The sequence below is a fragment of the Budorcas taxicolor genome, chromosome 7 (genome assembly GCF_023091745.1).
Source record: "Budorcas taxicolor isolate Tak-1 chromosome 7, Takin1.1, whole genome shotgun sequence".
Lineage (NCBI taxonomy): Eukaryota > Metazoa > Chordata > Mammalia > Artiodactyla > Bovidae > Budorcas > Budorcas taxicolor.
The window spans coordinates 39969700-40113878 of record NC_068916.1 but is presented as its reverse complement, the minus strand read 5'-3'; the positions used below and the strand labels follow the sequence as shown (position 1 = coordinate 40113878).

Here is a 144179-nt window from a genome sequence, read left to right as displayed (position 1 = left end):
TCAGGAAGCAGGTAGTAGGTGTGTTCATTTTGCCATTTTAATCCAGAGGTTGAGTTGTTAGTATATCGTGGATTGCTAGACTAGGTTTTGAGGATACTATTTAGTTTTCCTTGAGCTACTGGGATGGAGAACTATATGGCTATTCCTAATGTATATCCTGTCTTTTCCCCCATCACCAATACAGAACTGTTCATGCAAATACAACTCATCTGCACGAGTCTTTGCTCAAGTCCTTCTCCTCTGCTCCTTGGGATAAACTACTATCTTTAGAATTCTTGTACCACTTTCCAGGTTCTGCTAGCTGAAACTGGTAGTTTCCTATCTTTGGAGAAGTTACTTTGTGGTTTATTCTCACAGGTGTTTTTTTTCCCACTTTTTCCCCTTTCCTTGCTCAGTTTTTTACTGCTTTTGCTGTCCCTTCGAATTTTATTTTGTGGGTTCTACTTTCAGCTAGCCTAACTTTATCCAACATATACTGTGTTCCTGCACTTGATCTCATTACTGATTTTGAGTGACTTTTGAGAGAATTCTACCTCTAAATGGTCATATCCAAAATGCAAGAGTCCTTTTGGGAATTAATTAGGATCTGAAAGAAATTATAGATTATTTTGTGGAGAATTTACATCCTTCCACTCTTGAGCTTATGGCTCAAAAAATATGCATAGCTTTTTTCAGGCCTTCTTTACTGTCTTTCAATTATGCTTTATAATTTTTAGCATTAGGGTTCTTTCCTAGGCACTTCACAGTTTTTATTGCAATTGTATAAGTTGTTTATTTAATGGTATGTATGAGGAAGATTCAGATTTTTGTATGTTGATCTTATACATAGTATAATGTTAATTTAAAATTATGTTTCCGTATTCCTAATAGAAGATGTGTAAAATACACCATTGGAGAGAGATAACCCTCAACCCTACTACCTAAATGGAACCATGTGCTTAAATATATTGGCATTATTCTCACAATTTTTTGAAATACTTAAAAAGACTAGTTGCTATATTTCTTGGCTCATATCTATTAAAATGTCATAAGCATTCCACTGGCAACATATTTTATTATTTGATTATTTTATAATTTACTTTGTGTTGGGTTTTTAGGTTGCCTCCAGTTTTTCATTTACTAGCTTCTCAAGAAATACTTTATGCTTCCATATCTGAAAAAATAATCTCCCTCTGTCTCAGTTTCCCCAATTATTAACAGTGATAATAATCAGTCTTTCCAGGCAGTCATGAGGATGTGACAGAATGGTCATGGTGGTTGCCTGGCACATGAGAAATGCTTGAGTAATGTGAGCTATCATTATTTCTGTCCGACTAGGAATAGCTTATGCTTTCACCTTCAGTGTTTAATATCACTTTATAAGATAGCTGTTATCTCAAATATGAGAAAACGGGTTCAGAAAGGTTATGTAAATGCTCAGTTCACAGAGATGGTAAATGCCTTTGCTGCTTAAGTATGGTTACCTGAAAAAAAAAAAAAAATCTTTGAATAAGGCTGGCCTAGAGCTTGGTAGGAGAAGCAGCTCTATAGACTGGAGACAGACTCGTTCTAATAGAGGCAAAATCAGTGTCCACTTTACCAATAATAGCTTGATATGTGTTCCTCAACGAGATGCAGCAAGTCCTAGATTTAAAGCAGCATCAGCAGCAACAGCCTGCATCTTTGTTACAGACTATTTCTCTTAAGAGGACATGCCTTTTGTTCTAAACCAAATTACAGTTAAAGAGGGCAACATATTGGAAAAAGTTGTAATGACTTCAGTAACGTTGCACTAAACATAAACCACTTGATTCCAGATCCGAACCATCTGCTGGTGCATACTTCTGCAGGAACAATGGCCTTGGTGAAAAATCAGACTCTCATCTCCCACTTCATCCTCCTGGGCCTCTTCAACCACACACCACTGCACCTCCTCCTCTTCTCCACCATCATGGTCATGTTTCTGGTGGCCCTCTCTGGCAACGGGCTCATGATCCTCCTCATCAACACTGACTCCCGTCTACACAGTCCCATGTACTTCTTCCTCAGCTGGCTGTCACTCATGGACCTCATGCTCATCTCCACCATTGTACCACGCATGGCCATCGACTACCTCTTGGGCCATGGCTCCATCTCCTTCACAGGCTGTGGGCTCCAGATCCTGTTCTTTGTCACCCTCTTGGGGGATGAGTGCTTCCTGCTGGCTTTCATGGCCTATGATCGCTATGTGGCCATCAGCAACCCACTGAGGTACTCAATGGTCATGAGCCGCCGTGTCTGCTGGCTCATGGTGGCATTGTGTTGGCTCTCTGGTCTGGTGGATGGGTTAATTCAGGCCATCTATACCCTGAGCTTTCCCTACTGTGGCTCTCAGGAGATCGACCACTTCTTCTGTGACATCCCTGCAGTGCTTAAGCTGGCCTGTGCTGACACTTCTCTCTATCAGACGATGATCTATGTGTGCTGTGTCGTTATGCTACTCCTGCCCTTCTCTGTCATCTCCATCTCTTACCTGTTGATCCTGATAACCGTGCTCCGCATGCGTTCTGCTGAAGGTCAGAAAAAGGCCTTTGCTACCTGTTCCTCCCACATGGCAGTCGTCTCTCTCTTCTACGGGGCTGCCATGATTGCTTACATGCGGCCCCAGACCTACCACTCCTCCAAGCAGGACAAGGTGGTCTCAGCCTTCTATACCATGATTACCCCTATGCTCAACCCACTCATCTACAGCCTGAGAAACAAGGAAGTGGCTGGTGCTCTCAAGAAACTCCTGGGGAGGGGTCCATGTGGTGGGGGACAGGAATAACTTGGCATTGCTACTGCATATATAGCTCTGGGCCCTGGGAACCTGGCTTACTCAAATGTAGTTTGATTGAAGGAGGTACGAATATGTCCTACTGAAAATTAAAGTTAGTTTCTGACCAGAAATAACCAGATTAGCACATCAATTCAATCTATCCTATTCATGCTGAGTATGGGCAATGTGGGAGGAAGTCCGAGCCTCTGTGGTTACATAGTACACAAGACACAGACCCGTAATCCCTCAGCTGCTGGGAGACTGCGCATGAGACCACTCTTAGCTGTGTCCCTTCAAGAATTACATAAGGCTGAGGAGAGCTGCCCAAGTTCATGGTTCTCCTTGGTGTGCTGCCTGAATCTCATGACTTATCAATGTGGATGGGATACACATATCTGGCTGCTGAGCGCTGAAGAATTGATGCTTTTGAACTGTGGTGCTAGAGAAGACTCGAGAGTCCCTTGGACAACAAGGAGATCAAATCAGTCAATCCTAAAGGAAATCAGCCCTGAATCTTCACTGGAAAGATTGATGCTGGAGCTGAAGTTCCAATGCTTTGGCCACCTGATGCGAATAGCTGATTCACTGGAAAAGGCTCTGATGCTGGCAAAGATTGAGGGCAGGAGGAGAAGGAGGCAACAGAGGATGAGATGGTTGGATGTCATCACTGACTCAATGGACATGAATTTGAGCAAACTTTGGGAGAGAGTGGACAGAGAAGCCTGGTGTGCTATAGTCCATGGAGTCACAAAGAATCAGACATACTGACTGAGCAGCAACAATGTTTCCGGATATTTGTTTATTTCTTCTAGGTTGTCCAATTTGTTGGCATACAATTGTTCATAGTGTTCTCATGGTATTTTTAAATTTCTAAAGTGTAAGTTTTTATTTCTCCTTTTTTGTTTCTTATTGTGTTTGAGTCCTCTCTCTCTTCTTTTAGGGAACATGGCCAGAGGTTTGTTGATATTGTTTATCCTTTCAAAATACTATATCTTGGTTTTATTGATTTTTCTAGTTTTAAAATCTCTATTTATTTCCTCTATGATCTTCATTATGTCTTTCCTTCTGTTGAGTTTAGGCTTTGTTTGTTCTTTTTCTAATTCTTCTAGGTGGTAATTTAGGTTATTCATTTGAGATGTTTCTTATTTTTTCAGGAAGGCCTGTATTGCTAGGAATTTCCTACTTAGAACTATTTTTGCTGCATCTAATAGATTTTGTAGATTTGTGCTTTCATTGTCATTTGCCTCAAGATATTTTAAATTTTCCTCTTTGATTTCATCATTTACCCATTGATATTTTTAGTAGCATTTTGCTTAGTCTCCATGAGTTGTATTATTTCATTTAGAATATCTATTGCCTTATTGATCTTCTGTCTGGAAGATCTGGGCATTGATGTCAGTGGGCTGTTAAAATCTCCTGCTATTATTGTGTTCCTGTCAGTTTCTCACTTTATGCCTGCTAGTGCTTGTTTTATGTATTTAGGTGCTCCTTTATTAGGTGTATATATGTTAATATATAATATCCTCTTTTTGTATTGAGCTTTTTTTAAAATATATGGTGTCCTTGTTTATCATTCTTTATGGCCTTTGTTTTAAAGTCTATTTTGTCTGATGAGTATTGCTAACCCCACTTTCTTGTCATTTCTGTTTGCATGAAATATCTTTTTTCATCCTCTTACTTTCAATCCAAATGTGTCCTTCACCTAAAGTGGGTCTCTTATTGTAAAAGCATTTTGTAAGCTTTTGTTTCATTGTCCAATTTGCCACCCTATGTCTTTTGATTGGAGGATTTAGTTCATTGACATTTAAGGTAATTATGGATAGATATGTATTTATTGCCATTTTAAATCTTGTTTTCCAGTTGATTTTGTATTTCTCCTTTTTTTCTTTTGTGGTTTTATGTCTTTCCTTTGTTTTATGCTTGAGTTCTCTTTGGTTTTTGTGATCCTATCATATGTTTTGGACTTGTGGTTTTCCTGGTTTTCAAGTATGTTAACTCACTACTATATCTACTTGCTTTATGCAGGTAGTCTGTACAAACTCAAACACATTCTAAAACATAATCTATGCTTTCTTACTCTCATTTTCCACATTTAAAAATTTTTATGTACTGTTTTACATATTGATGGTTATCCTTTTGCTGTTCATTATAGTTACAATTACTTTCCAGTTTTTATTTTTAAAAAATCTATGTACTGGCTTATTTAAATGATTTGCTTTCTTAATGTGATTTTTTTCTTTCCTATAGATTCTTGCTAGTTTTTTATTTAGAGAAGATTTTTCAATATTTCTTTTAGGATAGGTTTATATTGCTCTATTCTTTTAATTTTTGCTTGCCTGGGAAATTCTTTCTCTCCTGTTCTAAATGTAATCTTGCTGGGTAGAGTATCCTAGGTTGTAGGTATTTCCCTTTCAGAACTTTGAGTATATTTTGCCACTCCTTTCTGGCCTGCAAGACTTCTGTAAAGAAATCAGCTTAGTTTTGGAGGGGTTCCCTTGTAACTAACTCTTTTTTTTCTCTTGCTACCATCAGAATCCTCTCTTGAACTTTTGCCATTTCAATTAGAATGTTTTGATGTGGGTCTGTTTGGATTCACCTTGTTTGAGATCTTTCATTTTTCTTGTACATGAGTATCTGATTCATTCTTTAGGTTTGGGAAGTTTTCAACCATAATTTCTTTAAATGCAGTTTCAATCCTCTTCTCTTTCTGGGATACCTGTTATGTGTAGATTGGCTTGCTTTATGTTATCCCACAGATCTCTTAGGTTGCTTTCTTTGTCTTTTTTTTTTTTTAATTTGTCTCTCTCTTTACTGTTCTGGTTGGGTGATTTTCATTAATCAATCTTCCAGATGACTTAATTTTCCTTCTGTGTTATGTAATTTACTATTTATTGCCTTTAGCATGGCTTTCATCCAGAAAACTAGTTTTCTAATTTTTTTTTGGAGGGGGCCACACACTTTCACAGCATGTGGGATCTTAGTTTCCTGGCCAGAGATTGAACCTGCACCCTCTACGTTGGAAGCACAGAGTCTTAACCACCAAACCACTAGGAAAACACCAGTTTTCTAATTTTGATTGGCTCCTTTTTTAAAATTTATAGTTTCTTGTTCTTCGTTATTGATAGCCTTTCTTAATGTCTTTAGTATTTTTATTACCTCCTTTTTGAGCTCAGGGTCTAGTAGACTGGAGAGGTCTGTTTCAGTTTTTGTTCTTTCAAGGTAATTCTCTTGTTCTTTTAATCGGGAATGGTTCCTCTGCTTCTTTATTTTACTTGTATTTCTCTGACTCTTTGAATTTAGGAGAAACAGCTATCTACTCTGGCCTTAAAGGATTGTTTTTATGTGGGATCAACCCTGTGTAGCCTGTATTAGTCTAAAATTTTTGGTGTGAGGGCTGTTTTTTAGTATGGATGCTTATCTGTCTTTCCTCAGTGTGTGCAGGCCTTCATCCTCTTGATGCCACGCATGCATCCTCAGTCGTTTCAGTCATGTTGGATTCTTTGTGATCACATGGACTGTAGCCCGCCAGGCTCCTCGGTCCAAGGGATTCTCCAGGCAACTATAGAGGAGAGGGTTGCCATTGCCTTCTCCAGGAGCATCCTTTTGATAGGGTTGTGACACACGTGGAGATTGGCGCCTACACTGGATGTTGAGTGGGGTTTCCTCTTTGCTCTGTGGTTATCACAGTGGGGTTGGATCTACTCCCTAGTTGTTGGAGTAGAAGCTCCTTGATTCAGTTCTAAGCTGCAGTGTAAGGTAGGTGGGACTTGAGCACTTTAACTGAGAGAAGAGCCATGGATTATTGCTCTGCAGGAGCTATCCACCAGATAGTTCACCCTACGGCATTGCCTGTCACTTTTTGTGTGTGCTCACAAGCATACTGTTGTTGCCACTGTCCTTAGCCCCATCTCAACCATGGGAATGCTGACAAGCAGCCCGGGTGTCCCTTAGGTGCTGTGTCTACAAAGTCACAGGTGATCTGCCAAAGTTAGGCACCAGGACAATATTCTTGCATATGTACCTGCCGTAGGAGCTATGGAATCAGCCCAGATGCCTGCCCCACCTCTACATGCATGCACATACAAAACTCCCCACTGCTAATGTCAGATCGGCTCCAGCCACAGGAGCTCCTGCTTGGAGGTCCTGCAAGTGCCTAGCTTGCAAAGCTGCTGGCAGCATAAATCCATCAACGTTGCATGGCTGCCAGAACATGGCTTAGATTTAAGCCCTGCCTCTGAAGGAAGGAAATCTGCAGGTGCATTCCCAGAGCTTGTAGAGGCAGAGCCATGCTTGCTGTGAGCACACTGGGAATGAGGCTGATATGATGGGACTCTGCGCCTCTGTTCATGTACATGTTAACAATGAGGCTTCTATGGGAGATCAGAGCACATCCCCAGTTGTGGCCAGGACCACACTGTTGAGCTGAGTAGTGCAGTGAGGTGGCCAGGACTGTCTACACTGGTTGCCATATGTTCTATCTGCCACAATCCAGCTGCCGCACTGTCCTCTGAGCCTCTGAAACTCCCTGTCTGTTCTAGCTGAACTTTTAGCCAGTGAAGGGGATTCCTAGGGTGAACGATCCTTTCTTCTTTCAAAGTCCCCCTTCAGGGGCCCAAGTTCCATCTAGATTCCCTTTAATCCTACCCAATACATGGCTACCTTTCTTGCAATTTTGGTTGTATGAGACCTTCTGCCAGTGTTCTGTGGGTACTCTGCAAATTGTTCCACACATAGATGTAATTTATGCATTTGTGGGAGGAGGTGGTCTCTACATCCTTCTTTTATTATTATTATTATTATTAGAGAATAATTGCTTTACAATGATGTGTTTGTTTCTGCCATACAATAATGTGAATCTACCATAATTATATATTTATCCCCTCCCTCTGGAGCCTCCCTCCTGCCTCCCATCCACATTCTTCTATTTTGCCATCTTGATCTCTCTCCTCTCTTTCTCTTGTAATTGAAAAATACCGTCTTCGCCTCTTGCGTTACTTTCTTTGTTTCTATGAAATTAGGTAAAACAGTTACTTATTGCAATCTTAAAGTGATGTCCTTGTGTGGGAGCATCCCTACACAGTATGCCCCATGACTTTGGTAGGAGAGCTGGATTTGACAGGAACAGAATTCACCTTTTTCCTCAGGCAGTTTTCATCTTGATAGGAGGTTGATAGGGAGATCATGGGGCCAGGGCCTGAGCTAGGTGTTTCAGAGCTTCCCATCTCCTCAGTGGCTGTCACTTACCTATCAGGGTTGGAGGGAGGTCTGAAGTTGCTAGAGCAGAAACTCTGAAGGCTGGGCCTAAGCTGGCTTCATTTCTTGTAAGTGGTGCTCTCAACCCTCCCAGCACAGAATCCTTTCCCCAGAGATTAGTAGTGCTGGGGCCAGAGTAGCTGGTGTGGTCTGGAGCATGGGCTGTGATAGTCCATCTAGGGTCAGAGATATGAGTGCTTCTGATGCCCTGCCTGTGTAAGCACCTGTATTCGCTGCCCCTGCCTTGTTCAGACAGCACTTTGGGTCTGAGCCTCCTTTGTCTCTCACAGCTGGCTCTTTTCTTCGACTCTGCTGCTCTTGCCCTGGTGTTGAGCTGCTCTTCCAAGTACGTGAGGCCTGTATGGACTCTTGGTATAAGTAGGGGCACAAGCTGTGGTGGTATGGTTGCTAGGAGAGATCAGAGCTGCTCCTAATGAGCTGCCTATGTAAGTGCTGGTAATGGTTACCTCTGTTCCGCTCAGATGCCACTTAGGGTCTGAGCCTCCTCTGTGTCTCATATCTGAGCTTCCAAGCAGAGTTGGAATGTTCACTTGGCAGGGAATCCCACTAGAGTAGTTATAGGAAATTGGCCAGCCACTCATGCAGTTGTCAATATGCCTTCTCTGCCCTGCTTAGGGAGCATGTGCACTCCTCCTGAGCCAAGTCCAAACTTCCCACAGACTTCCTATTAGTCCCACTGGCCCTCCAACCCACCAAAGGGGCTCATCTTCCCTCTGTTTGTGCCCAGGGCTGGTACACCCAATATCTGGTTCGAATCTCACTACCACAGGAGGATCTCTACTCTGTAATCTCCCTTTTCCTCTAAGTCCCCTTCCAGGTTCACAGGCCAGATCTGACTGATTTTCTTCCCTTCCTATCTGATTTTCTGTGGATCGTCTTACAACCTTGGTTGTGCAGAAGTCTTTCTGTCAGTCTCCAGTTAATTTTCAGTGAGAACTGTTCCACATGTAGATGTATTTTTGATATTTTCATTGGGGTTCTCTTTCCTCCTATTCCAACATCTTCACCTTCTCCTCTGTAACAGTTTTTTTTAAAAAACTATATTTGTTCTGATATTAGTATTTCCACTCCAGTTTTTTCTTGATAAATTTGCATGCAATGTTCTTTTTCCACTAAAAAATTTTTAATCTATGCCTTTGAATCTAAGTGAATCTCCTAAAGATAGCATAGCTGGATCATGTTTTATTCTGCCAATATTTGCTTTAAATTAGAGAGTTTAATTCATTGAAGTTTAAAGTAATTACTGGTGTGGACAGACTTACTTCTGCCATTTTGATATTTATTTTCTATGTGTCTTACAGATGTTTAGTTTCTCATTTCTTCCATTACTGTCTTTTGTATATAATTTATTTTTTTGTTAGTGTACTGATTTGATTCTCTCCTTGTTTCCTTTTGTGTATATTGTACATAAATTTATTTCTCAATTGCCATAGAAATTACAATTCATATCTTAAATTTATAATACTCTAGTTTGATTTAATGTAACTTTGTTTTTATTATATATAAAACCCTGCTCTGTCTCTCTTTATTTTGCTGTTGTCACAAATATTACATCTTTACACATTGTTTACACATCATGAGAAACGCTGGACTGGAAGAAGCACAAGCTGGAATCAAGATTGCCGGGAGAAATATCAATAACCTCAGATATGCAGATGGCACCACCCTTATGGCAGAAAGTGAAGAGGAACTCAAAAGCCTCTTAATGAAAGTGAAAGAGGAGAGTGAAAAAGTTGGCTTAAAGCTCAACATTCAGAAAACGAAGATCATGGCATCCGGTCCCATCACTTCATGGGAAATAGATGGGGGAACAGTGGAAACAGTGTCAGACTTTATTTTTGGGGCTCCAAAATCACTGCAGATGGTGACTGCAGCCATGAAATTAAAAGACACTTACTGCTTGGAAGAAAAGTTATGACCAACCTAGATAGCATATTGAAAAGCAGAGACATTACTTTGCCAACAAAGGTCCATCTAGTCAAGGCTATGGTTTTTCCAGTAGTCATGTATGGATGTGAGAGTTGGACTGTGAAGAAGGCTGAGCGCTGAAGAATTGATGCTTTTGAACTGTGGTGTTGGAGAAGACTCTTGAGAGTCGCTGAGCGCTGAAGAATTGATGCTTTTGAAGTGTGGTGTTGGAGAAGACTCTTGAGAGTCCCTTGGACTGCAAGGAGATGCAACAAGTCCATTCTGAAGGAGATCAGCCCTGGAATTTCTTTCGAGGGAATGATGCTGAAGCTGAAACTCCAGTACTTTGGCTACCTCATGCGAAGAGTTGACTCATTGGGAAAGACTCTGATACTGGGAGGGATTGGGGGCAGCAGGAGAAGGGGACGACAGAGGATGAGATGGCTGGATGGCATCACTGACTCGATGGACGTGAGTCTGAGTGAACTCCGGGATTTGGTGATGGACAGGGAGGCCTGGCATGCTGCGATTCATGGGGTCACAAAGAGTCAGACACAACTGAGCGAATGAATTGACTGACTGACTGACTGATACATTGTTTAGCACAGGTTTATAATTTTCCCTTAATATACTTATATTTTAAATAATTTAGGAAAGTTGAAAACAAAAAATACAGTAATGTTACTTTTTATATTTAGGTTACTTTTGCCAGAATTCTCTATTTCTCATATGACTTCAAATTCCCATCTAGTGACCTTTCCTTTCAGCCTGAATAACACCTTGTAACATTTCTTGTCTACTAATAATGTAATCTCAAGGCTTTTGTGTAGCTAAAAATATATTATTTCTCCTTTATTTGAAGAGTAATTTAGCCTGATATAAAATTCTTTTTTTTTCAAAAGTCGAAAATATATATTTAAATCTAGTACTGTGTTGAACAAATGTGATGAAAACTGGCATCTTTGTATTTTTCTTCATCTTAGAAGGAAAATTTTTAGCCTTTCAGCCTTAAGTATGACATTAGCTGTGGACTTTTTAAAAAAAAAAATTTTTTTATTGGAAGATAATTACTTTATAATATTGTGATGGTTTCTGCCATACATCAACATGAATCAGCCATAGGTATACATATGTCCCCTCCTTCTTAAACCTCCTTCCTACCTCCCTCCTCATCCCACCGCTCTAGGTCATCACAGAGCACAAGCTTTGGGTTCTCTGTATCTTACAGCAAATACCCACTGGATAACTATTTTACATATGGTAGTATATATATTTCAATATAGAATTCTTCGTTGATGGTTTTTTTTTTTTTTTTAATTTCAGTGGTTTAAGTGGTCAGTGTACTTCCTTATGGTCTCAGGATTCTGAGAAATTTGTTGTTAATCTTATTGAGCTCATGTGCATGATGAGTTGTTTCTCTTTTGTTGCTTTCAAGATTCTCTCCTTGTCTTTGGCTTCCAACAATTCCATTATAATGTATAAGTATCTCTATTGTGTTTGTGCTGCTTGGAGTTCATTGAACTTACATGTTTTTTCAAACTTGAACAGTTCTCAACAATTATTTCTTTAAATATTTTTACTGCGTCTTTGTCTCTTCTCTTTCTTGAATTTCCAAATGCCTACGTTGCTATACTTGATTATATAACACAGATCTCTTAGGCCTTTTAAAAATTATTTGTCATTAAAAAAAAGTTTTGTTCTTAGACCTGATAATCTATATTAATCTATCATCAGATTCTCTGATTTTTCTTCTGCTTTTGCCTTTTAAAATTTACTGATGATACCCTTAGTGAGTTTTTCATTTTCAGCCTCAGAAGTTCTATTTATTTCATTTTATAATTTGTATCTCCTTATTGATATTTTCTATTTATTCATGAACTGTTCTTCTAGTTTCTGTAGCTCTTTGTCTATGGTTTCCTTTAGCTCTTTCAGAATATTTAAATCCACTGATTTAAAGTCCTTTCTGGTATGTCTAATATCTGTGCTTTCTCAAGGACAACTTCTGTTCAGTTGTTTTGTGAGTGGATTCTACCCTCTTGTTTTCTTCATGCTTTGTGATTTTGCATTGAAAACTGGATATTTTGAATATTATAAAGTGATAACTCTGGGAAATAGATTCTTTTCTCTCCTCAACGTTTTCCCCCCTGTGACTTTGTTATTTGCTTAATAAGCTTTATAAACTATTTTTGTAAAGTCTGTATTTGTCTCTGTTTTGAGGGCTTTAGAGAGAATGGAGGGAAGTCATACTAGTAAGTATAATTCTTAGGAACTATAATGGGGAGATGACTTTCGGTTATCTTTTCAATTTCAGCCTCACAACAAGCATTTTGTAGTGAAAATCATTATCCCCATTTTATAGATAAGAAAACTGGTGTTCAGATGGGTCCTTTGCCTAAGGTGAAGTCTAAAAATATTGACACCCAGCTCTGTCTGACTTTAAGGTCAAGTGTCTGTGCTATGCTACCTTTAAATTTCTTAGTCTGACAGTTCAGCTGGGTGTGAGTTGATGGAAAAGTGGGCAAAAAGTGGTCAGTTCAGGGACAGATGACCTTTGTCCTAGCAAAGTGTTTGTTGAATCTTAGGACTTCATTGAATTCCAGTGGAACTGAATTCTGAGTTTAGAAGCATCAGTGTCATCTTGGAATGTCTTGAAGCCTAGGTAACAGGAGGAGGTACAAGAAATCAGAGGGGCAACAGTGTGGAAGACTCTGGAAGATACCCTGTTGTCTTCACCTACATACAGTATTTACTGGGCATTCATATTGTGAGCCATAACCCAGAGCAAAACCCAACATTTCTTGTTCGAGTTTGAAGCCCAGGGAGAGACACTTTTTCCTGGACTGACCCAGAGAATCTCTCCCCAGTTTCTTCTCCAAGTACCCCTGGGAAAGTTTGTTTATTGGTGAGCAGAGAACTTTGCAAGAGGCTTCCTTTCCCAAGAGGTTTAATTGCAACAGACTGGGGACAGAGACGAGGCAGAGAAGGGTTCTCTAAGGACTTGTAAGAACAGAAGTAACTTTCCTTAGTCACAGCAGAAGGGAGAAAAATGTGTGGCAGTGAGAAGTGACAAGGAATAAAACCCCTGAGCTAGATGCTGAATCTGGCCCCGTACGGGGATTTTTCCACAGATGAGAGGCTTGGTGCTGACTCCCAGCTAGAAGCCTGTCTCCTCCTGGTCCAGCCCTCTTCCACTGTTTTCCTTTTGGATGAAGGCTATATGGTCTCTCTGTGCTCTAATTTTTGTTTCTGAAAGACTTTTCTTAACTTCTAAAGATTCTGCCAGTGTTTTACTATGAATCTCTCTCTTCCAGGATTTTCTGGGTTTCTTTTTTGAGCTCTTCTATTTTCATTTTAATGAGTCTTATTGAATTTCTTTAGACAGTCATAGTGGGAAGCATTGAATGTTTTCTGCTGATTGGATGGGGAGTGCCGCAGGCATTTTGGTCAATTGTTACTTTCACAAGCAAGATAGAAGGAAATTCTAGAAGAGTTCTGATCAAATAAGCCTTTCTTTCCCCTGGAAATTTCTCTTCTCTGTGTTTAATGGTTCCCTTCTGCTTCTCTTTCAGCTCTATTTCCTTCAAGAAGATGGAGATTTGCAGTTTTCTCTGCACTAAGAGGAACTTTGTTGCAGACCCAACTGACTGATCAAAGCAGCCTTCCCTGGGTTGTGGAATCTGTTCACCCAGGACACAGGGCTCCCAATGAAACCTGCCTCATGATTCTCCAGGCCTTCCTGATGTCATTGATTATATAGTTTCAGGTCTGGCTCTTCCTGTCTGCATCTTGTATTGATACTTCACCTCTCCACTATGAAATGCATAAGATATTTTTTTTTAACTCACAACTATCCTTGTCATTCTCCTACTTACTATTTCTCTTAAGGCAGAAGACTCTTGTGTGGTCAGATTTTGTTCTAAAATTTTTTTTTCTCCTAATTCTCTAATCCATGGGTAGAACTAGGAAGGAGCTGAGCATTGTTGCATCCCACTTGTCATTTTACAGGTGTGAGACTGAGACCCAGAAAGAGAAATTTACTTCCATAGGGTCTCAAAACAGGTTATAGGGAGGGTGTGCACGATTTGTCTTTTCACGTCTAAAGAGGTGCAACAATGGCTAGACTGCCTGAAACTGGCTCCTTCAAGGTACTGGGACAGTGTTTCTGAAACCTGGTTGTTAGGTTTTGAAAGGTTATGAAGGTTATAAAGTCCTCTCATACTTGCCTACTGTTTGTGCTTATGTTTCCAGTTCTTGAAGACAAGCTTTTGCTTGTCTTTTCCTAGCACTGCCTGGACTTAAAAAAAAAAAAAAAAGACTTTCCTTCTTTACACTTCATCTTTGTTCAGGGAACAATAAGTGATGAAACTGGAGACATGATTATAGCTGCCACTGTGTTTTGGGTACTTACAATGAACCAGGCAATAGAGTAGAGACTTCACATACATTATCCTATTTTATTTTCACTGCCAGAATGGATGATAAAACTAGGCAACAGAATGATTAAGGAACCTGTCCCAGGTAACACACCCCAGAGCTGTCTCCAGCCTGGACCATCAAGTTGATTATTAGTAGTTTCTCTTCTTCTCCTATCTTCCTGTCTCACTGCCATCCAGTGAACAGGCATAAATCTGCTCCTTTGCTCAACAGCCAACAATGCCCACCACTTGTTGAGTGTTTTCTGTGTGAATCAGGCAACTGTCTGGTGCTTTTGAACACATAAACTCAATCTTCATAACCACCCTGGAAGGTGATTATTCTTGTCCTCACTTTGCAGGTGAGATGAAAGGCTCAGTGAGCAGTTGCCCCAAACTAATAATTGGCCAGATCCTATTTCTTAACCATGACTCAGTGATGTATAAATATAAAGTTCCATCTCCTAAGTATGGCATCCATGAGCAGATTCCCTCCACTGTCTCCCTGTGTGGACCCCTGCTCAGTCAAGGGACTCAACTTGCCTCCTCCATCAATTTTTGCTTTCTCTTTTCTGCCTCAAGCTCTGTCTCTTCCTTCTGCCTGAAATAGTTGGCCTCTGCTCAGTCTGAGGTATTCCAATTATTCTTCAGAATCAAAAATTACCTCCTGGCTTCCAGGAAACTTCTCCTGATTCATCCCAAAGTTGAGAATTTCTTCTCTGGCACCCTTAAGGACAGGAAAATTGCACTCATGGTACTTGTCCAGCTGCCACCTTTCCCAATGCTAAATGTTCTCGGGTGTGAATAGGTAATATAAGCAATACACACAGGGACTACATTTACGGGCTTTATGCCCAGTAAACATAATATAAGGTTGGGGTAATCCATTTTTGAAAATGTAAATACCTCCACCAGATAAATAACTTCAATTCAGAAATAAAAGCAGAGTCTTTACTTTTTAAAGGAATATAAGAAAACTGTTGATTTTCTGTCCATGACTGTTCGCATAAACACCAGATTGTACATACAGTTTGGAGGTTCATAAATCCCTGTATTAGGAATCTTTGATGTTCTGTTGGTCAACAGGGCATTACTTGTAATCAGTATCTTATTGATTCCAGACAACAAGTGATATAGGAAAGAGGAGAAATTACTGAGGAGAAGAAACTTGATGGAAGAGTCAGGGTTTCAGGGGTGGGAGGAGAGGTCAATGGGGGCATCATCTCCCAGAAAGAAAGTGTATCTGCTTATTCCCTCTATTCTCAGCACTTAGCACATTACCAGTGAATGCTCATTAAATATCTGTTGAATGAATGAAGGATCAGGGAAGGCATTCCAGGCAGATGAGATGGTATGGATACAAGTACAGGCTCTGTCCAGCAAGAACTTGAATTGATTTGGGCATATAGAGATGTAGATGAAGTCTGGGACTCAACAAGGAGATCTGGAATGTCTGGATCTGCTGAGTTTGGCCTTACAGGCTCTATGGACACCTGCTCACCTAGAAGAAGCCAGGCTCTTAAACACGAGCACAGAATGTTCCAGTGATGGAAGAGGAAGCTGGGAAGCAACAGGTCTTTACATGGTTTCTGTCCAGGCTGAAAACTACTGCCTCCGGTGCTTGGGGGAGGCCTGAGGGCAAGTATGACAAGACACCACAGAGGGCAAAGTTGACCACGGAAGCCAAAAGAGGTTGCAGATAATGCAGTCTGCTCCATAGCTCCTCCCAGAAGGGTAGGCAGAATCAACCCCCAGAGTCGCAGAACTCAGAGAACTTACTATTGCATTGGTTATGGGAGAGCTCTGTGCCTCTGCCTGGCTGCCCTCTGCACTCAGGCACTCCTTTTCTTCCTGTGTCTTCTCCCATCTGTGCCGTTGGCTTTCCCCTGATCCTTCTCTCTCAGCATCTGTGTTCCCCTTTCCCACTATGTCTGTGTTCTCTGCCTTCTCTGTCTTTTCAGGGGAAGAATACTTTTTTATATTCCAACGCATTCTCTCGTTATTTTTTTTTTCTATCATGTCTCCTTTTCCTTGACATTTTCCCATTACTCCTTTCCTCTCTCCCTTGACTTCTTGGTCTGTAGTTGTGTTTCTCTTTATCCTTCTCCTTTCTAATCCCTCATCTTCTTTCTCTCACACTTTGCTTGCATCAGTGCCATTGCTCTATGCTCTATGAGGATTATAGTCATTGCCTGGGATGGGATTGTTAATTTGGTCACGTGTGCTAGGACTGATGTGTGTGGCCAGGTAGCTGTGGCAACAAAGAGATCCACCACAACACCCCAGAGGTAAGTGACATTGAGAATAGTATCTGATTGATTACTTTTTCGACAAAAACATATTAAAATACTAATTTATTACTTTAAAATTTTCCTAATTGCTAATTCCTTGGATGTGTTTTATAATGTTATGTTACAAAACAAGCAAGAGAAAAAAGATGTTCCAGGTGCATCAATTACCTGCTTATGACAATCTTCACTTAAATTTAAGGAATATATGAATATGTTCTTACTGTGTTTTTTTTTAACATCTAAATATATACAATTTTATTTGTCAATTTTATCTCAATAAAATTTGAGAGATAAAAAAGACAGAAATGGAAGGTGACTTGATTCCAGTTAGAGATTTAGTAAAGGCAAGTTCAATAATAAGAAAAAAAAGGGGGATGTGTAGGGGGGATACTTTCTGCCAGCTTATCTCAAAACTTCATTGTGCATAAAATTAAGATTCCTCGCTTAATAACTCTTAGATGGGGCAAAAGAAACCTGCTGTTCTAATCAGCATCAGAAATAATTTTTATGAGCACTAAAATTTGAGAATTGTTATAGGTCTTAGAATCAATAACATTTTTCAAAAAAAGCAACATGACTACAAGCCTTTTTTAAAACCTCTTTTCAAGACATAATGTCATGATTTAAAATAAGAGTAAATTCATTAGTCATTCTATCTACATGATTTCCTCCTTGTCACTTTTCTTTGTGCAGGCCTGGTGAAGTCAGGCCTACCTACCTCTAATTCAATACAGAATTCTAAACATTTGAGCTTCATTACTTAATTACACATCACAAGGACTCTGAAACATTCATCTAAAGATATTTTATTGTCTTTTTTTGCATTTCTTTTTGACCATTTAAATATTGAAGTGTGGTTAATTCATAATGTCATATTAGCATCATGTATACAGTTAAGTGATTTAGCTATATGTATATATATTTATTTTTTTCCAGATTCCTTTCCATCATAGGTTTTAACAAGATGGTAAAATATATCACACACACACACACCCCATCACTATCCCCTCTGATGAACATAAGTTTGTTTTCTATGTTTGTGAGTCTATTTCTGTTTTGGAAATAAGTTCATTTATATTATTTTTTTCAATTTCACATGTAAGTGATATCATATGATGTTTGTCTTTGGCATACTTCACTTAGTAGATAATCTCTAGGTCCATCCATGTTGCTGTAAAAGGCATTATTTCATTTGTTTTTATGGCTAATATTCCATTGTATATATACATATATATATACCAAATATTTGTATCCATTCTCCTGTCAGTGAACATTTAGGTTACTTCCATGTCTTGGCAATTGCAAATGGTGCTACAATGAACATCAGGGTGTATACATTCAGATGAATTGTGGTTTTCTCCAGATATATGCCCAGGAATGGAATTGCTGGGTTATATGGTAACTCTATTTTTAATTTTTCAAGGAACCTCCATATCATTCTCCATATTGGCTGCAGCAATTACATTCCCAACAACAGCATAGGAGGGTTCATTTTCTCCACATCCTCTCTGGCACTTATTATTTGTAAACTTTTCATTAATGGCCATTCATTCTGACTGCTGTGAAGTGATACCTCACTGTAGTTTTGATTTGCATTCTCTAATAATTAGCAATATTGATCATTTCTGCAGACGCTTATCATCCATCTGTATGTCTTCTTTGGAGAACTGTATATTTAGGTCTTCTGCCCACTTTTTTATTTTACATATATATATATATATATATATATATGTATGTATATGATGAGCTGTATGAGCTGTTTCCTTATTTTAGAAATTAATCCCTTATTTGTCACATCATTTGCAAATATTTTCTCCCATTCTGAAACCCTCCGAGTGTCTTTTTACTTATTATTTCCTTTGCTATGTAAAAGCTCTGAACTTTAATTAGGTCCCATTTGTTAATTTTTGTTTTTATTTCCATTACTATAGGAGACATAGCCAAAAAATATTTCTGCAATTGATGTCAAAGAGTGTTTTGCTTATATTTTCCTCTAAGTATTTTATACTGTCTGGTCTCAAATTTACATCTTTAATCTGCTTAAGCTTATTATTTGCATTCAGTGTTAGAGAATGTTCTAACTTCATTATTTCACATGTGACTTCCAGTTTTCCCTGCATCATTTGTTGAAGAGGCTATCTTTTCTTCATCATAGATTCTTGCTTCCTCTGTCATAGATTAATTGACTGGAAGTGCATAGGCATGTTTTTGGGCTTTCTATCCTGTTCCATTTATCTAGATTTCTGTTTTTGTGCCAGTACCATAGTGCTTTGATTATTGTAGTTTTGTAGTATAGTCTGAAGTCAGGAAGCACAATTCTTCCAGCCTCATTCTTCTTTCTCAAGGTTGTTTTGGCTGTTTGGGGTCTTTGTATTTTCACACAAATTTTAAAAACTTTTCTAGTTCTACTTCTGTAGAAAATGCCACTGTAATTTTACAGAGATTGCATTGAAGCTATGGATGGCCTTGGGTAGTATAGTCATTTTAATAATAGTAATGCTTCCAATACAAGAACATGGTATATCTTTCCATCTGTTTGTGCTGTCGTTCATCAGTGTCTATAGGTTTTGCAGTACAGGTCTTTTGCCACCTTATGTAAGTTTATTCTTAGATATCTCATTTTTTACATTGATGATAAATGAGATGGTTTCCTTAATTTCTCTTGATGATGTTTCACTGTTAGTATAGAGAAATACAACAGATTTCTGTATATTAATTTTGTATCCAACAACTTTACTGAGTTCACTGATGAGCTCTAGTAGTTTTCTGGTAGTGCCTTTAGAATTTCCTATGTATAACATCATGTCCTCTGTAAATAGTTTTACTTCTTTCTGAGTTTAGATTCCTTTTATTTATTTTTCTTCTCTGATTGATATGGCTAGAGCATTCAAAACTATGTTAAGTAAAAGTGGTGAGAATGGACATCCTTGTCTTGTTCCTGAAGGAAATTTTTTCAGTTTTTCACCATTGATTATGATGCTAGCTGTGTTTATCATTTATGGACTTTATTATGTTGAAATATTTTCCCTCTATGCCCACTTTCTAGAGAGTTTTATCATAAATGGATGCTGAATTTTAACTAAATTTTTTTCTATATCTATTGAGATGATCATGTAGTTTTTATTCTTAAATTTGTTAATATGGTGTGTTGCACTGATTGATTTGAAAATATTGAAAAATCCTTGCATCCATGGGGTAAAACCCACTTGATGATGGTGTATGAACATTTTAATGCATTGTTGCATTTGGTTTGTGAGTGTTTTACTGAGGATTTTTGCATCTGTATTCATCAGAGATATTGGCCTGTAATTTTTTCTTTTTGTGGTATGTTTGTCTAGTTTTGGTATCAGGCTGATGTTGGCCTCACAAAATGAATTCAGAAGTGTTCATTCCTCTGCAGTTTTTTGGAATAGTTTCATAAGAACATGTTCTTATTATTAAGAATTCAAACATCACAGGTTAAACTAGAGTCTTCTTTGACCACCACCCTTACCCAGTCTTAATCCTTTCTCCAGAGGTAACCACTGTTTATAGTCTGTGTCCTTCAGCACATTACATGTACTTATTTCTCATTTTCTTGTCTCCCCACACTTAGCATTGCCCAGCTTTATACCAACCTGACATGTAAAAGTGTATCTCTCTTAATTTGAGTTTTTCTAGTTACTTGTGAAATAAAGTCATTTTATTGATGCTATTTGCCGTCTATTTGCTGAGAATTACTGCTCATCATGTTCATTGTTTTTCTTATTAACTTGTGGGTATTGTTTATATGGTTTGACTATGAAAAGGATGTGTATTTGGTAATATATTATATTGTATATTTTTATCATTATATATAATAGTTTATAGATTTTGCTCATTCCTTTTGCTGTAATTAATGAGACCAATCCTACCACAAGGACACAGACACATTCTCCTATATTTCTTCCAATAATATTATAAATTTCTCACTTTAAATCTTTAAGCTTCCAGGAATTTGTTTTACTGAGAGGTACAATTATGGACCTAATTTTTAAAGATTTTTCAAACAGGTGAAAAATTGTCCTAAATCACTTATTGAATATTCTTTTCTCACAGAAATTAAACTATAGTATTTTAATCCAATTTAAAATTTTCACACATATATGCCTGATCCTGGACTTTTTTTTTGTTACTTTTGTCAACTGTTCTGTTACTTCTCCAATACCAGACTTTATATATTTTCATAATTAAAGAGGCAGTTTCACTTTTTACTCTGATCTGTTAAACATTGCTTTACTCTTGAAAATTTTTTGGCTCTTCATCCAGTAAGATGTCCAGATCTATTAAGCACCTACAACATGTTGTGCATGAATGTTGGTTATCACTTGATCAATTTCCATGACAAATGTTGTTGGCTATCACCTCAATATTATATTTATGTATTTTTAAAAGTATAGATTATCTCACAAAGAGTAAAATTTAAGAAGTAAAAATCATATACCATAAGATTCTTTTCCTAACTTGTGGGCATGCCAAGTCACTTCAGTCACGTCAGACTCCACAACCTGTGGACTGTAGCCTGCCAGGCTTCTCTGTCCATGGGATTCTCCAGGCAAGAATACTGGAGTGGTTTGCTGTGCCTGCTTCCAGGGGATCTTCCCAACCCAGGGATTGAACCTGCATCTCTTACAGTCTCTTGCATTGGCAGGCAGGTTCTTTACCACTAGTGCCACCTGGGAAGCCCCTAACTTAGGTCTCAGCAATCTTCTTCTGATTCTTTCCTCTGAGGTAACCAGCATTACTAGCTTCTTATGTTCATTTCCAGAGATTTTACACTGTTTATAGATATAAATATATACAGACACATACTCATTTATTTTTTATACATGTATCAGTGAAGTGTAATATTATATTGTATTCCATGATATATGATGTATAATATAGAATACAGAATAATTATATGAATATAACACATAAAGCATGATTTCTATAGGTATACATAACATATAATTATGGCATGTAATTATATAGTATGTAATATAGCTCATAAACTGCTCTGTCATGTGCCCTTTTCACAAAACAATATTATTTGGGGAGAATTCTATATAAACACGTAAAAAGCAAACTCATTTTGCTTCTTTTTTACAGTTTATTATTCCATCGTTTATTTGATTTTTCCTGTATTGATAGAAATTTAGATCTTTTGTGATCTTTTTTCCACTATAAACAAATCTACACTAAATCCTGTTGTCAACACAACATTTCATATATGTGCAAATGTTTTTGTAACACGAATTCTTATAAGTAGAACTGTGTAGTCTGAGGTGTATTTTTAAAAAGTTTTTTTAAGGTTCCATCTTCTATGTACTTTTTTTTCTATAAATTCTTATTCATGTTTCATGTTTACCTTCCTTTATCTCATCTAATATTGATTATAAAAATTTTTAATCCCCACTTGCTCACTTTTCCCATTTCACAAATGAGGCAAATGATAATTTTTAGCAGTTATGACGATTAAATATTGATTATCGAGTGCTCATCATGGTGCTTGGCACATGAGAATGATCAAGTAATGTCAGTTATCAATATTTCTGTACTACAAGACACTGCTTATGTTGTCATCTTCAACCTTTACTGTCACTTCATAGACAGTTGTTATCCCAGTTTAAGATAAGAAAATCGAGATTCAAAAATGTCATAACAGTGCTCAGTTCACACAATTGTTAATGTCTTTGCTGCTTTAGGTCCTTTAGTGAGGCCGGCCCAGAACTCTGTGGGTTGGAGTACAGACCAATCCTAGCAGAAGTAGAAGCAGTCCTTACTTTAACAATAATGGGTTAAGACAGGCTTCTTAATTATGTGCAGAAAGATTTAAAAGTAAAGGCAACAGAGGTATCCTGCATTTATGTTAGGATATTTTTTCTTAAAGAAACCATACCTTTTATTCTAAATCAAATAACATTTAAAGAGGGCAACATATTGGAAAAATTTGCAATGATCTCAGTATTATGGCACTGAACACAAACCTCCTGCTTCCAGATCCCAGTCCTCTCTATGGCACATCCCTCTGAAGGAACAATGGCCTTGTTGGGAAACCAGACTCACATCTCCCACTTCATCTTCCTGGGCCTCTTCACACACTCACCACTGCACCTCCTCCTCTTCTCCACCATCATGGTCATGTTTCTGGTGGCCCTCTCTGGCAACGGGCTCATGATCCTCCTCATCAACACTGACTCCCGTCTACACAGTCCCATGTACTTCTTCCTCGGCTGGCTGTCACTCATGGACCTCATGCTCATCTCCACCATTGTACCACGCATGGCCATTGACTATCTCCTGGGGCACGGCTCCATCTCCTTCACAGGCTGTGGGCTCCAGATCCTGTTCTTTCTCACCCTCCTGGGGGATGAGTGCTTCCTGCTGGCTTTCATGGCCTATGATCGCTATGTGGCCATCAGCAACCCACTGAGGTACTCAGTGGTCATGAGCCGCCGTGTCTGCTGGCTCATGGTGGCAGGGTCTTGGCTCTTTGGCCTGGTGGATGGGCTGATCCAGGCTATCTTTACACTGCAATTCCCTTACTGTGGCTCCCAAGAGATTGACCACTTCTTCTGTGAGGTCCCTGCAGTGCTCAAGCTGGCCTGTGCTGATACCTCCCTCTATGAGACTATGATCTATGTGTGCTGTGTCCTCATGCTGCTCCTGCCCTTCTCTGTCATCTCTGCCTCATATCTGAGGATCCTGATAACTGTGCTCCACATGCGTTCTGCTGAAGGTCGGCAGAAGGCCTTTGCTACCTGTTCCTCTCACATGGCAGCTGTGTCTCTCTTCTACGGGGCTGCCATGATCACCTACATGCGGCCTCAGGCCTATCATTCTTCCAAGCAGGACAAGGTGGTCTCAGCCTTCTATACCATGATTACCCCTATGCTCAACCCACTCATCTACAGCCTGAGGAACAAGGAAGTGGCTGGTGCTCTCAAGAAACTCCTGGGGAGGTGTTCTTGTGGTGTTGGGCAGAACTAGGTTGGTTTTCACACCTGGAGGTGTGCTCTGGGGCCAGGAAACCTGACCTAACCAACTGTAGTTTCATTGGAAGAGATATGAATGTGCCGTACTAAAAATAAAAGTCATTCTCTGATTAAGGTTAGTCAAATTTAGACATCAACTCAATCTATCATGTTCATGACGAGTGTGGCAATTTGGACAAAAAGTTGGGCTGACAGAGTTACAAGAATAGAAGACACACATCCTTCATTCCATGGTCATTGAAAGAGTTGAGAGGTGGAAGCTTTCAGCTGTGTTCTTCTCAAGGAATTGCCCATAGCTGAGAAGAGACATCTTGCCCTAGGCCTTGCTTCTTCTTGGGATAGTGGAGGATGCCTGGAGAGGTCAATGGAGGATTAAAAAGGCTTGGCTACCTTGCCTCAGTTTGACTCTGAGGGTCCATCCAGCTCCAGAGCTCCCCAGAGCTCCCCAACTCCAGAGCACTACACATAGGCATCATGGACCACTTCTCCCTGTATCCAGTTTTGCTTCCTTAGCTAACTTCCCATTTTATAGGTCTTCATACTGAGAAGACTCTCCAATAAACTTTCTGCATGCAAAGTCTATCTCACTTTGCTTCTGGGAAACTTGATTTGTGACACATTTAAACTCAGCAATGACAGTAACTTAGAGTTTGCTAAATAGGTCAGTTGCTTTTTGGAAGAAAAGCTATGACAAACTTAGAGTGTATTAAAATCAGAGACATCACTTTGCTGGCAAAGGTCCATATATTCAAAGCTATGGTTTTTCCAGTAATCATGTACAGATGAGAAAGTAGGGCCGTAAAGAAGGATGAAAGCCAAAGAATTGGTGCTTTCTAACTGTGATGCTAGGGAAGACTCTTGAGGGTCCCTTGGACAATAAGGGTATCAAACCAGTCAATCCTAAAGGAAATCAATGCTAATATTCATTGGAAGGGCTGATGCTGAAGCTGAAGCTCATATACTTTGGTCACCTGATGTGAAGAGCTGACTCATTGGAAAAGACCCTGATGCTAGAAAAGACTGAGGGCAGGAGGAGAATTGGGTGACAGAGGATGAGATGGCATCACCAACTCAATGGACATGAGTTTGAGCAAACTCAGGGAGATAGTGAAGGACAGGGAAGCCTGATGTGCTGCAGTTCTTGGGGTTGCAAAGAGTCAGATACATCTTAGTGACTGAACAACCACCACAATGTAAAGTAACAATATACATGATCTTCTCAAATGCCCAGAGAACATTACTTAGGTTAGATCATATGTTAAGTCACAAGAAAATTCTTAAAGTTAAGAAGAGGAAATCATATCAGGCACTTTTCCAACCACAATAATATGAAACTAGAAATTGATTACAAGAAAACTGAAAAAAAAAAAAAGCCTCATAGATTTGTGGTCTTGAACATGCTACTGAACAACCATGGATCAAAGAACAAATAAAAAGAAACATCAAAAAATACCTGAAAAAATCAAAAGAAGCATCAACAATACCATGAAACAAAAATAAAAAGAGACACAGCGACCAAAATTTATGGAATGCAACAAAAGGAATTCTAAGAGGAAAGTCCATAGCAATAAATGTCTACATTTAAAAGAAAACAGGAAAAGTGACATATAAACAATCTCACTTTATAACTCAAGTAAGTAGAAAAAGAACAAATGAGCCAAAAATACAATAGACTGAAGAAAATATAATGAATAGAGCCAAAATAAATGATATAGAGTTAAAAAGACAATAGAAGAAAACAATGACACCAAGAACTGGTTCTATAAAAACACAAACTAAATTGATAAAACTTTACCTAGACACATCGATATAAAAACAGAATGCTCAAATAAAGTCTGAAAGGAAACAAACACAATACAATGACACTATAGAAATATAAAGCATCATAAAAATGTGAACAATTATAAACAGATTAATTTGACAACCCAGAGAAAGTGAATAAATTTCCAGAAACATATAATCAAGGCTAAAACATGAAAAAAAGAAAATCTGAATAGACTCATTAGTAGTTAGGAGATTGAATCAATATAATATCAATATAATCAAAATCTCTGAGCAAAAGCAGTCTAGAACCAAACATTCAAAAAAGAATTAATACCAAGCCTTCTCAAACTCTTCCAAAAAACAAAAGAGGAGGGGACACTTTCAATTTACTTATAAGATCAGTGTCACCCTGCTACCAAAACCAGGCAAAGATGCCACAAGAAAAGAAAATGGTACGCCAATACCCCTAATAAATAAATATAGATGAAAAAAATACTTAACAAAATATTTCAAACTGAATGGAACAATACATTTAAAAGATCATATGCAATGATCAACTCAGATTTATTCTAGGGTTGCACAGATTGCACCACATCTACAAGTAAATCCAGGTAATATATCATCTTAATAAAATGAAGAATAAAATCAATGATTATCTTAATAGATTCAGAAAATTGTTTACAAGATAATATTTTGAACCAAGAAAACAAAGTTGTAAAAGTTAGTCCCTTCAATAAACACTGTTGGGGAGACTTCCCTGGCAGTCCAGTGGTTAACACTCTCCTATTCAAATGAAGGGAGTGCAAGTTCCATCCCTTGTTGGGGAACTGAGATCCCACATGCCATGCGGCATGACCAAAAAGTAAAAAAAATAAATGCTGTGGGAATAATTGGAAAACCACATGTGATAGTATGAACCTGAACCATTATCTTACAACATACACAAAAATTACCTCAAAGTAGATTAAAGAGTTAAATGGGAGATGTGAAAGCACAAGACTGCTAGAAGAAAACACGGCAAAGCAGATCCTTGACATTAGTCTTGGAAATCACTTTTTGAATGTGACACTAAAAACAAGTAAAGAATAGCAAGAATAAATAAGTGGGACTCCATCAAGCTAAAAACATTTTGCACAGCAAGAAAAACTTCAAACAAATAGAAAAGACAGTCTAATGAATGGGAGGAATATCTTCAAACTACACATTGGATAGGGGATTAATACACAAATTATATAAAGAATTGATATAACTCAATAGCAGTAAATCTCAACTAGACCATTTAAAATATGGGCAAAAGGATATGAAGAGATATTTTTCCAGAGAAGACATAGAGATGGCAACCAGCACGTGAAACGGTTCTCAGTATTTCTAATCACCAAATTAAATCACAATGCAAATTAAAGTCACAGTGAACTATCACCTCACACCCACTGGTATGGTTGTTAGAAAATAAGCAGGAAATACCAAGTGTTGGCATGATGTGGAGAAAAGGCAACCGTCGTGTACTCTTGGTAGAGATGTAGAGGATGCCGCCACTGTGAAAACACTATGGAATCCCCCCAAATTAAAAGTGGGGTAACATTAGGATCCACCAGTTCAACTGCTGGGGATTTACCCAAGGAAAATGAAAACACTCATTCAAAAAGATATCTACACACCCTCTTCACTGCAGCACTATTTATAATGGCCAAGATGTGCAAACAGCCTGAGTTCAGCAATGGATGACTGGATAAAGAAAATATGATATGTATATATACATATATATGGACACATGTGCGCACGTGTTATTTATATATATATGTTATAAAATTGGCATGAATGTCATTCCACGTTGGTTGAATGTCATTACATATATATGTAAATAACATTCCATGTTATTTAAATATTTACACATATATACATATAATGGAATGTTATATACATGTAAATAACACAGAATGTTATTCAGCCATAGAAAAGATGAAGATCTTGTCATTTGTGACAACATGGATGAACCGTGAGGGCATTATACTAAGTGAAATGAGTCAGACAGAGAATGACAAATACTCGATGATCTCATTTATATGTGGAATCAAAAAAAGAGAAAAAATAAAGTCATAGATAAAGTGTAGAGACTGGTTGTTGCCAGAGGCAATTAGGAAAGGTTGGCAAAATGTTTCAAGAGGGTCAAAAGGTACAACCTATAAAATAAATATATCTTGGAGATGTAATGTAAAGCATGGTTAATAATGACTATAGTTAACAATATTTTATGGCATATTTGAAATTGTTAAGAGAGTAGATCTTAAAGCTCACATCAGCAGAGAAAAATTGAAATTATGTGTGGTAACCCATGTTAACTATACTTGTGGTGACTGTTCTGCAGTAAACACAAATATTAAATCATTATGTTGTACATCTGAAACTAATATAATGTGATATGTCAATTATACCTCAATAAAAAGTGAATGCCAAAAACACACCAAAACAAGTGTTAAACTTCAGGCATATCATATCCAAACTGAAAGAAACTGAAAGAAAATCAAAGATAAACAGATAATGAGATTGAGACTTCATTATTGAAGAAAAAGGCAAAAAAAAAAAAAAAAGGAAAATGGAGGCATCAATATTCATACCATTCCTACAGTTTTGATCATCGATTTTCTCCCACAAAGACATAAGTGACATCAGAGTAGGACTATTTTGGAGTTTCACGTGGGACTTGACACCTGGGAGTCACTTGATACATTCGTGTCCATCTAATTGTCTATAGATAAATAAAGATGTCCCCAACTTATAGTTTATTGTTGTTGTTGTTTAGTTGCCAAGTCGTGTCCAAATCTTTTGTGACCCCATGGATGCCACCAGGCTCTTCTGTTTATGAGATTTCCCAGGCAAGAATCCTGGAGTGGGTTTCCATTTCCTTCTCCAGGGGATCTTCCTGACCCAGGAATCCAACCCATGACTCCTGCATTGGCAGGTGGGTTCCTTACCACTGAGCCACCAGGGAAGCCCTTCCAACTTACAGTAGTGTGATTTAAATGGTTCAGCTTTACAATGGTATGAAAGTAATATGCCTTCAGTAGAAACTGTTCAAATTTTGTAATTTTCCCAGGATAATGATCAGTTCAGTTCAGTTCAGTTTCTCAGTCGTGTTCAACTATTTGTGACCTTATGGACTGCAGCAAGCAAGGCCTCCCTGTACATTACCACTCCCAGAGTCTACACAAACTTATGTCCATTGAGTCAGTGATGCCATCCCACCATCTCATCCTCTGTTGTCCCCTGCTCCTCCCACTTTCAATCTTTCCCAGCATCAGGGACTTTTCAAATGAGTCAGTTCTTCGCATCAGGTGGCCAAAGTATTGGAGTTTCAGCTTCAGCATTAGTCCTTCCAATGAATATTCATTCAGGACTAATTTCCTTTAGGATGGACTTGTTGGACCTCCTTGCAGTCCAAGGGACTCTCAAGAGTCTTCTCCAACACTGCAGTTCAAAAGCATCAATTCTCCAGCACTCAGCTTTCCTTATAGTCCAACTCTCACATCCATACATGACTACTGGAAAAACCATAGCTTTGACTAGATGGGCTTTTGTTGGCAAAGTAATGTTTCTGCTTTTTAATATGCTGTCTAGGTCAGTCATAACTTTCCTTCCAAGGAGTAAGTGTCTTTTAATTTCATGGCTGCACTCATCATCTGCAGTGATTTTTGGAGCCCCCCAAAATAAAATCTGTCACTGTTTCCATTGCTTCCCCATCTATTTTCCATGAAGTGATGGGACGAGATGCCATGATCTTAGTTTTCTGAATGTTGAGTTTTAAGCCAACTTTTTCAGTCTCCTCTTGCACTTTCATTAAGAGCCTCTTTAGTTCTTCTTCACTTTCTGCCATAAGGGTGGTGTCACCTGCATATCTGAGGTTATTGATATTTCTCCAGGCAATCTTGAATCCAGCTTGTAATATAAGGTACAAAACTCTCTCACAGTACTGGGCAGTGGCATGTAGGTCTGATGTATTAAATGCATTTTCAATTTACACTATTTTCAACTACAGTACATTTATCCATACTTAACTGCATGGTAAATAGAGGAAGATTTGTACAGAAACCTCTTCACCTGTGGAACTTGCACCTTTTGGCTAAGGTACAGACTCATTTAAGCTGAGGACAGCAGAGGTGAAGGCCCCAGAACCCCACACACTGGGTGGAACCCTTGTTCATGGAGGAGGTGGTCATGATCAGCCCCAGGGCTGATTTCCCCAATGGACAACCTCTCCATGAACCAGGGTTCCACTCTAGTTCTCCAGCAGAGGGTCCTTCTGCTGGAGAACTGTCCCTTCACCTGGGGCTGCTGGTGAAGGTACAGTTCTTTGACTTCAACAAGGCAGACAGCCCTCATGTCATCAGCACTGCCTGTCCACCTGGTTCATCTTCCCTGCAGGTGCACAGGAGGTCTGATCCTGGGGCTAGCAGTGTGTGATGATGCCCACCTACTCATGCCTTCCAGTGGAGCCCATAAGGGAGAAGGAGGAGACGTGGTGTGGGGATGGTCTAGTACAACTAGAAACTTGTGTCTGTGAGAAGTGGGAGGAAGGAGTGACCAGGACCGAGTCCCCTTGGACACTAGGGAGGTTGCAGAATGAAATGTTGGGCAGCACACATGTTGGTCTATAATACATCCACCCAAAAACTCATTGACATTATAAAGAACCGCCTGAAAACTTGTTTCCTTTAAATGGCACAAAATTGCCCATCACTTTCAAAGGAATATGTTGATTATTAAAATATATATGCATTTTTAATAGAAAGAACTAACAAAGAGCTCACAGTGCACAGTATGTTAAATGCAGTTACTCATTATCCTTGCTAAAACCATGAGCTAAAAACATTAATTAATAAGCTGACTTAACCTTCTAAATGTACCCAGAATACTGTATAGCACAGGGAATATATATATATATATATATATATATATATATATATATATATATGCTATGTACGAACACACACACGCGTATATAGGATCATTTTGCTGTACACTTGAAACTAACACATCTTTGTAAATTAGCTATACTTAACTTTAAAAAAAGACCAAAGACAAGTACCCAGAACTTGCCTACTTCTGCTATCTTAAATTTTCACCACAGTCCAAGTACCGTGACCTCTTACCACGAGATGCCAAGATGCCATCTCATCTTAACGACTATAGGAGACTTGTGGCGGACTCTACAGGGTACAAGGTAATTTTATAAAAAAGGGGCAGATCATACTTCCTCTCTACTCAAAGCCCTGTGTTTTCGAATATCTATCAGGCTGTACGAGATGTGGGTGCTTTCTGGCCAGCTCTCCCTCAGACTCTCCCTGGCGCTCTCTGCTTTCGAACACTGTCCTCAGCCTTTGCTCAGCTGTCCCCTCTACCTGGAACACTTTGCATCAGTATCTAGACCAGGATTGGACTGTGCCCCCTCCTTCACTACTATGTGTGCACACCAACTTGGTGCCCCAAAGCCCTAGGCTCTCAGGATATGAGTGCAGGTCTCTTGGGAGTAGTGAAAATGGAATGATTGAGGGGGGATTTTTTGGTAGACTCTATTCAGGGATATCGGAGAAGGCACTGGCGCCCCACTCCAGTACTCTTGCCTAGAGAATCCCATGGACAGAGGAGCCTGGTGGGTTGCAGTCCATGGGATCGCGAAGAGTCCGACACGAGTGAACGACTTCACTTTCACTTTTCACTTTCATGCATTGGAGAAGGAAATGGCAACCCACTCCAGTGTTCTTGTCTGGAGAATCCCAGGGACAGGGGAGCCTGGTGGGCTGCCATCTATGGGGTCACACAGGGTCAGATACGACTGATGTGACTTAGCAGCAGTAGCAGCAGCAGCAGCAGCATTCAGGGATATGTTTGTCGAAGGCATGGCTTAAGAGATTATTTCACAAATCTCTCCAGAGCCCTTGTGATAGGAACATGATAGAAGCCAGTTCTTGCTGAAGTTTTCTCCTCACACCTTATTTCCCTTCTAAACTTGGTATCAGTGATAGAGAATCAATCTTCCCTCAAATTCCTACTAGCATGGAATGACAAATTTGCAATCTCTGAACTTAACAAAGTATTTTTCATGTACAAAAACTAAAAAGAAGTTCTAGCTGTTTTTGATATTTTGCACATTGATGCTTATATTTAAAGTACAATTTCAAGAAAGGACAAATCTCATCATATTGCTTAACACCATCAGAAACATTGAACTTGAGTTTGTGTTACATTAAGCTCCTCTGTCCATGGATTTCTCCAGGCAAGAATACTGGATTGGATAGCCATTCTATTCTCCAGGGGATCTTCCCCACCTAGGAACTGAACCTGGGTCTCCCACATTGCAGGCATATTCTTGAACATCTGAGCCACCAGGGAAATCCCAATTAGTAGTTGGTGCTATGAAATATTGGACTTATTTTACTGGTAGCTATGGTGCTACCCTGAAGCTGGGAAAGATAGAGGGAAGGAGGAAAAAGGGGTGACAGAGGATGAGATGGTTGGATTGCACATTAACTCAATGGACATGAGTTTAAACAAACTCTGGGAGATCATGTAGGACAGGGAAACCCGGCGTGCTGTAGACTATGGGGTTGCAGAGTCAGACGCGTCTGAGCAAATGAATGACAACAATGTTGATGCAGATGATAAAGTGAAGCCCAGAGAATGAAGTAAACTTGTCCAAGTTTGCACAGTTTCTACATCTCAGGCCACCTCTGGTCTTTGCACCTCGTTTCAGTGGACAATGAGTTTTGAATCTCTTTCTATTCCTTCCTCACTTTTAACATGCAGTTCAGAAGACAGACTTTCCCTAGCAAACCTGGGGAAAAGGTAAATAATATATCTACAGTCCTTCATTGCATGGAGAGAGTGGTGCTCAGTGGAGGAAAGATTCATTGTGATACTGATCACTTATCATCTGTTACACTGACCTCTTGTATCCAAACATTTTCAGATTGCTCGACTCGTAGCCTCACCCCAACTAGGCACAAGGGCGCAATTTGTACAGAGGAGGAAGTCTGAGCCACAAGAAGACTTGAGATTGCAGAGGAAAGACAAAATCAAGAGAGGAAACCCCAGAAGGGTGGACATGACTACATTCTCCATGTCCCTAGAACTTTCTGCAGGGCTCTCATTACCTCCATGTTACTCAGTCTGTAAATAAGTGGGTTGAGCATTGGGGTAAAGATGGTATAGCAGATGAAGGTGGCTCGTTCTCCCACTGATGTCCTAGCAGAGGCTTTCTGCATGTACCTAAAGATGGCTCCCCCATGGTAAAGGCACCACAGCTAGGTGAAAGAAGCTGTGGTCAGAGCCTTCTGTTTCCCTTCAGTGGAGGTCATGTTAATCACAGGCATAGGAAGCCACAGTGACCCCCAGGGACAGCAGCAGCATGACCATACAGCAAGCATAGATGAGGTCCTCGAAGAGGGATGTGTCTGCACAAGAGAGGTGCAGCAGGGTGGGAAACTCACAGAAGAAGTGGTCCATCTGAGAGAGCCACAGTAGGGGAAGCTGAAGACCATGCCTGTGTTAATCAGCTACTCCACTCACCCAGGATGCCAGGCCATCAGATAGCAAGTCTTCCATTTCATGAGCACAGGGTACCTATCACAGGGTGTGACCCACAGCCATGTACCTGTCATAGGCCATGACTGCCAGGAGCAAGCACTGACCATTTAGAAGACCTGAGTGGCACAGCCACCCTGAGAAATGAATTTACTTCCTGAGATAAAGTTAGCTGCCATCTTGAGCACCACTGTACCCATCATGGTCAGGTCCATGATAGGGAGCTGGCTGAAAAAAAGTACATGGGGGTGTGCAGTCGCCTGTCAGCCTGAGTGAGCAGGAGGAAGAGGATGTTGTCAGCCAGGGCAGTAGCAGAGGCCAGAAGGACAACGGGAAAAGGAAGAAGTCATATGGTGAGTAGCTGAACACATCCAAAAGGATAAATTCTCATAGGGTGGTATCATTCCAGATGTCCATGGCATTGACGCTGAGGGAAGAAAAAGCAAACATAAAAACAATATAACTTACCAGACAACTCCATCACAAAAGGAAAATAACCATCTTACATTTCTACCTCAGATCTCTGATATAGCCCCATCCTTTCCTCCTGCCATGAAAATTCATTTCGTCTCAGTTGACATCAGTGATTATCAAGCAGGATTTGATCTTATTTCTCTTGAAAGGCTAAGAAGCAGGCCCTCAGAGAAGGAGAGTCAGAGAATGAAAGGGAGAGAGAGGAGATTTAAATAACAGGTGAATAGCTGTAGATTTAGGCAAAGGGAATATAGATTTTTAAAGATGTGGAGAATAAAATTTGTCACCCCAAAATGTCTCCTTAGAATATGGATTTACTTAGAGCTGAAAATAATCAAGTCCCAAAAGACTAAAGAAGGAACTGACTTTCACCCCAAGTACCTAAAAGAATTTGAAAGTATCAAAAGAGAAATCTGCAAAGAACATGGACTCAGTGTACCTGTGTGTGAGAGCAGACTCTAGGTAGGGCCTAGAGATCAGAGGTCACTCAGTTTCCCATTGTCATTGCATAGCCCAGCAAACATTTATTTACCAAAGATTTGCTTTTTCATCACCATGTGAATAGTCACAAACCAGGACCACCAACATCCTCTTTTGTATTGAAAGTCAAGATAGTATTGAAGGTGAGGTCCTTTCCACAGGGTCGCAAAGAGTCGGACTGAGGGACTTCCACTTTCACTTTTGTCCTTTTCGTGAGTTAATCCCTTTTCTTGGGTCTCTCCCACATACGAAAGTTATTAAACCTTTGTTTGATTTTCTCCAGTAAATGTGTATCCGGTGAATTTAATTCTTAGACCATCCTGAAAACCTAGACAAGTAGAGGAAAATTTCTTCCTCTAGTGAGTCTTGGGTGTGAAGAGAGAGAGAGAGAGAGAGGAGGTGGGAAAGGGGGGAATAGATGTGAGGACAAACCAACTTGAAAACAAAGGAAAAGACTCCTACCTCCCTCTTTCCTTAGCAATTACTTAGAAGTATAATTGTAACTTCCTTATGTCTCTGATAATATAAGTGAATGCATGCAAAGTCGCTTTAGTTGTGCCTGACTCTTTGCTACCCTATGGACTGTAACCCACCAGCCTCCTCTATACAAGGGATTTTTCAGGCAAGAATACTGGAGTGGGGTATGCTGCCCTCCTCCAGGGGATCTTCCTGAACAAAGGATTGAACCCGTGTCTCTTACATCTACCTGCATTGGCAGATGGATTCTTTACCACTAGTGCCACCTGGGAAGCCCAGGAATTGATAAGCTATATCAATCTTTTAAAAGTAAAATAATCTCTAACCAAACTTCTGAATCAGGAATGTCTTCTCAAGGGTCTAAAATCCATCTCTTTGAAATGTAATCATCAAGGAAGATAGAATCCTTACCTCCCACACTCTGTAAGAGGGCAGGACCCTAACTTCTACAGGCACCTTGCTCCAAGCTGCAGAACTCTCTCTTGTCAAAACCTGTGAGAAGTCTGTATTTCCTTTGGAAAAAGCCAAGTAACAAACACAGAGAATCATGCCGATTACCAAATGAATTAAGCATGGAATCTGACAAAAGTTGCTGTCAAGGCTTCTTCCTTGAGGACTAGTTATTGTTTATCTTGAGTGCATGTATGTAATAATTTGTCACCACCTAGCTATATAGAAGGTTGATACTCCTTCTCTGTGCAATTTCTTAGCAGATCATCTGTGATGCAAATCACATTCTGATTTAATGCTTATTCAAAAATAAAACAGTTTTCTTTCTCATCTACCTTTGTGGAAGGTTTTCAGGGTAGGGAGGACATTTGGTTTTTAATTATATTTTCCCAACACAGCAGGCACTGCCACTGAAGTAAGTTTTATGTCAAATGCATCATGAGAACCTCAAAACTCAGAAATATCTCTCTGGATGTAGATTAACCTTTCACCCCACTTTGCTAATTGGACTCTGGTATATATGAGGGCAAGGACTTAGACACATCTGTCTCCCGGTTGTACATCATTCACGTTACCTGGTGTACAACCTCAGTTGACTCTAAACTGATGAGAGGCAGTGACTCTTCCAAGATTCAGTGACACCCATTGAATTTACCAAGGAAGGACCAGTCATTGTTCACTCTACAAGTGGTGGGCCTCCAGGGGTGCTTTCTTGGAGTGTGTTCCTTCTGTCTTGTGTGATGTCATGTTTACAATTCAAGAATTTCCCCTAATAAAAACTGGAGAGGTGCAAAAAGAGAGACAATGAGTCTTGAAACAGTTTGAGATAGGAGTATAATTAGGAATAGAAAAAAAGAAGCAAGAGTGAGTTTCTTGGGATGCTGTGGTCATGACCCGGGTCATGCTTATGTCTCTAAGACATCTGAGAAGATGTTTTTGTGCATATGCCTTGGTTCCACCCTATAGGTGACTGATAGTGGGTATGGATGGGGCTTAATCATATATTTAATTTTTTTACATCTCCAGGTGTAGGACAATGTACACCCCCAATGCCATTTTCATCTCAGCAGTGATAAGTAAACTGTCCAGAGTCGAAGATCATGGCAGGAGACAGGGAAATCCTAGGACCTGGTAGGTTACAGAGATATGCCCACCAAGAGAGTCAGAGAACAGTTCAGGGAGGTAGATTCCAGATCAGCACTGGCAGGAATGAAGCATAACCATGGACACCAGACTGATGAGGGCACACTTTGGTAATGACCCAACAGGTTTGTCTGCCTACTTTGGAGCTGAGTCCAGAGACTGGGGAACAAATAAGCAATGATAACAATTTTGACCAAGAAAACAAAGATTACCATCTTTCCAGTCTTTGTTGCTGACAAACTTTGATAACAAGGAGGTATCCCTGTATCTAGCCTGACACTCTATAGGCAGAAGCCTGAAGTCAGATCCATTTCTTCCCTTTCCTGCTAACCTTTAATCCCTCATCTTCTGGTCTTTTCTCACCCTCTTCAGCACTTACCACACCCATTCAACTCCCCACAGTTCACCTTCCACTCCACTTGGTGGAGCTCAGCAGAGATGTGTCAGACACAAGAAACACGCAAAGATCTAGTCCTCTGAGCAATGCATGAGCAGGCGGTCATCTGAGAAAGACTTAAACAGACACTCCTCCAACTCCATGGCTCCAAACATAAGTTTATAGAATTAACCATCCAATGTGTTTCTGATTCTTACCAATTTGGTGAGTTTATGTTCCAGTTTTTTTTTTTAATTTCTTTTTTAATTGAAGGATAATTGCTTTACAAAATTTTGCTGTTTTCTGTCAAACCCCAACATGAATCAGCCATGAGTATACATGTATCCCCTCACTTTTGAAACTCTGTCCCATCTCCCTCCCCACCCCACTCCTTTAGTTGATACAGAGCCCCTGTTTGAGTTTCCTGACCCATACAGAAAATTCCCCTTGGCTATCTGTTTTACATACGGTAATGTAAGTTTCCATGTTTCTCTTTCCACACATCTCACCCTCTCCTCCCCTCTCCCCAGGTCTATAAGTCTTTTCTCTATGTCTGTTTCTCCACTGTTGCCCTGTAAATAAATTCTTCAGTACTATTTTTCTAAATTCTATATATATGTGTGTGTTAGAATATGGTATTTATCTTTCTATTCCTGAAACACTTCACTCTATATAATAGGTTCTAGGTTCATCCACCTCATCAGAACTGACTCAAATGTGTTCCTTTTTATGGCTGAGTAATATTCCATTGTGTATATGTAGCACAACTTCTTTATCCATTTATCTGTCAATGGACATCTATGTTGCTTCCGTGTTCTAGTTATTGTAAATAGTGCTGCAATGAACAATGGGATACTTGTGTCTCTTTCAATTTTGGTTTCCTCAGGGTATATGTCTATGAGTGGTATTGCTCAGTCATATGGTGGCTTTATTCATAGTTTTTTAAGGAATCTCCATACCTTGTTCCATAGTGGCTGTATCAGTTTACATTCCCACCAACAGTGCAAGAGAGCTCCCTTTTCTCCACACCCTCTTCAGTATTTATTGTTTGTAGATGGTCATTTTCATGATGGTCATTTGACAATTAGGTGATAATTCATTGTAGTTTTGATTTGTATTCTTCTAATATTGAGCAATGTTGATCATCTTTTCTTGTGTTTGTTAGCCATCTGTAGGTCTTCTTTGGAGAAATGTCTGTTTAGGTCTTTTTCCCACTTTTTGATTGGGTTGTTTGTTTTTCTGGTATTGAGTTGTATGAGCTGCTTGTACATTTTGGAAATTAATCCTTTGTCAGTTGTTTCATTTGCTATTATTTTTTCCAATTCTGAGGGTGTCTTTTCACCTTGCTCATAGTTACTGTACAAAAGCTTTTGCTGTACAAATGCTTTTAAGTTTAATCAGGTCCCATTTGTTTACGTTTGTCTTTATTTCCATTACTCTAGGTGGATCATGGAGGATCTTGCTTTGATTTATGTCATCGAGTGTTCTGCCTATGTTTTCCTGTAAGAGTTTTATAGTTTCTGGTCTTACATTTAGGTCTTTAATCCATTTGGAGTTTATCTTTGTGTATGGTGTTAGGCAGTGTTCTAATTTATTCTTTTGCATGTAGCTGATCAGTTTTCCCAGCACCATACATTGAAGAAGCTGTCTTTGCCCCATCATTCTTGACTCCTTTGTCAAAAATAAGGTACCCATAGGTACATGGATTTATTTCTGGGCTTTTTATCTTGTTCCATTGGTCTATATTTCTGTTTTTGTGCCAGTACCATACTGTCTTGATGACTATAGCTTTGTAGAATAATCTGAAGTCAGGAAGGTTGATTCCTGCAGCTCAATTCTTCATTCTCAAGACTGCTTTGGTTATTCTGGGTCTTTTGTGTTTCCATATGAATTGTGAAAGTTTTTGTTCTAGTTCTATGAAAATGCCATTGGTAATTTGATAGGGATCCCATTAAATCTGTAGATTGTGTTTGGCAGTGTAGTCATTTTCACAATATTGATTCTTCCTACCCAGGAACATGGAATATCTCTCCATCTGTTTATGTCATCTTCGATTTATTTCATTAGTGTCATAATTTTCTAGGTACAGTTCTTTTCTCTCCTTGCTGCTGCTGCTAAGTCACTTCAGTCATGTCTGACTCTGTGCGACCCCATAGACAGCAGCCCACCAGGCTCCCCCATCCCTGGGATTCTCTAGGCAAGAATACTGGAGTAGGTTGCCATTTCCTTCTCCAATGCATGAAAGTGAAAAGTGAAAGTGAAGTCGCTCAGTCGTGTCCGACTCTTCACGACCCCATGGACTGCAGCCTACCAGGCTCCTCCGTCCATGGGACTTTCCAGGCAAGAGTACTGGAGTGGGGTGCCATTGCCTTCTCCAATTGTCTCCTTAGGTAAGTTTATTCCTAAGTATTTAATTATTTGCTACAATGGTAAATGAAATTGATTCCTTAATTTTTATTTCTGATCTTTCATTGTTAGTATATAGAAATGCAAGTGATTTCTGTGCATTGATTTTGTATCCTGAAACTTTGCTAAATTCACTGATTAGCTTTAGTGATGTTCTGATAACGATCTTTAGGGTTTTCTATGTACAGTATCATGTCATCTGCAAACAGTGAGAGCTTTACTTCTTCTTTTCTGATCTGGATTCCTTTTATTTCTTCTTCTTCTCTGATTGCTGTACCTAGGACTTCCAGAACTATGTTTAATAATAGTGGTGAAAGCAGACACCCTTGTCAGGTTCCTGATTTTAGGGGGAAGGCTTTCAGTTTTTCACCAGTGAGAATGCTGTTTGCTATAGGCTCATCATATATGGCCTTTACTATGTTGAGGTAGGTTCCTTCTATGCCAATTTTTGAAGAGTTTTAGTCATAAATGGGTGCTGAATTTTGTCAAAGGCTTTTTCTGCATCTGTTGAGATGATCATATGGTTTTTATCTTTCAATTTGTTAATATGGTGTATCACATTGATTGATTTGCATATATTGATGAATCCTTGCATTCTGGGAATAAACCCAACTTGATTATGGTGTATGAGCTTTTTTATGTGTTGCTGAATTCTGTTTGCTAAAATTTTGTTGACGATTTTATGTTCATCAGTGATATTGGCCTGTAGTTTTCTTTTTTGTGTTATCTTTGTCTGGTTGTGGTATCGGGATGATGGTGGCCTCATAGAATGAATTTGGAAGTGATCCTTTCTCTACAATTATTTGAAAGAGCTTTAGAAGGATAGCTCTTCTCTAAATGTTTGATAGAATTCTCCTGTGAAGCCATCTTGTCCTGGGCTTTTGTTTTGGGGGAGATTTTTTCCTTTAATCACAGCTTCAGTTTCAGTGCTTGTAATTGGGTTGTTCATAATTTCTGTTTCTTCCTGGTTCAGTCTTGGAAGATTGAACTTTTCTAAGAATCTGTCCATTTCTTCCAGGTTATCTATTTTATTGCCATGTTGTTTCCCTCATTTAAAGATCTGTCTATTTAGGTGCTGATTTTGCATCAGATAAATTAGTCTATTTTCAGAGTTCTCTGTGATTGGAAACAGGGTTAGGATCCACCTTTTAGATATTAGAATTAATATAATTAAGGAAGAAATCCCTGAGTCCCCAAGAAGAGTTGACTTCCATCCCTCTGCTCTGTTTCCCTGATGACAACAAATACCAATAAGATTGTGAGTGTAATGAAGAAATAAACACAGAAACATAGTCTTGTGTTATTTTTTTAAGTTATAAAAGCAATACAAAGAACTCTCCTTCCCCCACTCCTGAGTCCCACTTCCTCCCTACTCCCATGCACACATACATACTTTGTGCACACAGGTCTGTCCACAACCCAAAGCCTGTAAAAGTTAAGAACCTTTCTGGGCACTTCTGATACTCTCTTGCCATGATTGGAGAGAGTGGCTTCTAGAATGGAAAACAAAGAGGAAACAAAAGGGATGAGCTGAACAGACCAAATTCTTACAGTTCCTCTGTCTAGATCATCAGACAGAGGGGACATCAGATAGGAATTTAAGGAGTTTGTCATGGTGCTGTTGCCTGGAAGCCACTACATTAATCTCCACCTGTGTGTGTGGGTCACTGCTAAGTCGCTTCAGTCGTGTCTGACTCTGTGTGGCCCTATGGACTGTAGCCTGCCAGGCTCTTCTGTCCATGGAATTTTCCAGGCAAGAATATTGGAGTGGGTTGCCCTGGCCTTCCCCATCCAGGGATCAAACCTGCCTCTCTGGTGTCTCCTGCATTGGCAGGTGTGTTCATTACCACTAGCACCGTCTGGCAGATTCTTTACCATCTGAGCCACCAGGAAAGTCCAATCTCCACCTAATCTCTCATAAATAAATACATAAACCTCTCAGTCTTTGGGATTATCACCCTTTAGTGAAACTGCAGCCTCAGGGTTAGCAACAGTTAGCAAAAGTCAAAGCCCCCAGACCCACATATGCTGTGTGGAGCTCTGACCCCAGCAGAACTACATCCCTGCCCTGGGTCCATGTTGACCATTTGGACTGGGCAAGAGGATGCTTCTACTGGAGAAACAGAGACTGTCATACATTTTGGACAATTTAGCAATATCTCCCCAAATGTAAAATATATTGCTAGGCCCAGGAATTCCACTTCTGGACATTTATTTTGTAGTCAGTCACCCTCACCCTTGATGGTGACTGACATGGGTGGGGCAGCCTAGGTGGGTGAGGAGAAGTGGGTAACTTCAAGAGTTCTTGGAATGTAAAAGAAATTCCCAAATAGGTTTCTTTCTTGAATGACTCACAGTTCAAATGGAATTCATTAAAAGTTAAGTACAAAAAAATTTGCTTTGTTTAATGTTATGAATGTTAATCTGTTATTTATTTTCCTCCCTTTCACTTAAATATTTATAAATGCTTGGTGAAAAATAAAGTGTTTCAACTCCACACAGCATATGTGGGTCTGGAGGCTAAAGTTTTTCTGCAAATAAGAGATAGGGGACATGGGGGATCTACCCCTGAGAAAGCTTTGCAGGTGGGGCCTTATGGGGCTCCCAGGCACAGAGGTCTTTCTGTCACCCATCTCTTGCCAGCAAGGCTCCAGTCATTATGACCTTTCCTGAGTTCCAAACAGTTGCTAGTCAGGGGAGGAACAGCCAAGAAACCACTGATACAAGATTAAAGGGACCAGAGAAACTCATCAAGATTAAGAGACTGACCATCTGAGATGAGATTAAGGGAATCCAAGGCTGTTCACACCCTATTGTCAGAGACCCCACCTTTAATCCACTGTTATAAAACCCCTCATCAGGTTCTCTGGGGTGGAGACACGTAGTTTTTGGGGGCAGAAGTCCAGTGTTTGGTAAAGCAATAAAGCTTTTTACTTTATCCAAAACTCTGTCTCTGGGATTTGATTCAGCACTGGTGCAAAGATAGGCCAAGCTTTCAGTAACACAGGGTCCTTCTTGATTTCATGCTTATGAACAAATCTGTCATTAACACTGTTTTATTCATGAGGCATTTTATGTATCTATTTTACTTATGATTATTGTATCTTTTTATACATGTGTTTTTATAAATAAAAATCATGAAGATTTGAAGTCCCCCCCTGCTTGTGAATGCAACCTTATTGGGAAGTAAGGTCTTTTGTAGGTGACCAAGTTAAGATGAGGTCTTTAGAGTGGACTCACATACAACGTGAGTGATGTCCTTATCCAAAAGGGAAATGTGGACTTAGAGACAGATGGGCATACACAGCAGATGATGTGAAGGGACACAAGGAGAATGCCATTTTAAAGCCAAGGAATGCCTGATGCTAGCAGAAGCAAGGAGAGAAGCACAGAACCAATTCTTCTTCATGTCCTTCAGGCACCTTGATTTCAGAGTTCTAGTTCCAGAACTGAGATAATAAATGTTTGTCATTTAAGCCACCCAGTGTACATTACTTTGTTCCAGCATCCCAGGAAATGAATACAGATGGTAAAAAGGACTTTGAATTTGTTAAGATAATGATTTTTAGATGGAGAGTTTGCCCTGTGTTTGTTGTTTAGTCACTATTACGTCCAATTGTTTGTGACCTCATGGACTATATATAGCCCACCAGGCTCCTCTGTTCATGGGGTTTCCCAAGAAAGAATACTGGAGTGGGTTGCCATTTCTTTCTCCAGTGGATCTTTCCAACGCAGGGCTTGAACTTGCATCTCCTGCATTGGCAGGCAGTTTCTTTACTACTGAACCACAAAGGAAGCCCCTGCCTTGAGTTATCTGGCCCTAAATTGAATCACAAAAGAGAGGGATATGAAGATTTGACTGTGAAAGGAAGAGATAAGACAATGGAAGCTATTTGAAGGATTTGAAGATGATATGCTACTGACTTTGAAGACAGAGAAAGGGATCAGAAATAAAAAAATACAGGAGGCCACTAGAATCTGAACAAAGTAAGAATTTTTCTTCAGAGACCTCAGAAGCAACCAGCTTTCTGACTTTAAACCAATGAAACTAATGTTATACTTCTGACTTCTAGACCTGTAAGAGAAAAGAAATTGTTTTAAGCCACCAAGTTTGTGGTCGTTTATTACAGCAACAGAAAGAATCTGAGACACCACTGAAGGCTACAGCCCATAGGACTGCAAAGAGTCAGACACGACTGAAGCAACTGAGCGAGTGAGCGATCACCTCACATAATTACAAGGTTTTTTCCTTGTGTTGAGAATTTTAAGATCTACTCTCTTAACAACTTTCAAATATACACTACAGTACTGTTAGCTGTAGTTACTATGCTGTACCTTACATCTCAAGAACTTACTTATCTTATAACGGGAAATTTGTGCCTTTTGACTTCCTTCACCCAATTCTCCCACCGTGTCCCCTACCCACCACCTCCCAGCCTCTGGCAATCAGTAGAAACTGTTTCTATGAGGGGTTTTGTTTTTGTTTTTAGATTCTACATATAAGTGAGATCATGGAATATTTGTCTTTCTCTGTCTGATGTATTTCACTTAGCAGAAAGCTTTCAAGATTCTTCTGTATTGTTGCATATGGCAGGATTTCCTTATTTTTTAATGGATGAATTGTAGCCCATTGTATCTACCCATACTTTTTCTTTTTTTTTTTTTTCTTCCTTTTTCTTTCAGCATTGTTGCTGCTGCTAAGTCACTTCGGTCGTGTTCAACTCTGTGCGACCCCATAGATGGCAGCCCACCAGGCTCCACCATCCCTGGGATTCTCCAGGCAAGAACACTGGAGTGGGTTGCCATTTCCTTCTCCAATGCATGAAAGTGAAAGTGAAGTCGCTCAGTCGTGTCCGACTCTTCATGACCGCATGGACTGCAGCCTATCAGGCTCCTCCGTCCATGGGATTTTCCAGGCAAGAGTGCTGGAGTGGGTAGAACCTTCTTTATGGTGAGCGTTTTTTTTTCCTCCTAGTTTTAGTGAGATATAACTGACATATAGCACTGTATAAGTTTCAAGTGTACAGCATAATGATTTGATGTAAATATACTATGAGATTATCACAAAATTTAATTAACTTTACTTATCATCTCATATAAATACAAAATTTTTTTCCTTGTGATGAGAACTCTTAGAACTCTCTCTTAACAGTTTTCATATTAAAATGCAGCAATGTGATATTCACATTTATAGCTGCTGAGAGATTGAACATATGGACAATGGACCATATATAAAAAAAGAACTCTAACCCAAAAACTGCAAGAACTTGCCAAGGAAATCAACCCTTTTGTCAATATTAAACAGTCCAGCCAGGAAGGCAGTCTTTTATAAGTCAGTCTTGTAGAAGATAGAGTGTTCACTTTGGTAACAATATAGGAAGCTTAACAATCACTTCTGTAACAATAGGCCCCAAATGTCTAAGGCTTGATTAATAACTGACAACTTCCCTAATTTTTTGCTCCACTTCCAAGTTAAGGCTAACCAAAAAAAGCCAAATATGTACCCTACCAATAATGGTGCTCTTGATTAGTCTGCCAATAGATTCACCACACCAGTGTTCTCCAATCAGGACATATGTGGAGCTTCTCTTTTTCTAAAGCTTTCCCACTCCTCTGCCTTTGTGCCTCTGCCAAAATGCAAGTAACAGTGGCTGACCCTTTTGCTATCGAAAGCTCTGAATAAAGACCCTTTGCTTTCCTCATGTGGCTGCTCTTTGTTTCATTCCATAGTGCACAAATATAGCTTCTTGAATGGAAAACAAAAAACCAACAGTCAAGTCCATAAAGGTATAGGACATCACTTGAGTACAAGTGTCATAGATTAACTGACCAGGGACCACTTCATCATCCAAGACCAAAATTTCAGAATGCAGCTAGATATTCACTCTGATACTTGGTGGTGATCACATTCTCTCCTAGCTCCCATGGGTGAAGTGAGGGTTAAGAGTCCTGAGGGAAGTGTAGGTGGACATGTCAATGGATGGGCCCTTCCTTTGCTTAGAAGGGAGTCTGGGGTGCTTTTCAGAGCCAGGGCTATGGGGAATGAACTTTATCCTGAAGCCATGTCATTAATTTTGGCTTCTTCCTTGGGGTGGAGGTTCTATCTATTCCCTGGGGTCATTATGAGCCAGTTGGGTCTCCCAAGATATCTGCTCTGCAACTAGAGATATAAACCTGGGGCATGAGCTCATCAGTTTTGTAAGAAGCAGAAGAACATCTTGGATGGTTAGTTCTACAAATTTTTATTTGGAGCCATGGAGTTGGAGGAGAGTCTGTGAGGGGATTTCTCAGGTCACCACTTGCTCATGCATTGCCCTGAGGACTAAATCTTTGTCTATTGCTTGGGTTTAACCCATTTCTGTTGAGATTTATAGGTCAGAGTGAAAGATGAACTCTGGGGAATGGAATAGGGGTGGTAGGTGCTGAAGCAGGTGAGGGAAGACCTGACAGATAAGGGACTGAAAGTGACCCAGAAATGTGAAGTTAGTTTCACTTCAGACTTCAGATTATAGTATCAGGCTGGACACAGAGATGCTTCCTTGCTGTCGAGTGACAAATGTTATCAGCGTCAGAGACCAAAATATGATAATCCTAGTTTTTGGGGGGAAAATTTTCACCATTGATCATCTGTCCTCCAGCCTCTGAACTGAGACAAAGTGGGCAGGCAGGTCTGTTGTGCCTCTGCCACACGTGTGTCTGTGTCACTGCAATGTTCCTGCCTGTGCTGATCATGGAATCTACCTACCCGAGCTGTCCACTGGCTCCCTTGCCTGGCTATGCTTCATTGTTCAGTCATCTCCCACTCTTTGTGACCCCATGGACTATAGCCTGCCAGGCTTCTCTGTCCATAGGGATTCTCCAGGCAAGAATACTGGAGTGGGTTGCCATGCTCTCATCCAGGAGATCTTACTGCCCCAGGGTTCAAACCCAGGTCTTCTGCATTGCAGGCAAATTCTTTATCGTGTGAGCCATCAGGAGCTGGCATGTTTGTGTAATTCACTATGTCCTGGGATTTCTCTCCCCACTGCCACAATTTTCTGACTCTAGAAATATAACAAAAACTAAACCTCCGTCCTACCCTGAAAACCTCTCCAAAAAGGTATAAGAGAAAGAAAAACAGCTTTATTTTTGAATAAACATTAAATCAGAATGTGATGTGCATTATAGGTGATCTGCTAAGTGAATGCAAAGACATGAAAATATCACTCTTTTCTACATCCAGGCAAGGATAATCCATTATATTCATGCTCTCAGGATAAACAGTAATCAGTTCTCAAATAAGAGACTTGACAGCACCATTTGGCACACAAAGTTCATTCTAGATTCACCTGGTAATTGGAGTGACTGTGTTGGTTAAATGGCTTTATTCAAAGGAAAATAAACTGCTCTCATTCTACAAGAGAGAATTCTGCAACTTGGAGCAAGGTGCCTGCTGAAGTTAGGGTCCTGCCCTCCTACAGAGCCGGGGAAGTAGGGGCTCTATCTTCCTGGATGATTGCAATGAAAAGATATGGATCTCAAGTTTTTTAAAATTATTTAATTCATTTTAATTGCAGGCTCAAGTTTTTGAGAAAGACACTACTGGGTCTGAAAGCTGGCTAGAAGATGATTTCACTTTTTAAATGTTTGTGTACATTTCAGAGTCAAATAACTTACAAATTTCTCTAAAGTAAATGCTCTAAGAAAATGGGGGAAGGGAAAATGAAAGCCTTATATTTTTAATAGCATTTATTCTTACATCTGTTATACACTTTTCCTTCTCCTACTCTCTATTGAAAACTCCAATACTCTCATAGTCTTAAAGCTACATCCACTTTTCCTAAACCTATAGCTATTTGCCATAAAATCCCTTCTCTCTCTCCCTTTGCATTATTTAGGCCCCTTTCTCTGGGGGCGTACTAACTAGTTTTCAGGAGAAATAAGGATCAAATCTTGTTTGGTAACCACTGAGGACAAATGAGAGGGAAAGGATTTCACTGCAGAGGGAAAGGACAGGGATAAGACAGAGAGCTGGGAACCGTCCTCTAGAAGAAACAGGAGACAGTTTACGTATATGATGGAGATGCCAGGTAAGTTGTTTCGTTTTGATGTTTACTCATTTATTTTTCCCTCAGGGTCAAGGTCATGGATATTTGGAACCACACCTCGCTATCAGACTTTATCCTTTTGGGTCTGTTCAGCTACTCACCATATGACTTCTTCCTATTTTCCCTTGTCCTTCTGGCCTCTGCTACAGCCCTGGCCAGCAACATCCTCTTCCTCCTGCTCACCCAGGCTGACAGGCGCCTGCACACTCCCATGTACTTTTTTCTCAGCCAGCTCTCCATCATGGACCTGACCATAATGGGCGCAGTGGTGCCCAAGATGGCAGCCAACTTCCTCTCGGGAAGTAAGTTCATCTCTCGGGGTGGCTGTGCCACTCAGATCTTCTTAGTGGTCATGGTAGGAGGAGCTGAGTGCTTCCTCCTAGCAGTCATGGCCTATGACAGGTATGTGGCTGTGTGTCACCCCCTGCGGTACCCTGTGCTCATGAACTGGAAGGCCTGCTGTCTGATGTCCTTGGCATCCTGGATGGGTGGAATGGCTGACAGTGTGATTGATGTAGGGATGGTTTTCAGCTTCCCCTACTGTGGCTCTCTCCAGGTAGACCACTTCTTCTGTGAGGTCCCTGCCGTGCTGCGTCTCTCTTGTGCAGACACATCCCTTTTTGAGGACCTCGTCTATGCTTGCTGCGTGATCATGCTGCTGCTGCCCCTGGGGGTCGTTGTGGCTTCCTATGCCTGGATCCTCATGGCTGTAATTAACATGACCTCCACTGAGGGGAAACAGAAGGCTCTGTCCACTTGCTCCTCCCACCTGGCTGTGGTGGGTCTTTACTATGGGGGAGCCATATTTAGCTACATGCAGAGAGCCTCTGCTAGGACTCCAGCAGGGGACCGAGCCATCTCCCTCTTCTATACCATCCTCACCCCAATGCTCAACCCACTCATTTACAGCCTGAGGAACAAGGAGGTAATGAGGGCCTTGAAGAAGATGCAGAAGATGCAGGGGAAATAGAGAGTACAGACATGCCCACCCTTCTGGGGCTTCCTCTCTTGTTCTTCTCCTTCCTCTATAAGCTCAGACTCTTTTGTGGCTTGCTTTCCTCTTCTGAACAAATTGAACCCTCTGCCTGGCTGGGGTGAAGCTATGAGCTGAGCAATCTGAAAACATTGAATGGAAGATGTCAAGGAAACAGATAGTAGTAATTAGTTTCACAATGAATCTTTCCTCCATGAGCACCTCTATTTTCATCTTATGAAGACCCATAGATATATATGATTTACCATTTCCCCAGAATTGCTAGGGACAGTCTTTCTTCTGAACTCATATTAAAAGTGAGGAAGGAGAACCAATATAAAATTCATTGCTCACTGAAATGTGATGCAAAGGTCAGAGATGGAGTCTGACTTGTAGGAACTGTGTGACCTTGGACAAGGTTACTCCATTCTCTGGGCTTCACATTATCATCTGCACCAATAAAGTAAGCCTGACATGTTTCTTTTGTTATTAAACAATGGAAAGAGACTCGTGCCTTCTTGAAATTGTTCATTAAATATAAGAATCAGTGTGTAAAGACTAGAACTTCTTCATAGTCTTCCTCTAAGAATAACATCATGAAAGGTAAAGAGATTACAAGTGTGTCATTCCATCTGGGGGGGTGGGCAGGTTGATTCTCTATCATCAACACCAAGCTTATGATCTCAGAGAGATGGCAATTAGCAGTTCTGAAACAGGACCTGAGTTCCCTGCCCAGGAATTGAACCTAAGTAGTCTAGATGAAAACCAGAAATTCTAGATGCCAATCCACCAGGGTAGAGAGGCTAGAAGTGAAGTTGCTCTGGATCTTGCCCCATTTGAAAGCAAGAATATTTTACGGAGGTAAAAACTGTAAAAACAAGTACAAAGTGTATTATTATTAGCACAACACAACATGTGCAAGAGCACAGAGAGAAGCAGTTTATTTATTTAAGACAGAGGCAAGGCAGAAATACACACCTGGAGAGAAAGGGTATGGGCATCTTCCCTAAAGAGGAGGAGTGCAGTAAAGAGGTGGCTTATAATTTATCTAGGAACAGGTCTTCTGGGTCTTGGTTCTCCTCTGGCCAAATATCTCACTTCTTTTTTCCACATCTGAACTTCCTTAGGACCCTCCCTGATATTCATGTGCATCTTTTTGCTAAGCTGGATTCCAGTGCAAACGCTAAAAGGACTATGACAACACATATTATGGGATGATGCCTCTCTCCTTAGGAGTCTTTTTGCATGTGTGTAGTTGAGGAGACTTCCTTGACCTCAGGAATGAGAGATGTGGTCCTCTTATCTCTTTACTCCAGCACAGTTCAGATCCTGCCATAACTTTGTGCTTGGAGTGTCTAAGAAAAATAAAATTCCAGTTTGACAAACTCCCGCAGCTCAAACCCTGGGCCCATCTATCTCCTAACTCAGTTGGGACAAAGATGAGGTGTGAGGATAAAACCCTGGCAGAAACTGGCTTCTATCAGGTTTTTAGTTCAAGAGCTCTGGAGGGATTTGGGCAATAATCTGTTGAGTCATGTCTTCTACAAATAGCTCCCTGAACACACTGGACCAAAAATCTCTTTTCAGTCATACTGCTTCCAAGAGACTTGCACTCATATCCTTAAAGCCTGTGGGGTTTTGGCAACCAGCTGGGTGGAATGCACACACAGTGGTGAAGGAAAGAGGATAGCCCAGCCCTGGGAGAGTTTAGGGCCTGGCTACTGATACAAAATGTTCTAGGCAGAAGGGATGACTGAGCAAAGGCTGAGGACAGTGTTCCAGAGCTGGCTAGAAAACAAGGCCCACATCTCATAAGGTTTGATAGGCTATGTGAAGAGATAGGGTTTTGAGAAATGAGGAGCTATGATCTGCCCTCTCCGTTAGAAAAAAGAGAACCAACTTGGCGCTCTGTATGATCCACCCAAAAATCCTATAGTAATTCAAGTGAGAAATGATGACACTTGGATCACAATGGAAAAAAATGAAGACTATAGCAGAAGTGAGCAGTTTCTGGGTACTTTTTTTTCATCTTTTTTAAAAAATTGAAGTATAGTTAATTTACAATGTTGTGTTCAGTTCAGTTCAGTTCAGTCGCTCAGTCGTGTCTGACTCTTTGCGATCCCATGAATCGCACCACGCCAGGCCTCCCTGTCCATCACCAACTCCCAGAGTTCACTCAGACTCACATCCATCGAGGCAGTGATGCCATCCAGCCATCTCATCCTCAGTCGTCCCCTTCTCTTCCTGCTCCCAATCCCTCCCAGCATCAGAGTCTTTTCCAATGAGTCAACTCTTCCCATGAGGTGGCCAAAGTACTGGAGCTTCAGCTTTAGCATCGTTCCTTCCAAAGAACACCCAGGGCTGATCTCCTTCAGAATGGACTGGTTGGATCTCCTTGCAGTCCAGGGGACTCTCAAGAGTCTTCTCCAACATCACAGTTCAAATGCATCAATTCTTCGGCGCTCAGCCTTCTTCACAGTCCAGCTCATGTTAGTTTCATGTATACAGCAATGTGAGTCAGAAAAGTATATCTATCTGTCTTTATCTCTATATATATACATTCTTTTTCAGACACTTTTCCTTTATAGGTTGTTACAGTATATTGAGTATAGTTAGTCTGGGTACATTTTGAAGGTCAAGCCAAGAGAAATTCCTAGCTTACAGTAGAACTGTAAGAATGACTGATGTGATTTCTGTCTTTGTGGAAGAGAACTGATGACGAGAACAATAGGAATGGTATGAATTTTGGTGCTTTCCTTTCCTCATTTTTCCTTCTTCAAGTAGAAGTCAGAACCCCATTATCTCTATCTTTGATTTTTTGCAATTCAAATATGATATACTTAAAATTTAGAGTTTTTTTTGTTTTGGAAAGTGTTTTTCATATTTCATTTTTTAGAGATATAAAAAATTAGCACATTATATTAGTTTCAGGTGTACAACATAGTGATCTGATATTTGTGTTTATTGCAAGATAATCACCAAAATAATCATAGCTAACATAGGACACTGTGTAATTACAAAAATTTTTCCCCCTGATAAGAACTTTAAGATCTATTCTCTTAACAACTTTCAAATATGCAATATGGTATAATATAATCAACTATAGTCAATGTTAACCATGTTGTACCTTACATCCCAAGATATGTTTATTTTATAGTTGAAAGACTGTATGTTTTGACCCTCCTCATCCATTTTTCCAGCCCTTCAACTCTCACCTCTGGCAACCACCAATCTATACACTATATCTATGAATTTGATTTTGCTCTTTTTTAGATTCCACATATAAATGAGATAATAAAGTATTTGTCATTCACTCTCTGACTCATTTCATTTATCATAATGTCCTCAAGGTCCATCCATGTTTTCATAATTGACAAGATTTTCTCTTTTTTATAGCAGAATGACATTCCATTGTGTGTGTGTGTATGTGTGTGTACACATTTCACATTTTCTTTATCCATTTATCCAATAATGAGCTATTAGATTGTTTTCACATCTTGGCCATTACAAGTAATGTTGCAGTGAGCAGGGAGTTTAGATATCTTTTTGAGTTAGTGTTTTCATTTTCTTTGGATAAATACCTAAATGTAGAATTGCTGGATCATAAAGTAGCTCTACTTTAAATTTTTTGAGGAATCTCCATACTGTTTTTCATGGTGGCTACATCAATTTACATTTCCACTAACAGTGCACAAGTGTTTCCTTTTCTCTACATCCTTGCCAACACTTATTTTTTCTTTTTTAACAGCCATATTGACAGGTCTGAGTTGATTTTTATTTGCATTTCCCTGATGATTAGTGATATTAAGAATCTTTTCATGTGCTGGTTGCCATCTCTGTATCTTCTTTGGAATAATATCTCTTCATATCTTTTCACCTATATTTTAATTGGTCTATTTGGGTGTTATTACTATTGAGTTGCGTGAACTCTTTATATAATTTGTATATTAATCCCTTATCCAGTATGTGATTTTCAGATATTCTTCCCTTTCAGTAGGTTGTCCTTTCATTTTGTTGATAATTTCTTTTATTGTGCAAAAGCTTTTTAGTTTGATGGAGTCCCACTTGTTTATTTTTGCTATTGTTGCCTTTGTTTTTAGTGTCAGATGCAAAAAAATAATTGCTAAGACAATTTCAAGGAACTTCTAAAGGCTTTATTCTAGGAGTTTTAGTATATCAGGTCTCACATTCAACTCTTTAATTCACTTTGAGGTAATTTTTGTGTATGGTATATGATAATGGCTCAGTTTCATCCTATTGCATGTGATTGTTCAACTTTTCCAACAGCCTATATTGAGGAACTTTCCCCCCCTTTGTGTTTTTTGGCTCAAAATATTATTCCGTAAATATTTGGTTTGAAGTTTAATCAGATCAAAACTTAACTGACCATATATTCATGGATTTATTTCTGGTCAGTTTTATTCCATTTTATCATGTGTCTGTTTTTGTGCCAGTACCATAGTGTTTGGTTATTTTATAGCTTGCTAATATAGTGTGAAATAAGGGAGTGTGATGCCTCCAGGTTTGCTCTTTCTTCTCAAGATTGCTTTGGTTACTTGGGATCTTTTGTGATTCTTTACAAATTTTAACATTGTTCTATTTCTGTCAAAATGCCATTGGAATTTTGATAGAATTTTCATTGAATTTGAAGATTGCTTTTAGCAGTATGGACACTTAAACAATTTTAATTTTACTCATCTATGAGCAGGAAATATTTTTCTATTTACTTGTGTCTTGTTCAACTTCTCTCATCAACGTCTTATACTCTTCATTGTATAGGTCTTTTATATATTTGATTAAATTTATTCCTAGACTATTTTTATTATTTTTGAGGCATTTGTAAATGAAACCATTTTCTTAATATTTGATAGTTCATTACTTGTGTATGCAACAGATTTTCACATATTGATTTTGTATTCTGCAACTTTACTGAATTTGTTGGTTAGTTAATAGATATTTTTGGTGAAAAAAATCTGGAGGGTTTTTTAATATAATATATGTTATCTGCAAATAGTGATCATTTTTCTTCTTTTCCATTTGGATTACGTTTATTTCTTTTTCTTGCCTAAGTGCTGTAGCTAGGATTTCCAATGCTATGTAGAATAAAAGTGGCAAGAGTGAGCATTTTTGTCTTGTTCCTGATCTTAGAGGAAAAGCTCTTTATTTTTTCACTGTTGAGTATGACATTCACTGTAAGCTTGCTGTATATGGTCTCTATTACTTGAGTTACATGACGTCTATACTCACTGTTGAAAGTTTTTTTTCATAAATAGATGTTGAATTTTGTCAAATGCTCTTTCAGTGTCCACTGAGGTAACCATGTGATTTTTATGCTTAATTTTGTTAATGTGGTATATTGCCTCAATTTACTTCTGAATGTGGAGCCACCCTTGCATCCCTGGAATAAATCCCAGTTGATCATGGTGTATGATCTTTGTCATGTATTGTTAAATTTGGTTCACCAATATTTTGTTGAGAATTTTGACATCTAAGTGCACTGGTGGTATTGATGTGTCATTTTCTTTCTTTTCGCCATCTTTGTCTGGTTTTGTATCAAGGTAAGGCTGACCTGGTAAAATAAGTTGAAAGCATCCCCTTCTCTTCTGTTTTTTGGAAAAGTTTAAGAATTTTGGTATTAATTCTTCTTTGAATTTTGGTTTTGGACTCTTGTTTGCTCAGAGGGTTTGTTTTTTTTTTTTGTAACAAAGGCAAGATTTTATATTTAAAAAGGAAATGAAATTAAAGATGCATGAAGAACAAAAGTTTAAAATACCAAAGACATTTTGTTTGATGCACTTAATATCAATATTTGGAGGGATTTTTAAGATTTAAAAATAAGGCATTAATAATAGCTCTGTACAATAATTAAAAGAACAAGAAAATGAAAACATCTTTTTACCATATTTTCACAAACTGCTCTAAAGATAGAAAACTCGTGCTCAGTTGTTTTTCCTTTGCTTTAACATAAGTTATCAATAATTCTAAACCAGTCTAAAATGTATTGTTCATGAATCAAATCTAAGCATTCATATTTGCAAAAATGTTTTGCAATGAGTCCTCGACCTACAGAGAGACTAGAGTTTACTTTCAAATTGTATGACTGGCTTCCAATAATCCCTTATCAGTAGACTTACAAGCAAAATACCAGATATTAAGGATCAGATTTAAATCTTTGATGTAAGCATGAAATGTTATTGATAGCTTTCCGTGACTAGCATAAACCAAGTAACTGAAGGACCTTGAAAGACAACAATGAAGTCTAGTATACCCTGCAATGCAGGCGGGAGCCATAACAATATTTTGTGTTTTAACAGGGAAAATCAACACAACGCATTGCAGGAAAACTAACACCTACTTAGAGGTTTTAACATTACAGCATATCAAAAATTAAGCTTCAAAATGACCAAACTTGTAAAATGTAGTTTGAGTATTTTGCTGCATTTTGTTGTATTTTGCTGTATTTATACCATAACTTAAAATGTGCAACTATCTGAGGACTTTTAGCACTAGCTTGGCACAACAAATTAACTCCTCCTAGCCCTCCAGAATGTGAGGGTGGAAAACTCTTTTCTCACCATAAATACCTGAACTTTACACAAGAAATCAGAAGCAAAGGTACAGAACAAGGTTATAATAATATTAACTATTATCATTTTGCACTTTTTACCTTGTGACATATACATTTTTTAGAGTTGTATACTGTTTAACTAAAAAGGAACTAAAAAGCCACTTGATGAAAGTGAAAGAGGAGAGTGAAAAAGTTGGCTTAAAGCTCAACATTCAGAAAACGAAAATCATGGCATCCAGTCCCATCACTTCATGGGAAATAGATGGGGAAACAGTGGAAACAGTGTCAGACTTTATTTTGGGGGGCTTCAAAATCACTGCAGATGGTGATTGCAGCCATGAAATTAAAAGACACTTACTCCTTGGAAGAAAAGTTATGACCAACCTAGATAGTATATTCAAAAGCAAAGACATTACTTTGCCATCTAGTCAAGGCTATGGTTTTTCCAGTAGTCATGTATGGATGTGAGAGTTGGACTGTGAAGAAGGCTGAGCGCCGAAGAATTGATGCTTTTGAACTGTGGTGTTGGAGAAGACTCTTGAGAGTCCCCTGGACTGCAAGGAGATCCAACCAGTCCATTCTGAAGGAGATCAGCCCTGGGATTTCTTTGGAGGGAATGATGCTAAAGCTGAAGCTCCAGTACTTTGGCCAACTCATGGGAAGACTTGACTCATTGGAAAAGACTCTGATGCTGGGAGGGATTGGGAGCAGGAAGAGGAGGGGACGACAGAGGATGAGATGGCCGGATGGCATCACTGACTCGATGGACATGAGTCTGTGTGAACTCCAGGAGATGGCGATGGACAGGAAGGCCTGGCATGCTGCGATTCATGGGGTCGCAAAGAGTCGGACACGAATGAGCGACTGAACTGAACTGAACTGTTTAACTTAGTACACTTAAAATTTAACTTTTTCAAATAAGAGGTCTAGGACTTCATGGTTAATTTTCCCATCAAAACGTCTAAGGGACTCAATCCATTTTAATTATAATTACTCCAAATATCATCTGAAGAATGCTTTGGCCACACTAGACTCAAAACTACACTAAATCCAAACAGTACACCTATGACCTAGGTGTTAAAGTCTTCACCTCAGCTACCATCTTCCACCTGCTATTTTCTCTCCACACAAATTACCAGATTTTTACTCTGGATTTTCCTCCAATTAGGCTCTATCAGATAACTTTGTAAACACCATTTATGGCCTTCAAACACTACATTTTATTTTATTTTTAATTTATTTATTTTAATTGGAGGCTAAATTACTTTACAATGTTGTAGTGGGTTGTGGCATACATTGACATGAATCAACCATGGATGTACATGTGTTCTCCATCTGGAACCCCCCTCCCACCTCCCTCCTCATCCTATCCCTCAGGGTCATCCCAGGACACCAGCCCTGAGCACCTTGTCTCACGCATTGAACCTGGACTGGCAATCTGTTTCACATACGATAATATACATGTTTCAATGCTATTCTCTCAAATCATCCCACCCTCGCCTTCTCCCAGAGTCCAAAAGACTGTTCTATACATCTGTATCTCTTTTGCTGTCTTGATAAGGTCATCGTTACCATCTTTCTAAATTAAATATATATGCGTTAGTATACTGTATTGGTGTTTCTCGTTCTGACTTACTTCACTCTGTATAATAGGCTCCAGTTTCATGCACCTCATTAGAACTGATTCAAATGTATTCTTTTTAATGGCTGAGTAATATTGCATTGTGTATATGTACCACAGCTTTCTTATTCATTTGTCTGTCGATGGACATCTATGTTGCTTCCATGACCTGGCTATTATGAACAGTGCTGTGATGAACATTGGGGTACACGTGTCTCTTTCAGTTCTGGTTTCCTCAGTGTGTATGCCCAGCAGTGCAATTGCTGGGTCATATGGCAGTTCTATTTCCAGTTTTTTGAGGAATCTCCACACTGTTCTCCATAGTGGCTGTACTAGTTTGCATTCCCACCAACAGTGTAAGAGGGTTTCCTTAATTTCTCCACACCCTCTCCAGCATTTATTGCTTGTAGACTTTTGGATAGCAGCCATTCTGACCGGTGTGAGATGGTACCTCATTGTGGCTTTGATTTGCATTTCTCTGATAATGAGTGATGTTGAGCATTTTTTCATGTGTTTGTTAGTCATCTGTATGTCTTCTTTGGAGAAATGTCTGTTTAGTTCTTTGGCCCATTTTTTGATTGGGTCGTTTATTTTTCTGGAATTGAGCTGCAGGAGTTGCTTGTATATTTTTGAGATTAATTCTTTGTCAGTTGCTTAGTTTGTTATTATTTTTTCCCATTCTGAAGGCTGTCTTTTCACATTGCTTATATTTCCTTCATTGTGCAAAAGCTTTTAAGTTTAATTAGGTCCCATTTGTTTATTTTTGCTTTTATTTCCATTACTGTAGGAGGTGGTTCATAGAGGATCCTGCTGTGATTTATGTCAGGGAGTGTTTTGCCTATGTTCTCCTCTAGGAGTTTTATAGTTTCTGGTCGTACGTTTAGATCTTTAATCCATTTTGAGTTTATTTTTGTGTATGGTGTTAGAAAGTGTTCTAGTTTCATTCTTTTACAAGTGGTTGACCAGTTTTCCCAGCACCACTTGTTAAAGAGATGGTCTTTTCTCCATTGTATATTCTTGCCTCCTTTGTCAAACATAAGGTGTCCATAGGCGTGTGGATTTATCTCTGGGCTTTCTATTTTGTTCCATTGATCTATATTTCTGTCTTTGTGCCAGAACCACACTGTCCTGATGACTGAAGCTTTGTAGTAGAGCCTGAAGTCAGGCAGGTTGATTCCTTAAGGTCCATTCTTCTTTCTCAAGATTGCTTTGGCTATTCGAGGTTTTTTGTATTTCCATACAAATTGTGAAATTATTTGTTCTAGTTCTGAGAAAAATAACATTGGTAGTTTTATAGGGATTGCATTGAATCTACAGATTGCTTTAGGTAGTATACTCATTTTCATTATAGTGATTCTTCCAATCCATGAGCATGGTATATTTCACCGTTTATTTGTGTCCTCTTTGAGTTCTTTCATCAGTGTTTTATAGTTTTCTATATATAGGCTTTTGTTTCTTTATGTAGATTTATTCATAAGTATTTTATTCCTTTCATTGCAATGGTGAATGGGATTGTTTCCTTAATTTCTCTTTCTGTTTTCTCATTGTTCATGTATAGGAATGTCTGTGTGTTAATTTTATATTGTGCAACTTTACTATATTCATTGATTAGCTCTAGTAATTTTCTGGTGGAGTCTTTAGGGTTTTCTATGTAGAGGATCATGTCATCTGCAAACAGTGAGAGTTTTACTTCTTCTTTTCCAATCTGGATTCTTTTTATTTATTTTTCTTCTCTGATTGCTGTGCCTAAAACTTCCAAAATTATGTTGAATAGTAGCAGTGAGAGTGGGCCCCCTTGTCTTGTTCCTGACTTTAGGGGAAATGCTTTCAATTTTTCACCATTGAGGATAATGTTTGCTGTGGGTTTGTCATATATAGCTTTTATTATGTTGAGGCATGTTCCTTCTATTCCTGTTTTCTGGAGGGTTTTCATCATAAATGGATGTTGAAATTTGTCAAAGCTTTCTCTGCATCTATTTAGATAATCATATGGTTTTTATCTTTCAATTTGTTAATGTGGTATATTACATTGATTGATTTGTGAATATTAAAGAATCCTTGCATCCCTGGGATAAAGCCCAGTTGGTCATGATGTATGATCTTTTTAATATGTTGTTGGATTCTGTTTGCTAGGATTTTGTTAAGGATTTTTTGCATCTGTGTTCATCAGTGATATTAGCCTGTAATTTTCTTTCTTTCTTTTTTTCTTGTGTGGCATCTTTGTCTGGTTTTGGTATTAGGGTGATGGTGACCTCATAGAATGAGTTTGGAAGTTTACCTTCCTCTGCGATTTTCTGGAAGAGTTTGAGTAAGATAGGTGTTAGCTCTTCTCTAAGTTTTTGGTAGAATTCAGCTGTGAAGCCTTTGGGCCATGGGCTTTTGTTTGCTGAAAGACTTCTGATTACAGTTTCAATTTCTGTGCTTGTAATGGGCCTGTTAAGATTTTCTATTTCTTACTGGTTCAGTTTTGGAAAGTTATACTTTTCTAAGAATTGTCCATTTCTTCCAAGTTGTCCATTTTATTGGCATATAGTTGCTGATAGTAGTCTCTTTTGATCCTTTGTATTTTTGTGTTGTCTGTTGTGATTTCTCCATTTTCATTTCTAACTTTGTTGATTTGACTTTGTTTCTTGATGAATCTGGCTAATGGTTTGTCAATTTTATTTATCTTCTCAAATAACCAGCTTTTAGCTTTGTTGATTTTTGCTATGGTCTCTTTTGTTTCTTTTGCATTTATTTCTGCCCTAATTTTTAAATAATTTCTTTCCTTATGCTAGCCCTCGTGCTCTTCATTTCTTCCTTTACTAGTCGCTTTAGGTGTAGAGTGGACTTCCCTGGTGGCTCAGAGGGTAAAAGCATCTGGCTACAATGCGGGACACCTGGGTTCAATCCCTGGGTCAGGAAGATACCCTGGAGAAGGAAATGGCAACCCACTCCAGTACTCTTGCCTGGAAAATCCCATGGACAGAGGAGCCTGGTGGCTGCAGTCTATGGGGTCGCAAAGAGTCAGACACGACTGAGCGACTTCACTTCACTTCATTTAGGTGTAGAGTTAGGTTATTTATTTGACTTTTTTCTTGTTTCTTGAGGTAAGCCTGTATTGTTATGAACCTTCCCTTTAGCACTGCTTTTACAGTGTCCCATAGGTTTTGAGTTGTTGCAAACATCACATTTTAAACTGAGACTAATGCCTGAAGTCACATTTCTTGTTTTAAAAAGTTCAGCATTAAAGATTTACAACTCTGGAGGATTAACCTAATGTTATTTGAAAAATGAACCAAGTTACAAATATCTGCATAACTTTTAAACCCCAAACTGAAATTTTAATACTTTTTATATCCCTAATGAAGAAAAGACAACTGCAGTTATTACACGAACAGTATTAAAGTATAAGTGACAGCAACAAAGGGACCTACTTTAAATCTTGAAGACCAAGATTTACCATGGCAAGGTATAAAAAATGGGCAAAGGTGATGAGATCCTAAATACTACTATCATAAAATAATCAATTTCTGTCTTTCCACCTTCTTTCTGCTACATGAGAAATCAAAACAGTCAAACAGAGAATTGTTCTGTCTGGACCAACCATGAAATCTTTAAGAGCATATAGGTATAGTCCCTCTTATTCTTTCAGGGTATTATTTATACACGTTTAAAAAATACTTCAAAAACAAAAATGAGTTATTTAGCCTTGTGAATATTTTGAAATAAAGTTTCTTGAATTTCTGTGATGAACTCTTCAAGCAATTAAAATTTTAAGCATCATCATTCAAAAGTTCCTTTGACATGGGATCTATCCCACGGTTACCAAGTGGCTACCTCCTTTGTTGAAAGTGGCTTTCTGTTCCTTCAGGATCCCAAATGGCTCATTAAAAGTCATCCCCATCTGTTTTCCAACACTGTTTATTTCAAATTGTAGGGGGACACCTTTAGGAACTTTCTTTACATCAGATTGATCCTGTTTTGTCAAGAATGAGGGCACAGCAGTACGAGTTGATTGTGGTTTCTGAGTTACTGAGCACTGCGCTGCTCCTGAATTATCAATGGATACAGTCAAAATTCCTCCATTTGTGATAGAAGTTCTCTATTGATGAGTTCTCTTTGCTGCTACATCATCTAGCAGTTGTTCTGAGTTCAGCTGGGCCTGAACCTTCAGGCCTCTTCTGAAAAGAAAAGCTCCCTGACACGTGTCTTTCTGATGACTTAATTTATTTCCACTCCTGGTAAAACCGGCTGGAATGTAATTTTTTCTATTTAACTGGTTAGGTCTGTGAGAGCTGCAACTGGTTATCCCTGCTCTATTCATTTAGTCTCAGAAGGTTTGCCTTCCTTTTTAATGTTGGAAAATATCGTTCTATATTCTTGTCACTTAGAGGTGGTCGATTCATAGGACTAATTCCTTTTCGAATTCCAGTTGCTTTCCTAGATGCAAGGCCAGTGATAACTCCATAAGGACGTCTATTCCCAGGCATCACTCTTCTTCTACAGCTCAGACTATTCTTACCAAAACCAGAATTCCATTGAATAGCCCTTCTTACTCTCATTCTGAATTGCCTGGCACCACTTTGCTGAAGTCTTCTATTTAATCTCAGGAAATTCTGCTTCTTTCCTTCCTTTAGATTCAATTTGATGATATCATCCTCAGTTCAGTTCAGTTGCTCAGTCGTGTCCGACTCTTTGCGACCCCATGAATCGCAGCATGCCAGGCCTCCCTGTCCATCACCATCTCCCGGAGTTCACTCAAACTTACGTCCATCCAGTCGGTGATGCCATCCAGCCATCTCATCCTCTGTCATCCCCTTCTCCTCCTGCCCCCAATCCCTCCCAGCATCAGAGTCTTTTCCAAAGAGTCAGCTCTTCGCATGAGGTGGCCAAAGTACTAGAGTTTCAGCTTTAGCATCATTCCTTCCAAAGAACACCCAGGACAGATCTCCTTTAGAATGGACTGGTTGGATCTCCTTGCAGTCCAAGGGACTCTCAAGAGTTTTCTCCAACACCACAGTTCCTAAAACATATCAATTCTGTCCAGGTTTTCATTGCTGCGGGCTTTTGGCGGCGCTGTGGCTCCTATTAACTGGGTACTAAATCGGTTCATGGGAGAAAGCAATGGCACCCCACTCCAGTACTCTTGCCTGGAAACTCCCACGGACGGAGGAGCCTGGTGGGCTGCAGTCCATGGGATCGCTAAGAGTCGAACACGACTGAGCAACTTAACTTTCACTTTTCACTTCCACTCATTGGAGAAGGAAATGGCAACCCACTCCAGTGTTCTTGCATGGAGAATCCCAGGGACGGGGGAGCCTGGTCAGCTGCCGTCTATAGGGTCGCATAGAGTCGGACACGACTGAAGTGACTTAGCAGCAGCAGCAGCAAGTAGCTACACAGCTTCTTTATTTGTTTTGGTTTGCATCAGCTCAGTTCAGTTCTGTTCAGTCGCTCAGTCGTGTCCGACTCTTTGCAACCCCATGAATCGCAGCATGCCAGGCCTCCCTGTCCATCACCATCTCCCAGAGTTCACACAGACTCATGTCCATTGAGTCCGTGATGCCATCCAGCCATCCCATCCTCAGTTGTCCCCTTCTCCTACTGCCCCCAATCCCTCCCAGCATCAGAGTCTTTTCCAATGAGTCAACTCTTCACATGAGGTGGCCAAAGTACTGGAGTTTCAGCTTTAGCATCATTCCCTCCAAAGAAATCCCAGGGTTGATCTCCTTTAGAATGGACTGGTTGGATCTCCTTGCAGTCCAAGGGACTCTCAAGAGTCTTCTCCAACACCACAGTTCAAAAGCATCAATTCTTTGGTGCTCAGCCTTCTTCACAGTCCAACTGTCACATCCATGCATGACCACAGGAAACACCATAGCCTTGACTAGATGGACCTTAGTTGGCAAAGTAAGGTCCCTGCTTTTGAATATGCTATAACTTTTCTTCCAAGGAGTAAGCATCTTTTAATTTCATGGCTGCAGTCACCATCTGCAGTGATTTTTGAGCCCCCCAAAATAAAGTCTGACACTGTTTCCAGTGTTTCCCCATCTATTTCCCATGAAATGATGGGACTGGATGCCACGATCTTCGTTTTCTGAATGTTGAGCTTTAAGCCAACTTTTTCACTCTCCTCTTTCACTTTCATCAAGAGGCTTTTTAGTTCCTCTTCACTTTCTGCCATAAGGGTTGTGTCATCTGCACATCTGAGGTTATTGATATTTCTCCCGGCAATCTTGATTCCAGCTTGTGTTTCTTGCAGTCCAGCATTTCTCATGATGTACTCTGCATTGAAGTTAAATAAGCAGGGTGACAATATATAGCCTTGACGTACACCTTTTCCTATTTGGAACCAGTCTGTTGTTCCATGTCCAGTTCTAACTGTTGCTTCCTGATCTACATACAGATTTCTCAAGAGGCAGGTCAGGTGGTCTGGTTAGTCTCTTATACGCAGCATATTGATGAGTCTTTTCTTATCCTACTTCACCCTTATTTACCTTAAGTGTTTTTTATTGTATCTCTTTGCGTAACTTTTTTTTAAAGCAACTCCTCTAGATATTGAACTATACACATAGCTTTTCAAAATCTACCAATATTAACATTTTATCCATATGAGTAAGTTAGAAAATTTATTTCCCTTTATGTCCCTTTATCCAATGCATTTTTAACTTAATTTTCTGAAGTATTTCCTATATTTATTGAGAACCACATTAGACAATGTAACATTTTTCTTCATCCTTCAAACATAATTTAGAAAACTAAAATATTTCTCATATTTTTGTTCTTTATTTTTTTTCCAAGAATCCTTATTTTATCATTTGTATTCTGTTTAGAAAAATTCTTTAAGTCATTTTTTTAGAGTAGATTTTCTCCCAACAAATTCTCTTAGTTTTCTTAAATTATTTCATTTCCTTTTCTTTACTAAAATATATTTGCAAAAGATATCAAATGACAATTCTTTTCCTTTAGGACTTAAATACTGTTGTGTCTCTTCCTTCTGTCCATTACTGTTTCCTATGAGAAATTTGCTGTCAAAAGATTTGTCCCACTGTATGTAATATGTCCTTTCTCACTCACTACTTTAATTAATTTTCATTTTGTTTAATTTTCAGAAGTCTGGCTATGATGTCATTGCTTGGATTGCTTTGGGTTTATCTTGTTAGAGGTTTCTTCAACTTCTTAAAGCTCTAGGTTATTCATTTATTTATTTGCTACTTATAGTGAGTTTCTGTTTGCATACTTTTTCAGCTCCACCCTGCTTCATCTACTTTATGGAACTTTGATCACATGATTGCTAGATCTTCTGTTACAGTGCAGACATGTCCTGAGGCTCTTCCTCTTTTCTTAGTCAATCTTCTTTATTGTTCACATTAGGTACTCCCTCTTGTATTATCTTCAGATTCACTGATTCTTTTCTTTGTCTTCTCCTTTTGGTTCTTTAGTACAACCATTGGGTTTTAAGTTTCAGATATTTTACTCTAAGTTCTAAAATTTTTCATGTTTTTCATTTTATCTTCTCTTTCTTTGTTGAGATTGTCTCTTTTTTATTTGTCTTGAATATATTTTAATTGCCTATGGAGGCATTTTTATAATAGTTGATTTAAGATCTTTCATGCACTTTGACATATCATCATTTCAATTTTGGCATCTGTTGTCTTCTCATTTAGTTTGAGTTTTTCCTGGATTTTTGATATCATGAATGATATTTGATCATAACTTGGACGTTTGGGATATTATAAGGCTGTGGTTTTCAGGCTTTAATTTTTGTAGGTCTCCTCTAAGACTGTTCCACTGGATAAAAGGGGGGTTACCACTTCATTAGTGACAGGTGGGTATGGAAATACAATTTCTCCACTTAGTCTCTACTGACACCTAGGTGTTGTGGTGGGAGTAAATTATGTAGGTCTTTTTGATTGACATCTGTAATTACAATTAATTGTGTATAATTATGTGATGAATATTTTTGTTACTGCTAATTTCCTTTTCTTGTGCCTTCATGATGTTAATATAATTTCACCAGGTTTCTCATGATTATTGTTTATAAGATATATCTTTCTCTATTCTTTCACTTTCTTATCTATTCTTTAGTTTTAAAGTGAGTTGCTTATAAAAAGTACCATATCATAGGCTCTTTTTATTTTTTAAACCTCTGGCTAAATATTCATTTCCATTGAAATGTTTAGTTCATTTATATTTATTGTAGTTATTGCTCTGGTTGAATTGAAATCTAACATGTTTCTCCTTGTTTTCCACTTCTATCATCTGTTATTCATTTACAAAAATGATTTCTCCTATTGACATTCTTTGAAATTAGTCAAAATTGGCATTCGATTTTTTCCCCTCACCTTTTAGGTATATCACTTTCTCTCGTTTTTAGTTTTAAGCGGCTGTTGTAATATTTACAATATGCATCTTCCACAGTTTACTATCTGATTTAATGATGTATCAATTCAGGTATAACAAATTTACAATTTTCTCTATCAAAACACTGGCTAACCCATGATTGAGAGCACTCTGTTTTCTGGCTCCATCCCTTCTTCCAATTAGCAGGCAATTTAATATTGCTGCAATACTCTTGCTGAGCTTCAGTTCATAGTCTCAATTTATGAATATGGAGACCGTTCATATTCTTGCTTGGAGAATTCCATGCTGGTAGGAAGATCTTTCTTTCTTCTGTTAATTATTTCTCTGTCTACTATTTGTCTTGGAGGGGAAGATAATACAATACTCCCAAATATTCCACTTTTCTGTAATGATTATTTTGAGTGAAAGGAACTTGAAACACAGTGAAGGTAGGAAGAAGCCTTCTCTGAACTCCTGTTATGGGTCTATAAACATATCCTCCAAAACAAGTGTAGTTGTCATGAACCCCTTCCCCAGGAGTTTTAACACAAATGAAAATTTGACTCTCATCATGGGAAAAGACACTAGAAGTGATACCACATCCAGATGAACTTTGTCAGAAACTATCATATCTCCTGTCTACCCTTCTAAGTCCCATTTATCTTTCCTAAAAATCATGTGCTGCTGCTACTGCTGCTAAGTCACTTCAGTCGTGTCTGACTCTGTGTAACCCCATAGACGCCAGCCCACCAGGCTCCCCCGTGCCTGGGATCCTCCAGGCAAGAATACTGGAGTGGGTTGTATTTTCCCTTAATTGGCCTATATCCTCTCTCCTCTTTTGCAATTAAGATGGTGTTTAAACCTGAATGCTAAGTCATCTCAGAGTTATGCACTTTCCTGGGTTATCTCCTATGTATACATTAGTTATGCATACATGTATACTTAGTCATACATGTCATGCTTAGTCATGTCCAACTCTCCAGGGGAGCTCTCCAGGCTCCTCTGTCCATGGAATTCTCAGGCAAGACTATTGGAGTGGGTTGCTGTGCCCTCCTCTGGGGGATCTTCCTGACCCTGGGACTGAACCCATGTCTCCTGCTGCTCCTACATTAGCAGATAGGTTCTTTACCACTGCACCACCTCGGAAGATCTGCATACATTCGTGGTAATAAATTTTTTTTTCTTGTCTGTTTCTTTTTCTCTTGGTCTTTTATTACAAAAGTAATAGGTAGACTGCCTGCCATAGAGTCTCTGCCAAAATGCAAGTGATCAGGACTGATTTCCTTGCTGTACCAAACTCTGAATAAGTAGCTTTTACCTTCCTTGTTTGGCTGGTCCTCATTTAAATCCACAATGCCCAGTAATTATTTGTTGAATGAACAACCAATAATTGAGTAGGAAAAATTATAGGACATCAGTTGAATACAAGATTTGCAGAAGAACTAACTAAGCTCTACTTCTCATTATTCACAATTAAATTCTCAGAATGGAGCTAGACATTTGCTCTGATATTCTTTGGTGATCACATTGTCTCCCAGCCCCTATGGGTGATGTGAGGGTGAAGAACCCCAAGGGAAGCATATGTGGATGTGTCAAGGGATGTCTCGTGTGTGCCTCCTCCCTTTGTTTAGGTGGGACTCTGGGGTATTTTTCAGATCCAGGGTTATGGGGAATAAATTTTGTCCTATAGCCATTTCATTAATTTTGGCTTCTTCCTTGAAGTAGAGTTTCTGTCCATCTCCTGGGGTCATTATGTACTGAATTGGGTCTCCAGGTATCTGCTCTCCAACTAAAGGTATAAAGCTGGGATATGAGCTCATCAATTTTGTAAGAAGGAGAAGAATATCTTGGATAGTTAATTGTAAAATTTTTAGTTAGAGCTGTGGAGTTAGAGGAGACTCTGTGTAAGAGTCTTTCTCAGATGACAGCTTGCTCATGCATTGTTCTGAGGACTAGATCTTTGCGTACTTCTTAGGTCTGACCCATCTCTGCTATACTCCACTGGGTGGAGTAGAAGGTGAACTCTAGGGAACTGAATGGGTCTGGTAAGTGCTGAAGAGGGTGAGGGAAGACTAAACAGATGAGGGACAAAGGTAACTGGGAAGGGGAAGAAGTGGATCTGACTTCCGAGTTCAGTCTATAGAGTGTCAGGCTGAATACAAAGATACCTCCTTGTTGCCAAAGTCAGAGACTTGAAAGATGGTATTCTTAGTTTTCTTGAGCAAAATTGCTATCATTGCTTACTGTTCTCCAGTCTCTGGACTCAGTTCCAAAGTAGGAAGACAGACCTGTTGTGTCATTGCCTCAAATGTGCCCCCATCAGGCTGGCGTCCATGGCTATGCTTCATTCCTGCTTGTGCTGATCAGGAATCAACCTCCTTGAGCTATTCTCTGGCTCTCTTGGCTGGAATATCTCTGTAACTCACTATGTCGTAGGATTTCCCTGTCTCCTGCCGTGATCTCCTGATTCTAGCCATTTATCTCATCTCTGCTAAGGTGAAAATGGCATTGTGCAGGCACATTGACCTATACCAGTGTGTAAACCTATATTTCATTAGAATTACCTGGGGATCTTTCAAAAAAATCATATGATGAGACCCTATCCAGACCCAGTACCCATAGTCCCTGCAGTGGAACCAAGATGTACACATTTTTGAAAACATTCTCTTTAATGTCTTAGAGACAGACATAACATGACCCCAGTCATGACCACCGGACTCCAGGAATCTCATTCTTCCTATCTTTTCTATTCATAATTATCTTCCTAATGGAAACTGTTCTGATAGTCTTTGTTTCTCTTTGACATTCTTTCCAGTTTTTATTAGAGGGAATGCTTGAATTGCAATTGTGACATCAAACAAGACAGAAGCAGCACACTCCAAAAATGCGCCCCTGGAGACCCACCACTAGTGGTGTGAGCACTGACTATTTCTTCCTTGGTAAGTTCAGTGAGTGTCACTGACTCTTAGAACAGTTACTGGTTCTAACCAGTTTAGAGTCAACTGCTTTAGGCACTAAAGAGACTGATGGACAACTGAGAGATAGTCATGTCCAAGTCCCTGCCCTCACATACCCCACAGTTCAAGTAATGGAGTAGGGTGAAGGGTTGGCATACTTCCAGAGAGGCATTTCTGAGGTTCTCTTGTGTATTTGACATGACACTGTTGTGTCACAACTCTGTTGCAGTGCCTGCTGTGTTGGGAAAATATAATTAAAAGCCAAGTCAGTCTCTTCCCCATTTTTAAAACCTATCCACAAAGGTAGAAGAGAAAGAAAACAGTTTTTTTTTTTTAATTATTTATGTATTTTATTTTTGGTTGTGCTGGATCTTTGTTGCTGCTCAGGCTTTGCTGTAGTTGTGGTGAGTGGGGGACAATCTCTCGTTGAGGTGCTCAAACTTCTTACAGAAATGGCTTCTTTTGTTGTGGAGCATGGTCTCTAGGGCATGTGGGATTCAGTAGATGTGGTTCCCAGGCTCTAGAGCACAGGCTCAATAGTTGTGGCACAAGGACTTAGTTGCTCCGCAATATGTGGGCTCTTCCCAGGCTAGGGATGGAAAATTCTTTACCACTGAGCCATCAGGGAAGCCCAGAAAGCAGTTTAATTTTTGTATAAACATTAAATCAGAATTTCATGTGTGTTTACAGGTAATCAGCTAAGAGGTTGCAAAGACAGAGGAATTTGAACCCTTTGTACAGCCAGGCAGTGACTACTCATTACTTGCATGCTCTCAAGATAAACAACAATAGTCCTCAAGGAAGAGGAATTGACAGCACCATTTGTCACATGGAGTTCATTCTAGATTCACCTGGTAATTGGTGTGACTCTCTGTGTTTGTCACTTGTCTTCATCCAAAGGAAATACCAAGTTCTCACATGTTATGACAAGAGATAGTTCTGCAGCTTGGAGCAAGGTGCCTGCTGAAGTTAGGGTCCTGCCTGCCTGCAGACCCTGGGAGGTAAGGACTCTATCTTTTTTGACAATTATGTTTCCAAGAATTGGGTTCTAAGTTCTTAGGAAAATATTTTTATTTTACTCTTAAAATGTTTACATACATTTCAGAGAGATGAGGAACTTACAAGTATACATTTTCTAAGCTAAGTAAAGTGAAGATAGGAATCTATCCCTTTATTTTCAATTTATAAATATAAATTACATGTACAGCTGTCACCCCTTTCCCACATCCTTCTCTCTTTCTCTCTATCCCCAATACTCACTTCTCCAAATCAGAGAAGAAGAAATTTTCTTCCACCTGCCTAGTTTCTGGCTGGTCTAGGAACTAAATTGACATGAGACAGATCCACAGGAGAAAATCAAATAAAGGTTTAAGAACATGCATACCTGAGAGAGACTCAGGAAATCTGAGTAACTCACCAAAAGGGCTAAAACCCTCATTTTAAATACCATCTTCAGCTTTCAAGACAAAGTAGGATGTTGAGGGTAGTAGTTTGGGACTTCAAAGGGGAGGAAGGCGATGGACATGGGGATTAAAAACCAAAATTTGGTAAATAAATGTTTGCTGGGCCATGCTGGGACAGAGCAGACTCTGCCCACAGTTTCCCCCACACATACACTCTAAATCCATGTTCTTTGCAGATCTCTCTGATGATAGATCTATTCCGGGATGAGTCTTTTAGTGACATTCTTTTAAGCACTTAGGGGGAAGGTTAAAGCTTCTTCTTTAGACTTCTAGGTCTTGATTGTTTTCAGTTTGAAATAATCCAAATGCCAAAGTGACATTTTGGGGTGACAAATTTTATTCCCCTATATCTTCTTAAATCTATATTCTCTTTCCCCAAATCTCTAGGTATTCACTTGCTAATTAAAAGTTCTCTGTCTCCCTTGCATTCTCTGACCTTCCCCGTCTGGGGGCCTGCTTCCTAGTCTTTCAAGAGAAATAAGCTCAAATCCTAGAGACAATGGAGAGGAGATGGATTTTCACTGTAGGAGGAAAGGATGGGGCTAAGACAGAGGGTTGAGCACTGTCCTTTAAAAGAAACCAGAAGAAGTTATTTTCCTTGTACAATGGAGATGCCAGGTTAGTCATTGTGTTCTTATGTTTGCTCATTTATTTTTTTCTTAGGCTGAAGGCCATGGACGTATGGAAGAATACCTCCCTGTCAGATTTCATCCTTTTGGGTCTGTTCAGCTACTCACCATATGACTTCTTCCTTTTTACCCTTGTCCTCCTGGCCTCTGCTGCTTCTCTGACTGGCAACATCCTCTTCCTCCTGCTCATACAAGCTGACAGGCGCCTGCACACTCCCATGTACTTTTTTCTTAGCCAGGTCTCCATCATGGACCTGACCATGATGGGCACAGTGGTGCCCAAGATGGCAGCCAACTTCCTCTCGGGAAGTAAGTTCATCTCTCGGGGTGGCTGTGCCACTCAGGTCTTCCTAGTGGTCATGGTAGGAAGTGCTGAGTGCTTCCTCCTGGCAGTCATGGCCTATGACAGGTATGTGGCTGTCTGTCTCCCTCTGCGGTACCCTGTGCTCATGAACTGGAAGGCCTGCTGCGTGATGGCCCTTGCATCCTGGATGGTTGGAGTGACTGACAGTGTAATTTATGTGGGCATGGTCTTCAGCTTCCCCTACTGTGGTTCTCTCCAGGTGGACCACTTCTTCTGTGAGGTCCCCACCCTGTTGCGGCTCTCCTGTGCAGACACCTCGCTTTTTCAGGACCTCATCTATGCTTGCTGTGTAGTCATGATGCTGCTGCCCCTAGGGGTCGTTGTGGCTTCCTATGCCCGGATCCTCATGGCTGTAGTTAACATGCCCTCCACTGAGGGGAAACAGAAGGCGCTGACTACTTGCTCCTCGCACCTGACTGTGGTGGGTCTTTACTATGGGGGTGGCCTATTTAACTACATGCAGAAAGCTTCTGCTAGGACGCCAGCAGAAGACAGAGCCATCTCCACCTTCTACACCATCATTGCTCCGATGCTCAACCCACTCATTTACAGCCTGAGGAACAGGGAGGTAATGAGGGCCTTTAAGAAGATCCTGGGAACATGGAGAGTGTAGCTATGCCCACCCTTCTGAGGCTTCCTCTCTTGTTCTGTTCCTTCTTCTGGAAGCTCAGATTCTCTTGTGGCACATCCTCCTCTGTACCCCTCAGCCCCTTCAGGCTGGTTGGGGTGAGGCTATGAGCTGAGTAGCCTCACCTGAAAGCATGTGGATGGAAGATGTCAAGGAAACATGGTAGTTATCAGTTTCACAATGAGTCTTTCCTCCATGAACACTCCTATTTCCATGCAGTGAAGGCTCATAAATACATTTTTGCCTTTCCCCCAGAATTGCCAGGGACAGTCTTTCTTCTGATCTACATGCTAAAAGTGAGCAAGGAGTGAGAACCAATTTAGAACTCACTGTCCACTGAAATGTGGTACATAGGTCAGAGGTAAAGTCTGACAGGTAGGAGCTGAGCAACCTGGACAATGTTATTTCTTTCTCTGAGTTTCACTTTATCATCTGTACCATCATAGCTACCAGTAAAGTCCAGTGTTTTCTGGCACTAACTACCAATTACTTATCATAATACAAACTCCATTTCAGTCTATCTTATGTTAGTAAGCAATGTAAAGAGTTTTGTGCCTTCTTGAAATTGTACATTAAATATGCCAAAGTATCAAATCTCAGAAACAGCCAGAACATTTTTATAGTCTGTCTGTCAGTATAACATTGCAGACGAAACAGAAGACACAAAGGTTTTTGCAGTCAGGTTATTTGGGGATCTACTAGTCAAAGTATTATGGCTCTAGCAACAGTCCTTCTAAAGATTATTCAGGGTTGATTTCCTTTGGGATCCACCGGTTGGATCTCCTTGCTGTCTAAGGGACTGTCAAGAGTCTTCTGTAGCACCACAATTCAATTGCACGAACTTCTCAGCACACAACTTTCTCTATGATCCAACTCTCACATTCTTACATGACTACTGGAAAAACCATAGCTTTGACTATACAGACCTTTGTTGGCAAAGTAATGTCTCTACATTTTAGTACGCTGTCTAGTTTTGTCATAGCTTTTCTTCCAAGGAGCAAGTGTCTTTTAATTTCATGGCTGCAGCCACCATCTGCAATGACTTTGGAGCCCAAGAAAATAAAATTTGTCACTGCTTCCACGTTTTCCCCTCCTATTTGCCATTAAGTGATGAGACCAGATGTCATGATCTTAGTTTTTTGAATGCTGAGTTTTAAGCCAATTTTTTCACTCTTCTCTTTCACCCTCATCAAGACACTCTTTAGTTCCTCTTCACTTTCAGCCATTAAAGTGGTATCAGTGTGCATATCTGAGGTTGTTGATATTTCTCTTGGCAATCTTGATTCCAGCTTGTGCTTTATCCAGCCCAGCATTTTGCATGATGTACTCTGCATAGAAGTTAAATAAGCAGGATGTCAATATACTGTGTTGTACTCCTTTCCCAGTTTGGAACCAGTCATTTGTTCCATGTAATGTTATAACTGATGCTTCTTAACCCACGTACAAGTTTCTCAGGAGACAGGTCAGGTGGTCTGGTTTTCCCATCTCTTTAAGAATTTTCCACAGTTTGTTGTGACCCACATAGTCAAAGGCTTTAGTGTAGTCAGTGAAGCAGAAGTTGATGTTTTCCTGGAACTCCCTTGCTTTCTTCATGATCCAACGAATGTTGGCAATTTGTTCTCTGGCTGCTCTGCCTCTTTGCAACTCAGCTTATACATCTGGAATTTCTCCATTCAGGTATTGCTGAAGCCTAGGATTTTGAGCATAACCTTGCTAGCATGTGAAATCAACTCAATTGTTCAGTAGTTTGAACATTCTTTGTCATTGCCCTTCTTTGGGATTGAAATGAAAACAGATGTTTCCAGTTCTGTGGCCATTGCTGTTTTTACAAATTTGCTGACATATCAAATGAAGCACTTTAACAGCATCATGTTTCAGGATTTAAAAAATCTCAGCTGGGATTCCATCACCTCCACTAGCTTTGTTCAAAGTAATTCTTCCTAAGGCCCACTTGACTTCACACTCCAGGATGTCTTGCTTTAGGTGAGTGACCACACCATCGTGGTTTTCCAGGTCATTAAGACCTTTTTTGTATAGTTCTTCTGGGTATTCTTGCCATCTTTTCTTAATATCTTCTGCTTCTATTAGGTCCCTACCATTTCTGTCCTTTATCATGCCCATCCTTACATGGAATGTTCTCTTGATATCTCCAGTTTTCCTGAAGAGATCTCTAGTCTTTCCCATCCTATTGTTTTCCTCTATTTCTTTGCATTGTTCATTTAAGAAGGCCTTCTTATCTCTTCTTGCTATTCTCTGGAACTCTGTATTCAGTTGGATATATCTTTCCCTTTCTCCCTAGTCTTTCACCTCTCTTCTTTCCTCAGCTATTTGTAAGGCCTCCTCAGACAACCATTTTACCTTTTTGTGTTTCTTTTTCTTGGAGACAGTTTTGGTCACCACCTACTGTATAATGTTATGAATCTCTGCCCATAGTTCTTCAGGCACTCTGTCTACCAGATCTAATCTCTTGAACCTATTCATCACTTCTACTGTATAATCATAAGAGATCTGAACCAGGTCACATTTGAATGGCCTAGTGGTTTTCCCTACTTTCTTTAATTTAAGTCTAAATTTTGCAATAAGGAGCTCGTGATCTAAGCCACAGTCAGCTCCAGATTTTGTTTTTACTGACTGTATAGAATTTCTCCATCTCTGGCTGTAAAGAATATAATCAATTTGATTTCAATATTGACCATTTGCTGATGTCCATGTGTAGAGTTGTCTCTTGAGTTGTTGAAAAAGAATGTTTACTATAACCAGCATATTCTTTAGACAGAACTCTTTTAGTATTTGCCCTGCTTCATTCTGTACTCCAAGGCCAAACTTGCCTGTTTTTCCAGATATCTCTTGACTTCCTACTTTCGCCTTTCAGTCTCCTATGATGAAAAGGACATCTTTTTCTTCTTAGAACCAGTCAACTTCAGCTTCTTTGGCATCAGTGGTTGGGGAATAGTTCAATTACTGTGATGTTGAATGGTTTGCCTTGGAAACAAACCAAGATTATTCTGTTGTTTTTCAGACTGCACCCAAGCACTGCATTTTAGACTTCATTTTCTGTGAGGGCTGCTCCATTTCTTCTAAGGGATTCTTGTCCATAATAGTAGATTTAACGGTCATCTGAACTAAATTCTCCCATTCCTGTCCTTTTTAGTTCACTGATTCCTATATCAGTGTTCAATCTTGCCATCTGCTATTTCACCACATCCAGTTTACCTTGATTCATGGACCTAATATTCCAGTTTCCTATGTAATATTGTTCTTTACAGCATCAGACTTTACTTTCACCACCAGACACATCCACAACTGAGCATCTTTTCTGCTTTGGCCCAGCTACTTCATTCTCTCTGGAGCTATTAGTAATTGCCCTCTGCTCTTTCCCGGTAGCATAGTGGACACCTTCTGACCTGGAGGCTCATCTTCCAGTATCATATATTTTTGCCTTTTCATACTGTCCATGGAGTTATTCAGCCAAGAATGTTGGAGTAGTTTGCCATTCCCTCCTCCAGTGGACCATGATTTTCCAGAGAACTGTTCACTGTGATCCATCCATTTTGGATGGCCTTACATGGCATGACTCATAGCTTCATAGAGTTATACAAGTGCCTTTGCTATGACAAGGCTGTGACCCCTGTCTGGGGCTAAAATGCAGTGTACCTGACAGACCAGTTGGTTCCCTGGGGGCTGCCTGGCATCCTAAAGCAGGTAAACACATCTCCATCTACCAGGGCCAGGCATAGGGCAGGCTGGGCAATTCTCCAGCAGGAGGTGCCCTCTGACTCAGTCTGAAAGGCAGAGATGGGGGTGGAGACCCAGGTTGGGGTCCCTGCCTCCTCCTCCCTGGGGCCCTGAGCTTTGTCCACGTGTGAGTGCCAGGGGGCTTCCACCTCTTCCACCTCTGCTGACCTCTACTGGAACTGAGACTGCAGCTTCACTGAAGGGTGATATTCTTTTAGACAGAGAGTCTTAGGTGTTTATTTATGAGTGATTAGGTGGAGATTAAAGTATCAGGCAGTTTCCAGGTACCAGGGATCAGGGGGAAACTTCTTAATATTTATTGTCTGGTTTCACCTCAGTCTTAACTGTAGAGAACTGACAAGACAGTACAGTGGTAAGAATTTGGCTTCTACATGTCCCTCATCTTATTTCCTTCATGTTTTCCAAGTAGAATCCTGGATCCCATTATCTCTTTGATTTTTTAAAAATTATTCATTTGTTTGTTTATTTTTTTATTTTTGCAGTTGAATGTGGTATCCATATGTGTGGGTTTGGAAGCATTTTTCCTGTATTGACTAAAAAGATGCACAATGTGAGAGTTGTAAGTTAAATTTTATTTGGCCTAAAATGGGGACTTCAGCCTGGAAGACAGCACCTCAGATAGCTCTGAGAGACTGCTCCAAACACGTAGTAGGGGAAGGTCAATAAAAAAAGAGATTTTGGTGACGAGTGAGTACAATGCAATCAAGCACTCATTTTGCAGAAGGTTTTCTGCTGGTCAGGAGGACCTGATGTCACCATGAAGTGCTTTTCTAGATATGAGCAGATGCAAGGATTGTGATCTTGAAGTCAGTTCCTAAAAACGTATATCTAAAGACCTGTTTCACCACATTCCTTGGAGCACAGAGTGCCTCATTCACCATGCTGAACTGCCTTGAGGGCATGTCGAAGCTCAACAGCTGCAACAGCACAGGATTCCATCTCTAGAGGCCGATGGCAAACTCTTGACAAGTACCAATTTGTAGTTGACACCTGCTTGGTATTCCCTTACCTTCCTTGATCTCTGCCTGTTTTGATTGTTGTTCAGTTATTAAGTCATTTCTGACACTTTGTGACCCCTTGGACTACAGCACAACAGCCTGCTCTGTCCCTCACTATCTCCTGGAGTTTGGTCAAATTCATGTCCATGGAGTTGATGTTGCTATCTAACCATCCCCTCCTCTGCCACCTCATTCACCTTTTGTCTTCAGTCTTTTCCAGTATCAGGGTCTTTTCCATTTTGTCGGCTCTTTGAATCAGGTGACAGAAGTATTAGAGTTTCAGCAACAGTCCTTCAAATGACTATTCAGGGTTGATTTCCTTTAGGATTGACTGGTTTGATCTCCTTGCAGTCCAAATGACTCTCAAGAGTCTTCTCCAACACTGCAGTTTGAAAGCATCAGTTCTTTGGTATTCAGTCTTTTTTATGGTCCAACTCTCACATCCATACATGATTAGCAATGGAAAAACCATTGCTTTGATTATACAGAGCTTTTAATTTGGGGAAATGCTTGGCCTTAATTGCTTCAATTGTTTCTTGTGTTTCTTCTCTTTGTATTTCCATTATGAGTATGTTGCAACTTCTTTCGTTATCTCACATTTCTGAGATAGCCTGTTTTTTTTAATCTGTCTTTTTTGTTAACTTTTCCGTTGTTTCTATTGTTTTTGCAGGGAAGAGCCAACTTTGACTCCATGTTGGATCTGTTTCTTTGGCTTTAGTCTTTGTTTTTCATTGCTTTTTGTTATTATAATCATACATAATAGCCTGCCTCAGGGAACCATGCCCCTCTACCTGACTGTTCAACTAAAGTTCCTTTGTTAGAGAGAATCTGACCAAGCCCACCTGTGAAAGATGGCAGAATAGAAGAAATTAATATATCCCCTCCTAGTGGCTCAGATGATAAAGCGTCTGCCTACAATGTGGGAGACCCGGGTTCAATCGGGAAGATTCCCCTGGAGAAGGAAATGGCAACCCATTCCAATATTCTTGCCTGGAAAATCCCATGGACAGAAGAGCCTGGTAGGCTACAGTCCATGGGGTCGCAAACAGTCGGACACGACTGAGCGACTTTCTTTCTTTCTTTCTTCTATTTAGCAAGGTAAATGGCCTTTTTCTTTACTTCTCATCTCTCTCTCTGTTCTGTGAAAGAAACTGGAATCCAGACCCCTATAAGATAGCTATTTTGAGACATTAGTCTGCCATCTTGGTGATCCAGCTTTCCAAATAAAGTCATATTTCTTGCCTCAACTCCTCACCTCTGATCTATTGACTTGTGTGGCAAGCAGAGTGAGCCTGGACACAGTAACATTGTCATATCCTGAAGAGCAGAGATTCTTTCCTCAGCTGTATGTAGTCTAGTAATGAGACCATCAAAGTCAGGGGTCCCCACCCCTCGAGCCATGTACCAGTACCGGTCCATAGCTTGTTAGGAACTGGATTGCCAAGTAGGAGGTAAGCAGCGGGTAAGCAAGTAAAGCTTCATCCATATTTGCAGCTACTCCCTATCTCTCCCACTATCACCTGAACTCTGCCTCCTGTCAGATCAGTGGCAGTATAGATTCTCATAGTGTTGTAGCCATGCATTCCAGGAAACAAACTCACTCAGAAGGACAATGCAGATAGTGGAGTGCAGTATATTACACCAGCGGGCCCAAGACAGAGTCTCCTCTTAGCCAAGGACCCCGACCAGTTTTTGTGACAACCTTATATACCCCAAGTGTACTTGCTCAAACCCACCTCCCCAGATTCCTTGAAACTAGTCTGGACAAGGTAAAAGAGAGATACGATCAAAGTTAACCCATGATTCATGCATCGTAAGCCTAGATAGCTAAACAGTGGACATTTATCAATAAGCCTATGGTCATATCCCGATAAACATAATGGAAGTTATGACTTTGTTCTGTTACAGAGATAATTAGCATATTCTTTCAGATGGAGAGTCCGAGTACACAAGTCCTGAGGCTCCGGGGGTTCTGGTTTTCCATTGGTATGCCATTTCTATAGATACCGGACACAAGTTCAGAGTCCATTGGGAAGGTGACCATGCATGTAGCCTAATGTTCACAGTCTGTCCTAAGATGGAGTCCAGCTCTGTTTCCTTCTTCAATAGGAGTGTGATCACACTGTGAACTGTGCATGCAAGGAAGATGTGTGCTTTTAAACCATCCCTCTCCCATTGTGCATCGGAAAACTGCCCTCCATGTAACCGTCCCTAGAACCAAAAAGTTGGGGACTGCTATCAAAGGCATTCTTCCTTTCTGGTAGCATTTTTGAACTCTAGTATTTATTTTTAATTCTTAGAATTTCCATCTCTCTGCTCACACATTACTCATCGGTTTGCTCTCACATGTTGTCTACTTTTCCCTTTAGAGCCCTTAGCATACTTTATTTATATATTTATTTAGCTACCCCAGGTCTTAGTTGTGGCTTGTGGGATATAGTTCCCTGATCAGGGATCCAACCTGGGCTCCCTGCATTGCCAGTGTAGAGTCTTAATCACTAGACCACCAGGGAAGTCATAGCATCTTAATCATAGTTGCTTCAAATTGCTCTGAAAATTCCAATGTCCCTGCCATATCTGAGTCTGGTTCTGGTCCTTGCTGTCTCTCTTCAAACTGTCTATTTTACATTTTGGTACAACTTGAAAATGTTTGTTGAAAGTCACACATGATATACTGGGTAAAAGGAACTGCTGATAAATAGTTGGGGAGGAGAAGCATTTTATAATCCTATGATTAAGTCCTAGTATTTTAGAGAGCCTGTGCCCCTGGGCTATGTACTTTACCAGTGCTTCTCAGTGCTTTTCCCACACTTAGAGAAGCTGGATGGCTAGAGGGATGGGATTGGGTAGTTCCCTTCTCCTAGGTTGGTGAGGCTGTGGTAAAATTTTTCTTCAGGTGAGAGAGTCAATTCCTAGGTAGGCTGATAAGAAGTCTGGGGTCCCCGAGGAGGAGAGAGGGGTCTGGGGCTCTTGAAGAGGAGATAAGGGTCTGGAGTTCTCAAGGAGGAGAAAAGGACAAACTTTTTTCTTTAGGCCCAGAGCTGATGACTGTACAACAAAACATCTCATCTTGCTCAAGGATATGTTTTTTCTTAAACTCTGTATATAACAACAATGTATCCTGCTTGAGGACATGTTTCTCCTTCTTGAGAACCTTCAGACTAATTCTGTCATCTTCAAGTGTATATTACAGGAGTGGGTCTGGTAAGATCTATTGTTAGTTCTAATCCTGTCATCTTAAAATGTAAATTGCAGAGTGGGTCTAGTACAATCTTTACAACCTTGAGACATTCTTTTGATTTATTGTAATAGCCAATTTAAAAAGTATATAGCTCCCTTGCTAAGACTAGTGAGTGGTATACTCTCTATCCCCCTTTTGATGTCTATGTCAGAAGCTTTCTCTGTCCCTTCTCACTTTAATAAAACTCTGCTATACAAAAGCTCTTGAGTGATCAAGCCTGATTCCTGGTCCAGAAGCTAAATCTTCTTTGGAAATCTTGAATCCATCATCATTAATCATAAGCTATCACAGAGCAGCCTTGTGAACAACAGACTGCTACAGTGTATTTCAATCTAACGACTTTTTCTTGGATTTTCAATGTGAGAATCTGGTAGAGCTCTTAAAGATAAAACTCACAAAAGTGTGGGGACCACTGATGACTAGAGCCCCTGGAGTTTTTAACTTCCAGACTTGATGACACTGAGCCCCCAGCAATTTGTCCATTACAGCTCAGGATTTCCTGCCCTAGCACTAGTGTCTAAGAAGGTTTCTATTTGTGAGGAGGTTTTTGACTTAAGTTGTGATTCTCTGAATCTGCCTGTCTCTCCAGTTGTGGGGGGAGGCGGGGCAGTGGTTTGCCCTTGGACTTTGAAGCCGAGTAGGGGCCTATGGGGCTCCCAGAAATGGAAGCCTCTCTGTCTTCCATTTCTTGTAGGCAAGACTCCAGCCATTATAACCTTCCCTGAGTTCCAAATAAGGGATTCAAACTGTTGCTAATAAGGGAGGAGCAGTCAAGAAATCTAGTCCCTTAAATCTATTTCTCACTTACACTGTATAATCATAAGGGATTTGATTTAGGTCATGCCTGAAAGGTTTAGTGGTTTTCCCCACTTTCTTTAATTTAAGTCTGAATTTGGCAATAAGGAGCTCATGATCTGAGCCACAGTCAGCTCCCAGTCTTGCTTTTGCTGACTGTATAGAGCTTCTCCATCTTTGGCTGCAAAGAATGTAATCAATCTGATTTCTAGATCTGATAGACAGAGGGCCTGATGAACTATGGACAGAGGTTCATGACATTGTACAGGAGACAGGGATCAAGATCATCCCCAAGAAAAAGAAATGCAAAAAAGAAAGATGGCTGTCTGAGGAGGGCTTACAAATAGCTGTGAAAAGAAGAGAAACCAAAAGCAAAGGAGAAAAGGAAAGATATAGCCATTTGAATGCAGAGTTCCAAAGAATAGCAAGGAGAGATAAGAAAGCCTTTCTTGGTGATCAGTGCAAAGAAATAGAGGAAAACAATAGAATGGGAAAGACTAGAGATCTCTTCAAGAAAGTTAGAGATACCAAGCGAACATTTCATGCAAGTTTAGTTCAGTTCACTCACTCAGTCACCCAACTCTTTGCGATCCCATGAATTGCAGCACTCCAGGCCTCCCTGTCCATCACCAACTCCTGGAGTTCACTCAAACTCATGCCCATTGAGTCGGTGATGCCATCCAGCCATCTCATCCTCTGTCGTCCCCTTCTCCTCCTGCCCCCAATTCCTCCCAGCATCAGAGTCTTTTCCAATGAGTCAACTCTTTGCATGATGAGCTCAATAAAGGACAAAAATGGTATGGACTTGACAGAAACAGAAGATATTAAGAAGAGGTGGCAAGAATACACAGAAGAACTGTACAAAAAAGATCTTCATGCCCCAGTTAATCATGATACTGTGATCACTCACCTAGAGACAGACATCCTGGAATGTGAAGTCAAGAGGGCCTTAGAAAGCATCAGTATGAAGAAAGCTAGTGGAGGTGATGGAATCCCAGTTGAGCTCTTTCAAATCCTAAAAGATGATGCTGTGAAAGTGCTGCACTCAACATGTCAGCAAATTTGGAAAACTCAGCAGTGGCCACAGGACTGGAAAAGGTCAGTTTTCATGCCAATCCCAAAGAAAGGCAATGCCAAAGAATGCTCAAACTACTGCACAATTGCACTCATCTCACACACCAGTAAAGTAATGCTCAAAATTCTTTAAGCCAGGCTTCAGCAATACATGAACTGTGATCTTTCAGATGTTCATGCTGGTTTAGAAAAGGCAGAGAAACCAGAGATCAAATTGCCAACTTCCACTGGATCATGGAAAAAGCAAGAGAGTTCCAGAAAAACATCTATTTCTTCTTTATTGACTGTGCCAAAGCCTTTGACTCTGTGGATCACAATAAACTATGGAAAATTCTGAAAGAGATAGGAATACCAGACCACCTGACCTGCCTTTTGAGAAACCTGTATGCAGGTCAGGAAAAAACAGTTAGAACTGGACATGGAGCAAGACTGGTTCCAATATTGTCACCCTGCTTATTTAACTTCTATGCAGAGTACATCATGAGAAACGCTGGGCTGGAGGAAACACAAGCTGGAATCAAGATTACCAGGAGAAATATCAATAACCTCAGATATGCAGATGACACCACCCTTATGGCAGAAAGTGAAGAAGAACTAAAGAGCTTCTTGATGAAAGTGAAAAAGGAGAGTGAAAAAGTTGGCTTAAAGCTCAACATTCAGAAAACGAAGATCATGACATCCAGTCCTATCACTTCATGGGAAATAGATGGGGAAACAGTGGAAACAGTGTCAGACTTTATTTTTCTGGGCTCCAAAATCACTGCAGATGGTGATTGCAGCCATGAAATTAAAAGATGCTTACTCTTTGGAAGGAAAGTTATGACCAACCTAGATAGCATATTGAAAAACAGAGACATCACTTTGCCAACAAAGATCCATCTAGTCAAGGCTATGATTTTTCCAGTAGTCATGTATGGATGTGAGAGTTGGACTATAAATAAAGCTGAGCACCAAATAATTAATGCCTTTGAATTGTGGTGTTGGAGAAGACTCTTGCAAGTCCCTTGGACTGCAAGGAGATCCAACCTAAAGGAGATCAATCCTGAGTGATCTTTGGAAGGACTAATGTTGAAGCTGAAACTCCAGTACTTTGGCCACCTGATGCAAAGACCTGACTCATTTGAAAAGACCCTGATGCTGGGTAAGATTGAGGGCAGGAGCAGAAGGGAATGACAGAGGATGAGGTGGTTGGATGGCCTCACCGACTCAATGGACATGAGTTTGGGTAGGCTCTGGGAGTTGGTGATGAACAGGGAGGCCTGGCATGCTGCAGTTCATGGGGTCACAAAGAGTCAGACTGAGTGATTGAGTCAACAAATCACCTGAGGCAAGATTAAAGGGACTTAAATAAGCTCATCAAGATTAGGAGACCTGAGTTGAGACTAAGTAGTGAAAGCCCTGCTCACACCCTAATCTTGTCAAAGACCCCACCTCTGACATACTGTTATAAAATCCTCATCAAGATCTCTGGAGTTGAGATATGTAGTTTTTCAATGCAGAAGTGCTGTGTATCTCTCTTAGCCTGGCAAAGCAATAAAGCTATCCTTTTTTGCTTCACCCAAAACTCTTCCCCTGGGATTTGATTCTGCACCGTACAGAGAGGCTGAGCTTTCAGTAACAACCTCACTTCTCTGATAGATCTAAGAAGAATTGTTGATTTTTCAGTTTGTTCTGCTGTTTTATTTGTTGGGATGCAGTGGTGACTTCTAAGACCCGTACATGCTGGATTGGAAGCTTGAAGTATAGCCCCATTCTCTCTGGTCAAGGTAAGACAGCACCAAACGTTGAACTTCAGGAGGGCCTGAGGGTAAGGTGAGCAGGGTCCTGGGACAGATAGAACAACAAGTGGACCCTGCTTCCTCTAGGCTTGGGCTGTAATAGGTTTTGTCAGCCCAAGTGTTGAAGTGTGTGTGTTTGGGTTGGGGTTGGAGGTTGGAGGGATGGGTGTCGTAGAAGGTCGGTATAAGTATCTTGCTTTTTTCTTCCTTTATTTCAGTATCAGATGGCTTTGTCTGATATTGTTCTGTGTTTATGTTCAACAGAAGAACATCAAGGTCTAGCTGATGGTGTGAGGTCAGTTTCAAGTTGTCAGAGGCTGCTTTTATCTTTCCTGGTATTTCTCACCGTAGTGAATGTTAAAATAATTTGTTTACTATTTAGAAAATAAACCTCTTTACTTATATTTCAAAATAAAGAGTAAGGAGTTGAAAGTAAGCATGTAAACCAAGGTATATGTTCATCTTCAACTGACAAGGTAAAGATCTTTCTAAAGAAATTGCAAAGATTGATCTTTGAATATAATATCTGTTTATCAAAGACACCCATGTATAAAGCAAACAGATAAATGACAGATTGGTAAATTTTGTTAATTTTTGACCAAAAGAGAGATCAATTAACATCTCTAATATATAAAGAGCTACTAAAGAGAGACATAACATTTTGACAGGAACGTGGACAGAAAATTCATGGGAGAAATAGAAATGGCCCCAAAAGATGAAAAACTAGAATGTTTATTGATTATTCTTTGTAATTTGAGATAGCTTTCCACTTATCAAATTATTTCTGATTGAAGAACTAATTCTTTTACCTGGAGATGAAGAGAGAATGGAGCTGGCTGCTGCTCTGATGGACCCCAGAGATACAGCTCATCTGAGGTTTGTGTTCATAATAAGCTCCCAGCAGATGCCTCTGCTCTCTGGAAATTAGGAATCACAATAGTATTCATATCACCAACAGAAATCATAGCCATTTACAGATTACTTGCAATTGTTGCAGACACCTTGAAATAGTGTTTGTAACTCCTTTGAAATTATTTCATTTATTAGGCTTACTGTTTATTTACTATCTAATAAGTACATATCGGGCTTCCCTGGTGGCTCAGTGATAAAGAATCTGCCTGCCAATGCAAGAGATGTGGGTTTAATCCCTTGGTTGGGAAGATATCCTGGAGAAGAAAATGGAAACCTACTCCAGTATTCTTGCCTGCCTGGGAAATCCCATGGACAGAGGAGCTTGGAGGGCTACAGTCCATGGGATCACAAAAGAATCGGACATGGCTTAGCAACTAAACAACAAATATGTGTTACTATTTGTCTGAAACACATAGAATTACTAATGGTTTTAAGGCCATTTTGACATTCAAAAATGGCCCACCTAAATAAAATTTGTTTTAATTTTTGATAACCATGCATTAGTATAATAGCTTTCCTTTGTATATGGAGGGTGCACCATGTGGCATGCAGGATCTTATTTCCTTAATCAGGGATCAGTCTCATGCCCCTTGCGTTGGGAGTACAGAGTCTTAACCATTGGACTACCTGGGAAGTCCCAATACTATGTATTTTCAATGTATCTCAAACATTTTGAGAGGGCATACGTGGTACCAAAAGGGTTAAGGTCCCTTCTTTTGGTACAATCGTGCTCCTATTTGGATGCCCATTACAGTTACTCACAAGCCTTAAATGCTTTTAGTGAAAGTCTCTCAGTTGTGTCTGACTCTTTGTGACCCCATGGACTATACAGTCCATGGAATTCTCCGGCCAGAATACTGGAGAGGATAGCCTTTCCCTCCTCCAGGGGATCTTCCTGACTCAGGAATCAAACTGGAGTCTTTTGCATTCCAGGTGGATTCCTCACCAACTGACCTATCAGAGATATCTGGATCTCAAATGTGAACTTTTGATTTTAATTGCTCTGGGTTATGGCCAAAGCAACTTATAAAAGATTTATGTGATTCATGTGATGGATAAAGAAGACACGGTATATATACATACAATGGGATATTACTCAGTCATAAAACAGAATGAAAATATTGACATTTGCAGCAATATGGATGGACCTAGGAATTATCATACTAAGTGAAGTAAGTCAGGTAGAGAAAGACAAATATATATCACATCACTTATATATGGAAGCTAAAAAATATAATACAAGTCAACCTATTTTACAAAACAGAACAGACTCACAGAAATAGAAAGCAAACTCATAGTTTCCAAAAGGGAAAGGAAAAGGGGAGGGATGAATTTGGATTATGGGATTAATAGATACACACTAGTGAAGTGAAGTAGCTCAGTTGTGTCCGACTCTTTGTGACCCTGTAGACTGTAGCCCACAAGACTCCTGTCCATGGGATTCTCCAGGCAAGGATACTGGAGTGGGTTGCCATTTCCTTCTCCAGGGGATCTTCCTGACCCAGGTATTGAACCCAGGTCTCCTGCACTGCAGGCAGATGCTTTAACCTCTGAGCCACCAGGGAAGCCCATACATACTACTATACATAAACAAGTTTTTACTGTATAGGACGTGGAACTACATAGCATATGTCACTATCTTGTAATAACCTATAATGGAAAAGAGTCCAAACAGACCCAATATTGTAAATCTTCAGTTCAATACAAAATAAAAGGTATCCATGTGATTCTGACACACAGCTAAAGTTTGAAACCATTGCTTGCAATGACCTCTTGCCGATCCCCTTCAAATCCCGCAGCAGGGTGAGCAAACGGAAATGACTCACTAAATCAACTAAGATAGCTGCAGAGAACAGTGTAGGCCTCTCTTCCCAGAACACACTGTAAACAGACTGGAGAGATCTTTTTGTTTTTTGGGGATTTAATTTTTTGTTTGTTTAATTGGTTTAATGTTTTTGTTTTGGGGGGTTTTTTTTTGGCCACACTGCACAGCATGTGGGATCTTAGTTCCCCCACTAGGGATAGAACCTGCAGTGGAAACAGATTCTTAACCACTGGACTGCCAGGGAAATCTCGATCAAAGGATCTTTTCAAGTTGACTGCTTAAAAGTCACCCAGGTTGCTTGCTGATGGAGCAGATTTGCAGGTCTTCCTTCAGAGATTCTGAGTACATCAAGTGTAAGATCAGGAAGTCATTTGTCCAAAAACCTGCAGGGAGGTGGTAGTGCAGGTGAGCCACCCGTGTTTAGAGGAGCACTGCTTCAGGGGTGCTTGGTTCAGCCCCCATGCAAAGCCTGCCCCAGTGCCTTCTACTCGGTATGCCCCTTTCACTCTTCACTTAGAAGTTGAGTGTCTCCCATGGCCACGCTCTCTCAGTTGCCTCTCAGTAGCTTTCTGCTGCCTTAGGGTGTGCGATGTCTGGAGAAAGTGAACGTGAAGTCGCTCAGTTGTGCCCGACTCTTTGCGACCCCACGGACTGTAGATTTTCCAGGCAATAGTACTGGAGTGAATTGCCATTTCCTTCTCCAGGGGATCTTCCTGACCCAGGGATCGAACCCAGGTCTTCCTCATTGTAGACAGACGCTTTACCATCTGAGCCACCAGGGAAATCTGGAGAAAGGAAAAGTCCTAAATCCCAAGGGAAAAACCCCATTCACCACCCCTTACATTTTTTTGCTTGTGCTAAGTTGCTTCAATCATGTCCAACTCTTTGCCACACTATGAACCCTTGCCCTCCAGGATCCTCAGTCCATGGGATTCTGCAGGCAAGAATACTGCAGTAGGTTGCCATGCCCTTTAGGGGATCTTCCCGACCCAGGGATTGAACCCACATCTCTTAAATCTTTCCTGCATTGGCAGGCAGGTTGTTTATCACTAGCGCCACCTGGGAAGCCCTAGAAATACTGAAGTACTGACACAAAGTCAATACAGCTTATCTTAAGAGTGTTAAGATAAGAGAAGAAAAGAAGAAAGGAAATTAAAAAAAGATATTTGCAAATTTATGTATATATAACACAGACATGTATAACAAAATAAGGAAATACTTACAACACTTTTAGTCCTCATTTCTGTGACCAGTTGTGTGGTTGTAGCTGGCATTTATCACTACTTTCTACTACCCATCCTGCATTCCCTTTGCTTCAGCATGCACCTCGGCTGGTTGCTGTTCTTTAGCTGGCAGAGTAAGCTTAACTTTCATTTTTATTTTTTTTTTATTTACTCGGCTGCATCAGGTCTTAGTTGCAGCATATGAGATCTTCATTGTGTCAAGCAGGATCTTTTGTTGTGGTGCACAGACTCTCTAGTTGCGGCACACAGCCTTCAGAACTTGCAAGGTTAGTTGGCTGTACAGCATGTGGGATCTTAGTTCCCTGACCAGGAATCAAATCCACATCCCCTGCACTGGGTGCATGGAGTCTTAACCAATGCATTACCAGGGAAGTCCCCTTACTTCTAGTAAATGCTAAGGAAGGTACAAGACTAAGTTCATCCACTTTCTGTCCTCTCTCTAGCCCACCAGACCAGTCTTTGCCTCCAGCTCCTCCCATCTCCTCCAGCCCTGCACTCAGTGCCTGCCATCCTACTTTCTTCCCTAAGTAAGTACCTGTGTACTGCTCTCTCCTGGCGTCCACGTAACTAGCACTTGTCTTTCATCTTGCATTTCCAGTCCATTAGCAGTTTGGACTGTCAGTGACCTCAGTTCCTCAATTTGACCTCAGTTTGGACCGTCAGTGACCTCAGTTTCCTCCACCTTTAATCTTACTTTCTACTTGGTGGCTCCATGCTCTGCCTGCTAACTAGCAGAAGCAGTGGGCATCCTTCCCAACTATTTCTTTGTTGTTGTTATTCAGTTGCTAAGTTATGTCCAACTCTTTGTGACCCCATGGACAATAGCATACCAGGCTTCCCCATCCTTCACTATCTCCTGGGGCTTGCTCAGACTCATGTTCATGTGAGTCAGTGAATCCATCCAACTATCTCATCCTCTGCTGCCCCCGTCTCCTGCTGCCCAGCATCAGGGTCTTTTCCAATGAAATGGCTCTTCACATTAGGTGGCCAAAGTACTGGAGCTTCAGCTTCCACATCAATCCCTCCAATAAATATTCAGGGTTGATTTCCTTTAGGATTAACTGATTTGATCAACTTGCTGTCCAAGGAACTCTCAAGAGTCTTTTCCAACACCACAATTCAAAAGCATCAGTTCTTCAGTGCTCAGACTTCTTTATGGTCCAACTCTCATGTCTGTACATGACTGCTGGAAAAACCATAGCTTTGACTATACAGACCTTTGTTGGCAAAGTGATATCTCTGAGTTTTAATATGCTGTCTAGGTTTTTCATAGCTTTTCTTCCAAGAAGCAAGCGTCTTTTAATTTCACAGCCACAGTCATGGTCTGTGGTGATTTTAGAGCCCAAGAAAATAAAATCTGTCACTGTTTCCACTTTTTCCCCATCTAGAAGAAAAATCACCAATAGAGTAGTGGAGGTGGGGAGAAGAGGAGTAAGGTACCATCCTTGGAGTTTGACATCCAGCAAGTTTTTATTTTATTTTGGCTGCACCATGGGGCATGTGGAATCTTAGTTCCCAGAACAGGCATTGAACCTGTGGCCCCTGCAATGGAAATGTGGGGTCTTAACCACCAGCAAGTTTTGACCTCACCTGGTCTGGGTGAGATTTTTCTATTCCTTGTTCTGAAACTCTTCATGCAGTTTTAAAAAATTAATATCTCCAAGATTCATATCCTGTGTGAGTCTTTCTTGTAGCTCAAAGAGCAGCAGTTGGTGGTTCTAAGGGTGAGGAAGGATTGAATTTGGAAGACAGTGAGCCTCATGTTTGTGCTGCAGTTGGGAAGATGGTGCCAATGTGGAGTTGCTGAAAGCTGAGCACTGGACTGTTAGATCCCAAGAAGGAGGGACATGAAGGAAGGATTAATCTGTTCTAGAGAAGTGATTGAAAGATCAGGTGTCACTGAGTCTCCTCTGGAAGGTACCAGGACCTTCACTCCTAGAGAACATTTGGGACAGTGTTGTCCTTTTACATGCATCTTGGGACATCTGTTGAGCACAACTGCCTTTCCGCTTCACTTTTCCTTCCCCATCTATACTACTTGTATACTGCATATCCAGACCCACCAGAACTGCTAGGAAATATACTGGGGCTCCAAACCTTCCCATGTAACCTTCCTTGGCTGATGACCATCAGCCCATTGCTCCCCTCCCCACAGCAGTCTGAGTCTCCAGGCTTCTAAAATAGATCAACCTAAGTCAGAATCACCCTGAACCCATTAAACCTGTGAGTTCTCCTGACTCCTGAATAAGATTATTTGGGGCTGGGAGTCATGGATCTGTGTTTATGAAAGCCCCAGGAAAGTTTTGAAGCATCCTAAATGGTAAAGACTAGTTCCAGCACTGCATGCTATGGGAGCTTCCGAGGATCTGCCCATCCTGACTGTGCCTCTTTGTCTTGGGGCCTTGCCTACTGACTTGTGAGTATTTCCAGCTGTCTTTTTGTAGCCTGGCCTTCTTAAGAGCAATATTCATCTTTGGTCTGCAGTGCCTGGCCCTTAGTGAGCTCTGATCTGGGCTCCTCTTTACACCCACACCAACAGCAAACACCTGATATGGTCTGTCTTGCTGCATCTCACTGTTTGCTGAACCCAGGGTAGGCAAGGGTCCAGCTGGGAAGCTGAAAGAAGGTCCGAGGAGCTGTAGGAACTGCAAACATTATTCACAGCAGCAAGGCAGACATGCTTTACTCTCTAACGGCTGTCACAAACAATGCCACCACCTTGACTCACTCTCCAAGAGTGTTTCAGGTGCTGCTTATATATATATATCACACCACGATGCACATGCTCATTGCCACAAATGATCCCAGCTGTAGGACATGAGTGGAGTGGGGCAAGAGAATTTGACCACCACCACCTGGCCAATTGATATCTCCCTACATAGTCTCTCATGGAATCTTGTAGAAGATGCAGGGAGAGAGGGCTGCCGGAGAAGCACAGGCTGCTCTATTTGTAACTGGTAGATTCACAGTGGCTCAGGGTCCCACTGGAGCAAAACCTCCAGAAGCCCCATCCACTTCCACAGTCTGGAGGAGCTGCTGAACCTCAAGTAAAACGTGAGTGACCACAACTAGGATGGGGCAGGTACCCTCTCAAGAGCAGAAACAGAATTCCTTGTGAAAATGGTTTAAGTTGGAGATAGGATGTGATAGGATTCAGTCCAAGGGTCCACGCAGCCAAAAAGCTTTTGAACACCTCCAGGGTGGTGGGAAGGTGGCAAAACAGTGGCCAGGGTAAGCTCTGATATACAATCTCTACTTGAGCTAGGTGACAGGCCTCACTGTTCCCCAAACAAAACAGAAAGCTCTTCAATGTAAGTCTGGCTGCACTAGCCAGAGCACATTTTGGATGGTTTTGGAAGAAGTGATGGCTGCAGGGGAGGCTCAGACAATGGGCTCAGCACTGTATTTCAGCAGCCTGAGAGGGAATAGCTTGTCAAAACAGATAAGTCCAAAGGCAAACCAGGAGGCTAAGGGGAGCTACTGCCACATTCTAGGTGCCATTGAAGATGTCTCAGACCACATGATAAGAAGTGATGCAATTCTGGGGTGATTGGGCCAGTAAAGCTGAGAGAATTTCTGGATAGGCTAGGCTGAAATATGACAAAGAAGAGTTAAAGATGGCACCAAGATCTTGAGCAACAGGAAGAAGTGAAGTGAGTTAGCAAGGGCAGGGAGGGCTTCCCAGGTAGTGCAGTGATAAAGAATCCACCTGCCAATGCAGGAGATGCAAGAGGTGCAGATTCAATCCTTGGGTAGGGAAGATCCCCTGGAGTTGGAAATGGTAACTCACTCCAGCATTCTTGCCTGGAAAATTCCATGGACAAAGCCTGGTGGGTTACCGTCCATAAAGTTGAAAAGAGTCAGACACAACTGAGTAAGAGCATGCATGAGATGCAAGGGCAGGGAGCAAGCTGGTTGGGAGAGGGTGGGACATCAAAAACTCAATTGTCCTCAGGTTATGTTTGAAGTGCTTCTTAGATGTCCCGGTTACTCTCACCATTCTTCCAAGCCAACACTCCCTTTTGCCTATACCTGAGAACTTATCTCCTGCCTTGTCTCCCTACCTTCGTTTTTTTAGTTTATTTATTTTAATTGAATGATAATTGCTTTATAATATTTTGTTTGGGCCTCCCTGGTGGCTCAGATTATAAAGAATATACCTGCAATTCAGGAGACCTGGGTTCAAGCCCTGGGTTGGGAAGATCCCCTGGAGGAGGGCATGTCAATGCACTCCAGTACTCTTGCCTGGAGAATCCTATGGACAGAGGAGCCTGGTGAGCTACAGTCCATGGGGTCACAGAGTCAGACACGACCGGAGTGACTAAGCACACACTGTTTGTTTCTGCCATACATCAACATGAATCAGCCATAGGTATACATCTGTCCTTTGCTTCTTCAACCTCTCCCTCACTTCCCACCTCGCCCCACCCTTCTAGGTTGTTATGGAGCTCCAGTTTGAGTGTTCTGAGCAGCGAAACATGTTAGTCGCTCAGTCATGTCCGACTCTTTGTGACTCCACAGACTGTAGCCCACCAGGACACTCTGTCCATGGAATTCTCCAGGCAAGAATGCTGGAGTGGGTTGCCATGTCCTTCTCCAGGGGATCTTCCGAATCCAGGGATGGAACCTGGGTCACCTATGTTGCAGGCAGATTCTTTACCATCTGAGCCACCAGGATTCCCTGAGTCATATAACAAATTCCCTTTGGCTATCTACTTTACATATGGTAGTGTATGTGTTTCCATGCTACTATCTCCATTCATCCCACCCTAGAGCCTTCCTCCCCACTGCCTATGTCCATAAGTCTGTTCTCTATGTCTATGGCTCCATTGCTTCCCTGCAGATAGGCTCATCAGTACCATCCTTCTATATCCCATATATACGTGTTAATATATGATATTTGTTTTTCTCTTTTCGACTGACTTCACTCTATATATTATAGACTCTAGGTTTATCCACCTCATTAGAACTGGCTCAAATGCATCCCTCTTTTTTTACTTATTAATATATATTTTAAAATTTTATTTTTTAACTGAAGAATTATTGCTTTACATAATTTTGTTGTTTTCTGTCATATATCAAGAATCAGCCACAGGTACACCCATGCCCCCTCCCTCCCGAATCTCCCTCCCCATCCCACCACTCTAGATTGTCAAAGAGCCCTTGTTTGAGTTCCCTGAGTCATACAGCAAATTCCCATTGGCTATCTAGTTTACACATGGTAATGTAAGTTTCCATGTTACTCTCTCCACATACCTCACCCTCTCTCTTCTCCCCTCCCCATGTCCATAATTCTGTTCACTATGTCTGTTTCTCCATGCAGTTCAGTTCAGTTGCTCAGTCCTGTCTGACTCTTTGTGACCCCATGGACTGCAGCCCACCAGGTCTCCCTGTCAATCACCAATTCCTGGAGTTTACTCAAATTCATGTCCATTGAGTTGGTGATGCCATCCAACCATCTCAGCCTCTATCTTCCCCTTCTCCTGCCTTCAATCTTTCCCAGCATCAGGGTCTTTTCCAATGAGTCTTTGCATCAAGTAGCCAAAGTAGTGGAGCTTCAGCATCAGTCCTTCCAATGAATATTCAGGACTGATTTCCTTTGGGATGGACTGGTTGGATCTCCTTGCAGTCCAAGAGACTCAAGAGTCTTCCCCAAAACCACAGTTCAAAAGCATCAATTCTTCGGTGCTCAGCTTTCTTTGTAGTCCAACTCTCACATCCGTACATGACCACAGGAAAAACCATAGCCTTGACTAGACAGACCTTTGTTGGCAAATTGATGTCTCTGATTTTTAATATGCTGTCTAAGTTGGTTATAACTTTTCTTCCAAGGAGCAAGCGTCTTTTAATTTCATGGCTGCAATCACCATCTGCAGTGATTTTGGAGCCCCAAAAGATAAAGTTTGTCACTGTTTCCATTGTTTTCCCATCTATTTGCCATGAAGTGATGGGACCGGATGCCATGATCTTAGTTTCCTGAATGTTGAGCTTTAAGCCAACTTTTTCACTCTCCTCTTTCATTTTCATCAAGAAGCTCTTAAGTTCTTCACTTTCTGCCATAAGGGTGGTGTCATCTGCATATCTGAGGCTATTGATATTTCTCCCAGAAATCTTGATTCCAGCTTGTGCTTCCTCCAGCCCAGCATTTCTCATGATGTACTCTGCATAGAAGTTAAATAAGCAGGATGCAGGATGACAATATACAGCCTTGATGTACTCCTTTTCCAATTTGGAACCAGTCTATTGTTCCATGTCCAGTTCTAACTGTTGCTTCTTGACCTGCATACAGATTTCTCAGGAGGTAGGTCAAGTGGTCTGGTATTCCCATCTCTTTAAGAATTTTCCACAGTTTCTCCTTTGCTGCCCTGAAAATTAATTCATACGTACCATCTTTCTAGATTCCATATATATGTGTTAATATACAATATTTATATGTCTCTTTCTGACTTACTTCCCTCTGTTTAGCAGGCTCTAGGTTCATCCACCTCATTAAAACTGACATTGGTGGTGAAGAACCCACCTGCCAGTGAAGGAGATATGAGAAATGGGTTTGATTCCTGGGTTGGGAAGATCCCCTAGAGGAGGGCATGGCAACCCACTCTAGAATTTTTCCCAGAATCCCATGGACAGAGCAGCCTGGTGGGCTACAGCCCAAAGGGTCACAAAGAACCAGATAGGACTGAAGCAACTTAGTGCACACACGTGGTAGTTTTATTCCTAGTTTTGAAAGGAAACTCCATACAGCCTTCCATGGTGGCTCTATCATTTATATTCCCTCCAATGGTGCAAGCGCCTACCCTGACTTAAAATTTTTTTACTGAGGTATAGTTAATTTACAATGTTGTGTTATTTTCAGGTATATAGCACAGTGATTCAGTTATACATATGTATTGATATTCTTTTTCAGATTCTTTTCCCTTATAGGTTATTATAAAATTTTGGATATAGTTCCCTGTGCTATACAGTAGGTCCTTATTAGTTACCTATATTATATATAGTAGTGTGTATATGTTAATGCCAAACTTCTAATTTCTCCCTCCCACCTTTTCCCTTTGATAACCATAAGTTTGGTTTTTATCTCTGTGACCTACACTCACTCTACATTTTCTAGCTTCTGAGCCCAGAAAGAATACTTAAAAGTGACAATCTGATTTTCATTGTGGATGTGACCCATCTGCCATGGTCTTATATTACCTCTTGGGGAACACCTAACTATCTTCTTATGTCCCCAAAGCCTCTCCTGTACAATGTCACAAATCTCTCTCCATAGCTGTGAAAAGAAGAAAGGTGAAAGGCAAAGGAGAAAAGGAAAGATATATCCATTTGAATGCAGAGTTCCAAAGAATAGCAAGGAGAGATAAGAAAGCCTTCCTCAGTGATCAATGCAAAGAAATAGAGGAAAATAATAGAAAGGGAAAAACTAGAGATCTCTTCAAGAAAATTAGAGATAGACCAAGGGAACATTTCATGCAAAAATGGACAAAATAAAGAACAGAAATGGTAGGGACCTAACAGACCCAGATAATCAAAAAGGTATGATCACTCACACTCACCTAGAGCCAGACATCCTGGAATGTGAAGTCAAGTGGGCCTTGGGAAGCATCACTACAAACAAAGCTAGAGGAGGTGATGGAATTCCCATTGAGTTATTTCAAATCTTAAAAGATAATGCTGTGAAAGTGCTGCACTCAATATATCAGCAAATTTGGAAAACTCGACAGTGGCCACAGGACTGGAAAAGGTCAGTTTGCATTCCAATCCCCCAAAAAAGGCAATGCCAAAGAATGCTCAAACTACCGTACAATTGCACTTATTTCACACGCTAGTAATGTTCAAAATTCTCCAAGCCAGGCTTCAGCTATATGTGAACTGTGAACTTCCAGATGTTCAAGCTGGATTCAGAAAAGGCAGAGGAACCAGAGATCAAATTGCCAACATCTGCTGGATCATGGAAAAAGCAAGAGCATTCCAAAAAACCATCTTTCTGCTTTATTGACTATGCCAAAGCCTTTGACTGTGTGGATCACAATAAACTGTGGAAAATTCTGAAAGAGATGGGAATACCAGACCACCTAACCTGCCTCTTGAGAAACCTGTATTCAGGTCAGGAAGCAACAGTTAGAACTGCACATGGAACAATAGACTGGTTCCAAATAGGAAAAGGAGTACATCAAGGCTGTATATTGTCACCCTGCTTATTTAACTTCTATGCGGAGTACATCATGAGAAATGCTGGGCTGGAGGAAGCATAAGCTGGAATCAAGATTTCTGGGAGAAATATCAATAACCTCAGATATGCAGATGACACCACCTTTACGGCAGAAAGTGAAGAAGAACTAAAGAGCCTCTTGATGAAAATGAAAGAGGAGAGTGAAAAAGTTGGCTTAAAGCTCAACATTCAGAAAACTAAGATCATGGCATCCAGTCCCATCATTTCATGGCAAATAGATGGGGAAACAGTGGCTGACTTTATTTTGGGGGGCTCCAAAATCACTGCAGATGGTGATTGCAGCTGTGAAATTAAAAGACTCTTGCTCCTTGGAAGAAAAGTTATGACCAACCTAGACAGTATATTAAAAATCAGAGACATCAATTTGCTAACAAAGGTCTGTCTAGTCAAGGCTATGGTTTTCCGGTAGTCATGTATGGATGTGAGAGCTGGACTACTAAGAAAGCTGAGCACCAAAGAATTGATGCTTTTGAACTGTGGTGTTGGGGAAGACTCTTGAGAGTCCCTTGGATTGCAAGGAGATCCAACCAGTCCATCCTAAAGGGAATCAATTCTGGGTGATCATTGGAGGGACTGATGTGGAAGCTGAAATCCAATACTTTGACCACCTGATGCAAAGAGCTGATTCATTTGAAAAGACCCTGATGCTGGGAAAGATTGAGTGCAGCAGGAGAAGGGGACGACAGAGGCTGAGATGGTTGGATGGCGTCATCGAAACAATGGACATGGGTTTGGTTGGACTCTGGCTGTTGGTGATGGACAGGGAGGCATGGTGTGCTGCAGTTCATGGGTTCGCAAAGAGTTGGACATGACTGAGAGACTGAACTGAACTGAAGGCCTCTCCATCCTGCCCCTACATCTCTTCCAGTCACTTATCTTACTCCAACTCTGCTGTAATCTTCAGGTTCTTGGGGGCTCCCTTGTTTCAGTGGCATGGACTGGACATTTCCTTCTCTCTAGCCTTTTCTCCTGGGCTTCCCAGTTGGTGCAGTGGTAAAAGAATCTATCTGTTAATGCAGGAGACTCAAGAGATGTGGGTTTGATCCCTGGGATCAGGAAGATCCCCTGGAGAAGGAAATGACAACCAACTTTAGCCTTTTCTCCTAGGCCTTGAGACATCTTTCAGGTCTCTCTTCCTTTCAGAGACCATCCTTGTCCCCACCCTTACCCCTGCTCAGGTGGGAATCCATCATGCATTCACTTGGCTTCTCAGTTTCACAGTTCCTAGTGCACACGCTTCTGCTGCATATAAGTGGTCAATGCCTTCACTTCCTGCTAGGCCACAAGACCCACAGTGGATCCTCAGCCCCTCAGCATAGGGCCTGACATCCTCTGAGCTTTGAACACAACAGTCAGATCTATCAGTGGATAGATTTACCAAGCACCTGCTGCAGGTGAAGCTTCCAGTTTTCGGAAAGTAGGACGACAGGGGCCTCAGTCCTGGGCCATCTGTGCCTCTCTCTGAGGCCAGTGACCCTCCATGCCTGTTTATCATACATGATTTTGCAGAGGTCTTTGGCCTGCCACATGGGTCTCTAGTGTTCCTCATTCCTTCTCTTGTCAATTAGGATCACTGCCATATTTCTCTAGGAATTCTGCTGTGACTCTCTCCCTTCATGGTTCTGGAGCTAATAACTTCATGAGTGTGGGACCACAGATCCTAGCTCTCCTTTCTGGAAACCTACTTTCCCCAAATCTAGGCTACCTTTTCCTTTCTTTGACCTTTAAAAAAAATATATTTCACATATAAGTGAGATCATACAGTATTCCTCTCTCTGACTTATTTTACTTAGCTTAATGCACTCAAAGTCCATACATGTTGTCACAAATGGAAGGATTTCCTTATTTTTTTATGACTGGAATAGCACTTTTATTCATTCATTCATCAATGGACAGGTTGTTTTCATATCTTGGCTATTGTAAATAATAGTGCAGTGAATAGGGATGGGGTTGTAAAGATATTTTTGAGTTAGTCTTTTCATTTTCTTTGGATAAATACACCAGAAGTGGAATTGCTGAATCATATGATAGCTATATTTTTAATTTTTTGAGGACCCACCAGATTGTTTTCCATAGAGGTTGCACCATTTTACATTTCCACTAACAAGGCATGAGGATTCCCTTTTCTTCACATCTTTACAAATATTTGTTATTTTTTATATTTTTGATTATAGCAATTCTGACAGGTATGAGGTGATAGCTCACTGTGGTTTTGATTGGCATTTCCTTATTAGTGATGTCAAACATCTTTTCATGTATCTGTTACCTATTTGCATGTATTCTTTGGAAAATGTATATTTAGATCCTTTCCACACTTTAAAATTGTATTGTTTAGTTTTTTGCTACTGACTTGTATGGATTCTTTCTATTTTTTGGATTAAATCTCCTTATCAGATACATGATTTGCAAATATTTTCTCACATTCAACAGGTGGCATTCTGAATTCTGTAATAGTGGTTTAGATTGCTAGCAATTCTTTTTGATTCCTTCTCAGAGTTTCAGTCTCCCTATATGCATTATCTATTGTATTTGCAATGTGTTCCACTTTTTCCATTAAAATCCTTAGCATCGCAATCATAGTTATTTTAAATTCCTAGTCCAATCATTCCAAAATAATTGCCATATCTGAATTTGGTTCTATTGTTTTCTTTTCCTCTTCAGACTATTTTTTTTTTCTTGCTTTTAGCTTTGTAAATTTTCTTGAACTCAACATGATCTATTAGGTAACAGGAACTAGGTAACTTGGCTCTAGTGTGATGGTGTATGTTGACCAGGCTGGGAGTTACACTGTGTTTGCTGTTTGGTTTGGCCGTAGCTGTCCAAGATATCAGTTTCCTCTAGTGTCCTTGTTCTTGTTTTCTCCTAGCATTTCATTTTCTGTTCAACTATAACCTCTGTCATTATGTAGGGATTCTGTGGTTGTGTTGGAAGAAGGTGTTGGGAAGACAGAACATTCTATAGTCCTATGATTATGTCTGTTTTCTATGGGTCTGGGCCCCAGGAATATAATCTTCACAAGTACTTCTCAGCTCCCCCCTTCTTTACTTCTGTATGATAGGAAGGCTAGAGGGGGCTGGAGTGGCTAATTGCCCTTTCCCAGGTCAGAAAAAGTAGTTTTCCTTAAGACCTGGCCTTTGTTACATAGAATTGGAGGAAGAACTGAGGGCCCTGGAAGATTTCAAAATGGTTGTTCCTGATGGAAGAGTGAGAGAATTTTCCTCCAGTCCTCACAGTGAGAACGTAGTGGGGATCCTGAAGGTAAAACTCAAGAAAGTGGATGGGGTAACTAAAACTGCTGTCCCCTTGAGTTTTAAACTCTCAAGCTATTCCACTTCTGTCTCTGTCTACTGGAGTGGGTTACCATGCCCTCCTCCACTGTCTCTAGCAGTCGGTTAATTACAGTTTGTGTTCCTATACTCTCCACCAGCAGGCTTCTCCACTTGGACAGCCTGTGAAACAAGAGGGAAGGGATCAGGGCACAATCCTTAAAGAATGACAGAATTGTTGAGGATACAACATTAACTGGTTAGAACTAATTAGGCCTAAGATGGTAGAAGCTTAGACTTCCAGTAGACATCAAGCCTCATTATACAGTCTTCGTAGTACAGTAGCATATGCTAAAAGATACACTTATAGGAAACATGATAATTCTGAAGCAGACCATAAAAGGTCAGGCCCAATTTCTGGAAATCTCCACCCCTTCTCCAAGACAGTTGGAATAACCCTTCTATTTATTAGCCTATGAAATTACCCAATTCATAAAAACTAACCACCTCTTTTTTCTGGGCCACTCTCACCTTTTGAGATGGACTGCATTCTGTCTATGAAATGTGTGTCTCTTTAAATAAATCTACTTCTTACCTATCATTTTATCTCACTGAATTACTTCTGCATTGAGATGTAAAGAACCTGAGCTTGAGTAAACTAATACCAGATGAGTGGTCTTATCTAAAAAACAGTGAGTTTTGTTTAGGTGTGAATCTCCTCTGAGTTGTGCAGTTTTACCTAGAAGCTGTCATTTTCTGTATCTGCCTATCTCCCTAGTTTTCAGGGAAACAGTTTGCCTTGTGACTTCAATACTCCGACAGATCTGAGATTTTTTTTTCAGTGTTTTCAGTTATTTTCTTATCGTAAGAATGAGAACCATGCTTCTAAGCTTCTTATATTGCAGAGCAGAAATCTGAAGTCTAGGTTACTGTGTCTGAGGTTCCCTACCCTGACTGCCAACAGAGGGACCTAATTCCATTTAAATGACTCGTTTCCTTTCACTTTCATGCTTCTTTGCCCGTGTAGCTCAGTCAGTAAAGAATCTGCCTGCAGTGCAGAAGACCAGGGTTCGATCCCTGGGTTGGGAAGATCCGCTGGAGAAGGAAATGGCAACCCACTCCAGTATCCTTGCCTGGAAAATCGCATGGATGGAGGAGCCTGGTGGGCTGCAGTCCATGGGGATGCAAAATGTCGGGCACGACTGAGCGACTAACACTTACTTACACTTACTTTTGACCTACTGAGAGTAACAAGTGACAGTTAGAATGGTGGTCTGTACCTGGCCTTCCAATAAGGTTGTGGACTTCCAGATTAGTAGAAGACAGATTACAGCTGGGCCCCATCCTGTGTGGGGTTTATGTTCTATATCCAGATTCAGGACCCACAAAGACTCCAACCAGTACCCCGTGCTGCCCAGCTCACCAGCTGCATCTGTTTCTCAGTCCTAGGGTTCTCCCAGGTCTCTTGCTGACTGCTCTTCTCCAAAGGCCCGCTCCAGGGAACATCTAGAGAACATCCAGGGACACGGCAGCAGTCACATAACACAGGAGTGCCAGCAATAATGTTGTTTTGGAACTTTGTCTACAAAATCTTCTCCAAACTGTTGCTGGGAAAGAAGACGATGGTAAGAGTTGCTCACCCTGATGTGAACTGTGGCAACCAGTATAGAGGGGTCTGTTGGCTGGAGGAGGAGCCCCCCAAGCCTCATCAGTGTTGGGAGTGTCCTGAGTCTTGGCCCAGGTGGGACTGAGCTTCAGATCAAGTCTTTGGGAGGCACCGTTAGAAGATACGAAGCTGCCTGGAGCCGGGGTGGAGCTACCAGTAGAAGAACCAGGGAAGGAAGCAAGCAGAGGATGGCAGTGTGGTGAGGGCTGCAGAAGTAGAACCAGAGATGCTCATGCTGGAGTAAGTCTGGGAGAGCACCAGCATTACTGTTTGCAATAATTCTTTTAAATTATTTTGAGAGATACTTTTTTAACCTTTAAGAATCAGTGTAGTTACATTTATAATATTTTCTGTATCAGTTTTTAGGTGTTAGAAACTGGCAAGAAGCCTGAGAGAAAGCTTAATTCGGGAAAATCTATCTTTTTCAACAGTGTCAATGTGAAAAACATTTTTACAAATGAATTTTGGCTCTCAGGCACTGATAAACTGAGGCATTCTAGTGTATGATATGGCCACCATCTTCAAATGAAAAAGCAAGCACTTGCTGTCTTTTGAAATATCTGCTGTATCTATGCTGCTATGTGTGCATGAGTTAACCTGCTTTTATGGTTGTATTTTTTGTGTTGAATATCTATTTTGAGTCTGCATCATTATACTTTGATTATTCATAATTTTTCACTTTATGTAACTAATGCATGTTGACAATAAACTGTAAATAAAATAAATGTATGAAATAAGATATTTATTTATTTATAGGTTAAATGAGATCATTTCCTTTGGGGGATAGAGGATGGGAAGGAAACTGGGGAGGGAGTCCCCAAGGTTTTGGGTGTTTTAATGCATATAGTGAGAGGCAATAACCCTCTCTGGTGGAAGTACTTGCCACTCCCCTAATCCAACCCTCAAAGAATCATGCAATTTTTGGTGATGACTGCAAGAAGAGCGTAGCCTCTTGTTTGATCCACCCAGAGGAAGAGGAAACAGGGAGATGTGGTCCCTGAAGACAGCATGCCCAGTCTGCACTCTATGCACACACATATGAATTTACTATGCGTCAAAAGAACATCTGGGAAGCTAGCCAAAAGTAAGCACTTTACTGGCTCCTTTCTAAGCATGCTGTCAGCCAAGTGAAGGGATCCAGAATCAAAGGAGTGCTGGGCTGGCCTGGCACGAACAGGATGGAGCAGAGATTAGGAGCTCAGCCAAGGCTGGGGGAACTGAGGAATAGGGAGGATTCAGGGATGCTGTGGCTGCACCATCCCTCTTGTCTCCTCTTCTTGCCTCAGCACTGAGGCAAGAGCCTGTGAGAGTAGAGCAACAGGAAGTTTTCAGAGGCAGAATGACCCCCTCCCCACATTAGGCCCCTACCTGCTGGGGTCAGAATTGGATACAAGGTCAGAGTTTGCAAACTGAACAGTATAATCAAAGCTGTATGAATATGATGGGCTCTGTTCAAGATGCTACTGAGGAACAATAAAGAAGGATTTCATAGAGGAAATCAAAGGCAGTGATTTGAAAACCAAAACAGACATGACAACGTGTCATGTTACTACACCATGGTGTTGACTCTTCAACCAGATGCATTCAATTATACATTAAAAAAATTTTCTTGTGACTTTTTTCTGATTGAGATGAGGCAGAAGGAAAAGACTCATCAACTTTTTTTTAAATTACAGAAGCAATATATGCTCCTTGTAAAGATATATGTGCACCATAAAAATTTATAGCACTGTGGTACCCCACAGTATGAATAAGCTATATTTATCTGTTCTCCTAGTTACAAGTACATGGTTCCAAACCTCTGTTTTCACTGCCACAGTGAGCATCCTTTTGCATCATTAGGTGTAAATATTTCTGTAGAACAGATTCCTGGATGTGGAATTGCTTGTCAGAGGATGTTCATGTTTAGAAAATTTTTTTTTTACATAATGACACCATGTTTAATGAATATGAAAGTTCAGGTGAGGCCAACTCAAGGAAGGAGGCTCAGAGAGGGCTCAGCGTCTTGTGTGAGAGGTAAACTGTGACGCCACTTCCCAGCACCCCTCTCCTCTACAGGGATTCACACTGGCCCCCTCAAAGCCTCTCAGCAGTCCTATGGGGACAGCAGAGCATGATGACTGGCCCCATTTTACAGTTGGGAAAACTTGAGTTCCAGGCAGATTCACTGCTTGCCCAAAGCCACACAGAGTTCCTGGTCCTGCCTCCTGCATCTCTGTGGCCTGGCTCAGAGGAGATGTGAGTGGTGTGGGGGACAGAGGCGTGGTGTCCTCCACATGGGTTGATGTTAACAAAGTTGACCTCAAAGTAGCTGTACCAATATATAAGCCCACCAAAAATGTGCCCAATCCATGGGAATCTTTGTCTGTCCATGAAAGATTCCTGTGGAGACAAGGATGACTTGCGTGTTGCTGTCAAAGTCTAGGTGCTCTCAGCTCTGCTAGTCTCTGTGAGTTAACCACAAAGACCATCTCAGGTAGCGTAAGCCTCACATCACAGGTGTGCCTTATACACTGGATTGGGACCCATACATAGGTGTTGTTTTCATCCTTTCCCAGGTTTGAGGAATAGCTGCATGGAAAATGTGAACAGTGGGGAGAATTGAATGTACCAGGTCCTACTTTTAGAAAACTTGACAGAGGGTCACTGGGCATCGACTGGAAGGAGGTGGGGGTGATTTGGTAAAACTTTCTCTTCTCCCCCATTTATTTGTTCATTTATTTATGTATATCAGTAAAGACACATATTCTTGGATTCCTTTTTTCTCTATAACTCCCATTAACTACTTTGATGTTCAAATTTGGCTAATGGGAGTCCCTTCAAACTGGCTTTTCTGTCCAGTTGACATTTCCCCCTCTATTCTTTGAGGACTTCTTGCATTCTGGTAAAAGATAGACTCATTCTGCTACGTGTTTACTTCAACACCCTCAATCTATGAATTCAGTTCTGGCACTATCTACCTAGTGTGTGCGTGTTAAGTCGCTTCAGTCATGTCCAACTCTTTGTGACCCTATGGACTGTAGCCCACCAAGCTCCTCTGTCCAGGGGATTCTCCAGGCAAGACTATTGGAGTGGATTGCCATGCCCTCCTCCAGGGGATCTTCCCGACCCAGGGATTGAATCCGCATCTCTAGCATCTCCTGCATTGGCGGACTTGTTCTTTATCACTAGCACCACCTGGGAAGCCCGAGAGATAGGGTCAGATCCCACAGGTTCTCAGTCCTACAAGACTTCTCTTTCTCTTTCAATACCAATTACAAATCCAGGTTGCCTGTGCTTCTGACCCACTCACTATAAATTGGAGATTCCCAAGACCCCTACCTTGAGTTCCATTAATTTACCAGAGCAGCTCACAGAAGTCAGGAAGAGTTTACTAACTAGATTACAGATTTATTATAAAGTGATATAGTTCAGGAACCAGGTAGAATAGATGCATAGAAGAAGGTATGTGGGAGGGGTACAGAGCTTCTTCCTTTATCTCTCTGAGCACCGCTCTCCCGGCATCTCCAGCGTTCACCAGCCTGAAAGCTCTCTGAACCGAGTCCTTTTGGGGTTTTATGGAAAGTTTTCATCACATAGGCATGACTGGTTAAATCATTGGCGCTTGGTGGTTGAACTCAATCTCCAGCCCCCTTTCCCTCTTTGAGGTAGGTGGGTAGGGTAGGGCTAAGTTACAACCCGCTGGTCACACAGTTGGTTCCCATGGCAACCAGCCTCATCCTTACTGGCTTTCTAAAAATTGTCTCAGTAATATAAATTCAGGTGTGGTTAAAAGGGCTTGTTATGAATATCCAAAGACATCCTTACAACTCTTATATTTTAGAAAATTTCAAGGGTTTAAGAGCTCTGTTCTAAAATCTATGTCAAAAACCAAATAAATTTCCTAGTATAGATCAGAATCTCACCATGTATTTTCCCTGCGCCAGCCCTGAAGTGCACCATTTCTCCAAGGAGCCTCGGTTCCTTTCGGTAGTAAATAGTAACTAAAAACTAAGATCTCAGTGCTAGACATGCTCATTGGTACAGGGGTATTGTTGTTTCTAAGCCCTCAGTGTAGACAGAGCTAGGAACTATATCACATCTGTCTATTTAACAACAATATGCATCTATTTCATAGTAAAAACCTCGAGTTCACAATTATTCTTTCATTCTCTCCTTTCCCTATGTCTTGTTTTATGTTTTTATATTTTGTTGTTTGTTTTGTGGGCTTTTTTTTCTTTTTGTATCTCTTGTCTCTGGCTAAAGAAACCTCTCAGCACACAGTGAATTGACCTCTTCTTGGGCAATTCTTGTCATTATTCATTTTAATGTCCAAATTGTCCTATAATTGGTCAATGGAGCCCCTTTCATCTAGTTCCAATGGCTTTTTGCTATGTTCCCATCCGTCTTTGAGCATTCTTGAACATAAAAGCAAAAGATGTTCTCTACTCTCACCGCTTCTCCAAGTTCATTTTGGCGCTAATTGGCAGGGGAAACTAGCATCTGAGCCTTAGGTGAACTTGTTGCTTATGAAGTGTCATTGTTTCCAGACCTTTGTAGAGCTAGAAAATACATACAAAAATATTAAAATACAGAAATTAACTGATACTCCAATCTTATCTGATGAATTTTCTCCTCTTTTTTTCCCCATTCCAGTTTCTTTCATGTCTTCACAGTGAACACTGTGACTCCTAGCAACATGAATATATGTTTACTCACCAGCTCAATCCTACAACATACACAGATAAGCTTTGGAATTGTCTTTCTTTAAAAAAAGAAAAAGAAAAGAAAGAAAAAATCGTATTCATACATGTACACATTCACATCTACATAGGCAAAGGTCTCTCTTTGCCCCCTTTCTGCTGAGCCTTTTAGCCTTTGCCGACATTCTCGGGCAGACAGTGAGGTTAGCCTATCTGTTGGCTTTACAGGAAGCAGAAGAGCATAGCGCCAGCTGGGTATCCAGGAAGCTGCCCAGGACCCAGTCCAGTGGCCACGAAAGCACTTCACCACAGGCCCAGGGCAGGGTTCGAGGACTCATTGGGTTGTAACCAGGCGTCACTGTCCTCCTCTTCGAGGACGCGTTTCTCACCAACTGGTAATGGGCAGATGGTGAGCGGATCTGGGTGTTCGCTGCCATCGTGGGCTCTAGGCCTGAAATATGCGCAGAGCATCCCCGAGAAGGTGTCGGTGAAGGTGAAAATGTGGGAGCCGTCGGATACGTTGAAGAAGGACAGCTTTCCAGCCTCAACATCCAGAAAGATGCCCACGCAGCGGGGCGGCACGCGCACGCTGAGCGGGACGCGGTGCTGGTCTAGGACGAAGTACTCACAGCTGTTCCACAGCCCCATCACCCAGTAGCCAGTCGCCGGGCTCATGCGAGCATGCCGTGCACTCGGCACCGCTGCCAAACACACACCGAGAAACCAGCGGCTGCGGCGGCCCACGTGCACCTCCCAGTAGTGGCGGCCAGTGGAGAAGCGCTCTCGGCTCAGGACGCACGTCTGCTCAGAGAACCACTGAGGGTTCTCTGACCCCGGCGCAGTCCTGCGTGAGAACACGCTTTTGCCATCCTCGGAGACCTCCAGGCTGGGGTGGGCGGAGCCAGGATCCAGGGTCACATCCACTGCGCAAAGGCACAGGGTCAGTGCCCGCCGGGGACGGTTCTGCCCGCACCCACATCCCTGTCCCCTCCCCTGATAGGCAAACGTCTAGTTCTCCCGATGGAGCAATCGGTGGAATAGTTACCCCTCTCCTGAAGCCCCTCCTCCCACCACCCTGGGACTGAAGAGGCATGGAAGTCACTCCCTAGCTTTTGAAAGTGATAAGAGGAATTCATTTCCTTCCTTAACCGGAAGGCTCTTGAATTCCATGGTGCCATACAGAGCACAGATAGCAAATGAGGGAGGTTTGTGGGAATGGAGGCGGGCTCACTTTTCCCAAGACCTGGGCCGCAAGAGGGCTCCCCAGGTAGTGATAGTGGTAAAGAACCCGTCTGCCAAAGCCCGACACATAAGCGAGAGGGGTTGATCCCTGGGTCAGGAAGATCCCCTGGAGGGGGGCATGGCAACCCACTCCAGTATTCTTGCCTGGAGAATCCCATGGGCAGAGGAGTCTGGCCGGCTACAGCCCATAGGGCGGCAAAGAGTCCTACACGACTGGAGTGACTTAGCACACACGCCCAGTCAACAGGAAGGAGCTTAGGACTGGTTCTTCCTGGCCGCTCTCATCACTCAGTGTGACCTTGAGATCGCTAGTGAGCTCTGGGCCTCTGTTGTACAGCAATGTTAGGATTTTAAAACTGAAGGGGACCCCTGAGATCATCTAGTCCAGTACCCTGCACTCCAGCAACCCATTCCCCCTCCACCCCCAAATCACACTCATTTGATGGACAGGGACCCCAAGGATCCCTCTGTCAGATAATGTGGGAAGTTCTGCCAGATGGAAACAAATCTAGTAAAACCCAGAAAGTTATATGCATGTGGGAGCATCAGAGTGCACACAAATGTGTGCATGTGTGAGTGCAATCACATTTGTGCATATGAGCGTGTATGTGTGCAGGCATACGTGTCATGTTGTGTGTGTGTGCAAGTGAGCTTGTGAGTTTGTATGCAGGCTCCATCCATGGCTCCTGGAAAGACCCTTCCTCTCATCTCAGTTCTGGAGACCTCCCTTCTGATTAAGATCCAGCCAACCTAATTCACAAGATACAGTTCCCTGGCTTCAGTTACCTGCATGTCGTTGAGCTGCTCTCCACTCTGAAACCAAACAGAGAAGAAAAAGAGACTCAGAGATCTGAGTCAGTAACTCTGGAACCTTGAGGGAGCCTTAAGATGCACAAAGGATGCCTGTAAACTGAGTAATCTCATCTCCATCATGATAACTTGTTTGGACCCAGACTAGCCTGGGTCCACCATGGCATCGTCCCAGGAATTTGGGATTGGGCAGGGAGGCTGGTGCCAGTGCTGGCTTATGCCAAAGCTGTGTACAGGCTGAGGTGGTGCTGGATAGTGGGATGACAGAGTATGTGAGCAAAGAGAACCAATATAGGCAGTTGAGATGCCTTGAAGGATGGAAACAAAGCCTCCAATTCTGACTGGCTTAGTCCCCAGGAGGCCCAGCTGAGCTTGGCCCCTGTTCTAAAACATCCTTTGGACGCCCTGACTTGCCCTCTTTCTTACTGTGTGGATTTCTGTTTTGTTTTTTCTAGTCCTATATTACAGCAGAGAACACCAAAGTCACAAAATGCAGAAACAGTAGAAGATGTTTTCAGAGCTCCATAAATTTATATGGAGTCTTTCAACCCTGATTTTGCATCAGAATAACCAGTAGAACTTCACAAATCTAGAGCTCTTGCATAGAATAACTCAAATCTATACAGTTGTCAATCCTCCCTAAATTTAGCTGTAAATTCAAACCAATCCCAGCTAAAACTACTTTTGGATGTTTTGGGGAACTTCATAAATTTATCCTAAAATTTATATTTTTAAAAGGTCCACAAACTTTAAAAAGGAAGGGGAAATGGAGGAGAACTTGTACTTTCAGGTACTTTAAAAACCAAGGTAATAGGTGACCAAGAGGCAGACCCATCAAGACATGGCAACTGAGTATGCACTAACGGTGATGTCCACATTGATGGGTAAGCCACAGATAGTGTGTAGTAAGTGGCACTGGGAAAGCTAACTCTTTATATGAGAAAAATCACTGGATTCTTGTCTAACACCACATAAAAAGGTACATTTCAGATGGATAAAAAAACTTACACATAACATATAAAGTGAATAGAAGAAAATGTAGGAGACTAGATTTGTGACCTAAATGTGAAGAAGATCTCCAACAAAAGTTAAAAGTCACAAACCATAAAGTAAAAGTGTGATAAATTATATTTTATCAGAACTAATTATTTTCAATAAGGGGCACCATTGGACAAAGCTAATAGCAGATGACAGAAGAGAAGAAGGAATTCGCAATGTGTGATAACAATGAGAGATTAATATCGTATATATTATATAATAATAATAATATTGCATGAAGGATGCCTGCAAGCCCAAAGGCTCCATTCCCCAGCACTGACACCAGCCCTGTCCTGTGAATCAACAAGAAAAAGATAGCAACAACATATGGAAAATAGGCAAAGGACACGAACTGGTAATTTTCAGAAGAGGAAGCCCAAAAGCCAGCTAGCATGTAAAGAAATGCTCAGATTTCTTAGTGCTCAGTTGAGTGCAAACCCAAAGAATAATTACTCAGCTCCATTGACTGGCAAGCTTAGAAAGCTGGCTCACACGAGATGTGAGCTCATGGAGCTTCCATGCACTGCTGGCATGGGATGATGGTGCTACTTTCAGGAATCCTTCTATCCCACTTAGTGAAACATCCCTAGTGGACCAGCACATCTCCTCTTAGAGAAATCTCCACACAGGGCCAGAAAACAATTTATTCAGCACTAGTGGTCTATAGTGATATGGAGTTAGAAGGCTGGATGTCTACTCCAGGAGGATGGCTGGCTCAAATGGAGTGCTCTGCAGCAAGGGGATACAGACTAGAGTTACATGTGGCAGCAGGGATAGATATTAAAGCACAGTGATGAGTGAGAAAAGCAAGTGAGATCAGCATGAGACCATAAATATCTTTACAGTAACTACAGTGTATGCGCACAAAGCAGAAATTTCACCTCTTGCAAGAATACATACAAAATAAAGATACACATTATTGGCTGTTTTACGGGGGAAATGGAAGAAGGTACAGGGACAAATATTTACATGTAAGGTAACATGCCCATTCCAGAACCACAGGTGAGAGTCTTTGAGGGCAGGCACCAGGAATCTAGGTGATTCTGATGTGCAACCAGGATTGGCACCAATGATTTACTGTATGCTTACACCTCTGCTGCTGCTGCTAAGTCACTTCAGTCGTGTCTGACTCTGTGTGACCCCATAGATGGCAGCCCACCAGGCTCCCCCGTCCCTGGGAATCTCCAGGCAAGAACACTGGAGTGGGTTGCCATTTCCTTCTCCAATGCATGACAGTGAAAAGTGAAAGTGAAGTCACTCAGTCGTATCCGACTCCTGGCGACCCCATGGACTGCAGCCCACCAGGCTCCTCCGTCCATGGGATTTTCCAGGCAAGAGTACTGGAGTGGGGTGCCATTGCCTTCTCCACCTCAGGGCAATGTAAACATAAATATAAAAGTCAAAGTCAAATATAGCCTATACCGAGTGACATAGATTAATACATGTGTGTAGCAAATGGGATAAATCAGAATGAAGCATAGTTGGTTAGAGCAGGTGACTAGGATGCTGGGACATAAAGTGGACAGTGGGAGAAACATGGGCTTCACTCACCAGCCTGGCCTTCAGCCCTTCTCCAGTCTGAAGTAGCCAAGGAAAAGCAGAATTAGAACAAAGTCCCTTCAGCCTCCTTGTCCACACATCAAATTTTGCACCCACCCCTGCTCCACTCCCCTTTCTCCTGCCACCCACCCAGCCAGCAGGGTTCCAATCTGGCCGTCATACCTGCTTGGGAGATCAGAAGCACATTTACAGATAACCAGATAGACAAGAAGAGATAATTCTGGGCGGGGGAGACTCACTTACCCAGCTCTACTTGAAGCTTCCCTGTAAGCAGAATCCACAGAGAAAATATCAGCATTTGGATGAGTGAAACCACCTTCACAAGGCAGTTAGGTCACTGAGACGAGGTTTCATAGTCTTAAACTATTATTCATTCCAATCCTGTTTTAGTTGCTGCATCACCCATCTGCAAGCTTCTTACTCCTCACCCTATTCTTTGCTCTACGGCAGAAATCTGCACAGGGCTGGGAAGGGGAAACATTTGCCCTGAAACTGCAAGCTTTTCCTAGGGAGGAAGTCCCTGTGTAAATCCAGGCACAGGGCACATCCTGCATGAACCTCAAGGTCACTTACCGGTTATTATTTTAAAAAACCAGGTGGATATCACACTCAATTATTTCCCCTGGCAAGATACCAAGACTCTGATATTTTGCCACCAGAAATGCATTCCTCTGAGTTCTCTACTCTATGCCATCTTTTAAAAGTTAAGACTAGGAAAGGCAATGATATACACTAATTCAGACTATAGTGTTAATGACTTATGCTGTTTTGTTATTGTTTGGTCAATTGCCTTTTGTTTGTTTTCCCCTGCATGACTAGGTAGACTGCAAAACAAGCTTCTACTTCACTATTTTGTCTGGTGGTTTTCTGGGGCAGACAAAGTGGTTCTCAAGGTCTTCCCCTACCCATTGTGGCCTTCTCCTCCATCCCCTCATCCTTTGAATTCACCCTTTCCTCCTCCCCCAACATGGTTTCAAGGTGCTGAATCCCCCTGGGGAGAAAAGTGGATTTGATAAATTACTTTCACTTTGGTGCGAATTACAGACGCCTTCTTTCTCAGTGACATTTGCTTTAAAAACAGAAGGCTATCCTAGGAAGATAAACCAGAAGGAGGAGACCTTTAACCGTGGAACTGTAACTGAATCATATAATTTGCAGCAGAGGGCCTGGCAAAATCTATCCAGAAATTCTTAAGTCATAATTCCTTGGCAGATGTGCACAAGTCCATTTGGGAGGAGAAAGACAGGATACGCAGAGGGCTGGATATAGAATTAGATCACTGTGATTCAGTGCTCTCCAAAGGGGGCCTAAAATCACTGAACCCCTGTTTCTGCCATGGGTTACCCCCCTAGCCCACCACCAGCACAATGGGCATGGCACCCAGAACTTACCCAGCTCCGCTGTGAGTTTCCCTGGAGAAAGAAACAAAGAATAGAGAAAAATTTCCATCCATCACTGAGGGCTTGCTTCTCCAAAGTGCACAGACTTGGAAACCACATGCTCTGGAGAGCCAGTTTGAGCTGGACATGGGAGAGGAACAGGCTCCAAGGCAAGAGAAGTGAAAGTAAACCTCTGCCTCAATCCTTCTCTGCCCCCTCCCAAACTCCCCTAACCCTATGTGCCCTACTTGTCTTCTTGACCCAGTGCCCTCAGAGATGTGGGTAAAAAGCCCGTCTTTCTTCCCGCTTACCTTTGTCTTTCTCTGCCTGCTTCTTCAGCTTTTCTGAAAGGAAGGAAAAAGGGGAGCAGAGTTCAGTGCGTGCACTACTTTACCTGTTTCCCATGTCCCATTCCTGCCCTGCCGCCGGGCAAGATGGCCCCTCAGCAGTGGCCTTCCCCACCCCACCACATGGCCGCCTCCACCACTTTTCTCCTGGGCAAAGCCAGTTCCAGGAGGGCAGCCCCCTGACTGCCTGGTACCTTGGGACTTCCGTTGCTTCCGAAAGAAGTACAGCACCAGCATCATGAGGAGAGCCAGAAGGAGCGGCAGGCCCACCAGAGTCCCAAGGAAAGCTCTCTTCCAGGGAGAGGTTCCAGGTAAAAACACATCTGGAAAACACCCCACTCATCACTAAATACTAAGTGAGAAGACTGGTCCAGACACTGTAGGTCAGAAAATCTCTCTAGCAACTGGTTGGCTCTTTCTGGGCCCTACCATGTCTGTATGCATGCTTAGCCGCTTCAATTATGTGTTTAACTCTTTGCAACCCCATCAACTGTAGCCCACCAGGCTCCTTTGTCCATGGGATTCTCCACGCAAGAATATTGGAGTGGGTTGCCATGCCCTCCTCCGGTGGATCTTCGTACCCAGCGATTGAACCCACATTTCATATGTCTCCTACATTGCAGGCAGATTCTTTTCCCACTGAGCCACCTGGGAAGCCCAGGCCCCACCACAGCCATCTGTAAAATGGACATGAAAGCTATTGCATGGTGCTCAGGAGAGGTAGCATCTGAGGAAGAGTGGAAACTTGAACTTGCTCAGCACAGAGGGGAAAATACTGCAAACTGAGGGATATAAAAGCAAGAAGCTGATGGGCTCTGCCCAGTCCTTTATCTTAGAACTTATGTGACCACAGCCCTGACCTCCCTCTACTTCTCACTCTTGCTTTACATCTAAGAAAATTAGAAATCAAGGTGTTGATATCTGAAACTCAGTGAATAATTGCTACCTATTGCTCTGACAAACTATGGGAAATTCTGAAACAGATGGGAATACCAGACCACCTGACCTGCCTCTTGAGAAATCTGTATGCAGGTCAAGAAGCAACAGTTAGAACTGGACATGGAACAACAGACTGGTTCCAAATTGGGAAAGGAGTATGTCAAAGCTGTATACTGTCACCCTGCTTATTTAACGTATATGCAGAGTACATCATGAGAAACGCCAGGCTGGAAGAAGCACAGGCTGGAATCTAGATTGCTGGGAGAAATATCAATAACCTCAGATATGCAGATGACACCACCCTTATGGCAGAAAGTGAAGAGGAACTAAAAAGCCTCTTGATGAAAGTGAAAGAGGAGAGTGAAACAGGTAGCTTAAAACTCAACATTCAGAAAACTAAGATCATGGCATTCAGTACCATCATTTCATGGCAAATGGATGGGGAAACAATGGAAACAGTGAGAGATTTTATCATTTTGGACTCCAAAGTCACTGCAGATGGTGACTGCAGACATGAAATTAAAAGACGTTTGCTCCTTGGAAGAAAAGTTATGACCAACCTAGACAGCATATTAAAAAGCAGAGACATTACTTTGCTAAAAAAGGTCCATCTAGTCAAAGCTATGGTTTTTCCAGTAGTCATTATGAATATGAGAGATGGACTATAAAGAAAGCTGAGTGCAGAAGAATTGATGCTTTTCAACTGTTGTGTTGGAGAAGACTCTTGAGAGTCCCTTGGACTGCAAGGAGATCAAACCAGTCCATCCCAAAGGAAATCAGTCCTGAATATTCATTGGAAGGACTGATGCTAAAGTTGAAACTACAATACTTTGGCCATCTAATGCCAAAGAACTGACTCATTGGAAAAGACCCTGATGCTGGGAAAGATTGAAGGGAGCAGAAGGGGACAACAGAGGATGATATGGTTGGAAGGCATCACTGACTTGGTGGACATGAGTCTGAGTAAGCTCTGGGAGTTGGTGATGGACAGGGAAGCCTGGCGTCCTGCAGTCCATGGGGTCACAAAGAGTTGGACAAAACTGAGCAACTAAACTGAACTGAACTGATTGCTCTGATGAATCCATGTGTCATATTGCCCTTCATGCAAACACCTGGCTTCTACTTCTCATCACATCTTTGCAAGAATTGTTAGCAAAGCCATGTAGGGCTGACTGACAGTTCCCCTGTTCCCACTCCAGGCATCCTAAGGAGGATCTTCCCAGAAGCAGAGTGTGGTGCAGAGCCTACAGAGACAGTGGCCAGACAGTAAAGAAATACAGCAATCCTCTAGAAACTCTTGTGGAAATTCGATAGAATAATTTTATGTCTGTTGAAGATAATGAAATTGGTGTTTTGATCTCAATGGTCTTTAATTTTTTTTATTGTAGTAAAATAAACATAACACAAAATTTACTATCTTAACCATTTTAAGTTTATAGTTCAGTGGCATAAGTACATTCACACTGGAAATTCCCTGGCAGTCCACTGAGTTCAATCCCTGGTTGAGGAACTAAGATCCTGCAAGCCATTGTGGCATGGCCAAAAAAAAAAAAAAAAAAAGTGCACCAACATGGTTGTGCAGCCAACACCAGCAGAACTTTTTTTTAATTGTCCCAAACTGAGAGTCTGTACCCATTAAACACTAACTCCCCAATCTTCCCACCCAGCCTCTGGTAACTTCTATTCTGCTTTTCCTCTCTATGAATTGATGATGCTGGGTACCTCATATAAGTAGAATCATACCATATTTGTCCTTTTGTGTTTGTCTTTGTTTCACTTAACATAATGTGTTGTTTTGTTTGGTTTTTAATTTTCTTTTTTTAGCAGTGTGTTTCTATTATTTGGTAAAAGTATTGAGCCACAAAGGACTGGTCCTTCACCACAGATGGTTTTTGAAGCACTGACCTAGGAGGTAAAGAGCTCAGAGTCCTAAGCCTTGATGACCTGTGATCTCCATCTTGCTCTCTGTTCCAGCCTTTCCTGCATCTTTCCAGCTCTTCCAGTAGCTATGCACATTTCCACCTCAGGACCTTTGCACTTGCTGTTTCTTCTACCTAAATAGTCTCCTTGCAGAAATCCATGTGACCAACACCCTTTGTCAAGGTTAAACACAAACTTAAAAATTTGTGCAAAAAAGCAAGCGAGATTCCCCTTCCCCTTCTCTTAGACTGTTTCCTTTAGAAAATTTATAAATTCTTTCTCTATCCCTTCAAGTGCTTCCCAGGTGGCACTACTGGCAAAGAACTCAACTGCTAACACTCTCTGACATAAATCACAGCAAGATCCTCTATGACCCATCTCCCAGAGTAATGGAAATAAAAACAAAAATAAACAAATGGGACCTAATTAAACCTAAAAGCTTTTGCACAAAGAAGGAAACTATAAGCAAGGTGAAAAGATAGCCCTCAGAATGGGAGAAAATAATAGCAAATGAAATAACTGACAAAGAATTAATCTCCAAACTATACAAGCGGCTCATGCATCTCAATACCAGAAAAACAAATAACCCAATCAAAAAGTGGGCAAAAGACCTAAACAGACATTTCTCCAAAGACATACCAATAGCTAATAAACACATGAAAAGATGCTCAACATCACTCATTGTTAGAGAAATCCAAATCAAAACCACAATGAGGTATCATCTCACACCAGTCAGAATGACCAACATCAAAAAGTCTGCAAACAATATATGCTGGAGAGGGTGTGGAGAAAAGCGAACCCTCTTGCTCTGTTGGTGGGAATGCAAACTGGTACCGTCACTATGGAGAACAGTGTGAAGATTCCTTAAAAAAAATGGGAATAGAACTGCCATATGACCCAGGAATCCCACTACTGGGCATATACCCTGAGGACTGAAAGAACTGAAAGAAACACACGTACCCTGCACGCGTTCACTGTAGCACTGTTTACAATAGCTAGGACATGGAAGCAACCTAGATGTCCATCAGTAGATGAATGCATAAAGAAGTGTGGTACATATACACAATGGAATATTCAGTTCAGTTCAGTTCAGTTGCTCAGTCATGTCTGACTCTTTGTGACCCCATGAATTGCAGCACGCCAGGCCTCCCTATCCATCACCAACTCCCAGAGTTCACTCAAACTCACATTACTCAGCTTTAAAAAGGAATGCATTTGAGTCGGTTCTAATGAACTGGATGAACCTGGAGCCTATTATACAGAGTGAAGTTAAGTCAAAAAACAAATACTGTATATTAATGCATGCATATGGAATTTACAAAGATGGTACTGGTGATCCTACATGAGCAGACACAGATGTAAAGAACAAACTTTCGGACTCAGTGGGAGAAGGTGAGGGTGGGATGATTTGAGAGAATAGCACTGAAACATGTTCATTACCATACGTAAAATAGATGACCAGTACAAGTTCGATGCATGAAGCAGGGCACCCAAAGCTGGTGCTCTGGGACAACCAGAGGGATAGGGTGGGAGGGAGGTGGGAGAGGGGTTCAGGATGGGGCGGACACGTATACCTGTGGCTGATTCATGTTGATGTGTAGCAAAAACATCACAATATTGTAAAGTGATTATCCTCCAATTAAAATAAATTAATTAATTTTAAAAAAGAAAAAACTGGTTAAAAAAAAAAAGAAGCTGACTGCCAGTGCAGGAGATGCAAGAGATGGCTTCAGTCCCTGGGTCAGGAAGATCTCCTGGAGGAGGAAATGGCAAGCCACTCCAGTATTCTTGCTTGGAAAATCCATGGACAGAGGAGCCCAGCAGACCACAGTTCATGGGGTCAAAAGGAATCGGACACGACTGTAGTGACTTAGCACGTACATTCCTTTAAGATGTATATAAATCTCTCTGAAAGTTATATAAGGATCTTCCAGCTTTACAATCCAGGAATGATTTTCTTAAGGAGCTCAGAGCCATCTCTTTGAAATGGAAACATCAAGAAGAAAGCACTCCTATCGCCAGGCCTCCTGGGAGGTTCACTTAGGCACCCGGCTCCAAGCTGTAGCTACATGCTTGTCACTGAGATAAGAGCTATCTTTCTCCTTTGCATAAAAGCAATTAGCTAACACAGATGTTACCAGTTACCCAATTACCGGGTGAATTTTGGGTGAACTATGTATCACACACATATATATTCCTATGAACATTAAATCCATCAGTGGGGGCCTCATAACAAAACTTTGATGCTAGATAATGGCCTCACTTTCAACTCATTCCTAATGGTCTTCTTTCCTGATTCACCACTTTTAAATCCATGTATATATATTCAACCCACCATACTTAGCACTCTTCCCTGCTTCATGTTTCTCTGTATCACTAATACCTTCGAACATGTGCTATAATTTACTCTTTTGTGCATCTGTTTCCCCCATGGAATGTGCATCTGAGGGCAGGGGTTTGGGGAACATTGTGAGTGCTCAATAAATATTGTTTGAGGGATAAAATTAGGAACACATGGGTTCTTATGATGCTGTCTAATAATATTGGCTTTCTGGAACCTCCCCCCAATAACTGTACTCTTAGTAGGTTTTAAATATTATGGCTTCAGGTATCAAGTTCAGCCTGCCCTGTACACAACCAAGCTCCAGAGCCCCTGTGTCCTAATAGATGGTTTTGGGGATAATGGCCTGGAGGAGGACATGGCAACCCACTCCAGTATTCTTGCCTGGAGAATCTCAGGGACAGAAGAGCCTGGCAGGCTACAGTCCACGGGTTGTAAAGAGTCAAACACGATTGAAGTGACTGAGCACTCAGACACATAGGGATAATGGACACGGAGAACTTAAAGGCTAAGAAGATGAGGGTGAGCTGGTACCCACTGACCTGCTATGTGGATCACAAACTCTTTCTTTTGGCCTAGGAGGTGGTTCTGAATGGAGCAGGACACGTTTCTGTGGGCCCCCTCTTGGACAACCACAGATGTTTCCAGACTGAACAGGCCTTGGACATCCTCAGTGATGTTTTCAGTCTCAGGGGGCAGGCATCGTCCATGATGGTCTCTCCACTGAGCCTGCGGTTTGGGGTACCAACCACTGGAGTGGCACCTTAGCTGAATGCCTCCCTCCTTGAAGCCCTCAATGGAGATATGAGGGTCTGAGCCCAGTCCTGGGAGAGGCAGGGAAGAGTAGGAAAGATCAGGCTCCTTCCCAGATGTACATGAAATTCATGTCACCAGTCACCATTTGCAGTCACCATAAGGCATGGTGACTGTGACCACTCAACACATGTGGTCTTGCAGCCCACCATGGACCATAAATGACAGGCTAAACTGTAGATGGCATGTGGGGACAGCACTACCTCTGAAGGGCATTTTAAATTAGGGAAAGGCTGCTGGTATTCAGCCATATAATGCAAGGGACCGTCCCCCTAGGTTGAAGAGTAACCCCATCCCAAATTTCAATAGATTGCCTTCTCTGTCTCTTGAATCCCACCAGAATTAAAGTATCTTTGTTATGCATACTTTTAAAAATCTCTTTACCCAAGTAAACTAGCTTTATATTTTGAATATGCAAAACCTTAATATGGTTTAAACATCAATACTATAAAAAAACAAGTAGATCAAAAAAGCCTCAGGCTTTTCTCCATCCTTTGCATCTCATTGCTCCCTCTCCTTTAAGTAACCAATTTCATTAGCTTTCTGTGTTTCTTTTGTGCCATGTTTCTTCTCCTTTCTTACACAAAAATTAATATGCTATAGAGCTTCTTTTGCATCTTGCTTTTTCTATGCTTGGACATTTAGGGAGTTTCCATCAACCCTAAGTACTCATTGGAAGGACTGAAGCTGAAGCTAAAGCTCCAATACTTTGGCAACCTGATGCAAGGAGCTGACTCATTGGAAAAGACTCTGATGCTGGGAAAGATTGAAGGCAGGAGGAGAAGAGGGTGGTACAGGATGAGATGGTTAGATGGCATCAGTGAATCAGTGGACATGAGTTTGAGGAGGACTGAGGAGCTCAATGTGCTGTAGGCCATGTGGTCACAAAGAGTTAGACATGACTTTAGGGACTGAACAGCAGCGACACTGCTGTACAATGTATATTTGTACAAATGCCTTTCTTTCATATTGGAGTTGTGGGAGGTATATCTCCAGGATCAACTCCCAGAGGTGGAATTGCTGTTCAGAGGCAGACACAAAGGAAGTCCTGTTAGCTATTGCCAAATCCCCCTACGCTGGAGTTCAGGACTTTGAATTCCATCAGCACAGTAAGAAGGGGCCTGCTTCCTCCATCAAGAGTGTGTAGTCCAGCTATTGAATGTCAGTCTGATAGGGAAAAATTACCTCTCTGTAGTTTTAATTTGCCTTTTTCTCACTGTGAGTAGAATAATTGTCTTTTCCTTTGTTTAAGGGCCATGTTGTGTGCATTTTGGGGGTTCATTTCCTAACAAATATTTTTTAATATTCTTTTTTTTAGAGAAATTCTCCCTTTCTCTGTGCTTTTCAATCTATCTTCTCTTGAGCTCTTCCCAAATGGATCCTTCTCCCCTCCGTGTTGGGGACTGACCACGCACCTGCTACCTCCAGCTCCCAGGTCGCTTCCCCAGTGAAGTTCCTGGAGAGGAAGCGGCACCCATACAGACCCTGGTCAGCGGGGACTACGCGGTGGAGCCGCAGAGTCACGCTGCCGTCTGCGATATCGTCCGTGATGAGCTGGGTCCTGTTCTGGAACTGCTTCATCTGCCAGCCGTGGAACTGTTGCTGCTCCTGGTACAGGTGCACCACGTTCGAGGCCTGGCTCCGGAACCAGAGGATCTCCATGTGCTCGGCGTCCCGGTATGGCGACAGGTGGCAGGAGAATTCCGCTTCATCGCCGACGTGTGCCAGAATGGGCTCCTCATGGCCTACCACCCTGATCTCCTCTAGGACAAGACCCCAGACAATGGCCCAGATTAACTTTCCTCAAATAAGGTAGTGTACATGTTTTGTGGTGTGGTTTTTTTTTTTCCAAAGATTCCATGTAATTTAGTGCCTCAAAAATATGTTTATTTGTTTGTTTGTTTTTTGCAGCTCAGAAATCCACAGTGAACTATTCAAATGACAAAGGTGAAACACTCTACAGGACAACCAATCCTGTTTCTTGAGCAAGTAATTGTCATGAAATAGTTGGATTCGCCATGTTAAAAACTACACAAGACACATTACAACCAGATACAAATGTGTGGTGGGGTACTGGTAGCTGGTTTGAACCAACCAGCTGCCAATATTATTCAGGGGACGGTTATGTCAATATGGCCAGGGCATTAAATTAAATGGAATCTTTGGCAAAAAAAAAAAAAAAAGTACACTATCCTCTTATGTGAATAAAAATTGACATATTTGCATAAATGTGCAGAATAAAAGATCTGAAAGAAGAAAGACCAAATTATTGATGGTGATCATTTCTGCATGGTGTGAATAGATGTTTTCTTATTTTTGCTTTTGTTTTCTTATTTTACTTTTTTGATTTTCTAATATTTTATAATGTACATGCACAGCTTCTGTAATAACAAAGAATATTAAAATAATCTCGGGGGGTGCTTCTTGCCTCATGGGTTTTCCTATCTAAGATCAAATCCTGCTGTCGAGATTTTTATTCATCTGGATCTTTCATTTGATTGTCCTCTGCAGTGATGTCTCCACGTGGCTGCTTTACTCCCTGTTTTCTGCAATTTCCATGAGAGTTGCTGTTCCTGCTGCAGTGCCTTTCCACCCAGCATGCCTTCATTCATTTTTTTCTAGCTTCTGTGCTGCTCCTTTCCTTCTTTCAAAGCTCAGCTTAATCCCACCGCCAATTCTTCCTTTATGAATTCCTCCCATCCTTCACTTTGCCCATAGAGCATGGGAGCACATTTCTTCTCTCCATATGAGACCCCTTGTTGCCTACTGGGTATAGCCTTGACACTGCTCCTACCAGCTTCCCTCTTGAGGTTCTCTCCAGCTGTCGCTGCTCCCATGCCTGATGCCTGGCCCTTTTCCTGGGCATACCCTGCCTCAGTTTACTCTCCATCTGTCATCTTCCTACAGACTGTCTCTTGCAAGGTTCTACTCATACAGTACCTCCTGTCTATGGCCCTTCTTGGCTTTCTGAAAAAACAAATTGGTCTCTTAGCCGTGATCCCAGATCTCTGGGTACATTTCTCTTGCAGCTCTGGTCACACAGCTGGACAGTCATGCATATCATGTCTGTCACCTTCCTTCAACTGACTGCTTTGTCAATCACTTCAGCATCCCTGGTTTCCAGCTCAGGGAGTTGGGGAATTCTATTTGCATAATTAGTTTACATTCTCTGTTAGTTGCTTCTTTCATGAGAGATGGTATGACCAGGATCCTTTCTGTTCTTCAAAAGCTATGGCTTATATTGCAGGAGAGGAGTTAAAAATATTTTCCAACTGGTTCAGTCTAGTGGACTTCCCTGGTGGCTCAGACGGTAAAGTGTCTGTCTACAATGTGGGAGACCTCGGTTCGATCCCTGGGTCGGGAAGATCCCCTGGAGAAGGAAATGGCAATCCACTCCAGTACTATTGCCTGGAAAATCCCATGGACAGAGGAGCTTGGTAGGCTACAGTCCATGGGGTCGCAAAGAGTTGGATACGACTGAGCAACTTCACTCACTCAGCCTAAGTACAGACAACTAAGACTTTCCTGGCACCCTCCTACTATGCTTTCTGCCATGGTTGTGAGCTGTGGAGTTGTTGGGGATAGGGAGCCTGAAGGGATGGTGGAGGAGCACTGCAGGGCTGGACGGTGCTCAGGGTCAGTGACTCTTTAACAACTGGGATGGAGGGCTTATTTTTTAGCCCCTGAGACAGCCTAGTAAAAGGCTGCAAGATCTCAGGCCTGGAATAACCTGCAGATGCAGATTAGACACGTTACCTGAGCACAGCACCCTGGGCTGGAGGAGGAGGAGCAGGTGAGTGAGGAAGAAGAGACTGCTAGGCAGACATCCTCGCTGGTAGGAGTTCAGGAAGACTGAGAAATCCATCACTTTTCCACAGAAGTGAGGGCCACCTGCAGAGGGACAAAGACATATTGGAGTGATGCGGTAGAGTTAGAACGCCACGTATCAGGCCTGACATCTGTTATTGCCTCACGTCTATTTTTTTCGGGCACTTGCAAGCTCCAGTGCCTGGCTTCTTCCAGTCATAGCCAGATGTGAGAGTTGCTTCTAATTTTAACAGGCAGCATTGCTTGTCGTGGGGTTGACCCTTGCTTGGACTCACAGTCCTCCAACAGGACAGGGCCAAAGAGTCCCAGAGGAAGCAGCTTCTGAGCTTCTCATTGTTTAGAGCCAGGAATAGAGCCATGCATTGTGTGGGAGCTGAGTTAGGTTTCAGTGACTTGGCCCAAACAAAGGGAAATCTATAAGAACCCCCCAGATGCGTTTTCCTTTCCTCTGCCCAAACCTGTTCCCAATTCCCTTTGACCTGGAACATCAGGTCCACAAAACAGAGGAACAAACACAGTGCACTTTCTTTTTTTTTTTTTTAATATAAATGTATTTATTTTAATTGGAGGTTAATTACTTTACAATATTGTATTGGTTTTGCCATACATCAACATGAGGCATGCACGCCTGGCTGCCTTTTAACTCCAGCCACACCTAGGACACCTTTTTCCAGCCCTGAGACCTCAGGTGGAGTTCCCAGGAGGTCAGTTGATGACTGTCACTGAGTCAATAGCATCTTTAAGACCACAGTGATGGGGCTGTCTCATTGATTCCTCCGCATACCCATCCGTGGCCCCAGAGACCCAGCCCCAGTGCAAGCAAGGGCTGTTTCCTCTTCATTCCTGATGCCCTTTGGGGAGCTGTGGTAATGTAATATGAGAATCAGTGAGCCTGAGTAACCAACTCATCTTGGGAAATATACAAGCCTCCCCACATATCTCCTCTATTTAGTTGTGGGACTTTATGCAGATTATGTAACTTGCTGAATCTTAACTTTTTCACTTGAACAATGGAAAAAATCAATCCAACTCAGAGGGTTGTTAAGCCTCCAAGGTGAGATGGATGCTCTTTAAAGAAAAATCAGCTCTTCCCTCTGCCCTCAACTTCCAAACATCTGCTTTCTGCTCCCCATCTTCTTCTAGAGGCTACATCCCTCTCCTTCCACTCCATCATAGCATCCCAGAGCAGAAAGGCCCATGGCAGTTTCTACTCTACTGCTTCCCGTCTCTCCTCTCCCTCTGTCTGCCACCCCACTCTGCTGTTTGGTTTGCCTTTTACCACAGACCTGTGAGGTGGCACCCATTCCTGGGGTCCTGTGGCTACAGAGCCCCAGCCACACCATCAGTAATATCATCAGCAGGGTTTACACGAAAGACTTTAGTTCTTTTTTTATCGTGTAGTTGATTTACAATGTCTTAATTACTGCTGTACAGTAAAGTGATTCATTCTTTTTATTAAATATTTATTTCCATTATGGTTTGTGTTGGGCTTCCTTGGTGGTTCAGATGGTAAAGAATCTGCCTGCAATGTGGGAGACCTGGGCTTGATCCCTGGGTTGGGAAGATTCCTTGGAGAAAGGAATGGCTATCCACACCAGTATTCTTGCCTGGAGAATTCCAGGAACAGAGAAACCTGGTGGGCTACAGTCCATGAGATCACAGAGTCAGACACGACTGACTAACACACACACGGTTTGGGTTATAGAGACTTCCCTGGTGGCTCAGACAGTAAAGAATCTGCTTGCAATGCAGGAGACCCAAGTTCAATCCACTTTCTTTTAAAAAAATATTTTCACTATGGTTTATCATAGGATATTGAATATAGTTCTCTATGCTATACAGTAAGACTTTGTTTATCCATCCTACATATGAAAGCTTACAGTAAAAAAAAAGAAGCCAAATTCCAAGGGTTGAATGATGGTTAGCAGAGGAAGAGGATGGGGGAATGTGGTACATGTTGGTCAAATGGTACAAGCTTTCAGATATAAGATGAATAAGTTCTGAAGATCTAATGTATAGCACGGTGATCATAATTAATAATACTGCATTGTATACTTAAATTTTGCTAAGATTAAAGTTTTAGTGTTCTCACAACAAACAAAAAAGATAACTATGTGAGATGGTAGATATGTTAATTAGTTTGGTTGTGATTATTATTTCACAATGAATGCATTTATCAAGATTTCATATGGTACAAATATATACAATTTGGGAGGCTTCCCTGGTGATCCTGTATATAGGATTTTCCACTGCCAATGCAGGGGGCCCAGGTTCAATCCCTGGTCAGGGAACTAGATCCCACATGCCGCGACTAAGAGTTCATGTGCCACAACTAAAGATCCTGTATGCCACAACTAAGACCCAACACAGCCAAGTAAATAAATATGTTTAAAAAAATAAATAATATATGCCATTTTTATTTGTCAATCATACTTCGTAAAGTTGAGAGAAAAACGTATTAGGTTTTAGTAAATTATTTTTCTGCAACTATTCAGGTAGTCATATTTTTTTTCCTTCTTTTTCAATTGATTAATTTACCTAAACTGTCAAAATCCTTAGAATAAAATAGGTGACAATGAAAAGAAAGCTAACAGTATGTGAAAGACTTTAAAACTGTTGGTCATGTAGCAGAAGATGGTCTGAGAAAGTGTATAGGTAAGTTGATGGAAGGCAGGCAATGTGAATGACCTCTGTGCTGGAAAGACCTGGGCTGACAGGACCACTGCCAGAGGGAGAGGCAATGGCCTATGAGTCAGTTGGTCAGGGGCCTTGCCTTATGGAAAGCAGAGGCTAAGTTGGGGAGCTCCATTCATGCATCAGAAGGGGCCCCTAAGGAAGGAGATTGGAATCCTCTTTCAAGGGGGCCTGGCTCTTTTGATAGCCAACAGCTATTGGAATACTGTCACACAATAACCAGCAGAACAGAGGCCCTGGGCCAGAGCCCAGGCTCAGGCTGGGCAGTCTAGCCCTTCACCCTTTTGGCTGACAGCAGAAATGTGTCTGCAACAGGCCCACCAACTAGGAACAAAGGACACAGAGCCCTATGAGTGTGAAGCTCTAAGGATACATTAGCACCAGCTAATGCATTCCAAAACAAGGGGAGCTCAGAGGGTATTTATGGATCCATACAGATTGGCCAGACTGTAAGGAATTAGTCGAGACTTGTGCTAGGAACAACTTGAGTGTTCCCAAGGCAGCAACAGGGCATTAGATAGGCCTGCAGCTGGGGGAAGGGGCACCTCACAGCAGGATCAGTATTCAAGGTCCCATATTCCTGGGGAAGGAGGAAGCTGCCATCTACCAGTCAGTCTGTGTGTTCCAGACCCTGGAATTACTATCAGGACTGCAGTTCTCTGTTGTGATACACTCTTGTGATTTCAGTTACTGAGGCTGCAGGTGGAAGAGGTCATAAACACACATACATACATGCATGTGTCCACAATAATAAAAATTAACATGAATTGAGTGCTTACTATCTACCCAGAACTTTCCTATGTCAGAAGTATTATTACTATTATTATAGGACCAAGGTACAGACAAGAAAACTGAAGCAGAGTGAGGCTAAGTGACTTGCCCTGCACACATGGGGCTGGAAGGTGGTGGAGCTGGGGGAGTTCCTCCCAAGCTCTGCACTTCTGTGGATGCAGCTTCCTCACCAGCAGTGTTGTGTCAAGGCTGGGTGCACCTCAGTTCTCCGGTTCCCCGATTCACGACCCCTGTTAGGGACCACCTGGTCACAGACTGCAGCACTCACTCTGACAGCATCTCACAGCAATTGAAGAAGTGGCTTGAGTCCCCAGATGTCAGCCGCAAGACTAACCAACCAATAAATGAATACAAACAACTCCACTTCTAATAAGACAGCTTAAAACGAGTGTTTCCCTCAGACCTTGTCAACAGCATCTTCTCCAGCAGGAGGTCATGCCCCATAGTACTTTTGCTTCCAACACTCACGGAGCTGATTTTAAAGCCTTTAATTGGAGGGAAGTCGTCTGGTGAATTCTTGAAGGGAAATTAGAAGAGCTGAATGCTCCCTTCCTGTTCTAAAGAGCATGCTCCTCCCTGTTTGCTGCCAGAAGTTTGCCTTTTCCAACCTCCCTCAGCAGTTGAAACACTCTGATCCTTACTCCTCTGAGAGGAAACCCCTTCTGATCTCAGCTATTCACATCACAGTGGAAATGGATTTTAGCTTCATTTTCTGATGGGGAGGTTTTGCTGGGGAAAGGTGAGAGACTGGACACGTTGCAGATTTGAGGAAGATGGAAGACCCAGGAAGGGGAAGGATGGCCCAAAAGGGGGTCCCAGGTTAGAGTTAAGCTCTGCTGGTGGGGAACATGCCCCCTGCTCTCCAGGGAGCCTCTGAAGACACAGGGAGATATAAGGGTCGTGCACACCAATGCCAAAGAAATGCTGCTGAAACGCTGCTACCCTCCACCCAAGTTTATCTTTCCTCTTCTTTTTTTGTTCCTTCTCATTTTTTCCCTGGCCACACTCCAACTTCATTCCAGTTTTCTCCTCCTGCATCTCCAGCTCCTGAACAACATTTATGTTTTCTTGATTTCCAGTCCTTCAGCTCTTGAGTTTCTCTTTAAATATTATTTTATTTTGCTTTTGCTGCTTTTGTAGGCTTGGGCTGTGTGTGCTTTGCCCTTCTGTCATTCCCTGTGTCCTAAGCTTTAAGACCCCAGGGGTAGGACTTTTGCACTCTTGCACCCTCTCCTTTTCCAGCACCCACACCAATGCTTTGCCCTCTGCAAACTGTTAATTAATGCTCCCCAGCTTGCTTTGGTTTTATTTCAATAGGTCCACAAGAGTATTTACACCCCTGGTCTCTAAGGGAGATGAATTATCCCAAGGAGAGATCTTCAGTGAGGTTTCATATGGCTTGAGGGGGAAATGGGATGTGTCTGAATCCTTCCTCTTCAGGTGGAACTGCCAGAACGGGCATCTCCCCTCGGTCACACTGACATCCTTATCCTGAAGCCAGGTTCAGCTGATAAGATGGTACCTACCCATGCTGTGCTATCTCCTCAGCCCTCATTTTCTGTGTCCCATTTCTGAAAGGTGGAGGTTTAGACAGGATTGAGTCACGTACCTGGCAGGTAGCAGCAAAGGTTCCAAAATGACAGGTGATCTCAAGTTCCCTGCAAGGGAGACAATTGCGAAGTATCCTGGCTCCAGATGCTAAGGTCCTGTAGACATAAACTGGCAGCACAGTAGAAGGGGACCAGCTCTTCTGTGACAGAATTACTCACCCACCTTCCACATTAAGATACATGCTGCCTGCTCAGCCCTTTGTTATAAAAACCAAGATAGATAGAACAAAACGAGGAAGTCTCTGTCACATCCTGCCTGAATTGAATTTCCATGGAAAGTGCCCCACTAAGGTCTTAGAAGTAGGGTAAAGGTATCTGGGAGTTTTGTAGGGACTGCAAACTATAGAAGCTCAGAGCAGGGAGAAGACGCTCCAGCTGGCTGCCCAGGATCTCTGGGGCTCCAGGGAGGCAGGATGGCCATGCCTGCCCCTTTCTCTTCACCATCATAGCAAAACATACAGAGACTGGACAGGAATATCCACTAAGGATTAGGAAAGGTCTGGTGCTCAACTCTTAACTCTGGTGCTCAACTCTTACCTCCATAGTGTAAAGGACAGTAAGAAAAATAATCTCAGAACTTGGCCATGAGTAAAACCTGCAAGAGCTGTTCACATACAACTTGGAAATGCAGCAGGGTGTTGTGCTGGGACTCCTGTAACGGAGCAAAGCTCAAAAAGAGAAGAAACAATGACTATCCCACCCTACCCCGTTTTGCCATATGCCACTGTGCCACATTGGTGTTAGTGGGAATGAAGCACAATGGACCAAGGTGCCAGCCTAACCAGCTATTACCCCTACCCTGACATCGTTCCTAGGGGACAAGTCAGAGCTGTGGTACAGAGGAATTCAAGCACATGGAGGACTCCCAGAAAGAAATGCCTGATGTTTAGGGAGGGGCCTGTGCAGGTGCTGGGGTTCTGGGTTAGTGGATGGAGGTGAAAACAGTGAACTTCAGGGCCCCAACCTGATGGTGACGCTCCATATTGAGGCAGGCTGGTGCAAGCCCCCCATAGAGACATCCCAGGACAGCAAAGGGAGCTGAGTAGTGAGCTTAAATGGTGGGTCCCAGTCCTGGGGGGTTTGGGGAGACAGAGGAGGGCCCAGGAACAGATTTAACATAAAATTGACACCGAATAAAGAACAGGATCAGGGGAATTATGGAGACAAAGGGAATGGTAAAGACACTGAGTGGGGGGAGGCTGTTAGCACGCATGGGGCAGGAATAGGTCATGGGCTTGCTATGAGAGTTTACGAAAATCACCAGTGGAAGGCAGTCCTGGAAACAAAAATAGATGGGACCAAATTGTAAAGGACCTTTTATTCCACGGAAGGAAGTGGAACATTGTCCTAGTTGGCAGCCAAGAGTCAATCGGACATTCAAAGGACCTGAAGTGATTCAGGATGGGAAGAAAAATGGCGGTTGTTTGAGGGACTATTTGGAAAGGTTAATCCTGAGTTTTTTATTGGTCTTTCCCTGAGGTCCTGCACACCACTTGGGGAGAGGTGAGAATGTCGACCCAAAGGCAGTGGACAGAGTTTACTTCTGCGACTTCTGGACACAGCACAGCTGGGATGTGGGAGGGAGACCCCCACCTGCCACTCCTGCACTTCCTGGTGCATCCTCCAGCAGGGACAGGACCCTGTGCCCTGTCCTACCAGCTGCACGTGGGCACCTCATTCCAAAGCCTCAAGAAGTGCATACAGGCCTGTGTTCAAAAAGATGAGCTCTGGACTCCTGGGGAGCTGCAAGTGAAAAGGGAAGGACGCTCAGCTGCATTTGCCTGAGCAAGCTCCAGGAGTTGGTGATGGACAGGGAAGCCTGGAGTGCTACAGTCCATGGGGTTGCAAAGAGTCAGATACGACTGAGCGACTGAACTGAACTCAGCTGCCTTTGGTCAGTGAGGAACTCATCTTTACAGCTATTCCATTGGGTCACTTTGGCCAATTCTCCTTGGTGTATAGCAACCTCACCATGAGGTTGTCTGAGAGGATTCGTGGGTGGGGAGCCAGAGAACACCTCCAGCATAAAGGCCATTCTCACATATGACATGGGAAGATGGAACAAAAAGTCATGCCAAATTCACAAGTAGATCGGTTAATTCTTCTGCAAAGAAAAAAAAAAAAAAAGGAAAGACAGCAGAAGAAATGGCAATAAGAACAGCTTAAGATAAACTTGTGAGAACAGATGTAAGTGTAGGGGAGAAGGGAAGTCCCCTTCTATACTGAGTTTGAAAATATATAAAGCTTTCCTTCATCTTCAGAGTCCATGGAGGAACTTGTATCCTCTTTCTCACTACCTCTCACTACTCATTCTAGCTTTTCCAGTCTTCTTTCTGTTTATTCTTGGCCCCTAATCTCTACCAGCTAAGCACCCATGGTAGTTACCTCCACCCCCATGCATTTTCTCCCAGCATCCCACCCACCTCTTCTCTCTGCTAATCTCTTTCCCCAAGTTCCTGCTCAAAATTTCTTCTTCCAATGCCTTCATGAATGAATTTCCTCTTACCTCTGTATACATACTTTCTTCTCATTTTTTAAGTTGTCTCATATAGTTTAAACTTGTATAAATGTCTCATGGGGCCACATTTTAACAAATGTCTTTATGTAACTATATATTTTTTTCCTTTACAATTCTGGCTCCTGCTCTTCAGCAGCCAAGTCTCCTTGACCCTTGGGTACTAGAAGTGATTCTTCCTCACAAAGGATTCTAGCCAATCACATGACCTGATCCACAAAAGAGAAGACAGTTATTAAAGGAGATGGGTTTTGCTCTGCACTGCTCAGAGGCAGAAAGATTTGCTAATTTCTCAGCAACCTTCCCCCAGCCCATAGCATGGCTCCCTGAACTCTCCTATTATATACCTTCTTTTGTTGTTTTCCAAGAAACTGAGACCGAAGGTCCTGTGCCTGTCAGCTGGCAGGGTGCTCACAATTGTGCTTTTGTCACACAAATGGTGAGATGCACACTTGCATTGAGAGAGAAGGAAAAACACACTACCAGCTCAGGCATTCATTTTAAGCTAGGCCCTGGGGGACATAAAGGGCTACAAGGGCCTCACACACCCTTCCACAACTCAACCATCCTGAAATCTCCAAGGTCAACAGGCATTTCTGGAGTGACTTTAGGAGGGTGGCCCAAAGGCATCCTCATTGGACACTCCAGCCTCAAAGGAATCCCTGTCTAGTAAAGAATTAGCCAACATCCTCTTGTAATGAACAGAATCATGGAGAGTAAGAATTGGTTGTAGAGAAGCCATCAACTAATGCAGGCCCTGTTGAGAACACATAAAGTGTTCACATAAAGGGAAAAGAAGGCAGGCTTTGATCAGTGTGCCTTGATTATGTTTTTTTAAGCAGCTGTCAAATTCTTTTCTAAATAGGATTTGACAGAGATTGAGTTACATAAAGAGATTTTAATAGAAAAAAGTGATTAGGTTGTTATTTAAGGATGCTTCACACTCATTGGCGTCAAACCAGTGCTTCCTTCCCCAGCATGGGGTGGATTCCACTGTGCCATCCACACTCTCTCCTGGCTCCTTGGACATACAAATAGTATCTGTTTGTTATGTTAGATGGAAACCATTTTTAAAAATATTTAAAATTTCTAAATAAGGCATAAAATGTGGCAACATGTCCTTTCAGGGTCATGTGGAAACACTTGTGCAACCAAGGATTCATTATTGATTGGAGCATATATACTTTATTTCACTACTGTTTATTACTGAAGCTCTCAGACTCAGTGAACTTGCATGTTTAACTTGTAGATTTTTGTCTAATAAAACTGCAAATAATTTCTGTTAAGTATAAAAGAAAAATAGTCTCAAACATGCAGCTTATTGCCCTGTGGGACATTAACCACTGTTGCATGTAAGCCAGTAATCTTATCCCAACATTCTAGGGACTTCCCTGGTGGTCCAGTGGTTAAGACACTATGCTTTCAATGCAGGGGGCACAGGTTCAATCCCTGGTCAGGTAATTAAGATCCCACAAGCCACACAGCATGGCCAAAAAAAAAAATTTATCCAAACATTCCTATATTAAGCTGGCTCGAAATATCCAACTCCTCAAATGGTCTTTGGACCAGCTTTTGCCATATTATTGGTTAATTATGAGTCAAATAAAATCCTTAATGTGTTCATTTCATATTTTAATGGCTTATGTTTTAATAAAAAAATACATACTTTGACAAGTTATTAGTCTAGAAAGAGCTTTCCCTGAAAGTGCCCTGACCCTGGCCCTCAATGAGTAGGGACCCATTGGCCTGGTCTTATCAGCACCGTGTGCTCATCCCTGACATGATGAGCCCCAGTCCATCCCCAGTGGAGGCAGGATAAAATGGGATCATCTGGAAAACACTGCCAGGAAAATTCTCTCAAATATTCAACATCCTTTTAGGAGGCCTTTCTGTCTTCTTCTTTATCATTTCAGGTTTAATTTCTAAACATCTAAGTATGATTGACAGTGTCATTATGAAGACCTTTTGAAAAGAACATTCACATCACTCACCTGCACACTTACATCATTATGTCTGGAACCTGGTAAGGACACAAATCCTCAGCTATAATTGAGCAGGTTTGTTCCCTGAACAGGGCACAAGAGGGAAGATGATGGTCCCTTCCTAAGTGTGAAACTAAGAATCAAGCTGGTTTGAGTAACTGCCTAAGGTGGGAGAAAGGGGGAATATCATTCAGAGTTGACCTTCTCTATTGACTCCTAAAATATTTGTCCAGTATCGTGTTGGAGGAGGGAAGAAGCTGGCTGGGAGGGAGGGAAGCTGATGGTCGTTTGGGGTGGCCAGCCCTTTCCTCTGCATGTGGGCCTCTGTCCTCAACAACCACAGCTGGGACAACACACCAACTCCTGAGCAGACATCAGGAGGGAAAAATGGAGGAGGGAGCGCAGAGACTAGAGAGAGAAGTAAGTTCCTCCACAATACGTAGGGTACAGACTATCTTAGAGATCACTTCACCCAAGCCCCTCTTTGCACAATCCAGAACTGAAACACAGAATGTGTGATTCCACCAGCCTAAATAAGGAAGCAGAGTTTCCATGACACAACGTGCCTGGGGAGGTGCACACTCTATATCCTGGGTGCAGTTCTGAGAACCTGCCCCGGCTGAGGTTGAGGGCTGGTCATGGACACAGTATTTCTGTTCAGACTTGGCTCTCAAGCCTGCAAGGGAGGTGCTTCACATTATCCTACTCTTGCTGATCTGTGCACCTTTTTGATCTTGTCTGTCTTGGCTTCTGAAGGGCAGAAATTCATTCTCTCACACACAAACAGACACACAAAAGCTGTCCCGAATGTGTTCTGTGCGTATGTGTAACATTCCCCTTAGAACAGAAGGGGATTTCTGGATAACAGGAAACATGTAGTTAAGGTTTTGATGACTACACTCCAAAAATGTTATGCCAATTGGCACTTTTAGCAGCAAGGTACAGTGAGGTCCATCTCTGTGCACTCTTTAAATAAATACTGAAGTCATCAATCTCTTGCATTTTGCTACATTTATTTTAGTGTACCTTTAAAAATCTCTAGTTCATGTTTATGTTTTACTGTATTTCATGTCTGTGAGTTGTCTGCTGTATTGCATCTCATTTATATTGGATTGTTTACCTTTTCTCATTGGTTTGGAGGTGTTCTTTAGATATTTTGGATATTGTTTTATCCATTGTTTGTATTTTAACTTTATGTATGACATCTTAGAGATGTAAAAAAATTTTTTTTTTCATCTGGCTTGGTCTTTTTTATTTTTTGTTTATTGAGATATAATTGCTTCACAACATTGTGCTAGTCTCTATTGTACAGAAAAGTGAATCAGTCATATGTATACCCACATCCCCTCCCTTGGAGAAGGGAATGGCAACCCACTCCAGTATTCTTGTCTGGAGAATCCCATGGACAGAGGAGCCTGGCCAGTTACAGTCTATGGGGTTGCAAGAGTCAGACTCAACTGAGTAGCTAAACACTAGCCCCTGCCTTCTGGGTTTCCCTCCCATCTAGGTCACCACAGAGCATCGAGTACAGTTCCCTGCAGGAGCAGGCTCTCAGTAGTTATGTATTGCATGGATAGCAGTATACACACGTCAATCCCACCCTCCAGATTCATCCCATTCCTCCTTTTCCCTCTTTGTATCCATACGTTTGTTCCTTATGTCTCTGTCTCTACTTCTGCGTTGCTGACAGATTCATCTGTATCATTTTTCTAGATTCCGCATATATGTGTTAATATAAGATATTTGTTTTTCTCTTTGACTTATTTCACTCCATACAACAGTCTTTACTTTCATGCATTGGAGAAGGAAATGGCAACCCACTCTAGTGTTCTTACCTGGAGAATCCCAGGGACTGGGGAGCCTGGTGGGCTGCCGTCTATGGGGTCACACAGAGCCGGACACGACTGAAGCGACTTAGCAGCAGCAGGTTCATCCATATCTCAACAAATGACCCAATTTTGTTCCTTTTCATGGCTGTAAAAGTTAATGTAGGTAAGTATATCAACATTTTATAACTTCTGGGGTCTGCTTCATGTTTTTAACATAAATTAATTTTAAATGACAAACACATGATACAAATATTTCTAGTATTTTCTAATAATTTTATAGGTTTTGTTTCATTTGTAATCATCATGAGTGTGTGGTTAGGAACATAAAATTTTCAGTGGGAAGCAAATGGCATATAATTTGTTAGAAAAAAAATCAGTGTCTCCCATGATTGAAGTGACATCTTTATTAATTACTGTATTTCCATACAATATTGGGTCTGTTGCTAGAGCCTCAGTTTTATTCTATTGACCTGTGCTGTACTTTGCTTAGTTGCTCAATCATGTCCCACTCTTTGCAACACCATGGACTAGCCTGCATTGCGGGCAGATTCTTCACCATCTGAGCCACCAGGGAAGCCCAAGAATACTGGAGTGGGTAGCCTATCCTTTCTCCAGCGGATCTTCCCAAACCAGGAATCAAACTAGAGTCTCCTGCATTACAGTGGATTCTTTACCAGCTGAGTTATCAAGGAAGCCCCTCTATTGACCTACTTAATCTCTTTTTATGTCAGAAACACAGTTTTAATAACATTTTGATATCTGAAGGGCATCTCGCTTCTGATTATACTTCCTTTTCTATAGTATCTGAGATATATTTTTATATTTGCTCCTCCATATGAACTTTAGAATCATCTCTACTATTTTTCGAAGTAAACATCTTGAGATTTGGATTGGAATAACTGATATCTTTAAGTTAATCTCCCATCCAAGAATATTGTCCACTTTTTGTTCTTCAATATAGTCTTTTAGTTTTGTTCTTCAGGTATATAGTTAAGATTTTTTTCCCTAGACTTTATTTCATGGATTGTGTGGCTACTGTGAAAGAGAATTTTTTTTAAGTGTCATTCTTTATTGCTAGTGTATGAAGAAGAATCATTGTCTTCTTGATCATATCTTGCACCTGATCACCTTTTAAAGCCCTCTGATTAGTTCAAATAATTTTTCAGTGGGTTCTCTTGGGTTTTACAGGTAGACAACTTTATCATCCACAAGAAATACATTTTCTTTTCTATTCAAATATTTATGCCTTTAAAATCATATTTATCTTCAAAGCCATGAAACAGACCCCAGAAACTATAAAATAAATCATTAGTAGGTTTATCTACATTAAAATTTTATATCTCTCTAAGATGAATGATACTATAAATAAAGTTAGAACACAAACAATGGGTAAAATGTTTCCCACATGATAAAACCTCTTTATTTTAATAGGAGAACTTAATTTGTCACATTTATTGTGGTTACTAATTTGCTTTGACTTTTACTCTTGTCTTCTTATTTTATGTTCCTATGAAACAATTTCTTCTTGCATATTTGTTTCCTAGCAGTTGGGTTGTACAATTTTCTTTCTTTGTGCCCCCTCTAGTGGTTTTAAAGTTCTGTAACCTATTTCTATTTGTAATTACTCTTAAAAATGTAAAAGAGTATTTTTTTTCCTCAGTGTGTCTAGAAGTGCTGGTCACTTCTCAATGAGACAAAATATTAAACATGTTTTTACTCCTCTTCCCTTTCTTTCTACTCATCTCCCTCCAAACTCCCAAGATTAATTGAAATAATCTGGAAGTTTAGTTTCAGATGTTTTTAAATACATTTTGTCCTTCTTCTATGTTAACTATTTTCTTAAAATTACATTAAAAATCACAAGTACATTCAGTTCAGTTCAGTTCAGTTGCTCAGTCGTGTCCGACTCTTTGCGACCCCATGAATCACAGCATGCCAAGCCTCCCTGTCCATCACCAACTCCCAGAGTTCACTCAGATTCACGTCCATCGAGTCGGTGATGCCATCCGGCCATCTCATCCTCGGTCATCCCCTTCTCCTCTTGCCCCCAATCCCTCCCAACATCAAAGTCTTTTCCAATGAGTCAGCTCTTTGCATGAGGTGGCCAAAGTACTGGAGCTTCAGCTTTAGCATCATTCCTTCCAAAGAAATCCCAGGGCTGATCTCCTTCAGAATGGACTGGTTGGATCTCCTTGCAGTCCAAGGAACTCTCAAGAGTTTTCTCCAGCACCACAGTTCAAAAGCATCAATTCTTCGGCACTCAGCCTTCTTCACAGTCCAACTCTCACATCCATACATGACTACTGGAAAGACCATAGCCTTGACTAGACGGACCTTAGTCGGCAAAGTAATGTCTCTGTTTTTCAATGTGCTATCTAGGTTGGTCATAACTTTTCTTCCAAGGAGTAAGCGTCTTTTAATTTCATGGCTGCAGTCACCATCTGCAGTGATTTTGGAGCCCCCCAAAAATAAAGTCTGACACTGTTTCCACTGTTTCCCCATCTATTTCCCATGAAGTGATGGGACCGGATGCCATGATCTTAGTTTTCTGAATGTTGAGCTTTAAGCCAACTTTTTCACTCTCTACTTTCACTTTCATTAGCCACAGTTAAAATAATACTCATTACTTTTGGCAATTTTGCCGCACACCACTCTTCCTTATGTTACATATCTCATCTACTTTATCTTTCCTTAGGTTCATTTTGCTTGAAATACCCTCCAGTATTTTATTTCCATAAATGTCTTTCAATAGAATAATTTCTCTGATTTCCGTCATTCCTGAAGATCTTCTTTCACTTCCTTAGTTGAAAGATGATTGTTCAAAAATGTAGATGCATATATATATGTGGGAGAAAATGAACCTGTAATAGTCATGGGGGAAGAGTGGTGAGGAGGTAGAGAGTAGTATAAATGACTTAATCTTGAGCCCTCTGACCAGAGAGTCAACAGACAGGGACTGGTGATAAAATTTACACATAAGGAAGTGATTACAGGAAAACCAAACCCCAAAGTCAGTGAGTTCTCCTTCTGGCAACAAGACTGGAATGACTAGGGAAAGGATGAAGAAGGGACGGAGGTTGAAGTATTATTGTTTTTTTGTTGTTGTTTGTTTGTTTGTTCAATTTTAATCTTTAAACATGAGTCTGCATTACTTCAATATACAAAGGAACTTCTTAGTTCCAACCAAATCTGGGGTGTGAAGTTAGGTTTTACCTGTGAGTGACTCAGTTTATTGGCCAAATAAAGAGAGAAGAAACTGCATAGAAGTTTACAAAATCAATCTCTCTCCCACCCCATCTCTTTTTTTACTACACACACACACACACACACACACACACACACACACACAAATACTTTTATGTGTGAAGAGTGTGGGTGTGTGTGGGTGTGTGTAGCCAGGCTTCTCTCTGGCTGTGTCTCTCTCTCCTTTCCTCCTAAAGTGAAAGTGAAAGTGAAGTTGCTCAGTTGTGTCCGACTCTTTGCGACCCCATGGACTGTAGCCTATCAGGCTCCTCTATCCACAGGATTTTTCAGGCAAGAGTGCTGGAGTGGACTGCCATTTCCTTTCCTCCTAAGAGATGTATTTTTGACCTCTCCTTCAACACTGTCCCCTGAGCTGACTATTTTGTTTCTAGATAACAATCCCTTAACTCAACCCACTCCCATAGTCTTCTCAGTTCTTGGCTTTCTATTTCCTACTCCCTTTGGGACCCATAGAGAACCAACCCTCACCTCTGCCACTCACCAAAGTGTTCCTAGATCCTCTGATTCCTCTGGCCCCCTGAACTCAGTCCATCTTCCAAAACAAGTCCTGCCTCCTCTTGAAGTTCTTCAGGAATCATGTCTCTATCACCAGGCACACTGCATCAGTGTGGCTTGATTTAAGCCCTACAACCTGATCCTAATCGCTGTCCTAAGGTGAGAAAGTTCAGAAGGATGCCCTCAGGAGACAAGGTCCCTAAGCTTCCACTTGCCTAGGTCTGCAGTGGTTTGACTCTGACAACATCTTGGGCTTCACTAACAGCTCCTGTGGCCTGCAGTTATATCTATGACTTCTGTGTTTTGCTTTCCATATGTATTAAGAAAAGCAATTGGGATTTAGGAGGGCAAGATGTTCATTAGCACTCATATTCCAAATCTGACTACCACAATCAGTTCAGTTCAGTTGCTCAGTCATGTCCGACTCTCTGCAACCCCATGAATTGTAGCACTCCAGGCCTCCCTGTCCATCACCAATTCCCGGAGTTTACTCAAACTCATGTCCATTGAGTTGGTGATGCCATCTAGCCATCTCATCCTCGGTCGTCCCCTTCTCCTCCTGCCCCCAATCCCTCCCAGCATCTGAGTCTTTTCCAATGACTCAACTCTTTCCATGAGGTGGCCAAAGTACTGGAGTTTCAGCTTTAGCATCAGTCCTTCCCATGAACACCCAGGACTGATCTCCTTTAGGATGGACTGGTTGGATCTCCTTGCAGTCCAAGGGACTCTCAAGAGTCTTCTCCAACACCACAGTTCAAAAGCATCAATTCTTTGGCACTCAGCTTTCTTCACAGTCCAACTCTCACATCCATACATGACCACTGGAAAAACCATAGCCTTGACTAGACAGACCTTTATTGGCAAAGTAATATCTCTGCTTTTGAATATACTATCTAGGTTGGTCATAACTTTCCTTCCAAGGAGTAAGCATCTTTTAATTTCATGGCTGTAGTCACCATCTGAAGTGATTTTGGAGCCCAGAAAAATAAAGTCTGATGCTGTTTCCACTGTTCCCCCATCTATTTGCCATGAAGTCATGGAACCAGATGCCATGATCTTAGTTTTCTGAATGTTGAGCTTTAAGCCAACTTTTTCACTCTTCTCTTTCACTTTCATCAAGAGGCTTTTTAGTTCCTCTTAACTTTCTGCCATAGGGTGGTGTCATCTGCATATCTGAGGTTATTGATATTTCTCCCAGCAATCTTGATTCCAGCTTGTGCTTCCTCCAACCCAGCATTTCTCATGATGTACTCTGCATAACATTAATTTTTCTCTTATTCATATGAAATACTGATAAAGACTCCTTGACCAAACTCAGGTTCTTCTGAGCCCTAATCTTAACTAGTCTTCAACCTTGTAGTCTCCCAGCACAAATGATTCCATCTAACACCCAACCTAAGAGCCTTGAACAAACTTGAGCATCATTTCTGACAACTCAAGGCTGTGTCCCTGGGATGACCTAGCCCCTGTTACAGCTCCTGCCTGAAAAAACTCAAGGCCAAAAAAACAGTTTACTGCCAGTCAACACTTGAAGATGTATCCTGGTCTCCTAGTCTGTATAGAAGGGTAGGAGCCAGTTTCCCAAAGTGGAAATTCTTGTAAATTTCCATTTTTCTTAATTTAAATCTTTATTTTATATTGGAGTATAGTTGATTAACAATGTTGTGTTTGTTTCAAGTGTACAGTAGTGATTCAATTTTACATATACATGTATCTGGGCTTCCCTGGTGGCTCAGTGGTAAAGAATTGCCTGCCAATGCAGGAGAAGCAGGTTTAATCCCTGGGTCGGGAAGATCCCCTGGAGAAGGAAATGGCAACCTACTCCAGTATTCTTGCCTGGGAAACCCCATGGACAAAGGAGCCTGGTGGGCTTCAGTCCATGAGGTCCCAAGAATCAGACACAACTCAGTAACTAAACAATAACAAAAACATAATGTATCTATAATTTTTCAAATTCTTTTCATATTTAGGTTACTATACAATATTGAACTGAGTTCCCAATGCTATTCAGTAGGTCCTTGTTGGTTATCTATTTTAAATATAGCAGTGTATATATTTCAATTCCAAACTCCCAATCTATCCCCACCCTCATCTTTCCTCGCTGGTAACCAAAAGTTCATTCTCTAAGTCTATGAGTCTGTTTCTGTTTGTAAATCGGCTCATTTGTACCATTTTTTTAGATTCCACATATAAGTGATGTCATGATATTCGCCTTTCTTTGGCTTACTTCGCTTAGTTGATAATCTCCAGGTCCATCCATCCTGCTGCAGATGTCATCATTTCATTCTTTTTAATGGCTGAGTAGTATTCCATTGTATCTATGCACCACATCTTCTTTATCCATTCATCTGTCAATGGACATTTAGGTTGCTTCCATGTCTTGGGTATAGTAAACAGTGGTTCAATGGACACTGACTCTGCTTAATCCCCTGCTTACTGCACTCCCTACTCCCTCATCCTCCCTTTCAAACACCCAGTCACCTCTGCTCAAGTCATAGTTGAACTCAGTTTACCCTGGACTCTTCCCTATTTCAATAATGTATTAATCAATAAAACCTGTTTATCATCTTAGCTAGGACCCAGTTTTATCTTTGACAATTATCTGGTGTCACAACTTGGAAAGAATCAAATACATCATTTGACTACTGGATCGCTCACTCAGGACCCCAGGTGCACAGTTTTGAAGTCTTTGTCTTCACTCCTGACTTACTGATTGGGAATCCATTGGCGAGTCCAACTCCTGATCCAGTGCTCAAAAAAAAAAGAAAAAAGAAAAAAACAACAATGTCTGTCGAAGCTGATAATGATAAATTTTGACTTAAGATTTTGAATATACTTTACAAGCTGAGTCAGAATCCTAGTCAGAAGAGATCAGGTTAGAGTCCCAGACTTCTCTGTTTATAAGACAGGAAGCCTGGTTAAAGGCAGGTTTCTTTGTCTAAAAACTACCACCAGTTAAGAACTTGGGAGATTTTCAGCCAGCTGAAATTCCATCTTTTCAAGCTCTTGCAGCCTATATGCTTCACCACAGTGACATTCATTCTATTCATGTCCTTTCCTGTGGACTGACTTTACTAAAGACAATTTGAAATTCAGTGGCTTCTTTGGGAAACTTAATATCTCCCCCAAACCATCTCATCTAAGATGTATCCTTTCCCTTCCCCTTTACTCCTTCCTCCTTTTATCACCTTAAGTTTTCCTTTTGGCTCCTTTAAATCTTTTGATTTGTTTCTATTCAAACTCCTACCTCCTGTACTCCTTTCTTCACCCACTAGTCCTTTTCTTCCCACTCCAGACTCTCACTTTCCTGTGGTCTGTCAAACTTTAGGCCCTGCTCCCCCACCAGAGGTTCTCAAGAGACCACAGACCCAAAAAGCTACCTGAGGCTGAAAAAGTAAAAAGAACTAATTGGAACAAAGCAAATATTTTATCCATTTATATGGGATTTGAACATAGCCAGATTGCCATTTACTGTCTCCTCAGACCCTCACTCCAAATTTAGCCCACGGCCTCTGCAAGATTACATATCAGGGCAAAATAAAATCTTAAAAGTCTCCCTCCAGAAATATGGCAAAGCATTTTAGTCCCTGTATTGAGCAGGTAACTTTAACGTGTTCCATCTGCCATGAACACAGTTCTGATAAAAATATAAAGTGAGCAGCACCAACTCTTACATAAAATCCTGAGTTTTATGTCCACAGCTAAAATTTTAGAATGGAAGTCATAAGATTCCTATTTGCATCTGTCTGTATGTTTATGCATGAATGTTGTGTATATGTGGTATTTTCCTCCCTGCAGATGGTATTACCAAGTTAATATTATAAGATCCTTTAAAGAAAGTCTATTTGATTGACTTAGATAAAAATGAATGCTTATAGAAATTTAAAACTCCCAGAAATTTAGAAATATTTATCAAGTTCACTTGATTTAGGTAAATCTTTGATAAATAAGTCTAGTTTGATATTATACAATAGGTTTAATTTTTTTAAGTATGTCTTCTTGTTAGATTTAAATGTAATAGTCATACATTTTTATTCTACACGAGTTGACTAATCAAATAAGCTTATTAGATGTAGACCTACTTACTAGATGTAGAGGATTATATAAACTATAAATTTTATTTTAACCAAATTGAGTTATTATTCTGACCAATTTTTTCAACAATAATTACATTTTATAAAATGTTTACTTAAAAGTAGTTTCCAAAATCTCTTTTGTAACTTGTAACTTTAGAATTATGCCAAATTAAATTAACAGATATTCATTAAATAGATAGATTATTTGTAAGATAAAATATTGACATTCAGTATTAAGCATAAATTTAAGTTTATATTCTTTTGGCGTCTTTATATGGTACAAAAGGCTAAGGATATCTGGTCTGTTAATAAACATGTTCTTTTTTGCCACACTAAAATAATTATTCTATAAAGAAACATATACCTATAAAAATTGTGAGATGTTATGCTTACAAATGGAGAAGGAAATGGTAATCCACCCCAGTATTCTTGCCTGGAAAATCCCACTGACAGAGGAGCTACAGTCCATGGGGTCGCACAGAGTCAGACATGACTGAGCACAAGGCACATGCTTGCTAAATTTACTGGTCTGCTGCAGGATGCCAATATATGACACTTTACAATTGTCTACTTCCTGATTTTCTCTGTAAAGGTTATGGGTGTGCTCAGTTACTCAGTCATGTTTGACTCTTGGCGACACTGTGATCTGTGAACTGCCAGGCTCCTCTGTCCATGGAATTCTCCAGGCAAGAATACTGGAGTGGGTTGTCACTTCCTACTCTGGGGGATCATCCTGACTCAGGAATCAAACTTGTGTTTCTTGCATCTCCTGCATTGGCAGATGGATTCTTTACCTTTACACCACCTGGGAACTAATGACTAAAAATTATAATCAATATATATAAACAAAACTACTAGAAACAATAAGAGTAAAGAGAAACAATTCCACATGAAAGGTATGCAAGGAATGTAGGATATGTTTAATTAAGAAAAAAAAGAGTAATTTTGTTCTAAACTGAAATGACTGATTGTTCCACAATGAGAAAGTGGAAAGTACAGGACAAAAATCTTAACAGATAATGGAAAGTTGAGAAGGCCTGTGAAAAAGGAATCTTATCTCTCATGGACCAAGCTGACTAAGATTGGATGGACTTATTTAGAAGTATTTTTTGATGATCTTTAATATCATAACTGATACAAAGCTAGAGTTTGGCTTTCCTCTATTAAAATAACAAAGTTTTTTTAAATTGTTGGTTTGTTCTTAAGAAATTATACAAAGTTTTTCTTTGCCTTTTAAGTAATCTGCCTAGGAAACAAAGATTCCGTGCCTTAATATTATTTCTGATGTTGCCCAGCAGCTACAAATCTTTTTGACTAGCTATACTGTGAACTCAGAAACTGGGTTTATAGTCTGATCCTCCCACTAATCTTGTTCTTTTTGTTTTCATAGATTAGAACTTCATTAAATGCCTTACTGCTCACATTACCAGCAAATATCTTCTACTACCAAGTCTAACAGATGGCTTAACTGGTACTTAATAACCAAAACATCAATGAAGCAAAAAAAAAAAAAAAGACTTATATTGTTCAGAATTTCTCTTCTTCCTTCGAAAAAGAAGGACATGCAAAGTTTCCTCCTTTGACCAAACTCAGACACATCTGAGATCAACTGTAAGCTAGACCTCAAACTTGGCCCGTAAGGACTGCAAACTCTCAGCATAATGTTGCTCACCAACCACATTAAGAGACTTGAACAAACTTTAGCATGGTTTCTAACAACTCATAGCTATGTCCCTGGGATGACCTAGCCCTTTAGGTTCCTCCCTGGAAGGCTCAAGGCTACCAAAAGAATTTACTCTTTGTTCCAGCCAACACTCAGAGATAGAGCCCCTGTCTCTCAGTCTCTATAGGAGGGTCTCTATAGCTTCAATAAACATCAAACCCAGATTGTCTGTCACATAGACTAACCCTTCCTCCCTCTCTTTTTCTATTTTCACTCCCCTGGATTTTCCTCCCCTTTCTTTCATCCTCAGTTTAAAACATGCAGCTACGTCTACACTAGATGGACTCAGCTTGCACTGAACTCTCTCCCACATTGCAATAGTTATTAATAGATAACATCTGTCTTAGTTGCATTGGGTTCTTAGGAATCATGCAGAAACTCTCTTGTGGGTAACTAAAACCATAAATTCATTGCCTAAAATGGAAAAAAAAAAAAAAAAAAACCCCAATACCTGAGAACCTGGAACTTGCCCTTTCAAAGCCATTTCCCCCAACCCCTCTCTTCCTATGTTTTGTCATCTCTTACCATAATCTCTCCACTTGGATTGCCAGGACATCTTGTTCACCACAGAGTGCCACCTTCAGACTTTTGGGCTAGCTGAATGACCCACACTTTGGGCAGACCTCTTATACTGATTGGGCTTCCCTGGTGGCTCAGATGGTAAAGAATCTGCCTGTGATGCAGAAGATTAGGATTCGACTTCTGGGTTTGGAAGATACCCTGGAGAAGGGAATGGCTTCCCACTCCAGTACTTTTGCCATGGAGAATTCCATGGACAGAAGAGCTTGGTGGGCTACATCCACGGGGTCACAAAGAGTTAGACACACCCGAGCAAATAACATTTCACTTTTTTCACTTTTTCGAAGTGACTGCTCCATGTCACTCTTATAAAAAGGAAAAAAAATCACAACGGAGAGGCTCAATTCATATATTATACAGACAGGAAATTCAGTCACATAGATGTAGTCCTAGTTTTGTGCAGTAAGGATGCAAAACAGCATAATAGCCATTGATTGGGCTGTAGGAAGATTACAGTACCCAACAATAAACTACCAGAAGTGTTTGTCATGCCTACTTTTTCAGCAACTGAGTGATCTCTTGTACATCTTAAGCTTGGAGGCTGAACAAAACTGAAATCAGTTATTGCATATGGAGCTGCTATCAATGCAGAATCAAGGTCAGTTGTTGAAAGTCCTTGGTGAAGCTAACTTTTTTCCAGCTTTTGCCTAAAACCAAGCAGTAATGAGTCCTTTCCTGATGAGGTCATTGTACAGTGTTTTCTTATTTGGCTGGCAAGAAATCTTGAGCCATCTCCCCTCCCTCATAAACACAGATGAAAAGAAGGGAAAGAGTAGGGTAGGTAAGAAGGGAAAACAGTCTCTGAGATTTTTCTCAGGCCAGGGTGGAGAAGCTGGCCTGCAGCTGGGTCCAGTGAGCTTCTCCTTTCATCTCCCAGGCAACTCCTGGCCATCCTTTAAGCCCAGCTTAAGCTATTTTGGACACGATGCTTTTGAAGTCCATGGAGGTACCAGATAACCTCTTAATTTGAACACTAGAGAGACTGTCACAGTCATTTGCACACCTCCTCTCAGCTATTTGTCATGCACAAACACCAGCACTTATTTCTATACTCCTCCTACCCACACTTTCTGCCTGCACCTGGTCGATCTCCTGCACCATATTGTTGGGTTCCATATGGCACTTATGATATTATGCTTTATGTAAAGTTCAAGAAGCACAACTTGACCTCTTCATTTTTTCTTGAATTAGCTGCCCACCATTGGATGTTTGGGGGCTTCCCCCATGGCTCAGGTGTTAAGAATCCACCTGTTGTATAGTAGATCCCTGGGTCAGGAATATCCCCTGAAGAAGGAAATAGCAACCCACTCCAGTATTCTTGCCTGGAAAATTCCCTGGACAGTGGAGCCTGGTGGGCTACAGTTCATGGGGTTGCAAAAGATTCAGACACAACTAAACAACAATAATATTGGATGTTTGACTCCACTCTGCTTTGACCCTCATGCAGAGTCTTTCTGGTTGACTTGAAACACAGCTATCTGCCTATGAAAACCACTGATTTTCAGCAATATTTATGCCCCCGAAATTTTACCCTGACTCCTGGCCTTCTCCTGGCCATTGACTTTCTGTGTGGCTATTCTTATAGTAGGACTTAAAGGTGAAGGATGACTGAAACTCTCTACTTTGGATCAGCAGAGATCCTATGCTGTGACTTGCAGGATGGGAAGGATAGCACCTGTTGGTGGGATTAGCAGAATGCATGGGTTTTGTGGTGATGGTAGCCCTCAAGCTCTTGTCAATAGAGAGAGAAGAATACCTGCAATCAAGCAGCCATCAAACTGCAGCAGTTCCCTAAGGAGAGGCCCAAGGGAGCTCAGAATGTGAAAAACACAGGACACTGGCTGCAATAGCTGAGATGCATATGAAAGGAATGATTTCAGTGAGCCCGGATTCTTGCATCTTCCCATTCATAGAAAAGTGCTCAATTCCTTAACTTGGGTTATCTGGTTTTCTTTAATTAACAATAATTTTTTTATGTTCTGACCATCTGCCCTTTGTTGCAAAACTTCTATGTAACCTGGTTCCTTCCCTCACCTCCTCCGAGCAGTTCTCTCAGGGTTATTTGAGATGCTGACTCCTGGGCTTAAAGTCCTAAAAACTCCCACTGAATAAAACATAACTCTCAACTTTTAGGTTGTGAATATTTTTTAAGTCGACAGTAGTGTCTAGTTTTGTTTATCACTATTTCTTATTCATGGATTTACTCCTTACTTCGTTTGGATGGCACAGGACAGCATTCTGCAGTTTATATAAGATGAAAATAATTTTTCTGATATTTAAGCTACAGGGATTTATAAAGGACTTTTGTTCATTTATTATTTGATGTGGGCTAACACTAGTTGAATCTCTGAAACTGCGTTTAATATATCTTATTTCAGTTGTCATATATAATTAAATGCAACTCAGCTAACACTTCTTTCTTAAATTTTTTACTGTGCAATAATTGTAGATTAAGTTACCCTCTCCCCTAGTTTTGACAGAATGGTCTTGTATAAGAGATGAACCTCATCAATCAGC

The 144179-nt window shown here is 41.2% G+C and overlaps 5 protein-coding genes and 1 pseudogene across 5 annotated transcripts; 4 read left to right on the top strand and 2 right to left on the bottom strand.

Moving 5' to 3' along the window:
* The first annotated feature begins 1834 nt into the window (after positions 1-1834).
* On the top strand, positions 1835-6877 carry LOC128050861 (olfactory receptor 56-like). The gene is made up of 2 exons (XM_052643285.1): positions 1835-2753; positions 6870-6877. Exons 1-2 carry the CDS (start codon positions 1835-1837, stop codon positions 6875-6877), a joined length of 927 nt encoding a protein of 308 aa, XP_052499245.1.
* Positions 6878-22700: 15823 nt separating this feature from the next.
* On the top strand, positions 22701-23651 carry LOC128050860 (olfactory receptor 56-like). Its single transcript, XM_052643284.1, has one exon. The coding sequence runs from the start codon at positions 22701-22703 to the stop codon at positions 23649-23651; it is 951 nt and encodes a 316-aa protein (XP_052499244.1).
* A 23277-nt stretch (positions 23652-46928) lies between these two features.
* LOC128050867 (olfactory receptor 2M3-like) lies at positions 46929-47861 on the top strand. Its single transcript, XM_052643290.1, has one exon. The coding sequence runs from the start codon at positions 46929-46931 to the stop codon at positions 47859-47861; it is 933 nt and encodes a 310-aa protein (XP_052499250.1).
* Positions 47862-59846: 11985 nt separating this feature from the next.
* LOC128050868 (UAP56-interacting factor-like) lies at positions 59847-61148 on the bottom strand (annotated as a pseudogene).
* Positions 61149-69471: 8323 nt separating this feature from the next.
* Positions 69472-70404, top strand: LOC128050976 (olfactory receptor 2M2-like). The gene has a single exon (XM_052643490.1). The coding sequence runs from the start codon at positions 69472-69474 to the stop codon at positions 70402-70404; it is 933 nt and encodes a 310-aa protein (XP_052499450.1).
* A 32237-nt stretch (positions 70405-102641) lies between these two features.
* BTNL9 (butyrophilin like 9) lies at positions 102642-125358 on the bottom strand. Its single transcript, XM_052643275.1, has 10 exons — positions 125199-125358; positions 120032-120166; positions 117691-118038; positions 110457-110585; positions 110227-110259; positions 109928-109948; positions 108780-108800; positions 108528-108554; positions 105915-105941; positions 102642-104809 (listed from the first exon to the last, which is right to left on the bottom strand). The coding sequence occupies exons 2-10, from the start codon at positions 120138-120140 to the stop codon at positions 104190-104192; spliced, it is 1335 nt and encodes a 444-aa protein (XP_052499235.1). The 5' UTR covers positions 120141-120166; positions 125199-125358; the 3' UTR covers positions 102642-104189.
* Positions 125359-144179: the final 18821 nt, after the last annotated feature.

What these genes read in the sequence shown, in the direction of transcription:
- LOC128050861 (XM_052643285.1), top strand. Translation starts at nt 1,835, where the DNA reads ATGGCCTTGGTGAAAAATCAGACTCTCATCTCCCACTTCATCCTCCTG.
- LOC128050860 (XM_052643284.1), top strand. Translation starts at nt 22,701, where the DNA reads ATGGCCTTGTTGGGAAACCAGACTCACATCTCCCACTTCATCTTCCTG.
- LOC128050867 (XM_052643290.1), top strand. Translation starts at nt 46,929, where the DNA reads ATGGATATTTGGAACCACACCTCGCTATCAGACTTTATCCTTTTGGGT.
- LOC128050976 (XM_052643490.1), top strand. Translation starts at nt 69,472, where the DNA reads ATGGACGTATGGAAGAATACCTCCCTGTCAGATTTCATCCTTTTGGGT.
- BTNL9 (XM_052643275.1), bottom strand. Translation starts at nt 120,140, where the DNA reads ATGGATTTCTCAGTCTTCCTGAACTCCTACCAGCGAGGATGTCTGCCT. An exon ending in GAAGCAACGGAAGTCCCAAG is followed by an intron (nt 110,260 to 110,456) that starts GTACCAGGCAGT and finishes CCTTCCTTTCAG; the next exon opens with AAAAGCTGAAGAAGCAGGCA. An exon ending in AAGGGCTGAAGGCCAGGCTG is followed by an intron (nt 105,942 to 108,527) that starts GTGAGTGAAGCC and finishes GTTTGGTTTCAG; the next exon opens with AGTGGAGAGCAGCTCAACGA.